This window comes from Gopherus evgoodei, chromosome 7 (genome assembly GCF_007399415.2).
Source record: "Gopherus evgoodei ecotype Sinaloan lineage chromosome 7, rGopEvg1_v1.p, whole genome shotgun sequence".
Lineage (NCBI taxonomy): Eukaryota > Metazoa > Chordata > Testudines > Testudinidae > Gopherus > Gopherus evgoodei.
Genome location: NC_044328.1, coordinates 9,558,586 through 9,702,764, shown reverse-complemented (window position 1 = coordinate 9,702,764; position 144,179 = coordinate 9,558,586). Strand labels below are relative to the sequence as shown.

Genomic DNA, 144,179 nt, shown 5'->3' with positions numbered 1-144,179 from the left:
TATGGTGCGGTGTGCAGTTACTGGTGAGAATACGTTTCAGGTTGGCAGGTTGTCTGTGGGCAAGGACTGGCCTGCCACCCCAGGCCTGTGAAAGTGTGGGATCATTGTCCAGGATGGGTTGTAGATCCTTGATGATGCGTTGGAGGGGTTTTTAGCTGGGGGCTGTATGTGACGGCCAGTGGAGTCCGGTTGGTTTCTTTCTTGAGGTTGTCTTGCAGTAGGAGGCTTCTGTGTACACGTCTGGCTCTGTTGATCTGTTTCCTTATTTCCTCGTGCGGGTATTGAAGTTTTGAGAATGCTTGGTGGAGATTTTGTAGGTGTTGATCTCTGTCTGAGGGGTTAGAGCAGATGCGGTTGTACCTCAGTGCTTGGCTGTAGACAATGGATCGTGTGATGTGTCCGGGATGGAAGCTGGAGGCATGAAGGTAGGCATAGCGGTCGGTAGGTTTTCAATATAGGGTGGTGTTAATGTGACCATCACTTATTTGCACCGTGGTGTCTAGAAAGTGGACCTCCCGTGTAGATTGGTCCAGGCTGAGGTTGATGGTGAGGTGGAAGCTGTTGAAATCGTGATGGAATTTTTCCAGAGTCTCCTTCCCATGGGTCCAGATGATGAAGATGTCATCAATGTAGCGTAGGTAGAGAAGGGGCGTGAGTGGACGAGAGCTGAGGAAGCGTTGTTCCAGGTCAGCCATAAAGATATTGGCATATTGTGGGGCCATGCAGGTGCCCATAGCAGTGCCACTGATCTGGAGATATATATTGTCATCAAATTTGAAATAGTTGTGTGTAAGTATAAAGGCACAGAGCTCAGCAGCCAATTGTGCTGTGGCATCATCAGGGATAGTGTTCCTGACAGCTTGTATTCCATCTGTGTGTGGGATGTTTGTGTAGAGAGCCTCTACATCCATGGTGGCTAGGATGGTATTTTCTGGGAGGTGACCAATGCATTGTAGTTTCCTCAGGAAATCAGTGGTGTCACGGAGATAGCTGGGAGTGCTGGTGGCATAGGGTCTGAGCAGAGAGTCCATATATCCAGACAGTCCTTCAGTGAGAGTGCCAATGCCCGAGATGATGGGGCGTCCAGGATTTCCGGGTTTGTGGATCTTGGGTAGTAGATAGAATAACCCTGGTCGGGGCTCTAGGGGTATGTTGATTTCTTCTGGTGTTAGTGTAGGGAGTGTCCTGAGTAGATGCTGTAGTTTCTTAGTGTATTCCTCAGTGGGATCTGAGGGAAGTGGCCTGTAGAATTTGGTATTGGAGAGTTGTATGGAGTTGTAGTCAGACCTGTTCATGATAACAACGGCACCTCCTTTATCAGCCTCTTTGATGATAATGTCAGGGTGGTTTCTGAGGCTGTGGATGGCATTGCGTTCTGCACGACTTAGGTTGTGAGGCAAGCGATGTTGTTGTTCCACGATTTCTGCCTGTGCACGCCGGCGGAAGCATTCAATGTATAGGTCCAGACTGTCATTTCGACCCTCAGGAGGAGTCCATGTGGAGTTCTTCTTCTTGTGCTGTTGGTGGGAGGGCACCTGTGCATCAGTGCACTGTTCAGTGTTGTCCTGGAAGTATTCTTTGAGTCGGAGACGGCGAAAGTAGGCTTCCAGATCGCCACAGAACTGTATCATATTGGTGGGGGAGGCAGGGCAGAAAGAGAGTCCCCGAGATAGGACAGACTTTTCTTCTGGGCTGAGTGTGTAGTTGGATAGATTGACGATATTGCTGGGTGGGTTAGGGGTACCACGGTTGTGGCCCCATGTGGCAGGTAGGAGTTTAGACAGCTTACAGTCCTTTTTTCATTTGTAGAGAGGTGAAGTGAGTAATGTAGATCTTAAAGATCTTAAAGATTTTAAAAACCTTATTTACTTTACATACAATAATAGTTTAGTTATATATTATAGAATTACAGAGAGACCTTCTAAAAATGTTAAAATGTATGACTGGCACGCAAAGCCTTAAATTACAGTGAATAAATGAAGACTTGGCATACCACTTCTGAAAATTTGCCGATCCCTGAACTACAAGGTCTGGTGATAATGTCACCTGATGAAAAAATATCCCCTGGACACTGCTGGTACTTTTCCACTATAGAGGGATGAGGATCAAACAAAGGATTCCTTCTTATGTAAATCTTTTTTAAGGGCTGTGGAGGGGGTTGATCTGGACTCTCCTCCATTGCCTACCCAAGAAGACAGACTGCTGAACGTACCTGAGGGGAAGACAGGGATCAGTCCAGACTGAGACAGAGGTCCAGTCTGTAAGAAAAGATAACTGGAACTCTAAGCTACAGAAACTCTGCATCCTGCATAATTCAACATTTAGGGTGAGAAATTGCATTTTGTAACCTGTTTCTTTAGTGAATCAAGCGTAGTTTGCATATTTTGTTTTATTTGCTTAGTAATCTGCTTTGTTCTGTTTGCTATCCCTTATATTCACTTAAAATCTGCCTTCTATAGTTAATAAATTTGTTTTATTATTAAACCCGGTTTGTGTGATTTCCACTGGGGGGGGCGGCAGCGACAGGGGGGAAGCTGTGCATCTCTCTCTTCAAATTACTCATGGACTTTAAGGTCAGAAGGGACCATTATGATCATCTAGTCTGACCTCTTGCACAACACAGGCCACAGAATCTCACCCACTCACTCTTGTAACAAACCCCTAACCTATGTCTGAGTTGAGGGAGAGGGCGAATTTTTATGAGCTTCCGCTGTGCAGATTTTTCTATACAAACACAAGACAATATTATTTTGGATTTATTCCTCAAAAGGGATGTGAACGTGAGTGCTGGGTGAATCCTTTCACACAAAGCTGACTTCAGTCTGTGTCTGCAGCTGGGTGTGGCCCTACCTATGTGCGTGCGTGCATTGCAAGAGGCTGGAGAGAGGGAATCCAGGCTAGTGGAGCAGAAGGGGCATCTCAAAAGGGGGGAGTCCAACCTGTCACAACCACATTTATGAGTCTTGTAAAGAATCTTCATTCCAAGAATCAGTATTACCAACCATCTGATCGTGCCAAGGTATCCTTCACTCGTTTGTTGATGGCCTCAAGTTCTGATGTTGTGGCAGTAAGAACAGTGCCGCCTTCTGTCTCTCGTAGCTCATTCAACTCCTATGGGACAAAAAATAAACAGTAAGAATAGCCATAGCAGGGAATCAAAGTGTAAACCCACACTGCAGATGACATGAGTTATTTTCTACTACCCTGGTCCTATGATTGACTATAGCCATTAAAATTATTTTCACAGAGGAATGGATTTTGTTTTAAATAAAATCTAAACCTCAAAAAAATCCACAGCCACTGCTGTACAGTTCTGTTATCATGTGAACTTATGTTTAATTATATACACTGTACTTCTGCAAGCTTGGATACACTGTCAGCCACACCTCAAATACATTCTTAAATAATTCTGCTTCAATCCTAAAAAAAACCCGTAGCTCAGTTTGCATGTTGGAGAAACAAAATAGAAAAGCTATACATAAATATAAAATTATCAGTAGTCTATCCGGTGCATATTTAAGAGAAGAATAGTCTGCCAAATCTCTGAAGGTGCAAAACAAGAATATTTTGTAAAATGGATCTAAGAAAATCAATAATCTTACTTGTTCCACTTGGTCTAAGCGTTTTCTGAGATTCTCATTGAGGTATGTCTCTACTCTTGTGATGATGCCTTCCAGTTTAATCCTCTCATTCAAAAGCTGTCTGTTTTCCTGTAAGAAAGTAGGAGAGAATATTAATTTAAACAAACAAAGGCTCTCAGTGAAGGCTCTTATACTTTGAGGAAAGAAAAGTTTGTAGAATCCAATAAAATGAAAATATTACACAATTCCTTACATGCGTGGAATTATTTTAATATGAATGTGAGAACGTTTTTAATATTTAATGTTTGTACAGCTGTCTAGAATCAAAACAGAGCAAACAACACAACTTTTTCACTATTAAACATGGAAGGCTATTTGAAACTTTTGCCTTGTCCAACTCTTTACCAAGACCAAAATAGCTCCAAAATTTTATGTCCTTAAATCTTAATGTTCCCCCAGCTGACCCAGATGAAACAAAAACTGAGTTGGTTTATTTATTTCATAGAACAGATCTGTCTCCCCATACCCTACAGGGTTTACTGAAGGAGATGCTGCCTGTTGCAAAACCAAAGCACAGGAACAAGTCAATTTTAACATGACTACTGCATAATAAAGGTCTTATTTAAAAGCAAAATACACCTCAGTTAAAGAAAAAGTCTAGATAGTATCTGAAAAAAAACAATTTAGAACATACAAATATATAGCACGGACAGCAATTAAACAAAACCTCCCTCATACTGCGCAAAGATCACAGAACTTCATAGCTGTGGATTATCAATGACATCTCACTTTTCCTACATAAGAAGAAAAGATTTCAATTAACAGAATGTCTTCTCCGTAAGAAATTCTCCACCTTTAGCATCATGACATTTTTTCTCTTAGTTCTTACTTGTTGCAGTTGTCGAATCTCATCATTAAGTGCATCCACTCGTTTCTGATCATCTAGGCTGAGCTGAGACAGCAAGTCTGTTCCCAATTCCGCTTTTAACGATTCTCGTGTTGATTCCATGGCATGTAAGCTTGCCTCCAAGCTTTGCAAGCTGCGTTGCTAAAGAACAGATTAATTGTATTAAATTGGATCATCATTCAAATGAAACTGCAGGCTTCTCTAAACTTGTCTTTTTCTACTGGTATTAAGTAAATCCAGTGTGGTAGTTTTACAGACAACATGAACAGTCCAGGAAGACCAGTCCAACTTGTAGCCTGTCAGAAATGCCAGACTACCAACTCTTTTTCTAGGACACATCTATCAGCATGCATGCTATAGTCTCCAATGGCAAACAATTTTGATTTTGTAAAAGACAGCTTATAGAAAAGAGAAAACTTCATTTTTAATTGAAAATCAGCCCCTTTGATTGCTGCTCCTGAGCCCTGCATGATACTTTCCAACATATGGTCATCTAGTGCATTGTGTGGGCCAATTTTTTATTTGTCTACTCAGACTATAAATTCTTTGGGACAGGAAGTATGTCTGCTCAAACAAACAATTAACTATGAAGTCACTAACAAATTCTTATATATACTATATACCTTTGGCATAAAGGTTTTTTCAGACTGCTGCCTCTTCTCTTTCAGCATTTTCATCTCTGACAAGATGCTGTCTCGGGAAGCTTTGAATTTTCTCTGCTGGGTCTCAATCTGCTGCATTTGATTCATGAGTTGGTCAATTTCATTATTAATCCATACAGTGGGCTAAGGAAAATTCCAAGTTTTAAATATAAGAGGTACTTTAAACCCACACTGTTATTGCAGTCTCTCATTTTTGCTCACTCCCCATATCACAACTTTCACAGATATAGAACCAGTCACATTCAGCTGCTCTCTGAGGTCAACACAACGCCTTCAATTGACCAGAAGAGATTAAATAGAGCAATTGAGACTCTTGTGGTGCTTTACCTCATTTCCTCTCAGAAGTCAAATATGTTGCCTCAACAGCAGCCCCAAGACAGACATATCAGTAGCAGTTTTATAGCACTGTAATCAATAGGCTCTAGAAACAAATGCAAAGAAAAATTAGTGAGCCTGAACTATTAAGTGCTATTAGGATTACGACAAAACATTGATGGGGGACAGATTATCTAACATCTGCCTGTTGTGAGGGTTTCTTGCAACTTCCTCTGAAGCATCTGGTGCTTGCCACTGGTCACAGACTGGACTATATGGACCACAGGCTGATCTAGTATAGCAAGTCCTATCTTCCGCTGCCTTAGATCACAAGGATGAAAACTTGACCCTAGTGAAGTCAATGTGAGCTTTACCAGTTTTAATGGGACCAAGATTTCACCGATGTGTCCACATTACAAATGCTATCATTTGTCAGTCAGAGAGAGAGAGAGAGGTGCCCAAAACAAAAAGACGTTGGAAACGTAACTAGTCTTTTTGCTCCCAGAAGGGGTCCAACATTCTGGTCAGGAATTAGGAATACAATAGAGAATTTTACAGGCCAGTATTAATTCCCCTCTTAAAAATATTTTCTATAAACCATAGCATGCTAGCAGGGCTGGCTCTAGCCATTTCACCGCCCCAAGCACGATGGCACGCGCGGGGGGGGCACTCTGCCGCTCGCTGGTCCCGCGGCTCTGGTGGACCTCCCGCAGGCGTGCCTGCAGCTGCTCCACCGAAGCCGCGGGACCAGCGGACCCTCTGCAGGCACGCCTGCGGGAGGTCCACCGGAGCTGCCTGCCGCCCTCCATGCAACTAGCAGAGCGCCCCCAGCAGCATACCTCCCCAAGCACGTGCTTGGCATGCTGGGGGCTGGAGCCGGCCCTGCGTGCTAGTCTGGAATCTGATGCTGGAGGTAGGTGTGGGCAGCCTGGGAGTCTACACATAATTAAAACGGGGAAACACTGAGCATTAGAAGGTTAATCTTGCTAAAGCTTTTGATTCTATTCCAAATCTTTATTTATGGCTTTTTCCATGATACTAAAAGTTTTTTTACAACTTCTTCAGTGTTGCCAGAGGTGCTACTGATATACAAATATTATTTACACATGAAAAAATTAAGTCACAATTATTCACTCTGGCCTTAAAAGTCTAATTCCTTCTGAAATCCTCCTTCAATATTTACAATAGCATCCACGTTGTTAGTCATGTAATCTGCATCACAGTTTGACATATATTGAGACAGCTTGATAACTCTCTATTCTGCATATCAGTCAACAATTTGAGAAAGCTATAATTTACATGCTTATAAAGAAATAGCTGTTCTGTCATGACTAAAGAGGTTTACAAAAAGCTAATGAAATACAGAGATTTAGAAAACTAACTTCAACTTCTCCCCTTTTCCATATCATATTCTTCTGTATTTTAAAACATTACTGATAGCCACCTACATATTAGTTTTCTTTGTATTATTTTAGACATGTACTACACATACATGTTAACAACTGACCTATTTCTATATTTACCTTATGGGTGAATATATACCTTGGCTAAATAATTACTAAAATCAGAAAAGACAGCTCTCTCAAGAGTTTCCAGAGGTTATTTAGAAGAATGCAATAGACACTGAAGGAGAGAAATAATTAAGGGTAGCGCAACAGGGTAGAAACAGAAGAAATTTGATGAGATTAAGAGAAGACAAATTCAGTCTGTCAGAAAAAGCTTCCAGACCATAACATCTAGCAGACAATAAAACAGTGGCATGTGGTAGAATCCCTGTTACTTAGGGCATTTAGAATTAGACTACACAAACACTAAAAACAACAGTACGGAACAACCTTTTAGTGACTATGGGATACATCACAAGAGTTAACAGGCCTTTCCCACCTATAAGCCAAACATAGGACTGCTTTTCCTTCACAATATTTTCCTATAGCAATATCCTTTACAATATTATAATGTTGCTATAAGAAGCAGAATTATGAAAATCTACACTCCAAGCACTGTAAATAAGGAGGATTCTCAAAACTAGAAAAAAATATTTTATTAGGACTACAATATTATGCACACAGCTTATGGTTTCAAGATGTTTTCTGAACATCTCTACTAGATTATAATGATTTTTTAAAAAAATCAACTTTACTAATTTTCCCCCCTTTTAAATCTCAGGATGTTAGAGCCATAGTAATATTTTCTGAAGGGACATCATGCAGCTGCCTTTAGGATCAAGTGGCTAGCACCTAGTAAGTAAACCTTGGTGAAATTTTTTATTGTATAAAATCATGTTTTAAGACCTAGAGATACTGGTCTCTTTATATTAAGAGTACAGATATAGTTTATAGAACATTAAAACTGATAATAGAGGACAAAAGCATGTCACAGACATGAGCAGTATGTGTTAAAGCTGGTTATAACTATATCAGTGAAGGTGTTATAAGTAACCTATTGACCTGCTGGCATCTATATCACTTAATCATTTATGAAAACATCTCCTGATCACTGACTAATGTCAAACACTATTTACAGATGTACAATCAATCAAGTGTAATTGAGAGACATGTTACATTAGAAATTAAATTCTCCAACAATATATATCTGGCATAAAATATATTAACAGATTCGATTATTTGGGCTCTGTTGCATTTTTAATATAGTAATTTTCCTGGGTTTTTTAAAAATGTTGACTCTACTCTCATTAGAACCTCTATAGCAGTATATAGAAGAAAGCCTGCATAGGCAGGAATTACAACTAATACCATAGAAAATAGCCATTATGTAAAAATAAAGTCTTAAAACAATTGTTCATTTTGTAATGAAGGTGGGAGAAAAGAACAAACTCATTAGGCCTTATTACCATGCAACTTTTCCCACATAACATGCACAAATACATCAAAAAGGATATTTTCAATGTTTCTGCGCAAGTTTTCATTGAGTTTTGCTTCAAGTTCACCAAGTTCTTCTTCTGCCTTTCTAACATCTTTCTGCAGTTCAAGCCGAGACTTTCTTGTGTCATAATAACCTCCAGTCAGAGCACCACGATGGCTGACTTGATCACCTACGAACAGAAGAGAATTAAAATGGTACTTTAGTACTGCACACCCATAGGACATGTTGTTCAAAGCAGTTCCTAGGAGCTGATGATTATTCTGCTAATATGTACTTTAAGTACTGTAAATTTCCTAGAGAGATTCTATACAATTCTGAGGAGTCATGCATGCATGTAATGTTTGCAATTAATTTACAAAATGTCACTTTCAAATGTTAACAAGCCAAAAAAAAAATCACATTCATTTTTATAAAGCTTTTAAAAAGTGTATTTAATGCCTCAAGGCCAGCAGGCTCCTAGCACAAGGAACTACCTTCAATTTCTTTTATTAACTTTTGAAAGCATGTAATCCACATGAAAGTAAATTTATATGAACAATGGGGACATTCAAACGCCATATCACTACCACTTTTTCAACATCCATCATGTTAGAGCAGTTTCCTCAATAGTGGCCAAAACGGCCAGACACAATCAAGGCAAACGGGGCTAACCTTAAACAACTGGTGTGCGCTCTATTAAAACACTCCACCCAAAAAGGGGCAAGATCCAACCTTCTCTTAACATTTCTGTTATGCTGCATCCTTTTTACCAAATCTTCTGTAATTGTTGTCCCGATTGATCAAAGCCTTAGTCCTCTTTAGGCCTTACAAATCTTATGGTTAACTGTTTTGCCCAAGAAATGTTACTTGTCACTAACTGGTGTTCTTAAAGAACTGCCTCTGCAGATGAACATGGAATGAATACACCAACAATGCTGCTGGACCCAGAATCTTCTATAATGCAATGACTGTGAGTCATGCAAGTAACGTGTGGATTCTAACATTTGGACTCAAGGATATAAAATGGACTGTGGCCTCAACTGCCCTTACACATCAAAAGATTCATTAAAGCACTCTGGAAAAATATAGGAAAGTGGCAGAGTGGATCTGCAGAAAAACACTACAAGAACCAGTTATTGTAAATAATAATTTTCTCTCAGAGTGGGGATCTGAGGAACTTCTCAAAGGAGAGAGAAACTAGCAGCGTGGCCCATGAGGAGCCACTAAACAGAAGATTCCTCTCCAAAACAGAAGATTCCTCTCCAAAAAACAGGGAGACATCAAGTCAAGACAAACATGTGACTTTAGTATACCAAAGTAGCGAACCTGCACTTCTTAGTAATGAAACAGTACATAAGCATGCCATAGAAGTTGTTTTAAACCTAGTGGAATAAGCTTCTCAATTCCTCAGGGATATCAATACCTGATAAAATCAGATACAAGTCTAAGCCATTTTGCAAGTCTCTGGGATGATTCCTACTGATGTGTCACTCAAGTCACAAAAAAAATCTAGAGGACTTAAAAAATATTTTGGACTATGACAACAGCGATATTAACATTTAGTTTGTTTTATCGAGCTTACCCAGGTAAATTACCATAATATCAGGTTTTGCAAAGAACACTAGGAAAGTAATAGACTAGTTTCAATGAACCTCAGTCCACCACAGACCCTGTTTTTCCATTAAATTGATAATATAATAGCAATACATACCTTCCAAAGTAATACAATCCATAGTGAAAGCTCTGGCCAACTGGGTAGACACCTCCATGCTACGACAAATAAGAGTCTTTCCAAAAACATGTTTGAAGGCTTTGTCAAATCTGGGATTGTATCTCAGTTTACTGATCATAGGAATAGCGTCCTAAAAATGTAGCATTCACATCAGTAAAGCAGTACATACCAACAATAAGTAGCACGAATATGTCACACTTGGCCTGAAGCATCCACTGGGTGCACTATGCAATTGCCAGTGAAAAATAATTTAAGGAGAACCCTTGGCAACCCAACAAAAAGAACAAAATAATATAAACCCCCAAATTTGCAATAAGCATTTCTGTAATCTTAAATTAATAAAAACAACAACACACATTAATAGGTCATTCCAATGTACTGAAAATTAATGAAGCAAGTCCGTTTAGAACTGTGCATGCCATCATAATTTACAGAAATGCCTGTGATTGTGAACACAAATTACTGTCTCTGTGTATGACCATGTGTTCTTTAAACTGCTGCACAATCAATTAGGGGGTCAGCTTATTACAATTTCTCAGACACATCAAAAAATACTGCACATGCAAGTTAGGCATAAATACTTATGAAAATCTGAAGGGACCGATTTAAGGTTTGATCTCACTCTCACTGGAGCAATGACAGGTCTGCCAGTAATTTCAACAGGAACAGGATCAGGTGCTAAGTAGCAACTGAGTGAGTTTAAATGATTTTTGTTACTGTATCTGTCAATTAACTTCTTCTGTATAAGGAATAAGATATTGTAGGTGCCACCAGAAACATACATACATAATGTATTTCCAAAGTGAATGTGTGTGAAGAATCAGGTTGTTCCTATGATTCATGTTTATGCAAAATTAAATAGAATGCGTAAAAAGTCTAGTTGACCTACTTTACTGTAGGAAATCATTATATTTTTTAAACTAGCCTACAATTTCGAATTCAAATAGATATTTACAGTAAGTATATTATATATTTACTAATGAAAATATAATGGTATTAACAAAATTTTCATAGTGACAATGGAGCACAACTTGTTTCAAATAATAAATTTGGCTGTCTTCCGCTATGTCACATTATCCTCTTGCCCAGGTCTTGTAAAAAGGCTGCCTTCCAACTTGAGGAAAGTACATTTGACAGCTCTTATAACAATTACCATTTTTATTAAGATAACAATGAAATTCTTCTTTTCATTCTCAACTCTGTATCTTTTTAAACGCATGAAGTTTAACATTACTTTTTTGAATCTACCAGGTGTTAAAGATTCTTGAAGAAGTGCAATACTGAAAAAAAATATTTAGTTGGGCATGGCCAACCTGAAAATAGCATTATAAAGTAGCAGCAGCAAGAGTACACAGCATCTATGTGACATAAACATGTAACTTATAAGTAATCTACTGGAAGAAAAAACAGAAGTCAGTATCAAAACAGTGACTCACATTGGTTTCAGGGTAAGCAGTATCTCTAACATCCAGCTTGTTGAGAGGCAGAAAAGTTACTTCCCCAGGAAGATTCATTTTATTAAACTCCATTAAGATCTTTGTACTGACCTCATCAGAATCCACAATATGATAAAATAACCTAATTTAAACAGACCAAAGAAAAAACACCAAGATTTTATTATGCCAAAATAATTGACATTTTCTACCCCAAACTCAAATGTCCAGGAACCACTAAATCAAACCATGTTTTATTCTCTCTACAGTTTTTGGCATTACCACACCTTAGAAAATACAAGTGGAAAAAATAATGGTCACAAATTTTTAGACTAGGAGGATAATTTACACCGTACTAAAATCTGCTGAAACACTATTTAAGTAGTTGGGACGGGAGGGGGGGAAGGGGCTGTTTGTTTTTTTTGATAATTAGACCTCTTATTCAGTTTCATCCAGATGACGCCACCCAAGAATTTACTAGCATTGGTCACAGGGAAAGCCCAATAAATGTTGGTCTTTTTCTCATCAGCTGTGCATACCTGTCACATACCCCTACAATAGCAAGCCTATTCAGTCTGCTTTTCTTCTTAGTGTACTTTCTGGGAGCATCTCTCAAACTCGTACTCTAGAGACTACACCGGCTTCCAATTAATTCAAACGATAGCCCGACAGTTTGGGGCCTATGTATCCTACAGACTGCCATTTCTATAGTACCCTGACATATACAGGCTATTTGGGCAAATACCCTCTAGATATTTACATAATGGACCATGGGAAGGACTCCTGAAGAGCTCTTGAGTCTGGAATTTGCTCTCCTTCCGACAGTTTTGCTCAGTACAGCCCAAGCCTACTGATCTTTTGAACACACAGCAGGGATTTTCCTAAGGGGACAGGTTGAGAGAAGGAAGGGTTTAATTTGGGTAGTGAGTTTTAGTCAGGTAAAGAGCTCTTTTCAGTGTCTTTTTGATATGGTGTGAATTTTGATTATTGTACATACATGCAACTAGACAACAGGCCCAATGTATACATCAAAAGAACAAACCCTCCTATGGCAAGTTTGTGTTAGCAACTGGCTTTCAACATGCATGAAGTCAAACATGTCCCTCTTACCCTTTCAAACTCAAGAATTCAATACAGTATAATTTACCTGTTTCCAGCAGTAACTTCAACACAAGTGTAGAAAGCAGGCTCACACTCAAAATTATTCATCACAATTCCATGGTAACCATTTAGAACATGTTGGTTTATGCCTTTCCGGCGAAAGTGCTCCAAGACTTTGTTTATGCTGTCTATACCATTTAGAATGGCCTGTTATAAAACAAAAATATAATGAATAACTTGTATTATTAGACTTCAAGGATCACGTGACCTAGAAATAATGCTAATCTAGAGTTTTTAGTCCTTTGTCTTGCCAGTTTAAAATATAAACTGATAAAATATTTATAAGCTTATTGCTTGGATTTCAAGTTTGTTAGTGATTTCTAATTGAGATCATGGGTCATTCACCATCTGCCTCTCAGCTGCTCAGTGTCAGCCACTAGGCCTTATGAAGGCCACAGTCCCTGACCAATTCTTGCTAGGACTGCAGACAACACATGGCTACCCAGGTGGATGGTGCACGTGAGCTGTTACCGACTACTCTAAGGCCACCACAAGTTCCCTCCCAGCCACTGACAGCAAGTTCCTGCTTTGGATACAGGAACCAATAGGCATGGTAATTTGAGAGTCTGAGAGCCACCAGTTTTCAATGCTTTGATAAACTGAATTTCAACAAAAAATTTCTCATTCCAAAAACTGGCTTTAGGCTGAGAATAAATAGGAGGTATTTCAGCCCAAAAGAATTCTTTCAGAGAGCTGTAAGTATTTGAAAAATAAGGCTTATGAAAAAGTTCTGATATTATGATCTGCAGCTGTAGACTGTTTTTTCCCCTTAAAGATGTGGCAATTATCTTTAAAAGATATGAAACCTATCCTCATGTCATATAATCATTTAGTAACTTTAACAAATGCACAGTATCTCACTTTTCCTGTAGCCGCTCTAAGTAGTTGCTGTTTCTTCTCCAAATCCTCTCGTTTTGCAGCAAGAGCTTGTTGTTCAGCATTCTCCTCTCTCCACAGATAACTACAAAACGAGACAAAAGCCAGGTTAACATTATTAAGCACTTTGATTATCAGAAAATTCTTAGCAAGTAAAACTTGGTTAACTTCCTTCTAGAGTAGTAATTTTTTAAAATTGAAATGTAGAGGTTTAAACCTCCAAACACATGACCATATTTAAAAATACTTAAGTAGTTATGCCAAGTTAACGACTACACAGCTGGCATCCTTTACCTTTTACACATAATTAAAACAAATTTTAAATAAAATTTACTAACTTTCTTTCACTCTGTAGTTCATCTTTTTTGTTTTTCACCTCGTAATACTTTCTGTCCAGTTCTTCAACACGAGCTTTAACCTCATTAAGATCTTGGTCCAATTTCTAATGCACATAAAAAAAAATAAATCTTTCAACGATAAGACTCTAGCTTTAAATCCATCTGTTTTCCAGTTCTAGCTTTAAATCCTTATATTACAATTCAGAATTAATTTCTGTAATTTTCCATGATTTGCACTAAAATTGCTAAAGTGGTAAGAAAAAACAGATCTTTAGAGGTCAGCAGCAGCATGGAGACTATGAAGTGACTGGGTGCAAGAAGGACAAAGAAGAAAACAAGATTTATTTTATTGATTCTGATGTTCCAGTCACCTTCGGAACTAAAAGGATCAGAGAATTGGCAGAAATACTCAAAGCCATCATAAGTTACACTATAAAGTGGAATCAAAGAGACCCATTACTGCAATCTGCTTGGAAGTTTGTTCCTTTACAACACAAAAATAATTAGCCTCTGAGACTAAATAGCATTTAGATTGCTGTACAACAATATACTGCATGTTAGCCTTCCATGCCACTCTTGCTAGAATGAAGGTTCTAGCGTGTTCTCCAATAAAGTCAAGTACTGGTACCACTTAGCTGCAGGTACTCTGCTAGTGCAGCATATTTGGAGAACCTGCTAGCGGATGTTCCTCTATCCCCATTGTCTGGAATCAAGAGCTTTCATTTCTTTCAATAGCTCAATGGCTAGGAATTTACTGGTAATAACTTTATGATTCTTAATGTTAGTACTACTATTTTCTGCAGTCTTAAAATCTTTTATTTTTATTGTTCACTTTTCCAGTCTTCAGACCAAATTCTCCGAAACACTTCCATGGTACAAAAAAGCCAGGCAATTATTTCAGCTTGGTCAGAAGAATTTGTGTATGTATTGTTTTCGCGCGCGTGCGCACACACACACACACTTCAGCACTGACAAGATCCTTTTCACTTCCAGAAAAAACAGAGGCTTGAGAGTTGTTCATTGCAGGAACTCTGCCAGTAAAAACAGCCAGAGTGGTATGCCATTTCTCTCACTCAACCAACTACAGAGAATTGCTTGAGTAGCATGGCTCTCTTCCAAAATATGGTTTACACTAGCAGAATACTTTCTTCCTCAGTGTGACTTTGTTCATAAATTTGATCAGGTTTCACATGTATCACCAAGTTCAGTAGATTTATTATGCAACAGAAATTGTAAGGGCTGCATCTGTCAGCACATCAAGCATAATGGCATTAGCAGTGGGCATACTCCCTGCACGGCCACGTAACTGGTTAGAACTGATGCTTCATTTCTATGGCTTCGCCTTACACACAAGAAGTATTAAATAGTCTGGAAAAATGGACAACATTACAACAGACTACCATTCAACCTTGATTAAAGGCTTCAACAAAATAGCCAGCATGTGCTATCAAAGCTGCTGTCAATTCTCCCATCCATAATCAGGAATATTCCTTATCCCTTCATTAATACTTTGCAGTCTGGCTGAACCTTTGGAAAATATGCACGATATCTCAATTGGATAGCAGCACAGGGCAGACCAATATTTTGCTCAACATATGTTCTGCTGTGGCTTTTAGCTACAACACTCGTAGGCCTGGGGTAAAGATCAAATATTTCATCATAAGATAAGACAAAATATAACGTCACTATATAAATGCATGGTACCCAATATAAATGCCCAAACCTTGAATACTGTGTGCAGTTCTGGTCACCCTATCTCAAAAAGATATATTAGAACTGGAAAAAGTACAAAGAAGGGCAACAAAAAAGATTAGAGGAATGGAACCCCACCATCTAAGAAGAGATTCAAAAGACTGGTACTGTTCAATTTAGAAGGGAGATAGGGGGGAGAGAAGACATGATAAATGTCTATAAAATCACAAATGGTATATAGAGGGGAAAGTATTATTTGCTTCATCACATAACAAGAACCAGGGGGTCACACAGTTACATTAATAGACAACAAAACATAAGGAATTACTTCATGCCATTCATAGTCAACCTGTGGAACTCATTGCCAGGGATGTTGTGAAGGTCAAAAGTATAACTGGGTCCAAAAAATAATTAGATAAGCACATGGAGGATAGGTCCATCAATGGTTATTAGCCAAGGTGCTCAGGGATGCAACCCCATTCTCTCAGTGTCCTCAAACCTCTGACTGCCAGAAGTTGGCACTGGACAACAGTGGATGGATCACTTGATGACTCTATTCGGTACATTCCTTCCAAAGCATCTGGCACCGGCCACTGTCAGAAGACAGGATATTGGGCTAGATGGACCATTAGTCTGACCCAGTATGGCCATTCTTATATTCTTATGCAGAGCCCCAGGCGGAGCATTTAGAAGCCTTATAAGGCTGTTGGGCTTAAATCTGTGCAAGACCAATTACAATTCAAGAGAGACATATAAAAACGAAAATCTAATAAAGCTCACAAGGTTGAGAGTGACAACTGATATTTAGCTTTAAACTGAAAACAGTAAAGCATGCATTACTGAAGGCCATAGGAAAAGAGGACCAAAGCTAAGAAACAGGCCTCAAAGACTAAAGTTACACCAGACAACAAACAAAAATATTCATAGAAGCTTTAAAGCCCCAATGTGGAAGTTAAGAATTTATTTTCATAAATAATATCCACGAAGTTGATAACGTATGCAGACTGCCGTTGGCAACATCACAGTAAAAAGGTTTTCCTCATAATTGCAAGAGCTTTGGAGGATAGGATTAAAATTCAAAATGATCTGGAAAAACAGGAGAAATGATCTGAAGTAAACAGGATGAAATTCAATAAAGACAAATGCAAAGTACTCTACTTAGGAAGGAACAATCAGTTGCACACATACAAAATGGGAAACGATTGCCTAGGAAGGAGTACTGCGGAAAGAGACGTAGGGACATAGTGGATCACAAGCTAAATATGAGTCAGTAGTGTAACATTGTTGCAAAAAAAGCGAACATCATTTTGGGATGTATTAGCTTGAGTGTTGTAAGCAAGACACGAGAAGTAGTTGTTCCACTCTACTCCATGCTGATTAGGCCTCAGCTGTAGTACTGTGTACAGTTCTGGGCACATTTCAGGAAAGATGTGGACAAATTGGAGAAAGTCCAGAGAAGAGCAAGAAAAATGATTCAAGGTCTAAAAACATGACCTATGAGGGAAGACTGAAAAAATTGGGTTTGTTTAATCTGGAGAAGAGAAGACTGAGGGGGAACATGATAACAGTTTTCAAGTACAAAAAAGATTATTACAAGGAGGAGAGTGAAAAATTGTTCTCCTTAACCTCTGAGAATAGACAAGAAGCAATGGGCTTAAATTGCAGCAAGGGCAGTTTAGATTGGATATTAGGGACAAACTTCCTGTCAGAATGGTTAAGCGCTGTAATAAATTGCTCAGGGAGGTTACGGAATCTCCATCACTGGAGATTTAAGAGAAGGTTAGACGAACACCTGTCAGGGATGGTCTAGTCAATATTTAGTCCTGCCATGAGTGCAGGGGACTGGACTGGACTAGATGACTTCAAGTCCCTTCCAGTCCTATGATTCTATGAAAATATATCCACTGCATAAATATCCCACACTCTTTATTTAAGTTTGATCCTCCTCCACGTCTTACACCAGAGTTTTAGTGAAGTGAATGATCAGACTCCATAATGGGGATAATTTCTTCTTTTTTTCTAAAGAACTTTTCCTTTAATACTATAGCAGCTCAGAGTACTTGACAGAATTTAAGGAAACTTCTTGGGCACCAGTAGTTCTCTTAGGCATTAGGATTCAGTGTTCTCCAAATTCTTACCCTTCCCTAAAGCATACAGCATCACACAGAAGACTCTGGAAGCAGATGTTTTGAGTACCAAAGTACACATTCATTAAAACACAAGATACTCCCTCTTTTTTTTTTTTTTTGTGTAGATGGAAACTGATTCCTATTGCATGCAAAGTGCTTAGCCTATATTAAGACTTGTACAATTATCTAACAGGGTCCAAAGGAACACTCTCTCAAGCCAAATGCAAAATCCATGCAAGATACATTTGAAGAAATAGTATTTTTGTTTTAAATAAAAAATTAAACAGTAATATTTCTAAGCCTTAAGAAAAATTTTGGCTAAAACTACCCATGAATGTTATTAACTGACAGAAACAATAATACACAGGCATGCTGTTTTAGAGGATGTTCCTGAATGCTGTCTAGCTAATTTCGGTCTTCCTCCAAAATTAGGAAAAAAGAAACATATGGTGCTGAAGAAAAGTATTTGAGAACAGGACTCTAAAATTAGTGTTAGCATGCAAACATTTATAATAGTGCAGGACACAACAACAAGACCCTCTCTTGTCCTTTAGATTTTAAATAAAAATAAAATTCATTCATTGAAACAAATCCAATTATGGACACAGAGTTTAGCCCAGTAGTGGGCAACCTGTGGCCATCAGGGTAATCTGATTGTGGGCCACAAGACATTTTGCTGACACTGACCATCCACAGGCACCGCCCCCCTCAGCTCCCAGTGGCCACGGTTCTCTGTTCCCGGCCAATGGGAGCTGTGAGAAGTGGTGCCTGCAGGCGAAGGGGCTGCAGGGACGTACTGGTCGCCACAACTCCCACTGGCCAGGAACAGAGAATCGCGGCCATTAGGAGCTGCAGGGGGTGGTGCCTGTGGACAGTCAACGTCAGCAAAAAGTCTCGCAGCCCACAATCATATTATCCTGATGGGCCACATGCGGCCCGAAGGCTGCAGGTTACCCACCACTGGTTTAGCCTTCTCTCTCAAAATATCTCTGCAGTAATAACTCAGAGCTCCTTACACTGTATTGCTCCAGGTTCTTCTCTTTATTAGCCTCTGTATCTTCTAAATCTTTGTGTATTGCTGCAATCTGTCGTTTTTTGTCATTGATTGCCTGATCTAGAGACTTCAGTTCCTTTTTAATCCACTTATCCCTTTCTTCTTTGGAAGTAAACTGGCTTCCTCGGCCTTGTTTTGCATAAAGATCTGTTCTTTCCTGGGTAGCTTGTGCTAGTCTAGATAAGAGAGGGGAAAAAAAAGGTTTCTTTATAGTGTGTCAAACATATTTCATTAAGATTTTATTCAGAAGATCTTCAAGAACGAAGTGCTATCAAATTAATTTTAAATCGTTAACAATGGTCAAACGACAATTTGAATTTTTTTTTGCACGTTATACAATCATCTCAGAGAATGCTTTAAAATGAGCAAAGCAATTAAGAGGCACCAATTTACTTTTGTTTTGAATTTTCATTTATTCTCCATGAGTTGCTTTTTTAAAGCTTGAAAACAACTTCCTTTTCACTTATCAAGTTTGCCTATTTCTAACAAGCAAAAGATCCTCACTTCCTTTGTTTCTTCAACAGGGAAACGTCTCTGATGCCTCCTTGTTCACTAGTACAACACTGATTCTTTTAACAAAGCTTTTTAATAAGGTTCTTGAGAAACTACAATTATCTTCAAACACACACATAAGCACCGAATGTGTGCGCTTTTCATTTTATTTTATTTTTTTAATTTGTTGGTGAAAGGGGAATTTCTTTGTAAATAAAAAAAACATTTAGACTCAAATGCATTCTCCCACTTTTTAACAGCTGTAATGTATATACAATTTTCATTATATATTGCTTTATTCCTTGCTCATTCTAAAACGGTTTAATTCCTTGTATGGTGAGCCACAGACCTAGCAATTCCTCGCTCTTCTTTTTCTTTTACACTGTTGAATTTGGGTTCCGTTTCAGCTAGTTCTTTCTGCTTCTCCTCAATTTTCTCAAGAAGCTTCTGTCTCTCCTTTAATAGTCTTTTCTAAAAGTAAAAAGTAATATTTAATACCAGTAACTTAGTAGATCAACTTTGCTGAATCATTAGTGAACATAGTAGGTTATTTCTGGAACATATTTTAATATTTGTAAAAATGCTAGATGGACTCCACTGCTTATCTGACACTACGCTGCTTTGACACATGACAGTAGGTTCAGGAGCAACCTTGAATCAGCAAGGTTTGAGAAGGTGCAGCTACACTAGGAGGGTAACAAATATCAGTACAGGTCAACCAGTTGTACTTAATGCTACTATACTGAATAATCTTCTTTCAGATGATTCACAACATCCTCCCTTTAGTATTTACCATATGATTGAAAAAGATGAGGACAACAGCTACAGCTAGTTTATTTTACATTATGGGGGCAGAAAGAAATAATTGATCTATTATTGTGTTTTACAGCACTCAAAAGTGTGTTACACACTTCAGGGCACAGAACTCTTGTATTGTTGTGAAGTTCTTGCAGTGTAATTAAATCATACATCTATTAGTAGGTGTCATAATACCTTAGTACTGCTACTACACGCATAAGTTATAGCCAAAAATGTGATCCATACACAACACTGAATTTGTACATTTTATTCTTACAGTTGCTTCTCACCCTTTGTTCACTGTTGCCAGCTAGTTCATCTTGCAAATCCTTAGCTTTAAGTTCTAATTTGGTCCTCTGCTTAATCTGCTCCTGTCTCTCAGCACTGAGTTGTTCCTTCTCCTCTTTCATCGCTGAAATCTTTGTTTTCAGTTCTCGAACTTGTCGTTCAATATCCTACACAAACAGAAGTATGTAATATATGTTATCAAACACACAAACCATCTATCAGCTTGATCTAATCCATATTTCAGTACCCATTAAGGGAATTGGCACAAGACAGCTTCATTATTTAACCATTAAGATTAAAGAGAATGTGAAGAATATGAGAAGAAAAGAAAATTTGTCACTACAATATGAAGTCCAAAAAACTTGAAAATTAACCTTAAAAATAAGTTGGATTGTTTAATTTGCTTTAAAATTTAGGAACACCCACCCATAGGGTAACAGATTCCTAGGCCAGAGGAGTCTGTTGTGATCATCTAGTCTGACCTCCTGTAAAATACAAGCCATAGAACTCTCTCAAAATAATTCCTTTTGAATTAAAGTACATCTTTTTAACTAGCCAGCCTTGATTTATAAATGGCCAGTGATAGAGAATCCACTACGAGATTCTGTAAACTGTTCCAATGGCTAATGACACTATGTTAAAAATGTACACCTTATTTTCAGTCTGAATTTGCATAACTTCAGCTTCCATCCATTAAATTGGGTTATACCTTTCTCCCCTGGACTGAAGAGATTATTATTAAATATTTGTTCCCTATGTAGATACCTGTAAGATTCAACAAGTCACCCCTTAACCATCTCTATGTTAAGCTAGGTAGCTGAATTCTTTGAGTCTATCACTACAAGGCATGTTTTCTAATCCTTTAATCATTCTCATCGCTCTTCTCTGAACCCGCTCCAATTTATCACTATCCTTCTTGAGCTGCGGACACCAGAACTGGACATAATGTTCCAGCAGTGGTCGCAACAGCGCCAAATACAGACTTAAAATAACCATTCTACTCCAATTCGAGATTCCCCTGTTCATGCATGCAAGGATCACATTAGCTCTTTTGACTACAGAGTTGCATTGGGTGCTCGCATTCAACTGATAAAGCACCACAAACTGCAAATCTTTTCCAGGGTCCTGATTCCCAAGATAGAGTCCCTCATCCTGTAAGTATGGCCTACATTCTTTGCTCCTAGATGTATATATTTGCATTTAGGCATTTTATTTGTATGGGACCAGCTTACCAAGCAATGTAGATCAGTTTGTACCACTGACTTGTCCTTCATTATTTACCACTCCTCAATCTTTGAGTTGTCTGTAAACATTACACGTTATGATTGTGTTTTCTTCCAGGTCATTAATAAAAATGTTAAATAACATAAGGCCAAAAACCGATCTCTGAGGGTCCCCACTAGAAACACACTCAATGATGATCCCGCATTTACAACTACATTTTGAGACCTATCAGTTAGCCAGTTTTCAATCCATTTACTGTGTGCCATGTTAAATTTTCTGTTGTTCTAATGCCTCACAGAAGTCTAAAAATATTAGATCAACACTACCACCTTTATAAATCAAACCTGTGATCTCATAAAATATATTATATACCTCTACCCCAATATAATGCTGCCCTCGGGAGCCAAAAGAAATCTTACTGCATTATAGGTGAAACTGCGTTATATCGAACTTGCTTTGATCCGCCGGAGCGTGCAGCCCCCCGTAGCGTTGCTTTATCGCTTTATATCCAAATTTGTGTTATATCGGGTTGCATTATATCGGGGTAGAGGTGTGTATATATATGTTGAGGTGTGTACACACACACACACACAGCACAAATTGGTTTGACAGGATCCATTTTCCTTTGATTGGCATTAAATAATCAATTAACTCCAAAAAGTCTGTGTTTAAATTCACTCAGATTTGAGACATCAGACTGAAATATTCTCACACAAAGTGACCCAAAAGACTTTTCAAAGAAATTAGACTACATATAGTCAATGCTCATTTTAGTATACTGCTTCTAGATTTTACCTCCATTTTATCTCTAGCATCTTGTTGTGCATCTCTCAGCTGCCTTGATTTTTCTCCACTTGTCTCTCGTTTGGCAGAAAGCTGTACAGAAAGAATATTGCTCAATTAATAAGTTCCTTTTTGTAATCACTCATTGACTCAGAAAGACAATGTTAATTCAGTACATTAATAAGCATAAAAGTTTCACAATTTAACTATTCTCTTTAGGATAAGTAAATGTGCATACCAAACTATGTAAGTTTAAATATTAAGTGTCCGTAACAAAGGAAATATGTAATGAAGGGTAACAAGAAGCTTTACCTCATCAAGTTTAGCACGTGTTTCATTGAGTTCCTGGTTATAAATGGTGTATTCTAATGCTCTCCTCATTTTATCCCACTTCTGATACTGAGCAAGCTCTTCTTTCTCCTCTTCCAGGGTATGTAATCGCTCTTCAATGTACTTCAACAACTCATTGATTTTCTCCCGTTTACCCTCTTTGGAAAACGAGAAGCAAGACAAAGATAGCAACAAAATTATTATAATATTCAGAATCCTTGTTTTTCTTTTAACATCATTCTCTTATCTTTGACTCATAAGCAAAGCTTTTGATTTGAAAAAACAGATTGACTGAAATGAAGATCTAGGTCTGGAATTAACTTTCAGATACATCCTCTTTCCAAAAATTCCTATCTTCCAAGGCTCATGCTATTCCAACTCTAGTTCTGTTTCTCAGTAGGGGATAGTTAATAGGCAACTGTTCTGAGCACACATGTAACAGAATGAAGTCATTGCTGGACTTTGCCAAAAATATTATATGCGGGTATTTTCAGGAATCAAGTATAAAAAATTGAAAGCTCTATTTATAAAGCTACCGCACTCTAAGTCTGAGCTCTAACTGAGTCTAATATAAATTCCATGTCTCACAAGTACAAGGTAATTTAAGTCAATTCAAATGTGTGTTCTACAAGTTCACAATCCAGAAATCTAACAAAGATAATTAAATTTCAAATGAAAGTTCAGTCAAAAGACCACACAAACTACAGACATCCTCTTCCATAAAGTAAAGGGAATGGAGTGATGTAAAGGGACGCTAGGAGCCCTGGATCTAGCTGGGGGACAATTTCACCAGTGCAGAAACTGTAGAATACAGTCACGGGCTGCCTTCTGGGGACCTCCTCACAAACTCTGGCAGAAGGACCATACTGGGGTGGAGAAGTGTGCCAGTGCAAGGCAAGTGGGTGTGTCTTTTAGGTAACAAAGACTACAGACTCCCAAGAGTCAACAGGTTCAGCGCCTTTTATACTGCCAGTTGTGTAGAGCAAAATAAAACCACTAATTTAAACAGATCGCTAAAAAGAAGAAGAAAAGTGGGTGCCGGCATATTAATGCATGCAGTTGAGCTACAATGTCCAAGATACAAGATTCACTCCAATGAAGCTAAAGCAGATCCCAGAAGGCATCACATCTATGTCTAGAAAAGGGAGCTGGTGTGCAACTTGTGGCTCAATCCATTAAACACCAGCACCAAAAGGGAAAAAATCTATCCACTTCTACAGAAGCTAGAATACAGATAAAATTTACTACAATAAAGAACATTTTGGAGATACAGAGGGCAATGGGTTTCAGCAAACTAGTCTACACTACCATAAAGTAACAGCTCCTGAAAGAGGCAGGAGAATATGCAAATTATGCAAACAAAATTTTCATGGGAAATTGATTAAATACATAACCATCATTTCTCAAACAGTTCTCTTGAGCAGTTGATGAGGACTTTGAATAATCATGTCAATATGCTATTAAACAGAGTGTTTTACAGGCTTTCCTGAATGAATATCAAGCTGCACTGAAGAGTCTAATTATTTAATACACAGTTTTTTAAGCCCGGTATAAATACAACTAAATTGCATAAATGAGCCAATCAACTTTCAAAAGCTTTAAAGAAAGTCAGGAATTTTCAATAAACTAGATCAGTATTTTTGCCTCTGTAGGACTGTATGATTGCACAGATTTGTGCTTTCTAAAAGCACTCTTGTCATCTACAAATTAGCAACATACATCAAAAGTACCGGGCAGGTACTATTTTGGATGACGTAAAGATGGTTGTGTTTAAATTGACTTCGGTGTTAAATTCTAATACAAATAGATACCACAGGTCATTTTCAATGCATGGCGATTTTTGATACGTCTGAAAAATAAACGATAATTCTACTTATATCAAAGGTTTTTGTAAGTTAAAAAAAAATTACATTTAGTCAACATGAAGATCATGAAAGACAAAGGCCAGACAATTTGGAGATAGAGCTGTTAGTCCATTGAGTATTCCTGGATTGTTGGTGTTGTTTATTTGTTTTGGATGTACACATTGAACCTCTCTAGTCTGGCACCCTCGGGAACTAACTGGTGCCGAACCAGAGAATTTGCCACACCCCGGGAGGTCAATGCAGAGTGCCAGCAGATCTCCACAGGCGTGGAAAGTAGAGATGTGGGAGGGTGCTACAGCACCCCCAGGCTTTTAGCCTAGCGTGGCCCCCAGCCACCGGTACCCTGCCCAGGGACTCTGATGCCAGCCCCAGGTCCTCCCCCTCCCTCCCAGAGCTTGAACGCCATGAATCAGCTATTTGTGGCACTCTGGAAGTGCTGGGAGGAGGAGGAGTTGATAAGCATGGGGGAAGGGGGGAGCTTGGCCGCAGTGGATGCTCTGCACCCACTAATTTTTCCCCGTGGGTGCTCCAGCCCCAGAGCACCCACGGAGTCGGCACCTATGCCGGACGACAGATATTGCTGGACCAGGGAGTGCCAGGTTAGAGAGGTTCAACCTGTATAAGAAAATGGACAAGGTAGGGAGATGAGAGGGAGAATGAGAGAAAGGCATCAGAACATGAACTGAAAGTGTAACCAGCGGCCAGGTACTCCCCAGCATAATGAGACCAAATTCCATGTCAATCACAGCTAAATCCAGCTGCAACACTGATCTATTCTCTTCCCACTCCCCACCACAAATGCAAACAACTATGGATCACAGTTGAAGTCATCCCTGCTGTAAAAGCAGTCAATCAGTTCGGGGGGTGTTTTGTTTTTTGTTTTGTTTTTTGGCATAATGCTCATCAGGCAACCTAGCTCCAGTTCCCAGGCCTTGAATACTCTGATATGGTCCAGGCAGCCAAAATCTCAGAACATTTCCCCCTTCCCCATGTATACCAGAGAAGGGATCAGCTAGGAGCCATTTCCACAGATTTGGCTCCTGGACCTCAGCTGTTCTGCTTTTCAGGCAGTTCAGCATGCCAGCCTGCACGGCTAGATCCCACACTCTTTAAGTAAAAATTAGGCTCTAATTCTGGCTCCATGAAACAGTGCAGGGAGAACACTCAGTAATCCAAGTAACTCCCACTCATGGGGAAAGCTAGAGAACAAGAGACAGCTGCAGACAGGACCATCTAGGGCAAGAAGATAGAACCAAACACTGGAAGTCTGTTTATAGCAAGAGAGAATTCCATTGTAAAAATAATTTGATTTCTGTGGCATCTTGGAAAAAAGTGTCAAATTCTGCATTTGTGGAGTCCACAGGTCCCCGACTGAAATGAACGGGAAAGTTCACAAAAGTTAGAACTATAGTTCCAGGATTCCTGCAGACTCAGGAAGACATCAATGCCAGTTTGCATGCTCAAGTTATGTCCACAAATAAAGGCTAGAAATGTAACTTTTAAAAAGTGAAAATTGACTCTGGAGCTCGGAGCAAATTTCATGGCTGAAGAATATATGATGCTCTGACCCTAATTTTGAATTTTCTGGCTTTAAGTTTGTAAGCACCAGAACCCAAGTTTTGTTTTTTTTTAAATATTATTTATTTTAGCAGTGCCAGTGGATAAAAATTTTCCCTCCCACTGCTTTGGTGCAGAACGCTGGGTACTGGTTAACTGCTACCTGCAGCCTAGCAGTAGGTTACATGTGTAGATGTTCTATAGAGTTTGTGACGCCCTTTGGGAAAATTTGAAGTGAAAGAAAAAAAAATGTAAAATAATTTAAATTATTAAATTTATTAAACATTTACAAATTAAATCAAAGAATTAATTTTAACAAGTTATAAACCCTTGAAATTAGTGCAACTACTGTGGCATGAACCAGGACATTCCTTATATAAAAGAAACAGGAGATAAAGAATTATTTTTACCTGTTTCTTTCATTAAGGAAATACTTTCTTCTTTGCGCTCATCGTACACTCTAGTACCAGCTACTTCTCTTAACAACTTCAGTCTTTGAGAGTCAGGAGCTGTTGCCATCTGGTTGATCTAAGAATTCAAGAAAACAAAGTTATAAGATTACATTTTGAACTTCATGTTCCTTATAATGTTCAACATCACATAAGAGATCTATTACGGGGCATGTCTCTGATAATTGTTTAATTACAGCAGAACTTAATTAATTCTCACTTCATTTATCAACAAACCTGTAACTCTTTCCAGTTAGGTATCATGCGCTTAAAATCAGGCTAGTATGAAACATTCAGCTGAAAACCCATCCTGCCAATTTCTGATATGTACTTGCTTAGGGATACAATTCTTCAGGACTGGGTTTTTTCAGGAAGATTAGAAATTCTAATTTACCCTATTTTCCTCCTTTTGAGACATCAATTACTTTTTAAGACACAGGAAGTTGTATACTTTTATGATTCTGCTTGTAATTCATTTTTATTGATTTTCAAATGCTAACAGACTTTACTGAAACCCAATATAAGTTAGTATTTCTTGGACTTCCAAGGGAGAAAATATATCAGCTTAACCGATTTTCACAGAAACTCAACTATGAGCATTAATATTCTGCTGCAGCAAAACCACCTCATACTTTCCCTATCTCCAGAAGGGCATGTACTTCAACGTATTATGTCAAAAAAAAAAACAAACCAAAAAAAAAACAAACCACAACCCTCAGCTCACATTGCAGTCATGTTTCATACCACCAGCACATGGCTCTCTAACATTACTGAAACTGTGTATGGGCTTTAAGTAATTAATACTGTGTCAGGTTCACTATTGTTCACTAGAATTTTCACCACTCTTCATAAGAATTTTAATTGCTGCATCTTTATGGTATGCTTGTAGATAAATGTTTTCAATTCATACAGAGCATGACTTTGACTTTTAACCTACGATAGGATCCATGTGGGCTGACTGCTGCATTAGCACAGAGTTACTTTCTAACTCAAGTTTTTTTTTGTTCCTCAATTTGGGAAATTCAGTTGTATAGTAAAAACATATCCTGTGTTGTTAAACAGGAATTATTGATATTGCTCTTATTTTTCCAGTTTTTCCTCATCAGTCAAGTACTTGCAGATAAAACAAGTTTTTCAGTAATTGGTCAAGAGACTATTTTTAGGATTATGAAGTCAAAATCATGAATATAGACAGTTGGCAGATTCAGCCGTTAGACAGGATATTAAACATGTCTTGCCTCACAATGAAAGTCAAACAGGTTCAATATTGACAATTCTGTAAAACAAGTTTCCAAAATTTTCTGAACTGGAAAATATAATGTATAAAAGTACAAACAAAAAATGGTTCTAATTATTTTCAGGGCTCTTCTTGGAAGTCAAGGATTTTGAAAGCTACACTGATGCACGTTATGATTGAGTTTTCTCTGTACTTAAATAAAGCTGATAGATTACAGCAACATTATATGCAGGAACACTTATAAAATAGGTGCTGCTAATTAGAATGATGGAGGAGTACAGAATTACTTTTCTTTCTAATTATGACTTTATTTCTATATAAAGGAGCTGTACCTGGAGGAATCATTTGCAAAATAAGAGTGCTCAAGAACTAGTCATTTCTATATTGTTTAAAAGTAAAAAGAAAGCCTAATTATTCACTTGCAATAATTAAGTTAAATTGTAGTCCTCCAAAAAGTCTGAACTGTCTTTATAAATGAGTGATTTAATTCTGCTTTTTGATAACCACTCTTACCTTTCCTTGTTTGACAATATAGTAGGGATTACTGCGAGAAAACCCAGCACTTTCAAGAAGGTTCATCACATCATTTTTCCTGTAAATAATATTTCTCAAATAGTAAGTATACTTTTAAAAAACTACATGACAAACATGACTCAAACAAATTCAGCAAAGCAGTACTAAACCTACACATATGAACACAGCAGGTGGTACATGCTCTCCATTATGGTAGCTGTTCAAAGAAGTTTCTGTATATGATACTATCTAATCATGTACTAAAACCTAAAGTGATAAACAATGAGAAAATAAAAACAGAAAGAAACTAAGCAAGACATATGGGGCTGGAAAGAGATTACAACTAAGAAAGGCACCTCATACCAACAGCGGCTAGTACAGGTAACAGAGACACTGACGCCACAAAGAATTATTTGGAATTTAGCACAAGATTTTGCTTCTTTTCTCCTCATTTGCAGTTATTAAAAGCAAGTTGCTGAGGATTATATAATTAATGCAACAGCATTCATGCTATCCAATACTTAGTTAGCTCAGCTGATGACTACTAAACACCCAGAGGAAGTGATATGGAAGTATGACAATTTGCAAGAGCAGAGACATCAGCAAGTGTTAACCACACTGAAAAGTGAGTTGTCAGAAAATTTGTAAAGGTACAGTTTAGTTTAACATAGGTATTTTAAAATAAAGTATCATATGCCAATATCGCTCATAATATTAGAATTTTACACTTAGTTTCTTTTAAATATGGTAAAGAGGAATCTACTAGTTTTACCGGGCAATTTAAACACGAAGACATACTAAGAATAAAAGAGGTATTAGTTCTGGCTTTGCTGGGCAACTTTGTCTTCATGCCTGAACAATAAAACTTAAACAAGAGAAACAAGATATTCAATTTCCTTTTCTCTAAGCCAAGTTTAAAAAAGGATTTGTTACTGCCAATGCATTCCTGTGGCTTAACTCACTAATCTTTCAACACTGGAGGTTAAAAGTCAAATTTTGGTAGCCAGAAGTGAAAGTAGTCTTTTCGAGACCCTACTTATTCACAGAATCCCTTGTTCCATTAATCCAGCAAGATTCGAAGTGTCCAGTCAAGAGAAAGAGATGCCTGGAATAACGGATGAGAACCGAGTACTGGCAAAGCAAGTTAGAAAAAAATACACAGTGCCCCCGCTATGACTGCCTCAAGTTAGTAAAATCAATCCTCACTTTTATGAGCACTCAAATTCATCTTTCAGTGTAAAAAAAAGATTTAGAAAAACTTTTAAAGTTTACAAGTGATAAGAATGGCCCCTAAACTTGACAGCCTTCAATTCTTGCAACACCAATTGGGGAAGCTAAATTCAGATACAGGAAATAACTCAAGTGATTTATCATTTAACCTTCCATGAGTAAATAAAGTTCCATGAAAAAAGTGTGTATACACACACATGCACTCTCATAAAATCTCTCTACTGGATTCAATAGGCGGAAGGGAGTATTGCTGTTTGTATGCAAGTTGGAGTCTGTTTTGAAATACTCTTATCACTTCATAAAGATTTGTTTTTTCAATAACTATTTTCTTCGTATACAGATCATGTACAGGAGTTTGAGAGCACAATCTGAGACCCCAGCCAAGGTGCTCCACATCGCCACCAATCATACCAAATATGCCTCTCTCTGGTTGGCAGCCGTACATTCCTGGTGGCAAAGAAGGATAGGAGAAGGCTTTAAGGGCATAAATGGTTGGGATCAGAGGACTGGGAATGAAATTCTGTGCTATTTACAACCTGTACAATTCCACTAACTTCACAAGATAGTTGTGTCGAACAGAAGTCAGTGCAGTTTGGTGCTAAAGCAGAGAACTCTGCCTTTGAGGAGATGGGTGGGGAAAGAAGATGGAACTACTTTGTGGAAGTTTGAGGTATGCTAGTCATATGTAACTTAAAAACTACTGAATGCCATGTGCCTAGGAAGAAAAAAAAAATAGTTAAAGAAAAAAACTGGCATATAAAAAAAAATTTCAAAACAAATTCCAATTTAAAAATAGAAAAGTATTGTTCCTTCCATTGAATCTAACGGAGTTATTCCCTTCCTGTCCTTCAGCCTCAACATACAAGCACTGGCAGGAATAGTGAACTTCCTGCTAGGCCTAATCCCACTGAACAGCCCTATTGGTTAAGAATTATTCTTGAAGTAAGTATTTGTAGAATGAGACTCCTAACTTGCCATGCAGGAAATGGCTTCTTCACATTCAAACTGTACAAACGGTAAATATTTAAATTTCAAAATAAATGTCAATTCAGTATTTGAAAAAAAGAATGGTGACTTTTGGAAATACACAGAAGTTTTCTTTTATGAAATCAAATGGATATCAAGTTCAACCTACTCACAGTTCAGATATTACATAAGGACTAAATAAAGATTTATTAGCTGACTATCGGTATTAAATATTGCTGGCAAAGGAACTCATATATTATAAATTAATTCAATCTAAAGGTATAAACAAATACATTCTGAATGATTCCACCACACTTTACAATATTGTATATTCAGTTCATTTTGGGGAGGAAAAGAAGTACCTACGTCACCATTTTCTTGTCTAAGAAATATTGGTCCTTTTTGGCTCCAATAACTCTGCGAAGCGAAACTTCCTCTTTATCAATCTTAAGAAAACAAAAAAGGACAAATTTAACTACCTGTGACAGTCATTTATGATTAACCCACAGTATTAACAGTATTTTCCGCTAAGACTGAACCAAAAGAGAATTGCTTTAATGAAGATTCAGATAACGAAGAAAGTATTCTAAAGAGAAGATGTGTTTTCTAGAAAAGTTTTTTAAAAACTTACTGGTAACCTGTTGTCTGAGTTGTCAAAAATAATTTCCACAAATGCTGAAATAACACGAGGACCTGTGCCTTCCTAAAGAAAAAAAGATATTTATTTTTGTTAGATTACTCCCTCTTTAAACTGATTTTTAAAATGTATATTTTTCTTGATTTCTCAAAGACTCCAAAGTATTTATATACACATACTTATCTGACAATTTTCAAACTTACATTTCTGAAAATAAAACTTGAGAAGCATATAGCTCAAAAGGTCGTATGTACATTGTGTCCTCTGTCTACAGTGCAGGAATTATGTAAGATGTATAATTGTGTACCAAAAGAGTATCATATCCAGTTTTCTGTTGCACTGTTGTACACATTTAATGAGGTTGAAGATATGGCATTCCAACTATTTTTTTTTAAAAATCAAACACCAATAAAATTGGTAATTTGTAGTATTGCAACTTTATTGACTGACTGTATTAGGAAACAGTTAGGTCTATAAACTGAAAAGAACACTGAAATGCATATGAGAATTTTGTACTACTTATTTAGGAAATTAGTGGTTCCCTTGCCATGTTACAAAAAGGCAAATTATGTTCATTTAAAGCAAAATAACTTTTGCCAGGAGGCAGAGAGGAAAAGTTGCTATGCACACTTTCAACAACAGCTGTTTTTAAGTATTTGCATTTCAGTGAGTTGCCTACTTTACAACAACATAATACTTTAACACATATTACATCATTTTGTTTTGTTTTAACGTATCTTCACTTACATGTAACAAAGCCAGTCTCTGCTCTGGGCGAAGATGACTAAACTCATCACTAAGGACAAACTGAATTGCTGTAATAAAGAGAGGAAAAAAAGTAGTAGTACAAAAGGTCTGTCTTTTCTTTTAAGAGCAGTACTCAGTATGTTCCTTTATAGCCAAATTGTATCCTGCTTTAGTTCATATATTATGAGTAATATGCAAGCATTAAATCACAGTGTCTCATTTTTTAAAATAAACTGTTCTTGGATCCTGTCATTTGGCCTTGTCTATTTGGCCTTGCTCTGAAAAGTGTTCCATTGTTGCCAACCCCAGAGCAATGAACTGCTGAAATAATAGTAATGTAAACAAGTATCTGAGAGCCACCAGGATTTGTACCATGCCACGTAGACCTGCTTATAGCAGGTTAAAATACACAGTGCTTAAAAATCCAAGAGGCACTTGGAGCTTTGTATATACTAATACTACCACCACAGCTGCTATCAGTTGAGCAACACTGGTATTAGAAAAGGTGATAAATATTTCCAAAAAAGCCACATGTAGATGTAGCCTCAAGACAGCATAAGTGATAGTAAGCAATCTACACTATATTGCTAGTCCCACAAGTTAGTCAAAAATGATAAAGCACAATGGGGAAGCGTTACAACTGCCAAAGACTCACAAAAGAGCTACCTGAGCTTACCTAAATACTCTGGTGTTTGTTTTTATATGACACAGGGTATGTCTACATCTACAATTTTGCAGCGCTGGTTGTTACAGCTGTATTAGTACAGCTGTATAGGGCCAGCGCTGCAGAGTGGCCACACTTACAGCAACCAGCGCTGCAAGTGGTGTTAGATGTGGCCACACTGCAGCGCTGTTGGGCGGCTTCAAGGGGGGTTCGGGGAACGCGAGAGCAAACCGGGGAAGGAGACCAGCTTCGCCGCGGTTTGCTCTCGCGTTCCCCGAACCCCCCTGCAAACCGCAGGGAAGGAGACCTGCTTGCACGGGGGTTCGGGGAACGCGAGAGCAAACCGGGAAAGGAGACCAGCTTCGCCGCGGTTTGCTCTCCGTTCCCCAAACCCCCCTGCAAACCGCAGGGAAGGAGACCTGCTTGCACGGAGGTTCGGGGAACGCGAGAGCAAACCGGGGAAGGAGACCAGCTTCGCCGCGGTTTGCTCTCGCGTTCCCCGAACCCCCCTGCAAACCGCAGGGAAGGAGACCTGCTTGCACGGAGGTTCAGGGAACGCGAGAGCAAACCGGGAAAGGAGACCAGCTTCGCCGCGGTTTGCTCTCGCATTCCCCGAACCCCCCTGCAGACCGGGGAAGGAGACCTGCTTGATTACCAGACGCTTTCTCAGGTATGCTGGGATACCTGCTTATTCCACGGAGGTCAAGAAAAGCGCTGGTAAGTGTCTACACTTGATTACCAGCGCTGGATCACCAGCGCTGGATCCTCTACACCCGAGACAAAATGGGAGTACGGCCAGCGCTGCAAACAGGGAGTTGCAGCGCTGGTGATGCCCTGCAGATGTGTACACCTCCTAAGTTGCAGCGCTGTAACCCCCTCACCAGCGCTGCAACTTTGTGATGTAGACAAGCCCACAGACAACTTAGAGTTTACTCAGTTAAAAGTGTTAAAGAAAGTCGCTGGTACTACATTTGCCTGATTTTCCCCATCTTCCTATTTTTAAAGATTTCCCCACCCCTGCCCCCCTTTTGCAATGTAAAAGACACACAAAAGGGAAACTGAATATTAAATAAGTGCATAATGTAAAACTGAAAAAAAAAGTGTATGGTTTTTCACTCAGTCATTTAGTTGTTACATGTAGCAACAGTAATACGTACCATAGAAAAAGTTACTTTTCCCAGATCCATTTCTTCCCACTAAATATGAAAGGCAACAAAAAGTTATAAATTCAGAAGTTTTCAGGAATTTAAATAAAAAGTAAATAAGTGGTATGGCAATACATTAAACTTTGGCAATGAATTTAAGAATTCAACTTTAGCAGACCTAGACAAAATACAACCTTCTAGGAATCAAACCACCTTTTAGCAGGATGGATCAGGGAGTCATTACCTGAACAAGACAGAATGGCGCCTAGCCCCAGTTCCCTCCCGCCCCACAACCGAGACATTACTGTGATCTAAAAAACCTATGAAAGAGCATTTTATACCCAAAACAGTTATGATATTAAATCAATCTGGATCATCATCATCATCTGTATTTTTACTACTAACTTTTGGCTAGGTTACATCGGTTTTAATCCTGGATCCATTTCTTAGATTCCTCAGTTTAAATCCCATATATTTTACAAGAGTAGATTTATGTCTATATGCTGAGACCGAGCCCACACACAACATATCTAAGTCCTCAACTTGTCAGTTGCAAAGAAATGAATGAATCAGCAAGAAGAGTACAGCTTTAATTATATTTCAAGTATCAAAACTATTGGTATAAGCCAACAGGTTTACACCAATACACATACAATAGTTTCATATAATCAAATCAACACCTGTGAATAGTCCTATCACATTGATATGATATTTTAAGAGAGAAATAATGGTAAGACTACATTCTTCTTTTAAAAACAAACATTGTCTGGATTTTTTTTTTTTTTAAACTCTCATTGGAGACTCAAGATGCATGCGACATGAGCAGGCACAGTGACATTTTACATGCAACTATGCCAATACACTTCCATTCTCACCCACAGTTACAGTTTGGTTACACAGCCTCTTCTGACCACACTTAAATTAATGTTGTAGTTTTATTACATGGCTGAAAATTCACTGACAACTAAAGAAAAAAAAACTCAGTCCTTTAAGAAAATAAATTCTTAGAGTCATTTTCCATTCAACAACTAGAATCACTGAATAATTAAATAAGATGGGTTAGTGAGGGCTAGAGCAGTCTGATGGTAAAACTACACACAACTCTGGAAGGACTAAATATTCTATTTAAAACAGCAACAAAGGGAAATGAAAACCAACTCATATTTATAACTCAACACAAAGGGACAAATGCACTTTGGAAGTTTCACTTGGAAATAACTAAGGAGTTAAACTAACGTACAGTACACGATCAATCATCCAGTAGAAGTGATTGGTTATATAGTAAAATTACTACTAAAACATTAAGAATTATATTATTTTAAACATACAGTACTCCAATTGTATGAAATTATTTTCTCAGAAATAAAGTAAGAGCAAACCATTGCTAACTGCCCTGTACTGCTCTAAAGGAAACCAATGTGTTTACCAGTCAACAAAAACAATTTATATAGCTAAATGTAAACAATTAACACTTAAGAATGCAGTTTGACTGGGAATTTTTTTAAGCCAGTATTGTTCTATGACCTGTTGCAAATAACTGTATTTTAGTTACACGTTAGGAACATAATGGGGAAAATAAATACAAACTTGTTCCAATTTGAGGACAGGTGGTATCCTTAAATGTTTTCTATGAACAAATGGTGTAAATAATAATCCCTTTTTTATAATTGGTCACAGTATATGCAGTTCTTAAAGATAATTTTTATAACTCAGCCCTTTAAATATACAATTAAATTACCAACAGCTCATTTCTGCTAGATTTTGCACTTTGGTATATAATAACACTTGAAGCATTAAACATTATTTGACCACAATATTACTACTAATTTTTTGACATTTTTCTTTCAAGTCTGTCAGTTTTAAGTGGCAGAAAATATAACACCCCTCAAAGTATTTTAATCAGGCTGAACCTTAGGAAGTATCACCTGACATCCAGAATATAATTCATGAGACACAGTTCTTCAAGTATTCTGCAACCCTGATCCTACAGCAAGCTCCATGCAAGTGAACCCCTGTGTCTGTGTGCAGCCTCACTGACTACGAAGGAGCTCTGCACAGGTGGAGGGATCAACCCCTATACCGAATCTTACTGCAAGATTAGCACCAATGAACAGTCATTATGGCAAAATTAAAATTAAATTATCTGCAAATCATAATAATTTTATTTGTTGCAAGTAGAAAGGGTCCTGTAATACTGGAGAGAACAATTTCAAATTTAGTCAATATGTACATAACTGCCTCTGAAATCTGATAGGCTATCAAAAATCATAAAGACCACTGACTTGACCCTTGATCAAAAATAATGTGGTTATGCTAGTTCACACTGTAATATGTTTATAACAACTTACCAATGACATTGTGTTTTGAACTGAAAGGATCTACAATAGTTTGATCTCTGTAGCTTCGAAATCCCTGAATGATCACCTGAGGGATAAACAAGTTAAATCTTAAAAATAAAGGAAACTACCATATATACTCGTCCATAAGCCAAATTTTTTTAGTAAAAAAGTGAAGCACCAGACACAGGGTAGTTCATGTGTGTTTGTTTTTTTAAAGAGGTATAAGAATTTAAATTTGTAAATCAAATAAATAGGTTTCTATTTTTTTTAAATCACAATACATACAGTCATTTTTCATTCCAGTCCTGCAGTTAAGATCCAAGCACATTTTAAGAAATTAAGGGTGAAGTTTTAAAAAAAATTAAAAAAAAATTCTCACCCCAATATTAGTTTATGAGTAGCTTTTTTTCTTTCACAGAAGGTACACTTATACACATCTAGGTCAAATAATAATAAGGAAATAATAAGGAAATATTCAAAAACTCAATCTTGCTGTCACAGCATAAAGAAACATGAAAAGATGTACTTACAATGACAGATTAGAGCTAAGCCCTTCACTTTTTTCTAAAGTTAATTTCGTACTCCAATCTGCATATTTAGCATAAGAGTGCAACTTGCAAGCTCTAAGCAGAGCAGTGGCTGCATGTAAAAATTATAGATAGCAGACCTATTTCTATGTAGGAAGTAGACAAATATGCTCAGTAAGCTTTTTCAGTGTGTAGTGCTAAAACTAGTAAGATTAAAACCTCTCAGTGTTAAGCAGTCTGCTAGTTTCACATGGAAATTAGTCTTCCTTTTCTACCATTTATGTTAGCCTTTTTGTGAAAATGTACAAACTATTGCTCATTATTTACATGGTGCTAGTAGTCCAAGTATTTTCCAGACAGGAAGAAAATTTATCCAAATGAGCTCATTTGTCCTAATGAGCTCACCTAATACACAGGCACAAAAGCTACAGGAAAGGGATTAACTGAAGGTGAGGGACAAATCAGTAAGTTCAGAAATATCTCTCAGATATATTAGAGAGACAAGATGGGAGCAGTAATATCTTTTATTGGACCAACTCCTGCTGGTGAAGAGACAAGCTTTCACTGCACAGAACAGCTCTTCAGGTCTGGGAAAAGTACTCAAATTGTTAAGCGTAAGTACTTAACATATACTCTAAAGGAGCATTCAAGTTGAAGTGTCCTGTAACAGCCCAGCAGTCATAGGACAAAAAAGGGAGTTAATAGTTTACAGATTATTGTAATAAACCATAAATCCAGTGTCTTTATTAATCCCATGATTTTTAGTGTCTACCAGTTAGGAATTTAAGTTCCCAGGCTCATCTTTTGAAGATGTTGTGCAGGTTTCCTTTGAGGATGAGAAATGAGAGGTCAGATACAGAGTGATAATTTTGTGAAAAATATTTGCTCACAGGTGACACGGAGCTTTTGTCTTATATTTCTGTGTGAGTTCATTAAAGTGCATACTAATTGTCTGGTTTCACCCACACATTTGTTATTGAGACATTTAGTGCAAATGTTATGATAGGCACGTATAGGACCCATGGATCTTGAAAGGTGTATTATGGGAGTAGGGGGTAATGATCATTGTAGCAATGTAGATATGTCTGTGAGTTTTACATCTGCTGTTCTGGCAGGGGTCTGGTGCTCCTCTGAGTTGATGGGTCCTAGTTTGTCGGGAGCTTGCTTCTGATGATGAGCTGGGCAAGGCTGGGGGTTCTCTGAAGACCAAAAGAGGAAGTTCAGAAAAGATTTCTTTCAGGACGCAGTGCTCATCAAGTACGGGTTGTAAATGTTAGTGATAACCTGTATGGACTCAAGTATGGGGTGATAGGTGACAACTAGGAGTATGCGGACAGAGGATTTTTTTTTTCCTCCTGTATTTAAGCAGGTTTTCTTAGGGTATTTGGATGGCTCATTCCATGATGAGATTTACTTTTCTGGTGGAATGTCCTTGTTTGGTGAAAGTATTTTAAGTGTGTTACAGTGTGTATCGCAGACTTTCTCCTTGGGGCTTATTCTGTGGTATCTCAAGGCCAAGCTGTAGATGGCAGATTTTCATCATGAATGGTCCCTTAGAAAGTCTATTAATTACTTATGATAAACAATCTGTTCCATCTTCTATTTAGCTGTGACAATTTGGGCTTGTTTACACTGGCCTGCTAAAATCAGCGTGGCTGCAATTGATGCAGTGGTATCGATTTAGTGGGTCTGGTGAAGACACAATATGTCAATGAGAAAGAACTCTCCTGTCAACTTCAGTACTCTGCCTTCCCAAAAGCGGAAGCTAGGTCAGCAGGAGAGCATCTCCTGCCAACATAACGTGGTGTAGACATGCATTCGGACAATGTAAGCTACGGCACTCGGGGTGTGTGAGATTTTTTTCATGCCCCTGAGCGACATAACTTACATCAACTTAAGCAGCAATGTAGACCAGCCCTCGGAATACCTTTCCTAAACCTGAAGAAAAGCTTTGTGTAACTAAAAAGATTACTTTTTTTGGACCAATTCTACAGGTGAAGGACATTACTTCACCCACCTTTTCTCTCTAATATCCTGGAAACAACACAGCTAACACAACACAACAAACCTCAGATACACTGTCAGTTCCACATTTTTTTTCCTTGGGTGCAGTAGAGATTTCAGTCTGGTAAGCTAAAGTGAAACATAGTGCATAGGGTATTTGTATCTTAAAACTGGCTCTGCATACCAGAAAGACATGTACTACAAAAGCTAGCTGAGTTTACCTCAAGCAAACCCTTCCAATTACAAAAGAACATTGAAGTAAGGTGCTATTGGGCTGTTAGAAATACAATTCTGTTCTGATATTTTTATCACCTTCAAAGAAAGGGAAGAGCCTAAAAAATGTAAAAGAAAACTTAATTTGATAGCATTCCGTCTGGCAAGAACTTACTTATCAATAGCTGGGATGTAAAATTCTTATTTTTGTACTGTTCTATTAATGTAGTCTTCACTTCCCTATTGTTTGTCTGTATAATCTCTGTCTGGTTTTGCAACTGTTTCTGTCTGCTGTATAATTAATTTTGTTAGGTGTAAACCAATTAAGGTGGTGATATATAATTGGTTAAATAACCATGTTACAATATGTTAGGATTGGTTAGTTAAATTTTAGTAAAATAATTGGTTACAGTATAGCTAAGCAGAACTCAAGTTTTACTATATAGTCTGCAGTCAATCAGCAAGTAAGGCGGGAATGGGAACAAGGACTGTGGGTGGAGGGAATTGGGATCATATTTTGCTAAGGAGGGGAATGGGCAGGAACAGGGACACAGGCAAGGTTCTGTGTTGTCAGAGCTGGGAAGGGAGACACTAAGGAAGGAAAATGGAATTATGCTTGCTGGGAGTTCACTCCAATCAACATTGAACCTTTGGACTTCGGGTATTGTTGCTCTCTGTTCATGTGAGAAGGACCAAGGAAGTGAGAGGGTGAAGGAATAAGCCCCCTAACATCTTGGTGCCGTTGACTCGGGTGCATCGCATCGGATAGGTGAATGGCAGCCTGTAAGTCCCCCTACCCAACAGTCCGTGCAGGTGCTTGGAGGGGGTATAGCAAACTCTCATGATGGTAGTTGCAGGCTCTGGCAAGCCAGGGTAAAGGATTTTTTTGATAAATGGATAAGAAAGAACCAGAGCCCATACCAGGTGCAGGGATCAGCCTGGGATGAGATTAAAAAGGAAATGGAGGAAGTGTTAAGGGACTCAGAGGGATGGGGGGATGGCTGAGGAGCCCACCCTCCTTTGGCATATGGGTAGTGGAAGAAGGTCCCTGCCCACTGGGACTGACTGCCTTCCAGGGAAAAGAGGCACTTCAGTCCACTTGTGAGAAGTTTGAAGTAAGGGCAGCATTATGGGAAGCTGCCAGTAATCTTTCAAGTTTGGTGCTGTTTCAGCAGGGGCTGCTGACATGCTGTAAAGTAGTTAGGGGTAGTTAAAGATAATTTGGCACAACAGGGTTAAAAATCAGAAGCAGAGTTAACAGATCACCTTTAGAAACAGGAGCTGGGACTTGGTCCTGGGGAAGTGGAGGGAAAAAAAAAAAAAAAAAGGTTCCAAAGCAAAAAATGGCTGAGTTTGCAGGAGTAGGTAACAACTCCCACTCTTCTCCCAGAGCCAGGATGAGAACCTGGGGTAAGAGTTCCCAACTGTTTCAACCCAGGGAGTCTACTCTTGGTTCAGAGCTAACTATATCCTTTTCTTCTTTTCCTTCTTCTTTCTCTGTTTACTTAATTTGCTGCTGGTAGCCTGTACTTTAAACTGACCTAACAAGTTTAATTGGTTTCTTTCCAACTCTTCCCCCTTCTCTTCACCTGCCTTTCCACACTTTTGTTTTTCTGAAGTTTTAATGGAGGGTACTTTAGATACTTATGTGAAATGTTTTTGGTTTTTTGTTTTGTTTTGTTTGGGACAAAGTATGAAGGTGGTCTACTGTATTCCACTGGAATTTTTGGAATTAAAGATCCATGGGTAACCATGGAGACAAATGTTTTACCACGAAAGTGAGAGGGTGAAGGAATAAGCCCCCTAACATATTCCAGTAGCACCTAAAGGTCCCATTGTACTATGAACTGTACAAACATATAATAGACACCCTGCTACTCCCAAAAGCGTATAGTCTTAATAGACAAGGCAAAGACTTGGGTAGACTGGGGAGGGAAGAGAATGGCCTAATTCATTCTTTAATTTTTTTTTGTTTTTTTTTTTTTTATGGCTCTGTCAAACAGCAGGGGTAAGTCTGAGTTCATGAATGAAGTACCCTTCATGGAAAACAACTCTTGTTTAAACTTATGTGCTATAAGCTTGGATACATCAGATGATTACAACTCCACTGATATCACATAAAGGCCATGGCTACACTGGAGCTTCACAGCGCTGCAACTTTCGCGCTCAGGGGTGTGAAAAAAACACCCCCTTGAGCGCTGCAAGATACAGTGCTGTAAAGCCTCAGTGTAAACAGTGCCGCAGCGCTGGAAGCGTGGCTCCCAACACTGCAAGCTACACCCGTAGAGGATGTGGAGTATGTGCAGCGCTGGGAGAGACCGCGCTGGCGCTGCGACCACACTCGAAACTTCAAAAAGCTGCTGCAGCAACGCTTTGAAGTGCAAGTGTAGCCATACCCAAAGTGAAGCAGTCTCTAAGGCAGACAGGACCCAAACATTTAGGGGCTTAGAGGTTAAAATCAAAACTTCACAAGAATTCAGGTAGCTGGCCCTCTCACAGAGTCAAATTTATTCTTCATCTGCAGAGCACAAACACCATACATCACTACTGGCAACTATAGCTAGTTATCTGGATATCCAGAAAAACTGGTGATAGCAGACCACTAAGTTGCAAACCTGAGAAACAGCATATACCCTTCATTCAGGAAAAATTATACAATCTTGACATTCCTCTGGTTCCATCTCTCAGTGTACAAAGTCTTCTAGGGGTTAATACACAGACATTCAGGTTTCAATCGCTATTAGGCACTGAGTAAGTCACTTTCTCATCTGACCCAATCAAGCTAATAATATTCTCCCACATACTAAGACACCATAGCCAATACCTCCTTATTAACAGCCCCATACAAAATGAGAAGGGGAGAAGTAACAAAATGGAACCCTCCCACAACAGATCCGTCAGGGAAGATGGGAAATAGCTCAGTGCTAACTACTCTTTCGCCCATCTCAAAAAGAAAAATGTAGCCACTAAACATCACATGTCCCTGTGCTAGGGTAAGAAGTGAAACACCCACCACCTCATTCATGGTCATCAGTTGCAAAGGTAAGTAATAGATCTGAAATATTTTTTTACAAGGAAGGATGTGGACAAACTGGAGAGAATCCAGAGAAGAGCAACAAAAATGATTAAAGATCTAGAAAACATGACCTATGAGGGAAGATTGAAGAAATTGGGTTTGTTTAGTCTGGAAAAGAGAAGACAGAGGGGACATGATAACCGTTTTCAAGTACATAAAAGTTGGTTAGAAGGAGGAGGAATAAAAGTTGTTTTTTCTTAGCCTCTGAGGATAGGACAAGAAGCAATGGGCTTAAATTACAGCAAGAGTGGTTTAGGCTGGACATTAGGAAAAAGTTCCTAACTGTCAGGGTGGTTAAGCACTGGAATAAATTGCCTAGGGGAGGTTGTGGAATCTCCATCATTGGATATTTTTAAAAGCAGGTTAGACAAACACGAGCCAGGAATGGTCTCAATACTTATTCCTGCCATGAGTGCAGGGGACTGTACGAGATGACCTCTTGAGGTCCCTTCCAGTTCTATGATTCTATGATTGAAAGTTCATACTCAAAGAGTAATTACTAATGGTTTGCTGTCAAATTGGCATTGTATCTAGTAGGGTACCAAAGTGGTCAGTCCTACATCCAGTAGTAGTAAATATTTTATTAATGACTTGAATCATGGATTGGAGAGTATGCTTACAAAATTTGCAGATTACACCAAACTGGGAGGGATTGCTAACAAGTACTTTGCAAAACAGGATTAGAATTCAAAACCACCTCAACAGATTAGAGAACTGGTCAGAAATCAACAAAATGAAATGCAGTAAAGTGCAAAGAATTATATTTGTGCATCTGATTTTTCCTTCTTAATTACAAAACGGGGAGCAATGGGCTAGGTGGTAGTACTGCTGTAAAGGATCTGGGGATTCCAGGGGATCACAAATTGAACATGAAACAATGCGATACTGTTGCAAAAAAGGCTACTATCATTCTGGAGCATATTAACAGAAGAGTTGTATGCAAGACTCCTTCTATCAGCACTGGTGAGGTCTCAGCTGAAGTACTGTGTCCAGTTCTGGGCACCACACTTTGGGAAAGAGGCAGATAAACTGGACAGAGAGTCCAGAGGGGAGCAACCAAAAGGATAAAAGGTTTAGAAAACCAGACCTACAAGGAACAGTTTAAAAAACTGGGCATGTTTACTCTTGAATTTTATTAACCCAGTTAGTTTGGTTTTAGAGCTAAGGACTCCAGGTTTTGCTGGATTTGCCTAGTAAACAATCTGCCTCCTACCCCCTAAAAAGATTTGAGACAGGGCAATAACTGAAGAATTTCTCAGTCGTTGAACAGATGGTTTTGATGAGAAAAGGCCTCTAAACAGTTTTTTCTGAAAAAAGTGGATTTATCTTGTACTCCTGAATGGAGAGTTTGACAAACATCAGCAATGATTCCAGCACCTCTTAATGTCCTTCCGACAGGAGAAGTCTTGACCCACAAATCTCCCAACCAGCACCAGATCCTCAGTGAGTGACACTAGCAGACACTCAAATACAAAACACAATGTTTGTTACCTCTAAACAATAAGGGGTTTCCAATTAGGGTACGTCTAGAATAGGATTTTTTTTAAGATGGTTAAAATTATTAGCTAATATATTTTGCAAAAATCCACCTTTTATCTTAGTCTAGCATATTTTGGAAGAATAACTCCAAGATAGACATCCAGCTACTTTATCTGTGAAGTAATCTGAAAACTCTACAATATTGAGAAACACTCACTGTCATCAAACGGACTAATCAACTTATTTGCCATCTGGAATAATTCCCTGATCAAGACTTCATTGACATTATGGGGGACGCACAAATATTCCCAGGAGTCCCCAACGCGGTGCACGCGAGGCATCCATGTGCACCCGCCTACTGGCCGCCGGCGAAATGCCACCGAGAAGTGGCAACATCAAGAAGCGCTACTGCCAAAATACCACCAAATTTCTGTGACGACACCTCTTGATGATGCTCCTTCACGGCGGCACTTTGGCAGCGATGCCTCTTGATGTTACCTCTTCATGGCGGTATTTCGGTGGCTGCTTGTCTGGCGCCCGCCCCACAGAAAAGGTTGCGGACCACTGCTTTAGCTCTTACAAAAGATTTCAATCGCTGTCATACTCAGAATAGAACTTGTCACCAGTACGCCTCACACTGAGGCTTCACACACCTCTATTTTCAAGGGCCTGAATGATTTTGCTCCCACTAACATCTGATGTTCTTTCCTCAGTGTCTGCCTCCTCTTCACCCTTAGCTTTATACCCTTCTTTTAAACTGCCCTCACCTAAAAAAGAGCTCTGTGTAAGCTCAAAAGCTTGCCTCTCTCACCCACAAAAGCTGATCCAATAAATCAGCAGTTCTCAATCAGGGGTCCAGGCCCCGAGCAGGATTTGAGGGGATCCTCTAAGCAAGGCGGGCATTAGACCCACAGGGCAGAAAGCCAAAGCCCCACCGTGCAGGGTCGAAGCCCGGGGCCTCGAGCCCTGCCATCTAGGGCTGAAACCAAAGCCTGAGCGACTTAACTTCGTGCCCCCGTCCCCATGGCAGGGGGCCCCAGGCAACTGCCCTGTTTGCTACTCCCTAACACCAGCCCTGGCTTCTAGAGGCACAGGTGAGCCATAGGGTTTTTAATAACATTTGGGGTGGGCTTCAGAAAAAGCTTGAGAACCCCTGCAATAAATGACATTACCCTATCCGCCACACCTGGCCCTATCTGGGCCACCTAGCATCCTCCTTATCCCTTCAAGGGGGCATCGTGTGGGGTCGCCCCTCCCGTTTCTCTTTATTTACACAGACGTTACGGGGGGGGGGGGGCTGCTGAGCAGGTGTGCACCAGGCTCTGAATGGAGCCGAGCGGGCTTTGGCACCCGGCGGGCCCCCACCGGCAGAACACGGGGGGGGGGGGCTCCTACCCAAGGACAAGGCCTGGAGACGCTCTCCCCTGCCCCACAACAGGGCCCAGCATTCACCCCAGAGCCGCTCACCCCAGGTAGGGCCCGGGCCCCGCCGCCCCCGGCTCCCGAGGCCAGACCCTCTCCCCGGCAGGGGAGCGGCGCTGAGCCCCGGGTGGAGCCCGCCGCCTTACCTGTTTGATGTACATGTCTCCGGAGAATGGGGGCGGCTGCTGCCCCCCCGCCGCGCCCGGCCTCCTTCACCTCACGGCGCCCGCCTTGCTCCCCGCCTCCTCGCGGCGCGGCAGCGGGAGCCCGCCCGTCAGCCCCACACACACAAAATGGCGGCGGAGCCACCTCCCCCTCGGAGCGGACCACTCTGGATGTGGAGCGGGGGGGGCAGGGCCAGGGCCGTGAGGGGCACCGCAGCGAAGGCTAGGGGGTGCCGCTCACTCACACCCAAGGGCTGCGCTCCCTTCCCAGCCCCGCGCTGGGAAGCGAGCGAGTGGACACGCCAGGTCCACTCCTCACCGCCCCCATGTCTGCGACAGGTGGTGCCGCCCGCTAGGGGGCGGGTTGGGCGCCAAAGGAAAGTGCGGGCGGAGCGGGGGGGTTCCGAGCGAAGCGGGACGGAGATAGGGGTTGGGTGGGGAGGTGGCAGGAGATGGCTGTAGGGGAGGGTTCCCCCAGGGGGCGCTATGGGCTGGGAGTGGCTCCTTAGTAGCACCCCCTATGGGATGGCAGGTGGATCCTATGGGGGGTAAAATGGATGGGGGCTTGGCAGGGGAATGGCTGTGTGGGAGGGTTCCCACAGGAGGCGTTATGAGATGGAGTTGTAGGGGGATGGCACTATGGGAGGGTTCCTGTGGGGGACACAATGGGTGGGAGCTTGGCAAGGGGATGGCTGTATGGGAGGGTTCTTGTGGGGGGCACAAGGGCGGGGGCTGTATGGGAGGGTTCCCATAGGGGACACTATGGGGCAGGGGAATGGCTGTATGGGAGGGTTCCTGTGGGGGACACAATGGGTGGGAGCTTGGCAAGGGGATGGCTGTATGGGAGGGTTCTTGTGGGGGGGCACAAGGGCGGGGGCTGTATGGGAGGGTTCCCATAGGGGACACTATGGGGCAGGGGAATGGCTGTATGGGAGGGCTCCCACAGGGGGAACTAAGGGGGGGGATGTGGCAATAATAAGCAGGCAGGAGCACTCCTGGGTATTATATCCTGTTAGAAGTAAACTGAATGTTTGACAAAAATGGGGCACATTAAAGGCACTTGACTGCCTCAGTTACTACTAAAACCTAGCAGTGAACTGAAGAATGTGACTAGAGTGCTAACATTGGTTCCTGGGAGCAAATGGTATGGGTTGATAACAGCTTCTCATGTCTATGAAGCTTCAGTTAAGTTTCACTGAATGGAAAAAACAAAACAACATTTATGCTGAAAGTCATTTTTTATCTAAGGCTTGCATACTGCTGCCCAGGTCTCTGGTATCTGAGCACCATCCATGTAAATTAAATAGCAATAGCCAAGTCCATAGCAAACATCAGGGAGTCTCTGCCACTTCTTTACTATGAAAGCTTTGCACGCAGCTGCAGTAAAATGTATTTAAAAAAATTAACAAGTACCCAGTGTCGAAAACTACACTTGTTTCATTACAGTGCATACAAAATGAGCCCAAGTGGCACGTGTGGCTATAGAAGGACAGAGGCAACTCACATTTGATACAGTGGAAGAGTACATGCTAGGTGTGCTTGGGTTAAACAGAAGTTTGCAAATACACATTGTAAAGTATCTATAACTTATCTAGGGAACAGGATGCAAGATAGATCAAAGAATGTTGCTGAGGTGTTCAGTGGAATATCTACAAGCCACTGTACCTCCACCAGGTTTGTAGGAACCTTCCAGCCAGTGGTGGCAGATTTGTATAAATTTTGGTGGTGCCCAGAACAAGTCCAAGTCCTATGCCCCCACCCCCTACTTTGTAAGCTGATATATTTTTTAAAATAACATAAAAATGGACTGAAAACAGTAAGCATTTAACAGTTTCTCTACATTGCACAATATCACTATCTTAAGAAAAATTATTTAACAGCATATCAACTGTATTAATACTCTTTTGAATATGGAAACAACCAAGTACTCTTGGATCAATAACCCTCAAAACCTAAAAGCTTTGTCTAATTCTCTGTTGTATTCTAACCACGTAAATTGTAATAGCCAAGACTGATGAAAACTTCTCTTTTAGATTTGCTGCATCTTTCTTTTGGATAGCTTCAAGCTGCAAGCTGGCTGTCGAACTCAGGCCATCACCTGATGAATGATGCGTTTGTTCTTTTTCTCTGGGTAACTTTATTAAGAATTCATTCATTGTTGATTATTATGATTCTATAATTACACAAAATTAATGGAGTGAGGCTGAGGGGTTTGGAGTGTGGGAGGAAGCTCAGGGTAGGGCAGAGGGTTGGGGTGCGGGAGTGAGGGATGCAGGGTGGGGCCAGGGATGAGGAATTCACAGTGCAGGAGGGGGCTCAGGATGGGGCAGAGGGTTGGGGGTGGAGGAGTGAGGGATCTTGCTGGGGGTGTGGGCTCTTGGGTAGGGGTGGGAATGAGGGTAAGACATTTCTTTCCTTTCGCAGGCTGAAGGACAGGCAGAACTGGATTATTGACATGGCTGTGCAGAGCATTACTACTGGGGATGTACACTGTTGTTGTTTTAACTATTATACAAATAATTCATTCTAGTAACCAAGATGAAAGGGATTTAAGAGGGTAAATCTTCATTAATGTGCACAGAGAGATAAATGCGAAACTCTATTATTGGGGACATGGCTAGCCTGAAAGCCATATATTGTAAACAAGTATTTCTGTACCTATTTATGACTCTGTCACAGTCTGTGCATCTTTTATTTTGGACAATGAAAATCAGTTAAAGTACTTCCAAGTTCTCAGTCTGTAATGTTTGGGTTACGAATACTTGATGGAAATTTGTCCTCACTGTAAAACCAGTATTTTCAATGGAATTTAAAAAAATAACCAGGAGCGATGACATTTGTTGGTGGGTCTTAAGGGTTTCTTTTTAAGTAACTAATTTTTTAGATAAAGTGGAGTTGTCACCTTACTAAGGGCTTGCCCACAGTGGGGTTTCACACTTAGAAACTGTGCCAACACAAGTCATGGTTAACTGGCCATGGATTGTCTACACTAGGGGCTTGCACAAATGCAGCTATGTTGGTGTAAAATAACCCGGTGTAGACAAGGCCTAAAGTCAGACAGTCTAGCACCCGCAGCAATGCACTGCTCAGCACCACTTATAAAGAACAAAGGAAAGAAATGCCAATTCCTAAGCAAAGAATGGGGCTGGGGATGAGGGGTTCATGGTGCAGGAGGGGGCTCAGGGCTGGGGCAGAAGGTGGGGGTGAGGGCTCTGGCTGGGGGTGCAGGCTTTGGGGTGGGCTGGGCCAGGGATGAGGAGTTCAAACTTTGGGGTGCAGCAGGCAGGCTGGGCTGGGGCTAGAAAGGAGGACTCCCCCCAGCCCTTTCCCTGCTGGCAACAGCAAGCCCCAGGGGAGAGGCCCTCCTCTCCTCCCCCTTCCCCAGGTATGACACTCACCCAAGCCCCAGGCTGCTGCTCAGGAGGTCCAGACAGGATAAACCCCCTTGGAGTTCCCTGGCTGGGGAGGGGGAATGCTGCCATGCCACTGTGTCTCCTCCCTCCGCAGGCGCAGCAGTCAGCCTGCCACCAGCACCACTGCCTTAGCTGGTAGCAGCTGGCAAGTGAGTACAGCACACAGCTGCAGGGGGCATCCGCCGAGGGCACAGGTGAGGCAGGGAGGCATGTTGGGACAGCAGGCAGGACTAGGGGATGCTCCCAGGGAGGCACGTGGGGGCAGCAGATGGGAGACCCGGGTCCGAACATTGGTGGAGCCCGAGCCCTGAATTTGCTGGAGCACAGGCACCATAGGCCCATACAACTCACCATCCCAGCTTCCAGTCCTTTATAACATTCAGTTTCTGGGGTTAAGGCTCCAACCTATCTTGTCTGATTTAATGTCTCTGGAAAGTGATGTAACACCTCACAAACTAATATTTGTTTCCTGCAAATTTAAGCACTTTAAAAGGCTTTAGAATCCTTTCCCCTCTGTGTTTTATGGAAATAAATGAAGCCACATAAGTTCAGGAGGATGTCTTCATTTCTCTGAACTTGGGCTAGACCATTTACTACCTTCTGAAATATCCCTGGTGCATTCATGCATCTGAAAAGCTCAGTACGGTGTTGTCTTCTCGTCCATCCTCTCATTCACAGAGACCAGTAGCTCAAAGTCTGTCAAGTACTCAGATTCCAGTCTCATCTGTAGGACCAGTAAATATCTTCTTAGGCAAAAGTGCTTTTGCCTTCTTGAAGATGTTGCCACCCATTGTAATACTTACAGAAATCAAAATATTTATTGGGACACTGCAAGTAAGAACTCTAGCAGATGCAGGCACAACTAAACTTTCACCTAGCGGCCCTGAAGCAAGATGTCATCAGTGACACAGTTTAATAGGCATTGTTATTAGGCAGCAGGTTTAAAACAAACTTAAGGAAGTACTTCACACAACACATTGTCAACCTGTAGAACTCATTGCCATGGGATGTTGTGAAGACCAAAAGTATAACTGGGTTAAAAAAGGTATTAGATGAGTTCATGGATGCTAGGACCTTCAATGGCTATTAGCCAAGATAGTCAGGGACACAGCTCCATGGTGTGTGTGTGTGCGCGCGCACGCTGCTAGGGGCAGTGTGCTGGGAGAGCAGAGCCCTGATTAGGGGTCCTATATAAGTAGCCAGCCAGTCAGGCAGCGGCACAGGAGCCAGCAAACAGAGCTGTAAACAGGGGAGTTTCAGAGGGAGTTCTGTTGGAGGAGCAGGTTTTTGTAGTTTGTGGATTGTATTGTGTAGTGTGTGGGTGTGGGTGTGTGGAGGCTGCTAGGGGCAGTGTGCTGGGAGAGCAGCGGAGCCCTGATTAGGGGTCCTATACAAGTAGCCAGCCCGTCAGGCAGCGGCACAGACAGCTGCAGCGGCACAGGAGCGAGCAAGCAGAGCTGTAAACAGGGGAGTTTCCAGGGGGAGGTTGCAGGGGAGACTAAGACAGAGGAACTGACAAGCTAGTTAAGGGATAGGGTGGTGGTCTGGTGCCTGCTGGGAGTTTGTGTTGTGTTGTGTTCCATTGACTACCAGGCTTTAGGTGGGAAGGCCATGACTGATACAGAGGTAGCAGAGAAAGACAATAAAGGATGACTGGATGTGGAAGCTGCGGCATGTACATGTTACTGGAGGGGGTGCCTGAAAAGAGTTTTGTCTGCATGAAGTGCCGCCTGATAGAGCTGATGGAAGAAAAGATCCAAGGACTGGAGATGCAAGTGGAAACTCTGGTTGAGTTTAGGAGGGGGTTTGAGCAGATGATGGAGCACAGACACACGGGGGCTGAAGGGATAAGCTCAGACATGCAGATGGAAGCAGGACCAAAAAATTCAGAGGAGAGACTGCTGGGTGAGGAAAGTGGATGCTGGAAGCATGTGACTAAGAGAACCAGGCAGAGGAAAAAAGACGGGCCAGTGAAGGAGAAATAGAACTCAGGAACAGGTTTGCAGAGTTGGAAAATGAAGAAGGGGCACAGCAAATGGCCGCTGAAGGAGAGGGCAAGGAACACGAGAAGAGCTGATAGTCCTACAAGAGGAGGGGAGGAGTCAGTGGAGGCAACACCAAATATGAGCCCCAGGAGGATTGCAAGGTGTAAATAAGAATCGAGAGGACTTGCAGCCAGTGGGTGCAGGGGATAGACCGGAGAATCACACTGTCACCAGGAAAGGCAGGTCTACGTGATTGGAGACTCCTTACTGAGAAGAATAGACAGGCCTGTAACTAGAGCTGATCGAGAGAACAGAAGGGTGTGCTGTCTGCCGGGTGCTAAGATATAGGATGTGGACCTGAGGCTGGAAAGGATCCTAGCAGGAGCAGGGAAGAATCCGTTGATTGTCCTTCATGTGGGAACGAATGATACGGCTAGATACTCTCTGGAATGTATCAAGGGAGACTAGGCCAGACTGGGGAAGATGCTTAAAGAAATAGAGGCTCAGGTGATCTTCAGTGGGATTCTGCCGATTCCTAGAGATGGGCAACAAAGGTGTAACAAGATTATGGCAATCAGATGGCTCAGGCAGTGGTGCTATAAGGAGGGCTTTGGGATGTACAGCCATTGGGAAGCATTTACGGACAGAAGACTGTTCTCTCGGGATGGACTTCACCTGAATAAGGAGGGAAATAGACTTCTAGGATTAAGGCTCGCCAAACTGATTAAGAGAGCTTTAAACTAGAAATTTGGGGGAGATGGTTGGGAGATGTCCAGGAGATCTCCATGCTGGAATTTAACCTTGAGAGGGAAGTAAACAAAGTAACAGGGGATACAGCCGTGGACAGAAGAATTGGCATAAGGAGGAAGGGTAGTGTAGATAGCAGATTAACAGGTGATGCTGGTGGTAGAATGTCTGTGCCTAACAGGGTAAAGAATGTCAGTGAAGCCAAACGGCAAAAATTAAGATGTCTGTACACTAATGCGAGGAGCCTAGGGAACAAAATGGAGGAACTAGAGCTACTGGTGCAGGAAGTGAAACCGGATATTATAGGGATAACAGAAACATGGTGGAATAGTAGTCATGACTGGAGTACAGGTATTGAAGGCTATGTGCTGTTTAGGAAAGACAGAAATAAAGGCAAAGGTGGTGGAGTAGCATTGTAACTGTAAAGAAATAAGAAGTGATGGAATGGACAAGGCAGAGTCTGTCTGGGCAAAAATCACACTGGGAAAGAAAGCTACTAGAGCCTCCCTTGAGATAGTGCTTGGGGTGTGCTACAGACCGCCGGGATCTGATTTGGATATGGATAGAGACCTCTAATGTTTTTAATGAAGTAAACACTAATGGGAAATGTGTGATCATGGGAGACTTTAACTTCCCAGATGTAGACTGGAGGACAAGTGCTAGCAAGGATAATAGGGCTCAGATTTTTCTGGATGTGATAGATGGATTTCTTCACCAAGTAGTTGAAGAACCAACAAGAGGGGATGCCATTTTAGATTTGGTTTTGGTGAGTAGTGAGGACCTCACAGAAGAAATGGTTGTAGGGGACAACCTTGGTTCGAGTGATCATGAGCTAATTCAGTTCAAACTAGATGGAAGGATAAACAAAAATAGATCTGGGACTAGGGTTTTTTATTTCAAAAGGGCTAACTTTAAAGAATTAAGGAAATTAGTTAGGGAAGTGGATTGGACTGAAGAACTTGTGGATCTAAATGCAGAAGAGGCCTGGAATTACTTTAAGTCACAGCTGCAGAAACTATCAGAAGCCTGCATCCCAAGAAAGGGGGAAAAAACATAGGCAGGAGTTGTAGACCAAGCTGGATGAGCAAGCATCTCAGAGAGGTGATTAAGAAAAAGCAGAAAGCCTACAAGGAGTGGAAGAAGGGTGGGATTAGCAAGGAAAGCTACCTGAGGTCAGAACATGTAGGGATAAAGTGAGAAAGGCTAAAAGCCAAGTAAAGTTGGACCTTGCAAAGGGAATTAAAACCAATAGTAAAAAGGTTCTGTAGCCATATAAATAAGAAGAAAACAAAGAAAGAAGAAGTGGGACCGCTACACACTGAGGATGGAAAGGAGGTTAAGGATAACCCAGGAATGGCCCAATATCTAAATAAGTACTTTGCCTCAGTCTTTAATAAGGCTAATGGGGAGCTTAGGGGTAATGGAAGGATCACAAACGGGAATGAGGATATGGAGGTGGATATTACCACAGCTGAGGTAGAAGCCAAACTTGAACAGCTTAATGGGACAAAACCAGATAATCTTCATCCAAGAATATTAAAGGAACTGGCGCATGAAATTGCAAGCCCATTAGCGAGAATTTTTAATGAATTGGTAAACTCAGGGGTTGTACCGTACAACTGGAGAATTGCTAACATAGTTCCTATCTTTAAGAAAGGGAGAAAGAGTGATCCCAGTAACTCTAGGCCTGTTAGTTTGACATCTGAAGTATGTAAGGTCTTGGAAAAAATTTTGAAGGAGAAAGTAGTTAAGGACATTGAGGTCAATGGTAATTGGGACAAATTACAACATGGTTTTAATTAAGGTAGATCATGCCAAACCAACCTATCTCCTTCTTTGAGAAGGTGACAGATTATTTAGACAAAGGAAATGCTGTAGACCTAATTTACCTCAGTTTCAGTAAGGCATTTGACACAGTTCCACATGCGAAATTATTAGTCAAATTGGAAAAGATGGGGATCAATATGAAAATTGAAACGTGGATAAGGAACTGGTTAAAGGGGAGACTACAACGGGTCGTACTGAAGGGTGAACTGTCAGGCTGGAAGGAGGTTACTAGCAGAGTTCCTCAAGGATCGGTTTTGGGACCAATCTTATTTAACCTTTTTATTACTGACCTTGGCACAAAAAGTGGGAATGTGCTAATAAAGTTTGCGGATGACACAAAGCTGAGGGGTATTGTTAACACAGAGAAGGACCGGGATATCATACAGGAAGATCTGGATGACCTTGTAAACTGGAGTAATAGTAATAGGATGAAATTTAATAGTGGAAAGTGCAAGGTCATGCACTTAGAGATTAATAATAAGAATTTTAGATATACATTGGGGACACATCAGTTGGAAGCAACAGAAGAGGAGAAGGACCTTGGATGACTATGAGCCGCCAATGTGATATGGCCATTAAAAAAGCTAATGTGGTTTTAGGATGCATCAGGCAAGGTATTTCCAGCAAAGATAAGGAGGTGTTAGTACCATTCTATAAGGCAAAAGAAGGCTGAGGGGGGATATGCTTGCTCTTTATAAATATATCAGAGGGATTAATGTTAGGGAGGGAGAGGAATTATTTAAGCTTAGTACCAATATAGACACAAGAACAAATGGGTATAAACTGGACACTAGGAAGTTTAGACTTGAAATTAGATGAAGGTTTCTAACCATTAGAGGAGTGAAATTCTGGAACAGCCTTCCAAGGGGAGTAGTGGGGGCAAAAGACGTATCTGGCTTTAAGACTAAGCTTAGTAAATTTATGGAAGGGATGGTATGATGGGATAGCTTAATTTTGGCAATTGATCTTTGATTATCAGCAGATAAGTATGCCCAGTGGTCGGTGATAGGATGGGATCTGAGTTACTGCAGAGAATTCTTTTCTGAGTGCTGGCTGGTGAGTCTTGCCCAAATGCTCAGGGTTTAGCTGATCACCATATATGGGGTTGGGAAGGAATTTTCCTCCGGGGCAGATTGGCAGAGGCCCTGGAGGTTTTTCGCCTTCCCCTGCAGCGTGGGGCATGGGTCACTTGCTGGTGGATTCTCTGCAGCTTGAGGTCTTCAAACCACAATTTGAAGACTTCAATAACTCGGACACAGGTTAGGGGTTTGTTATAGAAGTGGATGGGTAGGGTTCTGTGGCCTGCTTTGTGCAGGGGGTCGGACTAGATGATCACATTGGTCCCTTCTGACCCTAGAGTCTATGGGTATGGCTACATTTGGAATTTCAAAGCGCTGCCCCGGCAGCGCTTTGAAGTGTGAGTGTAGTCAGAGCAGCAGCGCTGGGAGAGAGCTCTCCCAGCGCTGCATGTAAACTACATCCCTTATGGGTGTAGGGTGCAGCGCTGGGAGCCGCACTCCCAGCGCTGCTGCCCTGATTACACTGACGCTTTACAGCGCTGTATCTTGCAGTGCTCAGCGGGGTGTTTTTTCACACCCCAGTTGCAGCGCTGTAAAGTGTGAGTGTAGCCAAGGCCTCAGAGTCTATAATTGCCAGAAGCTGAGACTGGATGACAGGTGATGGATCACTTGATAATTGCCCTGTTTTTGTTCATTCCCTCTGAAGCATCTGTCACCAATGTTGGAAGACAAGATATTGGGCTAGATGGACCATTAGTCTGACCCCGTATGGCCATCATTATGTTTATGGCAACTGCACCTGTATTCCTCCTCGATGATCCACCAGGGAAATCACTTAAAGGTTTACGGCTTCCAGCCATCACCTCTCTTCAGCAGAGACTGCCTCCCAACTATGCATCTGACGAAGTTGGTATTCACCCATGAAAGCTTATGCTCCAATACATCTGTTAGTCTTTAAGGTGCCACAAGACTCTTTGTTGCTTTTTACAGATCCAGACTATCACGGCTACCCCTCTAATTCCCAACCGTTGTTTTTCCAGGCTGCATAGTTCCCTGCCTACACTGTGATGTTCCCAGGAAGCCTGACTGCACTTTGCTTTCTCTCCAAAGGCTATGTACCATAACTACCCTCAGTTACAAGTCACACACCGCTCTTCCTAAGCAAGCACTTAGATTCTTAAGATGAAAGCATTAGAGGGAAAACGTTAAAAGAACCTCCATACATGCTACCAGGGGTCACCCCAGTTTCAGCCTTAGGCTCTTGTAGGTGTCCTTCACCACAGCTGAGTTTTCGCCATGGTTCCAAGTTCATTACTAGTTCAGCTTCAGAACCAGAACAAGCAACTGGGCAGTTCATCTGTTTCTTTATACATCTCAAGCCTTTGATCTCCAGTCTCTAGGAACAAGTAATCTGCAGAGACTCTCTCCTCATGGTGTAGCTTCAACAGGCAGGATTTTTGCCTAACCAGAGTTGGGGAATTTGCATTACGTCCCCATAGGTATTCCCCAGGAAATCCATTTACCATGTTATTCCAGAAGTCTGTTATTGATGGTCCCATTTTCAGTATTTTAACCATGTTTTCAGACCCGAAGGAGAGCTGTGTGGCTTGAAAGCAACGCTCTCTCACTGCAGAAGTTGCTCCAATAAAAGATTTTCACCCACTTTGTCTCACATTTTCAATAGACCTTCGATCTCCACCCCCACCACCCCAGCCCCAAAAGAGGTTACATACTATCCTGGCCCACAATAATACATAAACTTTGCCTTTAATACAATGAACCCCCAAAGATAATTAAACTTAATTCAATAAGGTTTTTCAAGAATAATGCAGGGAATTGCTATCTGGATCACAATCATGGTCTCTAAACACTAAGAGAAAGTTACAGCACCACCTACTGGTGGCGCTGCTATTTGCACTGATTATTACAATAATACAGGGGTCGGCAAACTTTCAGAAGTGGTGTGACAAGTCTTCATTTACTCACTCTAATTTAAGGTTTCGCATGCCAGTAATATATTTTAACGTTTTTAGAAGGTCTCTATAAGTCTATAAACTATTGTTGTATGTAAAGTAAACCAGTGTTTTTTTAAGTGTTTAAGCTGCATTTGAAATTAAATTAAAATGCAGATCTTATCAGTTTAGTGCAGTGGTTCTTAACCTTGGGCAGGGCCGGTGCAAGGATATTTTGCACCCAAGGCAAAACTTCCACCTTGCCCCCCCCTTGGACACGCGTGCTGTAGGTTGCCGACCCCTGCAATAATATATCACATTGACAGAGCTGTCATTGTTCCACCGAAGTTGTATGCCTCCAAGCAGGGCTGGCTCTGGCTTTTTTGCCGCCCCAAGCAAAAAAACAAAACTCATGGAGCAGCCAGAGTGCAAACTTTCAGCTAGCGGGACTCTCTGCGCTGCAGACGTGCCCTGGGCAGTGGAGTGCGTGCCCTGGCTAGCAGGGGAGAGGGGGAGAGAGTGGGAGGGGGGAAAGAGATAGAAGGAGGGCAGCCATAGCTTCCTTCAGCCGGAGCACTCGCCACTTGGCCCCTCCTGATGCATCACCTGCACTGTTCTGGTCAGCGGGGAGGGACGGACGTGGGCTGACGGGTTTGCTGCAGACCTGGCACCGGCTGGGGCAGACGGAGCGTGCAGCTGGCTCCCAGCAGGGTGCTCTTCATCTCCGCACCACCGCCTCCTACAGGGCAGCCAGAGCAACGAACAAAAAAAAAAAAAAAAGGGCGGCCATGCCACCCTAGGATTGGACGGAATGCTGCCCCTTAGAATCTGCCACCCCAAGCATGAGCTTGCTTGGCTGGTGCCTGGAGCCAGCCCTGCCTCCAAGACCCAAGCCTAATCTTGCATACTTTACTTGTGCACCCAGATAGCTCTGAACTGAATGGAAATTGAGATCCTGATAGAAATTTTTACCTTTACTCGGCCATTGGCTTACATGCTACTAAACACAAAATATTTTGTACCAGTATAACTGTGTTGGTGAGAAGCTTCTTTTTTACCAAAATAATTATATGGTTAAAACCCTTAGTGTGTATAGATGCTTTATAGCAGTATAGCTTATTCCCACACAGAAATAAGCTTCTCCAGCATAACTGAATCCACACTAAAGCAGCTGTACCACTTCAACTATTCAAGTAGTGTATAGTGTTTAGACAACACCTTAGTATTGTAGGAAACTATGTAGCCTGTACACTGAATTCACATTTATTTTATACAAGGTAAGAATAAGAGGAATATACTACTGACTCCTTTACCATCTGCTACAAAGGGTTCAGAATCATTTAGTGAAGAATTCTGAACACAGAAGAAAGTGGTAGATCTGCAAGTATCCTTCTTTGTTCCTATATTCTCTATGCAGCTAGCTGGAAAATACTGTACAATAGCATAAAATATATTGAATTTATATAGAAGCTTTCATCCAAGGATCTCAAAGCATTTATTAAGCACTCTCATTTACTCATCAGGCCTCTAATATCCCTGAAAGATAATTATCATCATCTCCATATTTCTATTGGAGAAACAGAGGCACAAGCATTAAATGATTTATATTTATATAATGTATCATTAATAGACTCAAGACTAGAATACAGGAGAACTGCATATATGTTGCTTTGACTATTAGTAACTACTGTTTATCTGAATTTCAGACCCTAATAAAGTTGAAACTGGATATTACATTGAAAATTTCTAGCAGCAGTACCTATAAAAAAAATGAGAAAAATCTGTTAGATCTAAAATCTATTACAGTTTTTTTGAGAGAGAGTATTAACAAATGTAGACAGGGTGATCCAATGGATATAGTATAGTTGTATTTTCAGAAAGCCTTTAAAAAGATTCCTAACCAAAGGCTCTTTAGTAAAATAAGCACTCAGGGGATAAGAGGGAAGGTCCTGTTATGGATTGGAAAATGGTTAAAAGGTAGGAAACAAAGGATAGGAACAAATGGTCAGTTTTCACAGTGGAGACAGTTAAATGGCAGGGTCCCGCAAGGATCTGTACTGTGACGACAACTTGTTCATAAATGACCTGGAAAAAGGAGCAACCAGTAAAATGGTAAGATTTGCAGATGATATAAAATTACTCAAAATAGTTAAGTACAAAGCAGACTGCGAAGAATTACAGAGGGATCTTACAAAATTGGATGACTGGGCAACAAAAGTAGCAGATGAAATTCAGTGTCAATAAGTGCAAAGTAATGCACATTGGAAAATATAATGCCGACTATATATACAAAATGATGGGGTCTAAATGAGCTGTTACCACTCAAAAAAGAGAGCTTGGAGTCATTGTGCTTAGTTCTCTGAAAACATCCACTCAATGTGCATCAGCAATCAAAGCTAACGAATTGTTAGGAACCATTAGGAAAAGGATAGATAAGAGAAAATATAATGCCCACACCGGACTACTGTGTGCAGTTCTGGGCACCCCATCTCAAAAAAAGATATATTAGAACTGGAAAAGGTTGAGATAAGTGCAGCAAAACTGATTAGAGGTATGAAGCAGCTTCCATGTGTGGAGAGATTACAAAGATTGGGATTGTTCATCTTGGAAGAGAGATGACTGAAGGGGAATATGATAAAGATCCTTACAATAATGAAAAGGTATGGAGCAAACGACTAGTGAAGTGTTATTTATGTCTCATAACATAAGAGCCAGGAGTCATTCAATGAAATTAAAAGCAGTTTAAAACAAACACAAGAAAGTACTTTGCACAATGCACAGTCAACCTGTGGAACTCATTGCCAGGCGACGATGTGAAGGCCAAAGTATAACTGGGTTCAACAAAGAATTAGATAAATTCATGGAGGAAAGGTCCATCAATGGTTATTAGCCAAGATAGTCAAGGATGCACATCCCAGTGCTCTGAGTGCCCCTATACCTCTGACTCCTAGAAGCTGGAACTGGACAACAGGGGATGGATCACCTGATAAATTGCCCCATTCTGTTCATTCCCTCTGAAACGTGATAGCAGCCACCACCATAAGACAGGAGGTTACTGGGCTAGATGGACCATTGGTCTGACCCTGTATGGCCATTCTTAAATGCTTGTAGTTGTAAGCAGTTTCCCTTCTAAAATAGAAATAAAATAATCATACATTTTCAGAGACTAGTATATTAATTTCAAAGTTTTGCAACTTCTGATTTGAGAATACTAGCACTAACTCCAAGAAATCAGACTCTCTGGGCTAATTAGATCTTTGTAACAGCATTAACTATTCTGGGATTGCATCTACTTACCCCAAGTCTTAAGTGCAGTACTCAGGTTGTTCCAATGCCATGGTGACAGAAGCAGGATAAGATCCTCTTTAAAACAGGCCTTTTTGCTTGTTTGTGTTCTTAAAACCAGAAGTCCCTTTTTAATGCAAAAGTTTAAAAATACTTACTACAGCAAGGCTAGGATCTGAATGGCTAAAGAGAAAGTCCAGAGGAGACCCAGCGCAAGCAGATCAGATCTCCCCCAGAACTTTCTGGTGTATTAGGATTCCTGTTAAACCAAATACAAAACAAAGTCTGACTGTAACCATAGTCACTTCATGCATCTCAACAGGCTGTATATTCCCAACAAACAATGTAAAACCAGACAACATATGCCAGACAGCTGTTAGCTCACCACAGCTCCCTTTCCCTCCAGGCCAACAAATCCCCAGTCCCACCCCCATCAAAAACAATCCAGCTCCACCCTCACCTTCCACTGCCTTAAAGGGTTGAGTCCAAGTTGTCACAGCTGCACCTGACTGATTCAGCTCAAGAAAGTACTCCCAGCTGAGACACTGAACAGCGCTTCCTGAATAACTCCATGTGTGAGCACTCTTCTTTCAGAATAAGACTGTCCTGCTCCTGCTTCGCTTAACACATGTAGATTGAGCAGAACAGGAACAAGGCATCTTTATTCCAGAATAAGGGTGTCCACATGGAATTATTCAGGAAGAGCTGCTCCTGAACAGCTCCAAGTGTAGACAAGCCCTTAGCCCCCTGCTGTGATTTACCCTCCCACACAGCCTCCCAAAATTAAACCATGCTGCTGTCTGGATCAGTGAGATTTTCTGTTAGGAGCACTGCTGGTGTGGAGACTAACAGGACTGGAACCTCCTCCCCAGAGCACTAACAATCCATATACCCTGTCTTAGTTACACAGTGGCTGTTGCTATACTAGCAAGTTTCAGAAAAGTAATACAACAGCAGGTGTGCGTGTGTAAAGATATTGTAAAACTAACCTTTGCATTTCCTTGAGCCTGGGCAGCTGCATTTTGGATCAGCTCCCTTGACATAAATTAGAACAGTATAATCTATGCACACTGCTAACACAAGCCTAGAGGAACTGATACAGCAACTAAGCGCTGCTAGGGATAGGGAAGCCCTGGCAGTGCACCCTTTCCTTCAGCCATACACATTATAGTACTTAAGCATCCCAGAGAAGAGTTGGCTTAGAAGTTGCTACACCATCTCTATCCACCAGAGGATCCCCTACACAGGAGTGATCTTCCATTAGCCAGTTAGGCTAGCTCTACATTCATGGCCCTTCAGTTGTGCACTGAGAAGCAATGGAGAATATGATCTGGTAACTCCTACGTGTTTTGAAAGACAGTCCAAGTGCACATTCTTAGAAAAGGATTTTTAATGTGTTGGGGGTAAAGACACTCAGAGCTGGAAGCAGTGACCTTCAATAGTTTGGATAACCAGATTGGTTAACTGAAGATGTTCAAACATATTTGCTTTCACTAGTGTTCTGAACTTGAAGCTCTACATGTGAATAGCACACTTGGCTTTGCTGCAGCATTTGCTATTAATCCATCTTTGTTCAAGGCAATGACAGGAATGATGTGCATATTCTTGGGAAAAATAGACCAGGCAAGACTAGCCTGAGTCTATACTCACCCATTTATCTCCCAAAGAGCAAATGATCCACTCAACAAAGTGTTGTCAAATGCACAAAGTAAACAAACCAAAGAAAGAGAAAATAGTTTTCTTCTAATCTCTTTCAATTACAGTAATTTTAGACGTCGCTTATAACAATAGTGGGGGGGGGGGAATTTTCAGAAGGAAATGTCATTTTCAGCTTGACTGTGCCCCTTCAAAACGTATAACTATTATCAAAATTAAAGTATCAGTATAATAGAATCCCTATTGCTATCCTCTTTCTCATTAATAAAAAATTGTTCAAAACATAATTGGCTGGTTCCTGCCTCTCCTAGAATAATAGTCTGGTAAATTACTTCCTCTGATCAATGTCAACATCCCCAGTGCACTTAGCCATCTTAATTTCCCCCTTAATAAAGTGTTTGTTAATGAATATCCATCAGAAGTACATTTTACCTATTCCTTTGAAAGAAATTGTCTATTGCAGTTTCTGCAGAAAATAGAACACATTGCACAATAAACAAAGAACGAACAATTACAGAAAGAGACGTTTCCAGACATACTCAGCACCTCTGCACTACATGCTGTTAACACACTCAAATTACTACTAAAATCAATGGGACTAAGAAGCAAAAATTAACTTTGCACAAGTTGCACTTGCGGAAGCACCTTTTATTTCAGGATTTCAAAGGGCTTTATGTACATTATTAAATTCAGAGTCTCACAGCACCTCTCTGAGGTATGTGAGTGCTACAATAGTTTTTAATCCTTATTTTACAGAAGTGTGAACTGAACTACAGAGAGGTTAAGGGATTTTGCCTGAGGTCAGTGTCAGAGTCTTGGATCCCACCCTCCTGATCAGCCCAATAATCATACACCACTAGAGCTGGTTGGGATCAGGGGGTGGGGGCAAAGGTTGCAGACAATACAAAATTACTCAAGACAGTTAAGTCCAAAGCAGACTGGTGAAGAGTTACAAAGGAATCTTACAAAACTGGGTGAATGAGCAACAAAATGGCAGATGAATTCAATGTTGATAAGTGCAAAGTAACGCACATTGGAAAATATAATCCCAACTATACGTACAAAATGATGGGGTCTAAATGAGCTGTCACCACTCAAGAAAGAGAACTTGGAGTCGTGGTGGATAGTTCTCTGAAAACATCTGCTCAGTGTGGATCAGCAATCTAAAAAGCTAACTGTTAGGAAGCATTAGGAATGGGGTAGCTAATAAGACAGAAAATATCATAGTGCTGTTATATAAATCCATGGTATGCCCACACTTCTGGTCACCCCATCTCAAAAAAAGATATATTAGAACTGGAAAAAGTAGAAAGAAGGGCAGCAAAACTGGTTAGAGGCATAGAGCAGCTTCCATATGTGGAGAGATTTTTAAAAAAACTGGGACTGAGGGGGAATATGAGAGGTCCTCAAAATCATGAATGACATGGAGAAAGTGAAGAGGGGAGTGTTATTTACCCCTTTACATAACACAAGAACCAGTAGGTCACCCTATGAAATTAATAGGCAGTGGATTTAAAACAACCATAAGGAAATACTTTGTCATACAATGCACTGCCATCCTGTGGAATTCATTGCCAGGGGCTGTTGTGAAGGCCAAAAACTGGGTTGAAAAAAGAATTAGGTAAATTCATGGAGGATAGGTCTACAAATGGCTATTACCCAAGATGGTCAGAGACAAAAATCCCATGCTATAAAATTACCCTATCTGTAAAAAAACGTGATGACTGATAACTGGAGTAAGGGAGTGGTGGGTGTTTCAAAACACCTGGGGAATATAATTTTTCATTTCAGTGCATGGAGCTTTAGCTACACACCTCCCATTAAGATGAACTGGAGGTTTGTGACTACATTTTGTTTTCGGAGCACGCTGGAAATGTCCCCCCTCCCCACTGAAGTGTGATGTGTCACTTCTTTGTTCTTTCGTGCTGCTGTTGCTGTAGGAGTACAGCAAAATGGCAGTTCATAGTACACCACACTTTAATAAGTACCTGCAAACGTATAATTGGTGCTTACTACATGTGGTGTTCACATCAATGCAGCTCTTTCAATACGTGCTGCAGTGCATACATCTTTTTTCATGGCCCTATTTTCTACGTGGTGGTTTCCTATAAATATACTAGAACTAAACATTAGCATTAGAAAGGGGACAGGACGTAGGCATGGCTATTTAATTCATTTGGATTCCACGAGTGAAAAGCATACACTAGTTATCCCTTTGACCAATCAAGTTCAGTGCCAAGGAATATAATAGGATTTCTCTTTTCTTGTGTTTATTCTCTTCCCAGTTCTGGCTTTTATTGTCAAATTTTTGAGACACAGTAAATATCTTATGAAAATGGTGGATTTTGTGTGTGTCCATATTTAGATAAAAAGCCATCAAAATTCATTATTCATACATTTTAAACTACCAAAGATATTACACTGTTATTTTAAAACATTGATTTTAAAAGTCAAAACTTAATAGTGTCACTGAACAATATAAAGGATTAAGGCTACATTATTCCAGTTTGTTAAAGCCGAACATATTTTTAAGGGAGTCTTTAGTCAATCTTGCTTTCTCTTTCTTCATTAACAATAGATTAATTTTAGAAATTCGTCACCCCATGTAGGCACTTGATACAGAAAGAGTTAAGATTCTCAGTGTGCAATCCACCAACTCTGGCCAGCAAAGATCTGCAGTTCAACACTATTCAGAGAAAACACAGCAAAATACATACAACAATATTAGTCTCATTAAAATGATCAAATAGAAATATTCAATTTCCATAATGATAGAAAAGTGTCCCTTTTGAAGAGTGTTAAATATCTGAATACATTACCACACTGAAGCTTGATTGACAGCACTGTTATGGGGCATCATTGCTGACCATTTATCATGCACGATGGGAAAAAAAGGTCAAAAAGTTTCCTCCAGGAGCTGCTGCTTCTAAAATGGCAAGCAGACCACTGAAGCACACGTTGTTGAAGAATACTTACAAAAATTGCCCTTAAGGTTGCTCTTAAACAATAGTCTGGTATTTTCCCCCACCATTTTAAAAACTCAGTATACAAAAGTGTCTTCTCATTCTAACTGCTTCTTAATATCCATAGTGGGAATCATACTTTCTGTTAATTTTTCATAGAATATAGTTTACAGTTATTCCTTTTTGTACAGAGCATTTTGCCAAAATTTGGGTGCTGGGGATTGTTTTGGTTTGGAGGAGAAATTTATGATGGAGACAGATATCTTTGATGCACTCCTGTTTATTTACAATAAAAATGTTCATAGTCCTGTTTCCCTTAACACAGGAGGAATCAAACAACAAGAGACAGTTTCTTTGCTCACAGTTCCTCCAAGCCTCTTTTAACCAGAACTTAGCCCAAAAAGTTCTCCACTTTTCTCAGGGCCATGCTCTGCATGTTCAGGTTGGGTCTTTGGCTTTCTACTCCTTCTTTATCTCTGTCTCTATGGTGTTTCTCACGGTTTCTCTCTCTCATAAACATCTCTATTAACACTACCCAGTAAAATCCCCTCCGCCCAGGTGTGTGCCTTGACTGTATCTTTGTTTTGGGTAGAGGCTCCTATTTGTTTCAGCTATCTGGTTCCATAAAGGAGCTTAACAGTTTCTTACACTGATCCTACATGAAAGGTGGTTGTTGCACCCCTCAGTTTCAATGAGGTTTAGCCCAACCCATCACAACACTTTTCTTCAGCTGACTGTTTAATGGCAGGGTAAGGCTTTACACTTCTTTCCTGTGGCAGCCTCCCTTAGTAAAAACCTCAGAAAATGGTCTCCACATGGCAATTTGTTTAGTGCTTTTCAGCACAGAAACTCATGTGTCTATGAAAACTAGTGATAACGCTACTATTTTGCTCTCTTCCCTGCTGAGTGTATACATATGAATTCACGTGTGTAGTTAAATTAGTGCCCTAGACATCAGGAAGTCAAGTATATTTAAAAAAAAAGTGGAGATTATTGTGATGCAGACTTAAAATCACCATCCAGCAGGTGGCAATGGGTCACACAACAGGCAGGATTGGTATTAATTTGAATTTCCTCATGTGGTTTTCTGAGTTGCTGCAAGTGCAAGCAATGTCTTTATTCCCCCTGGTTCAGGATTACCTGGGTTCCAATTCTGCTTACATCAGTATTTACTTCAAATGCTTTTTAAACAAAATTTGTAATAGCATTTAGTATACTTTGGGAGGGGGTTGAAATAATAATAATCAATAACATATTAGGGACGTAGTTACTTTAAAAAATGATACATTGTATTGTCGATTTCCAAATGTTTTGAATGTTTATTATGGGGAAGGCAATTTTTCTGCTCATTGCCTTTCAACACAACCTCTTTATAAATAAAATATGGCTTGTGGCTCCATGAAAGGATTGCATGTTTCCCTAATTGTCTGAGGCAAACCGTACACCAATAAGAAATTAAATACAAAGCTCAGAGATAATTCTGAACACATGTAGTGGATTTCTACCAGCAGGTGGCGCAGGTGAAATCCCACAGCATATTTCCTACACAAAGTTGATATTTAAAGGACATTAGAAGGCCTGATGTTAGCTGGCAAAAACCAGAGCGGTTTCTATAATTTTTTCTAGGCTTGTAAATTAAACAAGGACAAAATGTTTGCAACTTTTGTGAAGGAGAAGCTATTGACCCAGAGAAATTTTTTTCCACCTAGAGCTCTCTAAAAAAAAAAAACAAGTGAAGGGCTGGATCCTGCTATGTTCAGACTAACCTCCCCTCCCTGCGCCCCCTTCGCCCCACACACACTTTCCCCGACATGATAGTGCATTGAGTATACACAAGATCCTCAGCACCTCACTGGATCGGATCCAAATAGTATTAGCCCCTCCACAATGGTTCTCAATCTTTTCAATCATCTCTAGCAGATGATCGGACTGAGGACTTAGCTTCACTGCGAAGATGACTTGCGTTATAACTGAGAGGCTGCCCCTAACTTGAGGCCCACCCACACCTAAAACCTCTTAGCTCAAGTGCAGTGGTGTTTTTTACTCAAGTTGTCTGGCCCAAGAAGGTTACAGGCTAAAACCCGAGTGGGCACCACTCATCAGCATCTAGCACAACCATTAAGTATACACTACTCTAATACCTGTGTGCTAGACCAGAGAGACAAGCTCTCTCACAGTTCCCTGGGAAAGAATTCATAAAGTGGCCCAGCTTAATGCAGAGCTAAGAGTCATGGGTTGTGCCCATGTGTTTTAGTGTCACAGTCAATGTGGCCCCAGCAGCTCTAGTGTTATTTCACAGCACGGCCAAGTGAACACTGCTGTGAAGACATGCCCTAGGACGGCATCCGCACTAGCTATGTCCTTCCCTCCTCCCATTCATTGTGTCTCCCAACGACAAAGCCTGGGCTGTGCCAATCCCCTCTTCTGCCATTTGCAAGACTTATGGCTCATGGGAGAGGCAGCGCGGACCAGTGGCTAGGGAACAGGACCGGCACTCAGAAGACCTGGGTTGTATTCTCAGCTTGGCTGTGAGACCTGAGGCAAGTCACCTCACCGATCTGTGCCTCTACTACAGATGGGTGACTGATGGGAGGCATGCAGCAGTGCATTGAGCTCTGCCCAGGGGCCTATTATTCAGACAGAGAAGAGGAGCCTAGAGCAACATGCACAAAAGACTGATTATCTATGCATTCACCAGTGATCAGGAACCACTGCTCTAGCTAGCTCTCCTACACAGGCACCCCTGCCCCTGGCTTCCCTATGGAACTTTCTGGTTATCCTAATCATTGAGGCACAGTGTGATCACGGAGTCTACTAGAAAAAAATGTCCCTCAGCTCAGGTGCATACACTTTGGTGATTGCCGAGGGCAATGCAAGGCATTCCATGCTACTTCCATTTCCAGGGTGAAGTACATCCTGGGGCCTAGTTTAAGGGCCTGTCTATATTGGGGATATTTGTACTAGGGTAGCTACATCAGTGCAAAATATGGTGGATATGGTGTAAAATTGGGCTCGCAAGGGCAGGGACTAACCCTGGTTTCAAATCAGAGGGTGCTACAGTGTTGTAAGCACTTTGTTACACTGGTGCAGACCCTCTGCCTGGGAGGGTGGCGGGGGTTGCACTGGTTTAGCAGCAGTGTACCTGCATCAAGGCAAATAACCCCATTACTGACAGGTCCTATATTTCTGGAGATTGGATCTGTACATCTGCCATTAACTTGAGTGTACTCAGGGAGTGGCCCGGGAGTGGGAATGGGGAAGAGCTGTTCCTTGTCATAATAATAATAATGACAACAGAAGCTTTATTCACTTACAGAGAATTTCCCCACACCAAGATGCTCAGCAAGCTGAACAAGCAGTTGCAAGTCTTCCTGATATAAAGGAGAGAACTAGTGAACATGAATGAAAACTTCACGATCACCGCTTGCACTGAAACCACGTCTGGGAAAAGACTCATTTTCAGACACTGTGGAATGGTGGGTGAAGGCCTGTGGGAAATCCAGTAACTATTTGAGGGAAGGACAGGCACATTTCCAGGTACTGTAGGTGTCTCCTCTAGGCTGATGTCAGTTGCAAATCCATCAGCCAGTGGGCTGCTTAACCTAAGAGATATTTTGAAACCCCATCCCCCGTTTCTGGCTGCGTAGGGATATGCTCTAACAATGGGCTGTGGTGACACCTCAGCCTGTAAGGAAACCAGCATGCTGCCACAGAGAAGTGTCCGAAAATCCCCAGGACAGTCATGGGTGGTAAGCTGAGCTGTGGGAGGAGGAGGAGGAGGAAAGTTTATGTGCATGAGCTCAACCAGTGCCATATAATTAAAGGGCAGAGTTTTGATTGTTTGTCTTCAGATGCCAGCTCATTTCTTACTGATTCAGCTAACAGGGCATTTGACTTTAACAAACACAGAAAAGTCCCTCTTCCCATCCCAGTGCCCACTCATTGGCCCCTTGAAAGGAAAACTTTTGTATTAAGGTTAAATCTGAGGTCCCTCACCAGAAGCTCTTAAGCAAATAGCACCCAGGGATAAGAGGGAAGATCCTCTCATGGATCGGTAACTGGTTAAAAGATAGGAAACCAAGGGTAGGAATAATTGGTCAGTTTTCACAGTGGAGAGAGGTAAATAGTGGGGTTCCCCAAGGATCTGAACTGGGTGGGACCACATATTCATAAATGATCTGGAAAAAGGGGTAAACAGTGAGATTGCAAAATCTGCAGATGATACAAAATTATTCAGGCTAGTTAAGTCCAAAGCAGACTGCGAAGAGTTACAAAGATTTCACAAAACTGAGTGACTGGGCAACAAAATGGCAGATGAAATTCAATGTTGATAAATGCAAAGTGATGCACATTGGAAAACATAATCCCAACGATACATATAAAACGATGGGGTCTAAATTAGCTGTTACCACTCAAGAAACAAATCCTGGAGTCATTATGGATAGTCGTCTGAAAACATCTGCTCAGTGTACAGCAGTGCCAAAAAAGCTAGCAGAATGTTAGGAACCATTAGGAAAGGGATAGATAATAAGACAGAAAATATCATAATGCCACTATGCAAATCCATTATAACCCCGCACCTTGAATACTGAGTACAGTTCTGGGCACCCCATCTCAGAAAAGATACATTAGAACTGGAAAAAGTACAGAGAGGGGCAACAAAAATGATTCAGGGTCTGGAACAGCTTCCCTCTGAGGAGAGATTAAAAAGACTGGGACTGTTCAGCTTGGAAAAGAGACAACTCAGAAGGAAGACAAATCTATAAAATCATGACTGGTGTGGAGAAAGTGAATAAGGAAGTGTTATTTAATCTCTTCACATAACAGAAGAACCAGTGGTCACCCAATGCAATTAACAGGCAGCAGGATTAAAACAAATACAAAGAAGTACTTCTTCACACAGTGCACAGTCAATCTGTGGAACTCATTGCCAGGGGATGTTGTGAAGGCCAAAACTATAACTGGATTCAAAAAAAGAATTAGATAAATTCATGGAGGACAGGTCCATCAATGGATATTAGCTAAGATGGTCAGGGGTGCAACCCCCATGCTTTGGGTGTTCCTAAACCGCTGACTACTAGAAGCTGGGACTGGACAACAGGGGAGTTATCACTCCATAATGGCCCTATTCTGTTCCTTCCCTCTAAAGCATCTGGCACTGGCCACTGTTGGACTAGCTGGAACATTGGTCTGACCCAGTATGGACATTCTTATGTTCTGAGATTCCACTTCAAGCGCAATTTTGGGTCATCCTCTTACATCCACCAGCATGTGAGATTGGCTTCTACATTACATCTGGAATCATGTTATTTTACCTGGATCTAACTCCCCTTTTGATCAAGTGATGATCACTACACCCAGATCCATAAAATCACAAGCTTCCCAGATCAAACACATGGATGGAACCAAAATCAGCACCTTGAAATGCCAGTTGAAGTTTTGTTAGGCATTTTAATGTCAAGGCAGAGGTGCCATTTTATAATCGGCACTAATTGAATCCCACGAACAGCAGCATCCTTTATGGGCAGCTGAGTGGCCCTCAAAATGAGTGAAATTTATTTTTATCCTTTGAAGATCAAAGGGAAACAAAGATGAGTTGCAGTCTGATCCTGGCAGCTAACTACCCCAGTGTTACACCTGGGAGCGGTTTGGTCCTCTGTCTCCCTGAGCCTTGATGGCAACATTACTTAGCACCCTTATCTCGCTACTCCTTCCCATGGAAGGCAAAGGAAAAAGCAACTTCCTCTTTTAGGCCTGGTCTACACGGGGGGGGGGGGTTTGATGTAAGATACGCAACTTCAGCTACGGGAATAGTATAGCTGAAGTCGACGTTTCTTATTTCGACTTACCTCCTATCCTCATGGCGCGGGATAGATGGCCGCAGCTCCCCGTCGACTCTACTACCACCTCTCGCCCTGGTGGAGTTCCGGAGTCGACGGGAGCACATTCGGGGATCGATATATCGCGTCTAGATGAGACGTGATATATTGATCCCTCATAAATCGATCGCCACCCGCCAATCCGGCGGGTAGTGTAGCCACACCCTTATCATGTAAACATTGTCCTGGTCTTTCTAGTACTGCTGAAAGTGACAAGTTTCATTCAATCCAACTCATCATAGGCATCCAAATTACTTTTTCTGGTCACTCTTTCACCTCTGCAAGGAAGTAACTTAGCACGATCACCATGAGTTTGTACATTTTTCTATAGCTAACTGGTAATGCAGCTTTATTTTATAGAAAGACTCTCACACAAATTGCATCTTAAAATGCTTTACAGAGTTAACTGGGACAAGGCAGTATTTGGGTAATAAATTACAGAAATCAAAAGGTGTTTGCTCCAAATTCTGCCCTCTTTTACACCGACTTCAGTGGGGGTCACCTTTGGATTCTACAGTGGAGCTATTGATACTTTCTGTCATCTCAATATCATTTTCTTGTCCATTAATGAAGCCTATAGTAATCGTCTCTCTGCTGAGCTAGAGCATTTCAGGGAGTAAGGGATTGCTAACTTTGTCTTCTTACTTTGTTTTATTCATTTGTTGTTGCCTTGTTTCCTGAACCCCTTTTCCCACCCCACCCCTCCTTCCTCTCTGCCTCCATCAAAATTCCCAGCCTTCTTCCCAAAGCAGGAATTTCCGCAGAAGAGGATTCTCTGTTGGCTCTCGGGAGAGGGCTGAAGGAGAAGGAAGTGGGAAAGGAGGGCAAGATGGGGAAAACATCTGAAGTGGAAGACTTGGCACCTTTCTACTAATGTCTGTAGACACCTCTCATTTGTCTTGGTGACCCTTTCCCACACAAGAGCAAGTCAGACATTCAGGCAATGCAATGCAACATTACTCAAAAGCATTCAATTTCTCTCTTCCTGGCAGGTTTCCTGATACCTCCTCCTGCCCCTACCCCCCACCCCCCACCCCACATGCACACTTTCTCTCTCACATGCATTTTTTTGAAGCACATCCTCACCAGCCATCATGTTAAACGCCAGAAAAGCAAGTACCCTTCACAGCTGGGTTTAGTCATCAGAACCGTGAGAAGCCACTTCAAGCTCAATAGCACGCAGACTAATACGCTCTCCCATTTTAATTCCCCCCTACAAGTGGCCCCCCGATCAATGCTCCGAAGCATATCCGCCTGCGTATGTCATGCTGGCAGCCAGAAAAACAGCTGCTGTTCACAGCTGGATTTAGGAAGCTGAACCACGTCCAGGCATTAGCACTCTGTAGCCCACAGACTTTTTACCACCCACCCAGGGCTTTGCATTGTCGACTTACTGGTAGAGTGGCTGGCATGCCCTGTAGTTTAGTAAACTATTTTATAAAGTGCTGCCTGATGTTTTTGATTTGAAGTAAAACGTATACTGGAAACAAAATCAGTTGAACATTAACAATCTTCTCTCTTATTGAACATATGGGTTCAGGGAGGACAAAACTTAATAAATAATAGCACTTTACACTTCTGTAGCACCTTCTGTCTCAAAGTGCTTTGCAGACATTAATGTTTTTCTAAAAGATAAGCTCTTGTTCAAACAAGAATTAATTCAGGGAAGTCCTATGGCCTGTGCTAGACAGAAGGTCAGACTAGATCATTACAGTGTTTCCTTCTGGCTTTATAATCCATGAATAAAGCTTCAAAGCTCTGCTCAGAAATAGGTATCACTATTAAGAGATGAGACACAGCATCTGAATGAGAGCCCCAAGCTTGCCCAGGGAAACAGTGGCAGAACCCAGAACTGCTCCCAGCTCACCTGACTCCTAGCCCTGTACGTTAACCAGAGAAACATCCTCCCTCTTTGTCAATTATTTGAGGGCACTGTGAACATTGCACAAGAGACCACAGTTCTTAGGATTCAAAGAGTCCCTAAAAGTAACAAGTTTACTCCATCTTTGTTAGAAATCTACCATGCTTAAGCAACCTTTTATTTTATTTTTTTATTAATTCACTCCTTTGAGTGGTCACTTCCAGGCTTGCCTAGGCCACAGCTTTTGGTTGTATTTTAAATCCAATGAATTGGTTTCCAATTAGCTTGACTTAATTAACATGATTGCAAGTGCTAATCTAGACACTCAAAAAACAGTGGTTCTTGCGTGTGGTTCTCTCTAGTCAGAGTTCTATAAAAATAACTCAGTAGAAATACAGCACAGATAGAAATTCCAGTTACAGGGACCCACTTTTAAAGTAAAGCTATTTCGGGGATGGGGTGAGATTCTTTTGCCATATGCCTTACCCAGAGCCCAGTTAAATCAATGGAAAGACTCCCACTGCCCACAATGGGTTTTGGGTTAGGCCCTATCAGTGAAATCCAGTGGAAGTTTAAGGACTATTGCTGACTTGTTATCCAATGCTGTCAGCCTTGAACAGAAAGCTCAGACACTGAGTGTCACTTAATGACAGGCATAAACCACAAGTCATTTGTTTAACAAAAAGAATAGGTACACGGAAAAAAACCCACAATCCAGCTTTGCTTTACGGACACGGGTCCAGAGTTGTAAACACCCACCCATGTGAGTAACTTTTCTAACACAAGTAGCCCAGGGACTTCAAGGTTGGGAACGATGACCACGTAACGTACTTTGCTGAAAAGTTAATTGAGGCAAATGGAGAGAGAAGTATATTAAGGCTGGGATTTTCACCTGCTCTGCATTGGCCTGACTCTTCTCCCACTGAAGCCTCTGGAAGAACTAATGATGTGCTGTCCAACTGGTATACTGAGACGACTGCCTATCATGCAATATTGTCTCATTGTTTCCATGTGCTCCTTCCTTTGCTGGTCTGTATCCACCTATTGTCTCTTGTCTTATACTTAGATTGAAAGCTCTTTGGGGCAGGGACCATCTTTTTGTTCTGTGTACGCAGAACTTAGCACAATGGGATCCTGGTCCATGATTAGAGCTCTTAATGCAAATAATTAATAATAAAAAAACCTCCCACTGATTTCAGTATGAGCTGTTAGGCCACTCCTGACCGCTTCTGAAAACCCCACCTCACAGGGATATTTTACTGACACAAACCCTCATGAGAACAAAGTTGAAACAACAGCTGAATATTTAGGACATGAGCATAGAGGCTGTTTTGTTCTGTAGCCTTTATATTCGTTGCATGTACCTGTACACTTCGTACATTACGTATGCAACCAGAGCAGAGAAATGCATCATAACTGGTAATGGAAAACTGAATTTATCTCATAATCCTTAATGCCTCATGAATAGCTGAGTACTTACAATTTTTAAGTTGAGATGGAATCGGCATGAAATGGCCCCATCATTTATAATATGAATATGAAATAAAGTGGGACTTTACAACTGAAACTCAAGTACCAGCACTTCATTTGATTTACTTCGATGACTCAACCTATCTCAGGAGCTATTTTTCATATTCCTTGTTTAGAGGACTTACTCATGTCTCAGATAAAGCCTGCAATGTGATAAAGCAAATGTCAGGGAAGTGTAATGCGTGGTGGTGGTGGTAACACCTCCCCTGCCAAAAATCTTACTTCCAGATTTATGTGGCTCTATAAATTCATTCTTGCTTTTCCTCCCAAAAGAATGAGAAGACTTTGTCTTTCCCTTCCAATTAGCACAGCCCCATGAAAAAGGGGTCAATCTCCTTCTGGGTGGCACTCCATTGACTTTCACTGAGTTATGCCTAGTGTGAATTTGGTCCTTTGAATTTTCGGTGCCCTGAGTGTTATTTTTAACATACGAATTACAATATTGGCAGAGAACCATGTTCATTCAGTTTTTGTCTCCTGAAAATTGTCTCCAAGGGAAAGCAAGGAATTAAAAAATAAACAACTAAAGTAGGTCACACTCAGGCTATGGCTTCACTGCAAAAAGAGTGGAATTATAGTTAATTTGATGTAAAATCCCAGTGGAAACCAAGTGCAGGTAATTTTTAAGCTTGATGTAGCTAGTCCAGTTTAACTCCAGACCCCTAAGTTTACCTCAAGGTAGCTAGTCAAGGTAAAAACTACATTGCCCTATCTCCATTAGGATTTTACACTGAGATAACTAACTCATTGTAAAAATACACCTGTTTTTCAGTGAAAACAGCCTCAGTGGAGTAGCTTCTGCAATGCAAAAGCCCAAAATCATATAAATAGGGAAAAAATCTATTGCCGCCATCACCACAGAACAATATAGACCTTCCTGAAAACCAGTTTGATGAACATCAGTGTGAGAGATGCATGAACTTTCACCAACCTTTCTCCATAGTCAGACTTCTAACCCTTTTAAAAGCCCGGGGAGCTGCTAGAGTGTGACTTGTGATAGGGAAAAAAAAACCCTTATTAGCAAGTCAAACAACAGTTCTCAAACGCTTTTCAACATAACTGTTGCTTGCATGGTTCAAAGACCAAACTCAACGGGGGTAGGGGTAAGCATAGTGTTGCACTTGCTTACACCAGGACTTGATTTGACTCACTGTTACCAGGGGCTAAAAATCTGGGCTTCTCAGAGGGATTAACACGTACACCTCCTGAGCTGCAACTGGTTCCTTACTAGTACCACGTCACACTGGAGTGATGATTAATGGCTCAAAAGATAACAGCTTATGTTTATAAAGGATCCTTCTCTCACCATGCCACAAATGCCTCACACAACCCCTGCTGTGCCAAAGAGGAAAAGGAAGTCTGACAGTGCATTTGGAGAGAGGCTGTGATCTCAGAAGGGGTGTAAAAGCTCCAGACAGATGCAACAGCATCAGGAAATAGTAGCGTTTTGGCTGTGGAGAGTCAAGAGGATCAGCCTAGGCCTGAGCTTGCTGAGTGTGGGTGAACGGGGTGCAAATAGGATTGGAGATGGATAGGAAGCCGTGAAGTGTTGGAGGATGGATAGGAGGCAGAGAGTTGAGACAGTTGTCTGGGACCTCTGGGTTTAGAAAGCTGTGTCTACAGCCGCGCAGCCGCTGTGGAAAAGTCACCCGGTAATAGTATGGAAACCACCGATTGATTATGGGGTGGAGAGGAGCAGCAACAGAGGAAGACAACTGTTGTGCTGTTGTGCGTCTGCTGTAGAACAATAGCGGACAGAACAATTCTTGGCTTAGCTTTTTTCTGACAGCTTGTAGATGCCTTGCCCTTAGTAGCTCGGTTGGGACATCACACTTTCACTGGGGACTAAACATCATCTTCTTTGAGTCACTGGGAAGGGAGGCGGGGAGAGGAAAGTGGCTTTAGCAAAGTTCCAATGCACAAAAAAATACCGTACTACCGCCATACGTTGTTTTGAGATAGGAGAAATAGAAATGATGGATAATACTGCAGAGCTTGCGATGGAGGCAGCCTGGCATACGGGAACACAGGAATGGAAGGCAGGAGGCATGGAACTCTATTCCCAGCTTCGTCATGGACGCACACGGTGACCTCCAACATTTACCAACTCTGGCCTCAGTTTCTTCAGCTGGAGGGAACAGTCCTGGCCCCTCTCTCGTAAAGCATTCGGCCTGCCTCTGATGAAAGCTGCCATAAAGGCATAGATTTATTACTAGTACTTACATTAAGGCCAGAGCCAGACACCTCCAGGCAGTCAGGACAGAAGCAGCCAGAGGAGGGAAGCATGGGTATAAAGAGCCCCCAGCTGGGGTCACCTTTTTCTCCATCACCCCACTGGACCCAGAGACCTCCCCCACTCTCAGACCACTAGGACCCAGGTGGTGGCTCCCCGCTGCCCTTGAAGCCAGCCAAACACTCCAGTTGGAAGGAGCAGAAACAGCCAAGGCAGGATCTCTGGACATCAGAGCTTTGACTTGCTTTTTCTGCCCTGAATTGATGGCTGTTTGTTCCAACCCTCCCCATCTCTTCACCTTCGCTTCACGCCACAACCTGTCTTGCCTACCTTCTTCCCCTGCGCCCCGTCTCTCCCTCCCTTTCCCTTTAGTTTAGCCTCCCTACAGATGGAAGAGCCATCACACAGTGTTGGAGGTTCTGCAAAGGAGCCCAAACATTTCCTTTGGATAACTTGGAGAGACCAGGGTGCAGGCTGAGCCAGAAACATCACAAGGGCGGCTTCATGGCAATTGCCACTTGCAGCTGGTTCCTGGACAAGAAATGGCTCAGACACTCTGACATTCACATGAATTTCCGGGTTCCAAACATCCACACACCCCCAGTTTGCTGCGCACTACGTCCCTCCCCTCACCCCTTTGGGCTCCATTCACAGAACTCTTACAGCTCCCAGTAGAGGACCTAAGTCATTCAGTTCAAGATGTAAAAGGCTCATGGTTTGACTCTGGGGATCCCCAGTTCAGTCCCTTGCTCACAAACAAAATGGCAGCTGTCACACAGGAGCGTTCCCACAAACCACCTGGAAATAAGCCACCGGGTTTCCTGTGGTTCAGTCTTTTTAAAATAAAAATAAATAAATACATACATACTTCTGGGGCCTTCTGCAGGTAGCCCACTTGCTTTTACCCTCTCCTCTTTCAATATACCTGCTTTGGAGTTCCCATGGCCCAAGACTGCTTTCACTTCTCTCCATGGCACAAGCTTTTCATGAGCCTAATGGACTTATTGCAAGCAAAGCAAGCAGAATTTTTCAACAGTTTTTCTTTTATTTTACACTCCATAAAAACATTGCAGTTTTTCTTTCACATTCACAAGATCTTCAGGGAATTATTGCTATTTCCCATATTTAAAAAACAAACAAAAAAAAAGTCAACGGACAAAGCAGCAGCACACACCGAACTCCCTGCAGACACAGAAACTCAACACAAAAGACAGTCAGTCCCCTTGTGAGAGACAATTTTACCAGAAGAAACATTAGGCGGGAGTGACCATACATATGACAGCAAGCCATGTAACACCGAACAAGACCACTTTTCTCCACATGGTACGAACCAGTAACACTTTGAAGAGGTCAGAGGATGGGGCTGAGACTTTTAGTCTAAATTCCACCAATTACAGTTTCAATGGATGGAAGAGTGATTTTGAGGAGGGTTAGATAGATGTTCAAGTATTACAGGGCAGTTCTTAAATAACAGATGAGATAGTAGCTCAGCAGGATAGCCTGATCACATCATTTAAAGTCCCCGGTTCTCTGCGTTAGGTAAAAGCACATACAGTACAAAGACAAGCACAGAAACACAGGAAACGCCACATCTAAATAGATCAATGGTCCATGTAATCAAATATCTTGTCACAGAGAGTGGCCAATGCCTGATGCTTCTGAGAAAGGTGAAAAACCCCTCTAATGCCCCTGATTCTGCAATAATAAAACCACAAAGGGAAGTTTCTTCCTAACCCCAACTTCAGATCAGTTTAATCCCTGACGCATGAAACAAACAGCAAGGAAACAGGCAAAACGAGTATTAGAGTGCTTGTCCTCCCTGTCATTTCAAGGATTGTGCTTTTCATTTCACTTGCTCTTTCCTGATACAGTTGTTTATTGCTTACACTTTAAACAAGGCTGTTACAATTTTTGAAAGAGACAGGAACCGAGAGACAGTTGTATGGGTCTGATCCTTTTACATGAAAGGGGTTCCATTGTTTCCATAGGGATCTGGAAGTACAGTAGTGGTTGCACTCTATTAAAAACTTAGAAAAGCAGTGTTGTTTTGTTTGTTTTTAAAGAGGACACTAAATCTCTAGAAAGCCAGCCCTGCGTACATCACTTTCTTTGTAGTCAGTGTCCATATACACAAGTTATCACCAACTATGACTATTCCGTTTTGGAATAAATCAATGAGGCCGTCTGTATTGCACGTTCATGAAATGTTCTTATTGGAATCACAGTCGGTATCAAAGGAACATATTTCTCATTTCCAGTAGGGCTTAGCATGATGAAGATGCAGTAATAGGGCCAAGTTTTAGCTGATGGACAGGAGAACGAATGGGCACAGAACTCAAGACTGAGGTAGGAAATGTGTAACATGAGCCTTCAAAGTTTTTACTTAAAGTCAATTCTTCTGCAAAAAAAGACACAGCTTCCCTTTTGCATGAGGCAACAGGGGGGCTAGGAGTGGAAGACAGGATCTCTGACTCATACTGTAGTAATTGCCCCATGAAACCAAAATTTGGTGAGATCAGACTCCTACGTTGTTTGATGTAATCAAATGCCTCCTCCAGGCGGAACTTTTTCGTTTTCATGAGATAAGCCATGCAGATGGTGGGGGAGCGTGAAATTCCGGCTTCACAGTGTACCAGGATTTTGCCTCCAGCTCGCCTCACGCAATCTGGAAAGAAATAATTCATTACAGACATTAGTTCTCATTACGGACAGGAAGCATGCTGCAGTAGCCACTTCAAGTGGCACTGAAAACAAAATGCATCATCTAGAAGAAGCCACATGTCCAGTCATCCAGGAGGAGGGTGAGTCCCCCTCTCATTTGATACACAAACAATTCATAATCAAGCAGAGATGGGTCTGAGTCAAAATACAGATTGGGGTCTGCTTAAGAGTTGTCCCTTTGGTCTCAAGGCTAATTTTAAGAAGTCTTTTTCCCTTCTCTTCTGCAGAAAAATTAAACAAAATTCTCTTTTCCTACAAAGAAAAGATGGAAAGTAATTCCCTAGTAAGCAGAATGTTTTATTTATTCAGCTTTGTGGGACAGAGTTTGGTACCCAACAGGTATCTGTATGATGGTTCCCTTATAGCTAGCATAACATTTTCTTCGTTAGTACTCAAAGTCGTCAATGCATGGGGCCAGTTCTGCTGTCCTAAACTGGACAAAGCTGCCGTCATATTCAGTAGGAGTTTGACTTGGGATGGGACTGCAGAATTGAGTTTGATTGGGTAAGTTCACTTGGACAACTAGTGTTTTTGGAAACGATGAACCTGAACCTCACTTTGGTTTTGAGAGACAACATTACACATATTTGCCTTCATTTGACAGCTGTGTTGCAAAAATATCCCCAACACACCAACCTAAAACCCCTCTTAAATGGAAGATAGACAGTTATTAGGTTTGTACTGGGCAAGTATCTCAACCCATCTTTGAAAGTCTCCCAGTGAGCTGTCGAGTGCAGTGGGTGAAGATACATAATTGAGGGTTCATCTACATAGCAAAACTGACTGTTATAACACAAAACTAGAGGAGAAATACAGCACCGTAACAGAGCTGTAACAAAGCATGCACCTGTTTGCTTGTAGGGCTGAACTGCTGTATAACATGGCTGGGTCACTGCTATGTAATAGCAAGGTCTCTCACCGCTGCTAAGATAGGCTCCTAGCCAACGTGAAATACCATCTTTGTGCCCTGCCTCGGATCTTTCTAGTGCGACCCCCCCCCCCCCCACACACACACACACTTACAGTTGTCTGGGGATGTCAACCTTGATTCCTGCGGCTTCCACCACAACGTGCACAATAAATAGTATAAAGTCTCTAATTATAGCCCAGTTAAAGGATACTTGGACTTAAGTCAGGATATAAATGGCTTGTGTAAACTACCATTTTCCACATCAGGAGGCACTGAGGTTACTCACACAACACAATTATTGTTGTTAGATTAAAAACAAATGCTTAAAATAAGCTCCTTCCAAATAAATCTAGTTTGAAAATAGAAATTCTCCGGTCAGGCTGACTTGAGAAATATGTTCCCAAGTTTGCTGAGGAATGGAACATGAGTATGTGCTCTATACGTGGCCCTGAAACAACATAGAAAGCTGAACATGTTCTCGTTTTCCTTTCCCCTTTTGTTGTCTGGCAAAGGACCAAATCCACAGCAGTTGGTTAAATTTAGTCATTGTACAAAACAATCGACGTGCTTGAACTGTCACAGAAATCTAGAGTGCCCACCATGTTAGAAATGAAAAGGAAAAGCAAACGTTACGCCATCCTCAAAGTGTTTGGAGAGTTCGAAGTGACTCAACCTCTACCAGAAAGAGGGTGGGGGGAATAATAAAAAACTCCCTACTGATGTGGTGCACGGGAGTTTCCTCATAAAAATGTAAAAAGCCCCATAAGTCATCAGAACCAGAAAGCAATTAGAGGCTAGAAATGTATTTTACAACCTGTAATTTACCCCTGGCTTTTTAAGAGTCAGCTGAATCTGAAGGTCCGAACTAAACTACCAGCAATAGAGAGGCAGAAAGAAGAGACTTCACAATTAACTTTGTGATTCCTCTGTTTTCCTTTCAAATGTTATTGACAGCCACCCTTTTACGATGATCAATAGCATAAGTCTCTACCCAGAGTTACACCCATCTACTCTGTTTTACATTGTGCCTTCCTTGTGTAGTGCTCCACACAGTTAACTGCCATGCCATTAACCCTATCTAGGTCTAGCCTATATCCTGGGGGTGAGAGGGGAGGTCTGGGTCTTTCAGAAGGCCTCCCAATTTTATGCAAGATAGGATTACTCTAAAGCAAAAGTTAAGGGTATGTCTACAGAGGGATAAAAAACCCTTAGCTAGCCTTGGTCAGCTGACTTGGGCTCACAGTTATCACTGAAAAAATGCTGTGTAGATGCTCCCCCTTCCCAGGGTCCCAGAGCTGAGGCCCTGGCCCAAGCCCAGAAGTCAACATAGTAATTTTTCCCCATGCAGTCCATGCCCGCTGAGCCCAAGTCAGCTGACCCAGGCCCACTACAGGTAGGACATGGGTCTTTTATCCCTGTGTAGACATAGCTTAAGTTACTAAGCACTTGTCTACATGTAAAATGCTACAGCACGCAAGTGCACCAATGCAGCTGTGCCGCTGTAGCATGTCAGTGTAGACACTGCCTTCTCCGACGGAAAGGGTTCTCCCATTGGTGCAGGTAATCCACCTCCCCGAAAGGCAGTAGCTAGGTCAATGGAAGAATTCTTCTGTCGACCTAGCTCTGCACCGGGACTTAGGTTGGCTTAATGCTGCCTCTCAGCATGTGGATTTCTCATCCTCCTGACTGAGATAGTCAATAGACCTAATTTTCTCATGTAGACTAGGCTTTAGTAATCAAAAGGACTTAAAGGAGAGGCAAGGCCAAAATGGCTCTGCAATAATGGGGACAGCGCCTGCCACAATGGAGTTCTGGTCCCATGACTAGGACTCCTAGGCACTACTGCAATACAAACAAATAAACAAATACTAAGCTAACCCTGTATTCATGGGTTATCCATAGGCCAAGAAAGCCAGTGGGAGTCTTTCCATTAACTTCAGTAGGCTTTGGACAAAGCCCGAGGTGCAGAGGACACCCCATACGAAAGCTAGAAGGAAGACAGTTTTCTTTGGAAACATTCCTTATTGTGCTGAAATTACATGCGTGTTTGCTGCAGTCTTACAGACACCTAAAGAAACCTCATTTAATTATCTCCAGCACCATTCCATTGCCCCTGCCCTATGCATGCCTGTAGTCTGTGTAACTTGATGCCCCTGAGTTGCTTTGTTCTGTCTTCTCCCGACAAACCCAAATATAAATCACATTTGTCCTCAAATTCTGCTCTCTACACAAATCTAGAAAAGAGACCCGAGAAGAAACTATGCTCCCAGTCCACATTTTCCATATTTGCCTGCTTTAGATTCCTCTGATGGTGAGAAAAAAATATCCGTCTCATTTTATACATGATTACAGTAAGCTTGGGCATTTGCAATGACATCTGGGAATACATGAAAATAATTTGTGCTTTCCCTTTTCTGGGAATGTGTGTAAATTAGTTGCCACATTTAGCTAGAAGAGATCTTTTTTAAATGACTCATAAGAACGAATGAGTTTTCCCTTTCAAAAGTTAATTTGTGTACCAATTCCATATGGATTTTGCACATAGATCTAGATTTAGTATTTAAACAGTGATTTTCATATTCAGACTGATGTAGATCTAGTTTTTAGGTCTGTTGTCTAGTGGTTAGGACAAGAAAAGGCAGTCAGATTGCTGGGTTTTATTCCTAACTTTACCACTGACTTATGAAACCTTAAACAAAATCCTTAACCGCTCCATATGTCAACTTGCCCTTATGTGAAATCAGTATAACACTTGACTGCATCATGGGCCTTTCAAGATTTGAAAAGCGCTTTGAGTTCCTTAGCTGAAAGATGCTGTAGAAGTACAGAGTATTTCAGACTTTTTAAAATGCAGTGACTCTTAATATTTTTTAAAGATACAGGAGAATAGCTATACCTACCAATGAAATCTATGGCTTCCTGGAAGTGAGAGCTGATGTCTGCCATGTGACTGTCCTCCACTGGGATCCATTTATAACAATACTGCTCTTTAAAGGACTCTGAACCTTTCCTGGAGACATTGAGCAAGGCTGTGATGTGCAGGTTGGCTAGGAACTCACACTTGGAAGCATGGTAGGCACTGCCAAGGTAAAGGAAAGGCAGGATTTCAACTGGACCACCCTGGAAGTTAAAGATAAAAATAGTTATTTTGCTTTTTTGCCCCCCCTCAAAGTGAGCTTTGTCTTAAGTGATGGCAGAATCATTGAACAGAGAAATTCAGCAGAGCCAGCGTGGGTGCTGACTCCCTTGTCTGGTGGTTTTAGGTCTTGGCCAGTGAATCATGGTTAATGGCAGAGCCCACACAGAAAAGGGCTTTCATTTTCTTGTCCGTCCACATTTGTAAGGTCCGAAATCAGTTCCAGCCCACTCGTGCGCATGATGTTTCCTGCTTTCTTTAAAGGCTTCCTTCCCCTTAGAACCCACCCAAAGTGCTTTCATATGTGAAGCTAATCTCCCTGGAGATTTTGTGGAGACAAAAAGGGTGGTGCCATTTCAAAGCAGTGCACAAAAGGTGTGCCCAGAAAGCCAGTTAGTGCTTTGAATTCAGGGCTTGGAACCCACACACCCCAAGTATGTTAACAAGAAACCTCACGGTACCTAATTTGTAACCAAGAAAAAAAAACAACAAAAACCAAACAATCCCGCCACCCTCACCCCGCAAGACTTCCGAATGCTTAGATATGTTTGTGTGTTGATTGTATAGCTGCTTTGAAAGCAAACCTGAAAACATAAATGGATTGAAGAGTAAAGCACCTTTTTCACCCACACTTGCACAGTGACAGCTGGTGCCTGTTTGCAGAGCCTCCCCCGACCTTGGTGACAAAGCTTAGCTTAGCTGCCTCCATTTCCTGCCTCCCTAACAGCAGTAACACGGAGGCACAGAACTCTGCCACGTCATATGCACCAAACACTCACTCCTGCTGCTCTGGGCCACCCACAGCTCTCTGCCACCAAAGATGTAATCTCTGTTGCTTCTTCCACAAAAGGAAGTAAAGACTAGATGCGGGGGAGAAGGGGAACAAAATCCAAAACACAGCCTGACAGAGAAGCATTTCAAAGTGACCGAATTCAGCAGGTAACTTTCCCACGGTGCACTCACTGCACAGCACTATGCTAAACAGAATAGAATATCAGGGTTCGAAGGGACCTCAGAAGGTCATCTAGTCCCACCCCCTGCTCAAAGCTGGGCCAATCCCCAGACAAATTTTTGCCCCAATCTCTAAATGGCCCCCTCAAGGATTGAACTCACAACTCTGAATTTAGCAGGCCAATGCTCAAACCACTAAGCTGTCCCTCCAATCTAGCTACTAAGTCTGTTATTCAGCACATGCTGGGAAAGCAGCTGGAATCCGAGTGCTTTCCCATTAAACGTAATCTAGAGATACCCTCCAAAAAGAGTGCCTTTTAGAAAATGTTTTGTTCAGCAGTAAAAAGGAATGAACATTCTCAGCCTGCTCAGGACAAAACCGGCCTCCAGGTTCAAGAAACAGAACCCTACTGAACAAAATCATCTTGATCCCAGACTGAGAGCTGTAAACAAAAGTGTTCCCCTGGGTGTGTTTCTGGTTATGAGGATCTCCCCAGTGGAAATCCCACAAAGAGGAAATACCTACCCTGTGTGTCCTCATCACAGAGAAATTGATCTTCTAAACAATATACTATTCACAGAACCTAGTCCTCCCACTCATAAGAACGGCCATACGGGGTCAGACTAAAGGTCCATCTAGCCCAGTATCCTGTCTTCTGACAGTGGCCAATGCCAGGTGCTCCAAAGGGAATGAACAGAACAGGTAATCATCAAGTGCTGCATCCCCTGTCGTCCATTCCCAGCATCTAGCACAGGGGTAGGCAACCTATGGCACACATGTCAAAGGCAGCATGCAAGCTGATTTTCAGTGGCACTCACACAGCCTGGGTCCTGGCACCGGTCTGGGGGGTGCTCTGCATTTTTACCATAGAATTACAAAATAAATCAACTGGAATATAAATATTGTACTTACATATCAGTTTATAGAATATAGGTCAATATAAAAAAGTCATTGTATGTATGAAATTTTAGTTTTTACTGACTTTACTAGTGCTTTTTATGTAGCCTGTTGTAAAACTAGGCAAATATCTAGATGAATTGATGTACTCCCTGAAAGCCCTCTGCGTACCCGCAGAGGTACATGTACCCCTGGTTGAGAACCACTGATACAGGGGAGTAAAAAGCATTGGAGATCAAAGGTAGATAGGTGCGCAAGTCCTTAATGGCTGATAATACATGTGGTAGTTCTTTTCTTGCCCCTGCTTTAAGATTTAAATCCCCTAGGGGGACATTTGCTGCTTAAGGATTTTTAAAAGGAAAGTCTTCTTTTGCTGACTGTGATGTACCTGTCAGTGTAATGAGAAAGTCAACAAAATAGAATATTTGTGCTAGTTATGTTGGTTTGTGGTTTTCCTTGTTTTGAAAACACTAGTACAAGGTACTACTGAGCAGTATTTGGAAGGGCTCTTTATTTGACATGTGGATTGTGATTCACACTACAACTAGTACCCAGGTCTGTTTGCATAGTAGTTGTATGCAGATATTTCACAAGTTAGATGCAGCTATCATTTGTGATCTACTTTGGGGCTTTAATTCAAGAGGCATCATGATTCCTTTGGCGGGCAGTACCTCCAGAAGACTTGCCGCAGTTTCTCAGATCAAAATTTGGTTATTTCTCAATTGGGGTGGGGGGTTGGGGGAGGAGAATCGGATATGTACAAATATTGTTGTCCCAAGATACCACAAAGACTATTTTTTTTTGAATAGACAGATGGTATTTTGCTTTTTTTCCTATTGCCTGGGATAAGTGAAAGCTCTTACTGTGGGCTCAGTCCCATACCATGGAAGTTAATGGGAGCAGAAGCTGGCTGCTGTGAAAATATTGGGTATCACACACTTTATATATATATTTTATATAATAAGTAGTTAGATTCTAAGGTAACTAGATTGTAAATTTTTTTGGACTTTTGCACGAGATGGAGGCAACATGTGGCGAAGAGGATAGAAGATTCCCCTAGTGCCTTTCCTTTTAAGCCCCTAAGAAATAACCTGCAACTAATCTGAACCTCAGAGGTGCAGCAAATGCTATGTTCTCCTTACCGCCATTTCCCTTCCCCTACAGCATTTGTCAGATCATTTTGAATGTTTGCTCTGTTAAGTGGTATTTGCTGGCTCCAATCCTAGTCTCAAGTCTTCAGCACTTAAGACCCCAGGAAAACAGGAAAAAACACAGACCCATTCTTTGACAGCTTAATTGAAGCACCAGATGAAAATAACAGAGTGAATAGTCAATTATAACAGGAAGCCCTGGAAAATGTCTATGTGGGGGAGGGGACAGGGAGAATTATTCACAACTTCCCCTAAACACACCTGATCATAAGCCGGTTTGTGGTTGGTGCTCTGCTTCTCACAGTTGCTGTTGAGGTTTCTCTCTGTTTCATTTCTCTCTGGGGAAATGGGTTTTACATCGACACAGCACTCAGGATATTGAGAGTAAAAGGTTTCATATCCCCCTAGGAAAAAACAGAGAGAGAAATATGAATTTTCAGGTTTCTGAACATTTAGTTAATTAACCTGGCTCAGAAGTTAAGCTTACAATAAATCAGAATACTGTATAATAAATGACCAGGCCCATTCGGTCTTCAATAACAAAGAAAGTTCCATTCAGTCAACATGTTTGTTTAAAAAGGCTTTGTGCTCTCAAAGAAAAACTGTGCGACAGCTAACAATTATTAATTTGCTAATAAACTGATGGATGCAGATTAAAACTGTTTGCGAATGTAAATCTCTTGGATCTGGCAAATATTAACTTCATGAGGACTAAACGTTTAATGTGTTTTATAAATGATCAGAATTTCTAGCGCTTGAGACAGAAAAGGAGTTCTATATACAGTTTTCATCCTTTTTATGTCAATTATTACTCTATGCATTGTGACAACATAAATAAATAACACAAATGAATTCCATATATTTGCATTTTATACGAGTATAAGTATATAGGAGGTGTTTACACTGTGATGATTAATTACACAATCACCAGGGATTGCAAGTTAATGAAGATGTTTTGAATGAAATCGATCCATTAAATAACAGCCATAAAACTTAATGAAATCCTGTGATAGCCTTTGACAACTGGATAGCCCCACATGAGCTATTCTGCACTGTTTATGAAAAGGAATTAATCCTATTATTACATTGTAACTCAAAGTTTGTCATTAGCTAAACTGACATCTATTTCACCACCATGAATATTCTGCACATCACTTTCAAGTGTTAATGCGAATAACAGTTGGAACAGAAAACATTTAAAAGCCATTTTTGTACTTTATTAATTGTACCTTTTAGTGAGTTTCCAGTAAAAGAAAAAAGGAAGAATAAGTCATAACAGTAAATTTAATAATCCTTAGGAGTGTGGCCCATAAGTAAATAAGACCCCTAGACCAAATAAATGCAACATATGCTTAGCTGACTTGCAACCCTTTTAATACCACTATACTATGTCAGTGCAGGGTACCATATTAATGGAATTCCTCAAGAACAACAGAAGGGCTAAAGTTTTGAATGACTGCATAAGAAAGTTGGATGTATTCGCTACCCAAATAAAGATACAGTCATGCTGACATTTTAACCTGTGCCTCAGATGTCTAATAAACGTATGCAGTGTTTGAGAGGACATATGCTGAAATTCATGCTGCTCTTAATAACAGAGTGCTGGAGTTGCAATATCTTTTCTATTTTCTTCAGTGGGCTTTAGATCAGGCCCTAGAAGGACAGTAATTCCATCCATCCATAATTCAGAAGTGTACCTTTCCACCTACTGCAAACCAGGGCAGCCCTTTGCCAGTGAGTATGCAGAGAAAGTCATTAGGTCAGGAGGCAAATAAATAAATAAAATACAGGGCCAGGGCAAACAGTGTTGGCTTTTTAGGTAAGTATTACAAGCCCTCAAATTCACTCACAACCATGCTTTGAAATTGCCTCTCAAACACCCCAAACTCCATCTAGGTTTTGATCAGTCTTCCTTGTCTTCCTGCTGGCCTTGCGTAGGAAGAATCTATATTATTTATATATATTTAACCATTATAGCTATTTATGACCCATATTGTTATTTTCACTTTTGAATAAACATAGAAATCTGCCCAAGAGAAATCTAGATCCGTCTTCCACAGAGACACAGATTTTTCTTGGGCAGACTGTGTGTGCAGCAGGCAAATGGTTAATTGCAAGCCTTGGGGATCAAGATATTTGCAGACCATTCTTAAAATGAGTCATCTTCTCATCTGGTCCTCCAGCTCTCTCTCGCTCTCTCTCTCCTCCCTCCTCCTTCCCCAACCTAACTTCCTTGAGGTCATTTCTGCAAATACTAGATTGCTCATTACATTAAAGCACAGGACAGACCTCTGTTTTCATCAATAATTAACGTAATTCTAGTTATATGAAGCTAATACCACTAGCCAGCAGTAAATCATTTACTGTTGTAACGTTCAATGACCCCTTCCCCTACACACACACACACTCTCTCTCACCCTTCACCTCCACACATGGAAGATCTGACATGTTGAACTCCTAGAGCTAACAAGTTAAGGGAAGCTTACAAAAAAAATTAACAACAACCCACCCAAACAGGCATGATGTACTCAGTACTAAAAGCAATTCCAAGAGTTCTGACTCATCCCTCTATCTCATCATAACTGCCTGGGTCAGGCCCCAATTAGCCACACTTTCCCTGTAGCCAGTGCCCCCTCTCTTCACACCACCCCCTTGAATGGTAAACAAGGATGACAGGGAGAAACTGACTCTCTTATGGCTCTTTCTGTTTATGTCCTCGCTCTATAGTCAGATGATTTTTAACACAATTCGAAACACAGATTGTGGCTTTAGGATAGCCTACCTATCAAAGCCAGCAACAGCTTCCAGGAAAAAATACCCTTCAACAATCAACAGGATGATCCATGTCACGTATGTGGGATTAGGCAGCAATGTTAATGTTACAGAAAACAAAATTAAACTGTTTTCTGATGAGTGATCGGAGAGTTTCAAAAGTGATTATTTCCTTCTGGCATTTCAGAAGAGGGCATCTCCCGGAACCACAGTGATTTTAAGGGGTCTGTCTCCTTATTGAGTCAGCCTAGCTGCCCACTGAGTTAGCCTGGCTTGTTTCAAATGGCACCATTTCCTAAATGCTGCTACATGTTTTATGTTCCTGCTGTGGTGGACTCAAGCTTTCCAATGTGTTTACGGTAAATGAAACGGGATTGGGTGGGGAAAAAAGGGAAGAGAGTCTGTAGTTTTACTAATTAAGGGAAAGTACTTCTACACTGAGTGGATATAAAACTTTTTGCAATAAAACCCCTGCATGTCACTCTTCCTCTGCTATATTACATATCCCACAAACACAACTTCAAAGTGAGGGGCAACACATTACAAGGGAAAGGATGGTCTCCTGGTTAAAACACAGGACTGAGAATCAGCAGATCTTGCTCTTTTCCCAGCTTTTCCTGAGTGTCCTTGGACAAGTCACTTAACACCCATGTGACATAGAGGTTGGCAAGCTTAACTCAAAATGCTTTGAGCTCATCCAAGGAAGAGGATATAATATTACCACATATTCCCATCTCGGGTGATCGGGGCCTTCCTTCAGCCTTGTACCATGGAATATATGCCTGCATCTCACGCAACTACGCTCTTCTCTCTTGTGTTGTTCCTTATATGATGCACAAATTGCAATGAGACTACGCGAACAGAAGAACTGATCAAATTACCTTGTGGTCACTAAAAGATTACACTGCATGCATGCTTATCAATGGACATATTCTCAGGTTTGTAATTCACACAAACCACCTATGATTTACAACTTCTCCTCTCCTCACTTACAAATGCCCTAGTTTCCCAGCATTGCTACAACCTATTTGTTTATTGGGAGGGATGGAAGCCTTTTTCTTTGTTTTAAATTTCCACTTTACATTTTAAAATCCTTTCAGGAATAAAATCTTCTGTCATTTCCTGGAATAGAAAACTGCAGCTTAAGAGCTGCAAGACCACAAGATGAAGTGTTACTGAAAAAGTATGAGACAGGGCTTCTGTTTCTTTCCATGGATTTCCCCCTTCTCCCCCACCCCCATATTCCACTTTACTAACAGCTAAAAGCAAAAGCAGACAGGATTTAAAAAAAAAAAAAAGGAATGAAAAGGCAAGGCTAGAAGGGCAAAAGAGTTACAAGGAGAAATGAAGGAGAAGGGTGAGCAGGGCGGACAGAAGAAAGGGCTGATTGCTCATTTTTATTGTTTTATGACCTGTGCATTACACAAAAGGAAAACAAAAACCAGCAATGAAAATGCTATAAATAGCCATTGGGCGTACTGTACTGGTGCCATCAGCCATTGGGTTCTCACGCTGGTGAATTACTGTGGCCCCAGAGAACCCAGAAATGTCTTTTCAGCACTGTTTTTCCTACTTACTTAGGTGTTCTCAGGTCTTTGCTCTGCTGAGCACGGGAACAGATTACTTGGATTTTCAGTTATACGCAGGAGTTATGACATGTCTGATTGAGGTAATTTCCACCATTTTAGAGGATTTCAGACACTCAGCAACACTGCCAAGTGAAATAATCCATTATTCCCTTACTGGCAGAAAGAGGAATTCATCATTTAAATAGTGCCCACACTGCCCAGGTAACAGAAATGTTCAGGTTAGCAACAACAGCCCAGCATACTTTTACCTGCGTGACTCATTAACCCTGCAGATGGCTCTAATTCATCTCCATGTTGAAGCCACCTGGTTCCATGGTAATGAACCACACACACATTTCAGCTCTTATTCCTTAAAGGTGGGTTCGGCCACCCTAACACCAGGTCTAGTGGCCAAGGAACAGACAGGCCCGGAGCTACCAGGGGTGATTTGAAGGGTGAGGAAAACAAATGAAATGAAACTTCAATCCTTGAGGGAGCCATTTAGAGATTAGGGGCACAAACTGGGGGTTGGTCCTGCTTTGAGTAGGGGGTTGGACTAGATCACCTCCTGAGGTCCATTCCAAACCTGATATTCTATGGTTCGGGGTGACCTCCCGTGTGTAAAATATGGCCCATGTCCCCAGCCCAGGGGTGGATGCAGCTCTTACCGTCGGGTATGTTGTTCTGTGGGGATCGCAGCTGTTACCTGGCTCCACTGGCTGGAGGCTTTTATCTGATTTTGTCAATAAATAACTGAACCGAGCTGGGCTCCCGCTCCACTGCGAGCTCATCTCTTCCCTCCACTCCTTTGTTTTCTATTCTACCCACCTTTCACTACCTTTCTAAGCCCCCATTTCTCCCCCTCCCCCCCAAAAAACCCCAATATATTGAGACATACTTACCTCCTAGAACTGGAAGGGACCCTGAAAGGTCATCAAGTCCAGCCCCCTGCCTTCACTAGCACAAAACCAAGGACTGATTTTGCCCCCAATGGTCCCCTCAAGGATTGAACTCACAACCCCGGGTTTAGCAGACCACTACTCAAACCACTGAGCTATCCCTCCACCCAGCTCCCCAGCACCCCTTCCCATCGCCCCCTGACCTTTCAGGAAGCAGACCCTGGCCCCGGCCTCGGGCAGGCTGGACAGCAAGGCGTTGAGGACGATCTGCACCGTGCTCTCCTTCTTCAGCTTCTGCCAGTGCCCGGTGCCTTGATCCAGGACGATCACCGCCGCCAGCCGCGCCGCGGCCGCGCCTTCCCCAGGCAGCAGCAGCCGGGTTCGGGCAGCCTCGTCCGGCACCACGAAGTTGAGGGGCACGGGGCCGCCGCGGGCCCGGCGCATCACGACCGAATTGAGGTTGACATTGAGCGCTCCCCGCAGGCGGGAGGCCGAGTAGGACAGGTAGGGTCTGCAGTCCAGCACCAGGCAGCGGGAAGGCTCCTTCCGCAGGAGCTTCCGCAGCTGGCGGCAGTCGAGGGCCGTCACCTTCTTCATCGCTGTCCCCTCTCCTCGAGCGTCGCCGGCGGCGGATCAGGCTGCACTGAACAGGGGTCTCGCTTTTGCGTGGCTTAAATTGAGGATAGGAAGGGAGGGGGGATCCCCTCTACTGTAGGGGCCGGGAGCTTAAATGGGCGGGTTACAGCTGGTCCCCTAATCCCCCCTGCCTGCCGCTGCGGCGCGCCCCGCTCCGCCGTTGCATTTCCACCGAAGCAGCAGGGGATTCCGTTCGCCGGGGAGGAAATTTATCTGAATGGAACGCCGGCTCCTGACGGCACTGCCCATATAAGGAGAGTGACGCCACCAACGTTCTAAATATGGGCAACCCCCCGCCCCCTCCACGCTGGGGCCGCGGCCACTAAGGTGGGGTGCGGGAGGGAAGCGAGCCCTCCCCCCTATCCCCGTGAGCAGCGCCTGCGGGGAGGAAGAGGGGAAGGCAGGGGCGCTGCTCAGTAAAGAGTTAGTCAGACCCGAGCAGAGGAAGTTGAAGAACCTCTCAGAAATTCTCCAGTCATCAGCCTTCTTCAGCTCGCTCACTCATCACCGCGGGCCCCGGCCACTTAGTAATGGAAGCAAGGAAGCGTGATGGGGCGGGAGGAAGAGAGAGGGAGGAAGGGCAGGGGTTGCTCACATTTCTTAGAATCTGGCCCCCAGAGAAGGCAGAGGCTTCAAAGGGCTGCAGCTGCCTCACGGGGTTGGTGTTAAAACCTTAGCTAGGCTTCTGATTGAAGATGCAAACTGGCAAGGCCCTGGCTACAGTGCTGGTGGGCCCTGGTTACAGGCATCAGGGCAGAGCCCTAAAGCAAAGGCAAAATGGCTAGAATTTGCACTTGCACTTTACCCCCATTTCTAGGAGGAATACATGACCCCCGTGAGAAGCAGATTTGTCTGTCTGCCCCAGGGGGTTCGAGCCACAATGGTGGCTAAAAGCAAGACAGATCCCCAGTGTAGACAAGGCCTAAGATACAGCACAGTCTGGCAAAACACAGGGTAACGTTCAGGGAGAATTAGGATAGGTTTGCCATGGTAATAGGTTTTTAAATGGGAGGAGATGGTGTAGGGGAGGGTATGACATGTGAGAATAAGTCCTGAAATCCATGAACCCCGTTTTTGCTTATTACTCTTACTTGTATCATGTCTAAATTTTAGAGTATAAACTCTTTATGGCAGGGGACCTATTTTACACTCTGTAAATTACCTAGTACACTTGTGGATGCTATAAGAATCATTATATACTTAGAGCTACCCTCTGAGAGAGTGTGGGTGTGGAGAGTATCTAGCATGGTGGTTCTCAACCTATTTAGGCCCACAATGTGTTATGTGGGCCGCATCCAATACTACCTGTACAGCCCTGAGGATGTCACATGGGCTGCAGCTATGTGCTGATTGGGCAGCAGGTTGAGAACCACTGACTAGCACAATGTGGCTCCTGTCCTAACTGGGACCTCTAGACACTACCACAATACAAATAATCAATACCACTTAGGGCATCTGGTGTGACATTTTATTTCATTGTACATATGTTTTGTAAGATGACCAAATGGACGCTGGCAATACCTGAAAGGTAGGCACAACTGATGCACAAAAGCATAAGCTCAGAACCAAACTACAGCAGTCACTAAAGATCATATTGGCACTAATTCAAAACATTATGTATATATGTCATTGTTTAGCTAATGCCTCAAAAGTGTTCCAGGCAGCTCACAAAACATACTGAAGATGCTGTCCCTAACCCAAATTGCTTACAATTTAAATAGATAATAAATTATAATCTGCCTTAATTTTTTCAAATACAACAAATATCCCAAAGTACAAGATTCATCCTAACACACAAAATAAGTAAAGAGGGTTATGATAAAGGGACAGGAGGGGAAGCGATATATCTATCTCCAGGGGGTCTGCATTAGTCATACACCTCTGAAAAGTCAGCCCAAAAGTCATCCCAAATTCAGGCATCCCCCTTCTGCAGAATGCCAGTCATTCATTAACTGTGAGGTCAGCCATATCACCAAGCCACGTGTCAATGGTTGGTGGGGATCAACTTTTCCATTGTGTAGCATTAATTTTTTAGCAACAAAAGCTGCTCATTGGAACAACACTGTCTTGTTACCAGGTAGCCTCCAGGTATCAGGAATATATTCAGAATGAACCTTAAGGGGGAAGGCTCCAACTGAGCCTCCAATATCAAACTGGTCCTTTGACCTACCTCATACCAGGAGTTCTTGATACGTAGAGAAGATAGATGTGACGAAGTAGACAGACAACATGCAAAGAAAATGTTTGAGGTGGCGTTAGGTACATGGTATTATTCTTGTTTATAGTACCCCTTTCCCCTGCCTCTTGTAATCTCTCCACATGCCCCAGACTGCTCCATCCACCGTGACATCCCCCCAAACAGCCAGTCTCATAATGAGACAAAAACGGCCAATCAGATGATACCAATGATGATGAAAGTCTCTGGTGGGTGGGTAGAGCCTACATGCCTCAGCTACCTTGAACAGCTTGAATGTAGGCATGCTTTGTATTCCCATAGCACCTTCTACCCCACAGTCTCAAAGAACAGCCTCACCTCTAACCCTGAGGGACGTAACTACTATTACCATTTTGCAGGTGGGGAATCTAACAGAGAGGTGAAGTCTCAGGCACAGGAAGTCTAAGGCTCAGCATGATCAGAACCCACATTTCCTGCCTCCCAGGTCTGGGCTTTTGCCATGGACCACTCTTCCTCCCCCTCAGGGAATCTCAACTGTAGAGAGTGGACCTTGGAGAGACTTCCCCCTTAACATTTACTTCCCCTGATTGAACCAGTCAGTGGGTGTGAAGCGGGGAAATTCGGAGACCAGGCAAGGAAACTCACCCTCTCCAACTAATCCTTCCTTATTCACGTCCACAGAACACAATGGAAGAGGAAGAGAAGGATACGGGAAAGAAGATGCAAAGTTCCCCTGCCCAAGAATGGGGGAAACCAGTCACAGGACATCCTCTCTTACTCTCAGGATGGAAGCACAAGAGAAAAGTGAGGGGGTAGAGGAGGGAGCCTGACTGCCCCATTCCCCAGCCCAGCCATCTGACAAAGCCCATGGTTACAGTGTTAAATGACAGGGACTCTTTCCTGTAACACCCCTCCCACATTTAGGAATACGTCAGCAATACAGGACCTGATCCTGTAACTTATTGAGTGCATGGGGTTAGTCACATAAGGGCTGCAGGACTGGACCCAAGCTTTCAGTTTGGTATGAGGCATTGGTGTGGTTCCTTTATTTTGTGATTAGCAGGTGCTCAAAGTGAGAAGAGAGAAGCGGGTTGGATTCTTGTAAAGGGAAGTGGTTGAGCAAGCCAAAAACCACCCTGGTTTAGGTAGGAAACTCCCCTCTCCCGTTCTGCCTCCCTCTTTCACCTTCCATCATTACCTCCTGCTGCTGTGCTCTCTCTCCCCTCCTCCCCCTTGTTAATCTCTCTGGCTATTTCTTCCACTGTTCTGAGCTTTTTTATCAGCCCTCTCAGAGCAAATGGTCTCTTTCCTTTTATTTCTATGTCATTTAAATTATTTCATTCTTTCCCCCACAATCCGAGACTCTTTGTTTCTCCTTGTTCTTGGGAAACAATGAAAAACTTTTCCTTTGTATGGCAGACTCGCTGGCACTTGGCTCCCGCTAGAGAAAAGGGTCAGAACAAAGCTTAACTGTAAATACAGGTAAAAGCTCCAACATGTGCAGTATCCAGGGTACACTATTCAAGAATAATATGCTGCCTCTTAACGGACCCAGCGTGCCTTTATTAAGAATATAATTAAAAAACAGCTTTAAAAAGGCTTAGTCAAATAAATGAATACTGCTCCTTTGGGCACTACATATTTTAAAGTGAAGAGATACGTGATCAGCCAGCTTTCCATGAACACCTGTTGTGTTTATCAGTATAATCATAGCATATAAAGGCCCTATTGTGTTAGGTGCTGTACATGCCCCTTGTAAGAGAATCTTTGCCTCAAAGAGATGACAGTCTAAACAGATAATACTGAGAAAGGAAGTGCTGTTAGCCGCATTTGAGAGATGGGGAACTGAGGCACAGAGAGTTTAAGTGACTTGTCTGTGCTTACACATGGAAATCTATGAGAGCTGGAAGCTGGACCAGTTCATTAACCACAAAATCATCCTTCCCAAAGCAAAGGCCGTAAGGTGCTCTGGCCCCAGTATGTGAAGCTACATTTTAAATGTGAGAGAGACTCAAAATGAGGGACAAAACCGCCGAGCAGACAGCTTGACATTTTTTTAAAGGCACATGAAGTTTTCCATAATCTCCCTTTCTAAATTCAAACTTGCTGATGTCAAACACAGAGCAGCAAGCAGTGAGATGGCAGGTTTGGGTCAGTGATGTTGGTAAACTTAGGTCTAGAAATGAAGGTAAATACATACCTGGGATTGAGGGATGGCTGGAAGACAAGAAAAACAAGATTGGAGAGTTAAGGACCCAGAGATTTGACAACTCTAATTCTCACTGTTCATAATCCTAATAAAACAGAGCAAATACTGAATTAATAATCCCTGCATTATAATTTATCTCAGTCTGAATATAGTAACATTGTCAAGTTCTGATTTTTTTTATTGCTATATGCAATCAAAGATAAATACTCTGCATTCCATTACAATCTCTCACCTTGCTTAACGGCACCGCCAGTGTGATTCATTGTTGAATCTGACCCTCTTTTCAGAAAGGTGTTGCTAATTTGAAGACCAATAATTGCACATGCATTTGTGATAAACTGAGTTAGTTGATCTTTGAGTGCAGCATATGTAGATTCCAGCAAATCTGCCGTCGTAAATGGCTATTGCCAAGGAATTATGCAAAACTGGATGCCACATATTGTAAAATTAGGCCCAACCAGCTGATGGAATTGGGGTTTTATTGTAGAATGAGTGTACCAGACTTGGAATCTATTCCAGATCTGCCACTAACTTGCTTGTTGATCTTGAGCAAGTCATAATCATTCTGTGCCTCAGTTTCCCCACCCATTAATGGGGCTAACAACAATCACTTTTCACAGTGCTTTGAGATCCGAGGATTGAAAATGTTTCTGATAACACAGAGAGGACTTGATTTTCAGAGGTGGTGAGCACCTGCAGCTTCCCCTGAGTCTAGTTTTATGAGCCAGTGGTTTTATGCACCATAGGCCTGATTCTCATCTTGCTTACACTCACAAAACTCCATTGATAGCTGTGAAGTAACTCCTGATTTACAGCCGTAGAAATGGAGAATCAGGCCACTTGTCTTAATTTAGAAGCTGTTCTTCTCTCTATTACACCTGCTGGTAATTACTTCCACCTGTGGCTTTAAATGGAGAACAAATTTTATAATCAATCATTCCAAATATATTTAACAGTCAGACTAACTCCTGGGCTAGGGGCTTTCATACTTCACAGAGCATGAACTCACACCATTGATGTTAATAGAGTATCTTCTGAACATCTCTCCTGCCAGTCATGAGTGCATATCTCACCTGTCTTCCTATTTCTCATCCCATAATCTCCCTGGTGCAACTACAGCAATTGCATACATGGAGAAGTATTTGTATATTTTAGCTGTCTTCAATGTGGTATAAAGCCCTTTTGCTTTTTTTTGTTGACTCTTCAAATCCTATTTATTCTTTTCCTCTTTCTGCCCCTACTCTACAGCACGTTTCTCTGCCACTTGTTCCCAATCTCTTCCTTTTCCCCTGGATGTCTGTCACAGTAACTTAGTCCTCCTCTCCCCCAGCACATGCTCCCTGTCTCCCTTACTCACCCGCCTGGTCTGCTTTATTCATACTTCCCTGGACATACAGCCTGACCATCTCTTTCTAGTCTTCCCTGAACATTTGTCTGCTGCAGGTGACCCCAGTCCCTGTGGGTGGTCTTTGCTTCCTCTCTATAGGATAGTATAGGGAGTTGGCAGATATCATTATTATAGTTTTCCATGTTCTGGTTGACTGACTGCATAGGCAATTAGATCTTGGAGAAATAAGAGTATGGTGCAAGTTAGTGGGGGGATTGGGTTTGTTTTTTTTTTGTTATGCTTTCTTTTAAGCAGACACTAAAGCTGCTTCTTGGTGCCTTAGTCTTTCTGACTCAATTGCTTCATCAGTTCCAAGCTGATGTCCACAGAATATAATCATGCAAGTGTACTCCACTGTACAGAATGCATTCTGCGTCCCTCTCTGTGCCTGATCCACAGTGAATGAGGCTAGTCCAGTTCCTGCCGAAAGGAGTTAGCTCTTTAGCTCAAGATGGAAACTCTAATGGTTTTGGCTCTGTATGTCCCTGGTTCAACTCTCAGACATGACCAAGTTGGTGGCGAACATACAAGCAAACAAAACCAATACAGGAATCAAATATTGTATCCTCCTTTTGTATTAGCAGCAACCTTTAGCAGAGGCAGGTAGGCTGGCTCCCCGCTCCTTGTTCTTAGCAGTCTTACAGATCCCCAGGCTTTGTACAGACACAACAATAGGACCAGCCAGCTTCCCACAACGTGTTAAGTGCTCCATAGATCACAGTTTGAGACCTGCTGTTTCTAGACCATCATGAGTTAAACTTTTTACCATACAGTCTTTGGAAAGACACTTTTCTCCCTAGATCGGCAAAAAGACCTAGGCTTTTCTCCACATTCTATAATCTTGATTTCAGCAGCTATTTAGGATCTTCTGCAGAACCTTTGACCCTTTCTTGGTAGATTATCCTTGTAATGTAACAAATTATAGAATATACTAATAGAACCCATCAATTTTCAGGATGTAACTTACCCTGATTATACCTCCATTGCTCCAGTGGCTCTCTCTATTAGTATTTCTAAGGATTTTCTCTCAGTGACATTTTGAATGATCTAAAAGGAGGAATCAAATCATCAGAATTTTAAAAGCATTTAGTTCCAAATAATCTCAAACACACATTTCTCGTGAAGGGAAAGAAATTTATACAAGAGTAGAAAATAATTTGCATTCCTTAGCTTTCCTCATTTCTCCAAGGCTCCCACCTACTTAACCCCAGGTAAACTTTGTATCAGCTTATGGCATCCGGTGAAAGTACACTACAGCTTATTAAAATTTAAAGCCATTGCTCCAAGGGAAAACACTGAAAGCTATTTTATGGATTAGCCAGTGGGCAGGATGAGGCTTGCACTTTGTATCTTTTTGATAATATAGCCAGTTAGAACAGCTTAATAAAATAAAAGTCATTCCCTCCCCCCTGTGCACTTTCAGCTAGTTATATTTTTCCACTTTGTGCTCTAACTGGTGTGGTGCTAAGAAGTTTTGCATTCCACTCCAGAAGTGGCTACATTTCATTGATGGGTGAAGTAATCAGAGTTTATGTATAGCACTTAGAGATGCTTTAGATGAATGTGAATGTGCAAGGATAATAAAAGTAACTTATAATTTAAAAGAGGATGAAGGGTGATTTAAAATTTGAAGGGTAACTTCTTAGGCATGTGTTTAGTTCACATATGTACTGTGGGAACAGAGGCCACGACTAAGGGCTTCTCTATACAGAAATGTTTGACCAGTTATACTGGTGTAGTTAAATCAATATAGTTATACTAGAATAACTCCCTGTGTGAACACTCTTACTCCAGCATAAAACTAGGTTTTTTCAGTTTAGGTTACACACCTTTCCCAGCACAAGTGAATTAAAAAAAAAACATAGGCACTCCTATACCAGAATAAGAGTCTCCATGAGGGGAGTCATACTGCTATAACTATACTGGTTTAAGTTCACACTGCAGTATGTATTGGTATAACTCTTCTCCAGTAGACATGCCCTTAAAATCCCACTTCTCTATTTCCCTAACTTCAAGTACATCATATGTAACTTCTCTGCCTATAATTAAGGGTTTGGGAGGGGAAGGGAAATAAGGTGTCCCCAAACTTGACAGGGATTTCCAGATTTATTAAGAAATTCGTGGTCATAAAAAAAAACCCACTTGAGTTTCTCAAATTCCATCTGGGAAATACCCCCACATATGTAACAATGCTGCAGTGCTACCACAAGTTCTACAGAAAAGGAATAGTGTGGAGCCCTGGGCAAATATTCATAATGAACAATTTTTCCAATTAATTTAGCTTTGGCTTTCTGTTTCTAGGTTATCTGCAAACACATCACATTTCTATAAATCTGGCATCTTATATAGCAGCAGTGTCTAGAGGAGGCAGCTAGACTGGTCCCTCCTTCTCATTCTAAACTGCCTTCATCACAGGCCTTGAGGTCCTGTAGAATCAGAAACATATTTTACACAAAATAATTCAGCCTAGGGATTGTTCGCAAATTATGGGCATCTACTGTCACTATTATTCATAGTTTGTGAGCGGGGAGGGAAATCACATAGTATCGTTTCTGCTCCCTGACTGGATGTCTGAAGGTTTATAACTGTGTCTGGGGAGGAAAGCTTCTGGCACAAATAGCAAGTGCCGGTGTCAATGCACCAGTCCCGTCAGTGGCCTGAAAATATAGGCGCTAGGCTGCTGGGATATTAAGACCACTGCTTGTCATGTTGACAAGTATTGTCTCATTGTTTCCTTTGCGCGCGCGCGCGCGCACACACACACACACACACACACACACACACACACACACACACACACACACTCATGGGTCTGTCTATCTCCATCTGTAAAAGCAGCAAAGAATCCTGTGGCACCTTATAGACTAACAGACGTTTTGGAGCATGAGCTTTCGTGGGTGAATACCCACTTCCTCAGATGCATGTCGCATCTGAGGAAGTGGGTATTCACCCACGAAAGCTCATGCTCCAAAACGTCTGTTAGTCTATAAGGTGCCACAGGATTCTTTGCTGCTTTTACAGATCCAGACTAACACGGCTACCCTCTGATACTTATCTCCATCTGCTGTCTCTTGTCTTATACTTTGATCATAATCTCTCTGGGACAGGGACTATCTTTTTGTTCTGCTTTTGTATAGCATCTAGCACAATGGGCTCCTGGCCCAGGACTGGGACTCCTAAATGCTACGCAAATACCAATAATATTCATGCAGTGAATGGCCATTCTCCCAACATTTGTATGAACAAAAATCTATTCACAAGAAAAAGGGAACCAAAAAGGCAGTGGGACCACAGCTTAACTGGGAAGCGATTCAGCATTTGCCAAAATGTTTATTAAAGATTTCCCCCATTATTCCCTCTTCTCTAACACTGCCTCACTTGAATATATCATCCTCCAAGCACAGCAAGTTGGTATTGTAGCTAGCATGCTACATAACTTGTAAATCACATGATTTCAGACCTTCAGTTTGCATTTCATACAAGGGCATTTGTATGCTCTTTGCACCACAGGCATTTCCAAATGATCTATATGACCCTGCCTTAGAGCCAGATGCAGGGTGGGTGTTGTATGGCCCTGGTTCAACTCTCCGACATGACCAAGAAACACAGTCTTGGACGTGGGGGTGAAGAGAGACTCTATAGTCTGCCATTCCCAAGGCTCTACTCACTCACACGTGTGTGTCACAAATGTGCCTATTTCCTTTCCTGCAGCCCACAGGATTCTTGCAGAAGCTACCATAAGAACCACAGCCCTAACAGAGACCAGTAACAGGAATATTTTAAAGCGGCAGCAAACTTGATAGGTTCAGCCTAACAGCCTCCTTTCAGAACAACCTTACCTTCTTTTGAAGAAGATCACACAAAGTCTGGCCGCCCCCCCCCCCCCCGCACACACACTTCTTTACCGTAACATGGCTTGGGTCTTCAGCAATGTTGCATATGGATTACTAAACAACCAACTGAAGTTCCCCCCACAAACTGACGTTTCCGAAAATCCTTACAGTACATCCACTGGCAAGGAAAAAAAATGTCCTTTTGAACTGATCTGGAACCTCGGAAACTGTAGATGTCAGAAAGCAACTTTGGCTTTTGAAAACATCAACCGAGGAAGGTCTATGCTCGAGAACTTTGGCATTGCACAACCCCACCACGCCTGTAACACAGCTTGTGTCCACAAATCACAGTTGTTGTGATGGCTGATTTTCACGTTTATTTTATTTATTAACAAAATCAAACTGGCTACCCTCACACTGCACAAAGCCTGCTTATTAAAAATATACTTGTAATAGTGTTCTAGCCCATTCTCCCTTCCCCGTGCTGTGTCTAGTATTGCACTTAGCTTGTAAATGTTTGGACCAGGGATTGTCTCCTCTATATGTTTACAATACCTACACACAATAGTGCTCTCACCTGTCTGGGGCTTCTAGATGCTATCGTAACACAAATACGTAATTATAGCTGCTAGAGTGGTGCACTGGTCGGCACCCATCATCACCAGTAGATCACAGATTTCTCACCATGAAACAACTTTACTTAGCATAACTCATCTGAAAACAAGTTTCCTTTGAAGGCAGTGAGTAGTGTACTGCAAATGGAGTTTCCTGTCATTTCCCTCTTTCCATTTCCTTCTTTTAGTGGACAAAGGGGATGAAAAGATCCATTGCAAAAACACATTGACAGAACGGACAGTGACCCATAGAATTATGGCTGGACATGCAGAATAATCATAAATGTTACATGATTTATTGACCACTCCTCCTTGTCATAAGCTAAGCACAAAGCTTTTGTATTTGCATTCCCGCCCCCATTTACTGATTCTATATATGAAGAGGAGAGAAAAACAGCACACATCTTGCAGGGATACTGCATAGGAAATACCTGTATATTTTAGGATCTAAAGAAACTGACATTGTCCCAGAGCAGTTCCCAAATTTGGGTTCAATATTTGCTTCAATCCTTACTGGTTGGGCAAACTGTATTTAGGCAGAGTAAATCTGAAGTGGTTAAAAACAGGTCTGGTAACCGTGGTTCTCTAGTCACCACAGCTGGAGTCAGGTGAGTTAAATCTTCCCGCATAACAGGGCTTAAATTCAGCCGGAGCTTTTCAGCGTGGAGATCTGGCGTGCCCAGTGGGCCTGAAACCCTGAGCCCCGAATGGGGGTGGGGTGATAAATGGGGGACTCCCGGAAATATTGTGAGAATTAAAGTCCTACTCATAACAAATATGCACCAGGTTTTGCTCAGGGCATAACGACAATACCTTTGGGATAGGTAAGAAACTCCAGTCCAGGATTTCACTCTGATTGGCATTAGGTTATCCTAATGGATTATGCAAAGGGAAAAGACTATCATCTGTCTGATGATAATGCAGACTCACTTAGCTTACATCCTACCTAGACAAATCAGCATACTATTATCCCCCAGGGCAAATGCTTCCTTACGCAAACAGTTGGGGTTCCCAAGCAAGAGCTAGTTAATGAGTTCTGCAGACACTTGGTGCTTAAAGTGGTCTCAGCAGCCTGCAGCCCATCTGCACTCAGCTTTCTCAACATTGCTAACACCTAGGGCTTGTCTAATCGAGGACAATAGATGCATTTAAAAGTGCACAGAGAGCAAAATGTAATTTAACATGTTAGTTGGTTTATATGGTAGCCTAAACTCCTCACTAGGGTTCACCCTGACCAGCTTACATGTTAAAATGCAACTTACCCTGTCTACACTGAAGTGTTAAACCATGGTAGTTAAAACATGTTAGCTGATGTGTTTTAAGAATACACTTTTTATCCTAATCTAGACAGTGCCTGAGCTCGGATACTATGAGAGTGCTCAGCATGCACCTGGTAGGATTGGTTCTTAACAATACAGGATGGTATTCCCAACAGAAAACCCAGCCACATGATGCAGGGTCAGATAAAGAAACCAACTTTACCCTCTGAAAAGGGTAGGAAAATCAAGAAGAGGCCTGAGGCAAGTAGACCCTACTCCCACATTCTGGTGCCCTATGGAGTTCAGTGCAATCAGGCTGTTTTAAAGGAGTATATTAGCTGCAAATGTGTCTTTCTGGGTCCATCAGGATGGAAGTGCATTGGGACAGGGTGAGGTCTATCAACCTCTGCTCTGGCCCTCTTTGTTCCCTTTAATCAGCACTATCACAGCTCTGGCCATGCCAAACAAAGAAAGCGACCTAGAGAGAGACATTTTGTATTAATCTGACATTTAAAAGAAAGCCATCATGCTTTTCAAATGGACCCAATAGTAAACAACAGTGTAGGTGAAGCCAGACATCTTTAAAAGCTATCTGTGGCTTCCTGCTTTTGATACTGGAAATGTACTGTATCTGCTCTCAAGCCTATTCTCAAGAAATATCCAGGCCCATCAGACTTAATAAACTAACACCTGGTATCCAGCCTCCCAATTCCTGAGCAAGGTAATGAAGAAAGTGCTAAGAAGAACCTCCAAACACCTATGCAAAGAAGTGCCCTATAGAGGCAGAGAAGGATGCCCATAACTGTATACGTGGACCTGTCTGCGGCATTCGATAGTACTGATCAGAGCACGGTGCTATCCTCTCTCAGATGTGTTACTGGATCAATGAAAAGCACTGAACTGGTGCCAATGGATGGCCCTAGAGAGTGCTGATGGGCAATTTATTCTTCCATCTCCAGACATCAGCACCTGGCTGGAGCTAAACCAGAGCAAAGGCAGAGGTGAGTGGGAAGCAGGAAAATGGTTAGCTACTACCATCATCTCTTCCATTAAAGATTGTGAGACACAAAGATATTACTGTGATGGAGACCATGTAAGTATCTTAGATAGAGTCTCAAAATAGCTAGAGCTGTGAAAAGTAGCTTCCTCCAACTATGACTGGCTTGAAAACTGCCTCATCCTATCAGGCTGATCCATGCATTAGCAACCATACTACAATGCACTATATCAAGGCATGAGCACAAAGACCTCCAGAACAGCTTAAATTAAACCGGAATGCATCAGTCATAATTTTTCCACAACAGGCGACTTTATCCATTTATTCAGCTTCCATTCTTTGCCTGAGTCTTGGGCTGGAAATTCCCTGCCTTAATAGAAGACAGTTATCCAGTCCAGTGACTATCGATAGCATGTTTAGAATACATGCTTATTGCCTTGTACTTTAACTGTCAGTATATATCAAATCAGTTTGGACACACTATGAGAAGCTGTGCTGCAGTACACTGAGCCCTGTCACGCTGAATGCCATGTGGAGACCTATCAAGGGGGGCAGGATGCAGTCTGACATGCTGAGCCCAACACAGAAAAAAGTGGATGCACATCCAGAAATAAATCCTTATTCTAGTGGACACTAGTTTACTAAAGTACCTTACTGCACATAATTAATTCACTCACTCACTGATGGATGGGCAGCGTGTGCATCCATTCAGCGTTTATTTGGGCACGATGAAAGTGGTTATCATGAGATTTGAATCAGACACATGAGATTATGAGATGCATTTTATTGCAGGAGCACATAATTCTATCCTGTTAATTCTTTACCTGAGCACAGTTCAATGGGAAACAAAGCCCATTAGCAAACAGAGATTGTGTGTTGATATTTGCTTGCTGTTAAATGGAATGGCTCCAGCAGCATGCAAAGTAGCAGCAACAATGACATCTGCATATGGGCAGTCTCCTGTTTCTCAGGTTAGGCATCACCATAGCTACAGTGCTTAGGGTGTGAAAAATTCACACCCCTGAGTGCCAGAGTTAAACCAACCTAACTCCTGCTGTAGATGCATCTTGGTTGACAAAAGAATTCTTCCTTCCACGTAGCTTCCACCTCTTGGGGAGGTGGATTACCTCCTACAGTGATGGAAAAGCCACTTCCTACAAGGAAGGAAGGATCTTCACTACGACATCACAAGGACATAGCTTCAGTGCTGTCGCTGTGCTGCAGCAACGCCATAACGTAGACATGCCCTCAGCCTCGTTTCTTCTCTTCCACGCAGGGTATAGCAGAGTTCAAGTAAAGCAGAAGGATGCTGGTTTTGTTTCCAGTTACAGTAATCTTCTAACTCCATGATGATTAATTGCAAAACTGTTTTACCGGAATCCATACATAACAAGGCATCTGTACAAGGTACTGGGCTTAATACAGGAATAAGAGGACAAAATTATACCCTAGGAGTCTATTAACATGATTTAAAAACACTGATGCAACATGGCTTGGTCATAGCCACATATGTCTGCCAAGCCATGCCGGAAGCTAGCTCTGTTGGAATTGGGAATAAATGGTGTTTAAAACACTAACAAGTGGTCTTTTGACCATTGTGAACCAGACAAGACAGGGCTTATCTCCACCAAAGCAATGTACATTCTAGTTTGTACTAGCATGTTGCGTACGAATTGTCCCATTTGGACCCTGCTAGTGTGCACTAAAAGTTCCCTAGTGTGAGTTAATATAGTACTGTCTGAAATGGGACTACATTAGTGTGCACTAGGGAACTTTTAGTGCATGCCAATAGGATCCGTGTGCACTACTCATGCAATGTGCTAGTGCACACTGGAATTTCACACTTCTAATGTTCACTGACACACAGTGCAGAAAAGCCCTAAGCAGCACACCTGCGAGCTGAGGTATTCTCAGGGGGAAGTTCTTTTAGCAGCTCTAGCTCTTTCACAGTGGACAAGGGCTATTGGCACCCCAGAGTTCCAATCACAAGAGAATGCTGTCTTTTCAAGACAAAAATCTCACCATTCAAAAACTGAGCATGTGATAGATGTGAAATAAAGAGTGTTGCAGTAATTGGCTTTTACACTGCAGCCCTGGATCTCAAAGTTCTTTACAAAGAAAGGCTGGGACCATATGTCCCCATTTTTCAGATGGGGAAACTGAGCCCCAGAGAATGGAAGTGCCTTGCCCAAGGTTACCCAGCATGTCCAATGGCTGAACTGGGATCCCCCCTCAACTCCCAGGCCAGTGCCCTAATCCTAAACCTAACCCTGTGCAACTGTTTAATGTACTCGCTTTTTTCTGTCAGACAGCTGGGCTTTCTTATCTTTATATCGAAATTGACACATGTTATCAGCAGTGCAAGTAGGGTCATCCAGTCTGGTATGCCGTACCAGCAAGATATTTATAGCCAGTACAGTGTACCGGAAAGACACAGGGCAGGAGGATCAGAACGCAGGGCCACTGGGCAGCCCCACGCTGGCAGCACCTCCAGTGCAGCTGTACCAGCCCCAGTCCCGCCCCCCAGCCCTGTCCTCCAGCTGTGTTCCCTTCATGCCATTGTATTTGTACATATACAGGCCCTTAGATCTTAGCATTAAACCACCAGTCACAGGTGCTGCACAGGCAGGAGGATCCAGGTGCAGTAGAGAGCTGTGTGGGGAAGCATACAAGGCACTTACTTACGTCATGCCTAGCTGTAGTCGTTTAACAGCTGGCTAGTCTTAAAAACAACACCTAGAAATACAGTGTAACACCTGTGGTTCCAAGAGACTCTAAGATGCTGAAAGCGTCCCCATTCTTCCGGCTTTCAGACTACCTGGACCGTGCAATTTCTTAAACCCTGCCTTATGTCCCCTGAATCTGGTGTAAAGGCTTTGTAGACAGTTAGACACAAGAAGCCACTCTCTGTCTAATGGCAGAGATAAAACCTGGGCAAGAGGAAGTTTGCTGTTTTGTTCTGTAGAGCTACTCAGGGATTCTTTAAATAGGGGGAGGGATAGCTCAGGGGTTTGAGGATTGGCCTGCTTTAGCCCAGGGTTGTGAGTTCAATCCTTGAGGGGGCCATTTAGGGAACTGGAGTAAAAATCTGTCTGGGGATTATTAGTCCTGCCTTGATCAGGGGGTTGGACTAGGTGACCTCCTAAGGTCCCTTTCAACCCTGATATTCTGTGAATTAAACTGTTTTTCATCAAAAAAAACATCAGTACATTGAAACCAAAACTTTTCACAGGAATGCATCAGGGGAAGGTTTCTCACTTCCAAGGGTGGAATTTGGGGTCAAAGAGTGTACACACCCCAGAATAGTTACATGGTTCAGGCTCTCCCTATGATGTGGGAGAGGCAGGCAGAACAGGGATCTGAGAGCCTCGGTTATTCAGGGTGTCTTGTTCTTTCTCTTGTTTTCCACAAAAGGTTTCTAGCTCATCTGAGGAAGAACAGGAGAATTTTTGAAATGTTTGGAAGTTTTCATGGAACGGAAAAACTGTTTCACACCTGGCTCTATTGTAAATGTTTTAGAGGATCTAGTTCTTGTGAAAGGCCCTGGGTTGACAGCCCTGGAGTGAAATCCTCTTGTGGAACACGTACAGCACAAGCAGCAATAGCTCACCGTTTCCACTCTAAACAAGAGAGAACACAGCTAGGGCTAAGAAGTTAGTTCCGTCTTCAGGCTTATTCTGCCCTTTGATTCTCTGTTGAGACTGCCAATAAGGTTGTTCATTATAGTAACATTTTTTTGTAACATGAAGATCGGCCCATTGGGACCTGGCTTAAGACCCAGCAAATTCATTTCATATGGGCCACCAAGAAATCACCAGGTAGTGATTTTCAATCACTATCAACCTGAGCTGGATCCATCTTCCATTTCCAGTCCAGCTCCCTTTGCTAGTTTATATTGGTGTCTGGGTCAGGATCCGAGTTAAAATTATTTAGCAATCCTTTCCTTACTGGTGAGAAACACTTAGACCATTCTTATATCAAAAGCAAAACCAATCACTGTGTGAAGTCAATCATATATGGGGAAAATAATTTTATGCTTACATTTCAGATGGATACTTTCCATCTTTAAATGACTGCATTTCAGTGGTCAGGCATACATTGACATACTGGACTAATCTGCCTTGATTAACACCCTCTGCAAAAGACTCAAAGTTACTAGGGCTAAATTAAGGCAGATTTCAGCACACTATGTGGGTAAATCACAGAGATCCTTTGGGATGAAAAAAAGATTGCTCCTGTTTATAGACTTTAAAATCTGGTGAAGAGCTTGGCTGGGTTATATTGCAAGTCACCTTGCAATCTAGATTGATGTGAAAAGCACTACCCACACTGAACTGGTCATCAATGAAAGTACACAGCACCAAACACAATGCCCATTGCACTATGTGCAGAGCATACAAACACAGCAACTAATTGGCTTCTCTAATCAGGAGCCAACCTTTGACTTCTTCCAACCATGCGCCAACGTGAGGGAAACTCGGTTCTGAGACTGTGGTCTCCCCATGCCAGAGGCTTTGATCAGATTTCCTTATTTAGCAAAACTACGACTGATGCTCTGAATTCACGAAGGCAAATCCAAGAAGAATTTGAATGATGGGGTTGCAGCCATAGTGGCCAGCCACATCTTAATACTGAGAGTGTCTCATGAACTCCACCTGCACCCATTCCCATTGGCACAGGCTGTCTCCCCCACCATTTGCAAACACGTCACATCCTTCTGCAACTGCTTAGAATGTAAAAATTAGTATTAGAAAAGTACTCCACATATTTTAGCACCTTTTAATGCAATTTAACTGCTGGAAACAAGGGAAGGTCTTCCCCATGGGCCCCGGTTGGAACCACAGAACCAGAATATTTCAAGTGGCAAGAGAGTAATGCCTCAACAAAATCAGAAAAATGTAGCACGATTATGAACCTGATCGTCCATTCCTTGCCCAGTAAAAATTCCCGTTGCCTTCCGTGGAAGGTTTGGGCTGGCAAGATCAGGCCCATAGCAGGTGATGGTATCAATTTTTCATGGCCATGGGCTTGGGAAGCAGTGCATAACTGAGGCAAATGAGTGTCATCCCTCCTGCCGACTGTATTCCACACCACCATAGGGCTGGTCCAGACTGGGGGGGGGAAATCGATCTTAGATACGCAACTTCAGTTACGTGAATAACGTAGCTGAAGTCGAATATCTAAGATCGAATTACTCACCTGTCCAGACGGCGCGGGATCGATGTCCGCGGCTCTCCATGTCGATTCCGGAACTCCGTTGGGGTTGATGGAGTTCCGGAATCGATATAAGCGCGCTCGGGGATCGATATAACGCATCTAGATTAGACGCGATATATTGATCCCCGAGCAATCGATTTTAACCCGCCGATACGGCGGGGTAGTCTGGACGTACCCATAAGTCTAGATGGTTACACTTGCTATTAGTCCCCAGTAGGGCTGACATCCTGACAGAAAATTCTTGGTGAAGGGTCCCTGGCTTTGGATTTCCTTTTGCCATCCTGCAGGAACCATGTTTTGTTACTTTCAAACCAAGCTGCAAGGCTCATCTATACTCCGTTCCCATTATTTGGGCAGTAAGCTGGGGGTGTGGGAAAGGGAAATTAGTCAGCACGTAGGATTAATCAGGCTCGGTGCCAGTCACCAGCAGCACTTTTGTCATTGTTAATTGCGTGATGCACCCACATGTCAAGCTGATGGTGCAGTGATTTCATTAGATACACATACGTGTCTATACCACAGATATCTTGGCCCTGATTCGCAGAGGTGCTGAGTGCCTGCAGCAGAGCTGACTTCAGCTGGAACTGAGAGCGGTCAGCACCTTAAACTATACCTGTTCTTATCATACAGATCTATATGTAGGCAGCGCTACAGTTATTAGGTCACTTCCTCGCCCTAAGATTCTATTTTTGTTACAGATAGATCCTTTAAATTAAGTGGTTAATGACAGTGGTGTTTTACATACACAAATACACTGATAGAAGAAATACAGGGACACAGCAAGAAACAATCCTGCTCCCTTAATCACATTTGTAGTCACACTGAAATCAGTGGGACTGTTTAGACAAGCAGTGTGTGACTCTGTCTGTGTATATTTATAATGCCCACATTCGTACATACACAGTAATGTGCCATACATCATTAGTTTAGTTTTCAGTGAATTGGCCTGTAACCTCCTTCATCTTTATTCATCAACAGGAATTGGAGGACTGCTTTCACAGCCTGGGTTTTGCTCCTGTTTCCAGTGATGGAAGCTCTGGTAAGGAAGTCAGGTTTAGTCGGTGCTGAGCTAGAGGAGACATTCTCGGGTGATCAGTCTGATGCATGTGACCTCATGAAAGTGTAGTAGGAGGAAGCTCTGCATATTGTTTACTTACTTGGTTCTCAGTAATTCTCCAAACTGCTCTAGAGCAAACAAAGTGTTTTAAAAACATTTGCCTATCAACATCAAAGACATGAAGGAAGAAAAGAACTTGATTGGATTTCCCTGCAGTCAACAGGAACCCTTAGCTCTCAGCTGCCTCCCTTTATATGTTAATCCAGCCCTCATTTTCTAACCCAGTCCTCCTGCAGCCTCTGGGATCTGATAAAAGCCCCACCATTTGCTGCAGTAGTTAATTATCCATAGACCCAAGAAACGACCAGAGTCGCAGCCGTGTTAGTCTGTATCCGCAAAAAGAACAGGAGTACTTGTGGCACCTTAGAGACTAACAAATAAATTTGTTAGTCTCTAAGGTGCCTCAAGTACTCCTATTCTTTTTTTTTAAAATACAAAGGAGCCTCATTTTCCTTTTCAGCCATCATTTCTGCATGGAGAGTCAAGTCATGGGTAATCCTTCACTTTGGTCTTTCTCCCATATCTGTGTTTCCATTAATGTCAATTTCCCACATATCCCCTACTTATCTTAAATAAATTTAGATAGACAATTATAAGTGACAGATTCCTTTTAAAGCTAGTTATGTGGAACACCTTTGCAGTCCCATTACGGACTTTCTAAAATCTGCAATCTGAGGAGGTTCTTTATTGGGGCGGGGTGTCCCCGTAGTCTAGCATTCCATGGCAGGCTCGGAGAACCCTCCAATGAGGGGCTGAGTCAGACTGGCTTCCCAGGCAGATTATCCGATGGCATTTGGGTTCAAAGGAATGACTTTGGGGCAACGCAGTAGTGAGGTGGGGTTGGTGCTTCCCCTCAGCTGACCCGCAGTCCATCAGCCAAGTAATTTAAAGCAACGCTCTGGCTCCAAGGCCATAGAGCAGTAGGAACTTTCAGAGACAGTACTGGTCCATCAGAGATGGAACAAGGTGGAAATGGCATGGATCAGAGAAGGGAGTTGTAGAGCATGCAGATGTTGCTCTCCTCTCCACAGTTACATACAGAGCTGGGAGGAGGGGGGGGTTGGCCCCATTTCATCTAGGTGATATTTCTCCAGAGCGCATCTGTCTGCCATCTACAGAACAAGCGACTTCTGCTGGATTGGGTCCCTCTGTGTATGTATTTTAAAGCTACCCACCCTAACACAGAACAAAGAACAAGTATTCAGTTCATTAGGAGGTGTGAATAGGTCTGACCCAGCACCTTACCGATAGAGCAGAATGCACAGGAACCAAGCCCATGTCTTGATCTTGAGCCTTCATTCCCAGGCAAAAGAGGGGTGGGAGGGAGAGATCTCAGGCACTTGCATTGCTCTCTGCAATATTTGCTTTGGCACAGCAAGAAGCATACTTGACTGCCCCCTCCAGAATCTATGTCCTTGGCCTGAAGGACAGTTGGCCAGATATGGGGTTAGGAGCAATGAAAACACAGATCCTTGGAACTTGAGGAACTCGGTATATAAACAAAAGTTTGGAATACGAGTGAAACTACTGGCTGCCTTTCAAACTCTGCATCTAAAGTGAATAACAAAACAAAGCCAACAAACTACTTAGCTACTGTGAATACCTGGTTTCTAGGCAGTTGTGTGTACAAACTAATAGAGTATTGAGAGCCACTCCAGGAGAGTCTGATGCTAATTTAAGTCAGGGCTGTGGAAACTCTGCAGGGTTCAGTTAATGAAAGGCTTTGTGGTTTGAACCCTACAGTTTGCTTTGCAGCAAGTGGAAATGAATTAATACTTGCTGATTTCAGTTTGACAAATGAGAACCTCCCAGGGGACACCCCACACGGAGTACCCTTCCTCAGTAAGGGATGTATCTATATGGGTATGGCCTCCTTCCTCCCAACAGACCATGTTCCAAAAACATTTAGTCTAAGGTGGTGTGTCCCCAAGGCCGATGTGGGAGTGAAGGTTCACCAACAAACTTTGCCCATGTTCACATGGGCTGAGATTGACAAAGCCTCACAATGTGAACCTGAAAGACGAAGTCTGGGAGAGCTGGTGATTCGATGGGACGCTGGGAGGACCTGAGGTTCTATATGATACTGTATTTTATAAGGCTCTGCTTTGGGTTCCCATAACTATTCCATTCTTATCGCTCAGGAGATGCTCTGCTTGCCACGGGATTCCTGCCAAGCTCCCCAGCCTTCCCTGCTCCACAAGTGCAGGCAGAAAATACATTTACTATTTCCATCTTATGACGTACAGGCATCAGTGCCAGAATGGGGGTGCCTGGAGGCCACGGCCCTCCCACTTTTTGCCATGGGCCCCTCTATCTCTGTCCCCGTCCCCCAAGCCAGGCTGGCAGGTGGAACCCAGCCAGGGAGCCCAGGCAGTGGAGAGCACCATGTCACGGACCCTTCACCTGCCCGGGAGGGTGAGGGGGTCTTAGAGCAGCCTCCCGGTCCACATCCCTGCCCCTGGGCCCCGCACCCAGGGCAGGTGGAGGGTCCATGGCTCCTCACAGTTGCCTGGCCGCCCAGGTCTTACCATGGCCAGGCTGCGGCTTTGACGCCTTGTACCCCGGCCGGAGCCAGGTCAGCCTAAGAGCTATGTGGGCAGCTGTGGGGAGCCGGGAATCCTCCACCTGCCCTAGCCAGGGGGCCCGCAGGGCAGGAACATGGGCTGGAGGTTGCTTTTGGGCCCCACACCCCAGGCAGGTGGAGGGTCCGTGGCTCCTGGCCAACTCCAGCTTCTGGCTTGACCAGAGGCAGGGCCTCAGGCATAAGGGGTGAGGCAGGGCCACAGAAGGGGCAAAGTCACAGCCTCCCTTTGGGGAAATCTCCACGGGGACTGTGTGCGAGAGAGCACAATTATAGAATCCACCAGGGCAGTGTTTCTCAACCTCTTTGATACCAGGGATCTGCTTGCTGCCTTCCTAAACTGTGTCAGGGAGATTTCAGGGACCGGCACTGGTCCACAGACTGGTAGTTGAGAAACACTGCTCTAGAGAACTGGAGAAGATGTACATTGGGAGCAGCCAACAGGCGGACCACAGGCCAAATCTGGTCAACCAGACACTTTTGAACAGACCCTGAAATATTTTGATTTATTTATTATCATTGTTATTAATTTTTTATTATAATTTTCTCTGAAATTTCTCTGGACCTTGGCCATGCCTTCACCAAGAAATCTGGACATTTACAAAAAATAATTGTCTCTCCCTGATGTACTGTCATGTATTTCCTACGTGGGCACTCTCATGTCCTCTACAGGGTTAGAGAGTTACATGTACACTGTAGTCTCTGCTACACTCACTATAAAGCATTACATCAAAATCAGACTTGAAACACAGGTTGTCACTTGAGTTTCTCCACAAATCATGGGTCTGCCCAGCATGGTCGGCAGGTGAACCCCCCACTTCAGGGCTCCAGTAGGTGAAAGGGATAAGTCCTCAGGTAGAAGGGCCAGGGTCTAGCCGCCCTGAGGGCCCCCACCGCAGCAGGAGCAGCCCCGGCCAAACCACCCTGACTCCTGGGCCACCGGCTGGCCTGATCCTCAAGCCTGCCTGACCCACCCCTGGCCATTAGCCGGCCAAGTCCTGAGCTCCAGGCCACTGGCCAGAGCTGAGTCCCTTCCGGCTTCAGGAGAGAGGGGAATGAGGGCAGGGCCTCGTAACGGAGCATGGTTGGGCCCTCGGCCTGGGCTAGGGGAGGCCTCCCCTGGCCTATTATATCCGCCGCCCATGCAGCCCAGTTTCCCTCGGGTTGCAACCGGGAGGAGTATGCATCACCTCACTGCCAGAATGCCCACTGACCACAGGATAAGGAACGTCAAGGCCTGGTTCCCTCCTTTTGGCAGCTAAATGTGCTGCTGTCAGCTACAGGCCCCCGCAACGCAAACCTTGAGAAAAATGACCTAACAGATTTTCTTGATTCTCTTCCTCTCATTTCTGCCTGCCAGTTTCCTGGGTTTTCTGTACTTTCTCAGACTTGTAGGTGAGAAAAGAAAACAGGCAAGGTACTAGAGCTATGCGGCCTTTCCAAATCAGTATCTGATTGTTTCATTTATTCAGGCCCTGGAAGCTCTGTGACCCGTTTGTGTGGGGGCCCAGCCTGAGTTTTGTGCCATGAAAGCAATGGGGAGGGATTTATAGCATCGAACTGGAACTATAGAAAGCCTGAGACTTCAGCTCAACATTTAAGGGATAAGGCCCCAAATGAAGCACACCTGCCATGTGCTCTATTCCATGTTGTAAGATATAAAGCCGGGAGTGTGAGCTGAAGAGAGAACTAGGAACGTTAGCGGGCACTCCTAAGTTAGAGGGTACAAAACACATCCCAATTCAGGGCAATGCTTGTTGCATTAAACTGATCGCACTTAGCTCTCCTTTCCCCAAATTGCCACTCACTCACTCCATGGTTTTTTGATGCTGATGGCAGATTTGGCAGGTCACTGTGGGTGACAGTTGTCTCTCTGTTCTCTCTTGCTTTGATTACATTTCCCTTCACTGAACTAGCACAGCAGGGTGGGTCCCTTTTAATAATATTTGCCTCTTTTATAGCATTTTTCATCAGTAGATCTCAAAATTCTGTGTGCCAAGGAGGTGACTATCATGCCCCTTTTATAGATGGGGAAACTGAGGCACAGAGAGGTGACATGCCCAAGGCCACTCAGCAGGCCAGTGGCAGAGCCAGAAATGGAACCCAGGTCTCCTGAATGTCTGTTAATACTCCATCTACCTGGTGTAAGTGGGCAAATTTATTGACATCAATAAATTGCAAGCACTTACACCAGATCTGAATGTTGCCCAATGGCTATCATTGGCAATGGATATAGATAGACTAGTTCCTGATAAACGAGAGTTTTAAAAATCTTTAATGCTTCTTAAACAGCAACAATATTCAAAAGGGGAGCGTTATTCTCCACCACGCGCTGTAGAGTCTGCATTTATAGTGTGTCTACATGGCAAGCGGAGTGATTGCAGCACAGGTAGGCAGAGTGTTCGCTGTAAATCTACCTAGTATGGGTAACAATAGTATTGACAATGTAGTGGCATAGCCTTCAGCACAAGCTGGCATCCAGAATACATACCCCAGGTTCCCAGAGACGCTGGATCTAGCCCATGCCACCATGTCTACACTGCTATTGTTTATTATTATTAAAGCTAGCGTGGATATATGCCTCCCCATGTTGCAATCACACCTTCACCTGAAGTGTTGACATACCCTTAGAGGGCAAATTCAGCGATATATCTCACTACCAAGTGCCTGTCTAGGTTACAACCCCCACCCACACAGTACTGGGATCTTCTGATCTACCGTCCAGCAAACACAAAAACTGTTCTCTTACATGTAAAGCTATAGAGAATATAGAATGATAACACCTAGTCCCGCTTGAGTGAAGGAGACTAGACTAGAAGACCTCTCGGGGTCTCTTCCAGTCCTACAATTCTATCACCAGAACCTGATGATTCAGCATTTTGGTTTAGCCCATTACATGGACAAGGGCAAATGCTCCTTAATCTGCACTCCCTAAAGATCCTCAGATGGAAGGTCCTATGGAAGTAAGAGCCAGTCAGTCTCTCACTCTGTCTTCCCACTTCTCCCCCCTCGCCCAGATGCTCCCGAGGCGTGTTTCATGCTTCTCACCTCTCCAGGATCAGACTAGTCTCTTCCACGGGAGGGAATGCACATCTTCCTTCAAAGAGAGAGCAGCTGCCAAGCGTCCACATGAGCCCAAACCATTCCGTCAGAAGCTCCTCTAATCTCAGACCACCTCAGCTGGTGGCCAGCAGCCAATTGCCATTACCAAATCCTAGCAAGATCTTTCAGCAAAGCCAGTGCAGCGTCACCACTTCTGGAGCTTAAAAACAAAACAACCCCCCCCCCATGTCGCATGGCCAGTGTAACAGCAGTTGGCTGATCTGATTTCACCCGTCTGCTAAGACACAGCATGCCTATTTATCATAATCAGCTTACTGCACAAGGACAGTGTTAACTAGGCTTTGCTGGACTAAAGCCTGCCAACTAATTCATAACACCTAACCAATCAGTACAAAGTGCTGATTCCTTGTTTTGTTTAAAAATATTTTATCTGGCATTAAAAGAGGGAACGCAAGGGGCAAAGAAAGGGAGAAGGATGGATACTTAAAGTGGTAACGATCTCTGACTGGTACAAACAGTTCCATAATAATATGGTACAGGAAGTAAAAGGACTTTCTGCCCAAGTACCGACGCATTAATACAGCGTAGAGTCTTGAGCACAAAGACCATGTCCCGACAAATGCATCCTCTGGAGTTCATGACCTTTTCTAAATACACCAGCAATACCAGCATTCTGCCAAGTTTCAGTTGCAAAACTTGGATCAAATTGCAATTCATGGGCAAAACATCATTAAACTGGAGTTTAGGCTGTAAATACAGATAAATTACTTAAAGGGAGTAAAATCTTAACACCACGTTGTCATTTAATTTTTTTTTCTCTGAGTGGACTCATTTCGGATCTTACAGGTGTAAGTGAAAATGGAACTTCACTCATACTTTCAAAGCAAGAAAAAGCAAAAATAAAGTATCCATAGCACTGGAAAATATGGAATCCTTTAGCATCTTTCTATAAGCACAGATTTAAGTCATGAATGACCCCACTCTTACGGGGCTGTAGAGCATTACATACCAAAGTAAGTTTTAGCTTTTACAAATTCTTTTAGCGCCTCTGTCATGCACAGTATATTTGCTTTAAACTGTGGAGATGTTCTCTGTGAAGACTATCTGTACATAGTACAAGGTCCTCTCAGGCATTCATCATAGACGTTCTCAGATCATTTGGGACAAAACATCTGTCTGGGATGGTCTAGGTATATTTAATCCTACGTCAGCATGGGCAGACAGACTAGATGACCTCCTGAGTCCCTTCTGACCGTACATTTCTGTGATTCTGTGATATCACTGGCCAAAAGAACAGTTAAGCCATTCCTAAATCCTCCCCAGGACACTTGAAGTATCCACCCTGAAAAACATAATCCAATTTCGTTCCTCTCCACACAACTCTGACCACGGTTATTATCCATTCCTGCCTTGCACATTCTGCTTAATGACCAATAGGTTATGAGAAAAAAATTATGATTGTGTTTATTTGAAGCCCAACTCTTCATGACACATGGCTTCTCAGGTCTTATGTATGCAAGGAGAAAAAAAACGTTACTAGGTTAAAATATTGCAGCCAACTGTTGGGCAGCTCCTGTACAAAACCTTGTGTGTGTAACCCACACACTTCCTGGGTGTGGTGTTCTGTCCCATCTAGTGGCACCAAGACCACTTATTGAGAGATTAATGAGTCTGCTCTACAATCTTAACTAACAGCTATATGGCTTGAGGCTCATACATTTAGCTCCAAAGGTTCTAGGTTTAATCCTGCCCACTAACAACTGGGGTCTGCCAGTCAGTGTTACATGTGCATATACAGGCACCCTGATGGTCATTCCAGGTCTGACTATTTGTCCCCTGTGTTGTGTTGTGTTGTGTTCTTCTCAGTAAGGTTTAGAGACCTTGTATATAAGCTATTTCAGTGTTGCCAGCTCTTGTGATTTTATTTCAAGTCTTGCACTATTTAGTTTTTCTTCAAGCTGCCACTCTTGGAGTCATGTGATTATGTGAAAATATCAATTTTCACCTGCATACCCTCATGACTGTGGAGGGAAGCTTGAAAAGGTGACCCCTCCCAACCCCATCCCAAAAAGCTCAAACATTGGACAAAACCAAAGAGAACCTCAATATTAATTTATTTTAACTCATTATCTTAAAAACTTTGGGCTGGCAATACTGAAATTATTTCACATGAACATTACATAACAAACCACCACCACCAGAACTGGGTGTTGGCTGCCTGCTGCTCCCTCCAGGCTGGTGCCTCACCTTCTACGATTGAGGATGACCTTTGATCTCTGCAGTTACACCCCAATCCTTATGTAACCATGGCAGCTGTTGCACACACTGTGGATAGGAAGTGCCAAGCCCTGTAGCTGCACTGGTTCAGCCAGGCCTCCTAACTGCATTCGACAAAGGAATGCCTTGTGAGTGAAAGATACTCCACACAGCGCCAGCACCCTCAGTGGGCAATACAGAACAGCCCCGCAGGAATCCCAGGATGCCATGATACAACCAGAATTGCAAGGCATTATGCATGTGGATGCCCCAAAACAGCTCTGTCAAGAACAGTGCCCCATGGAGGCACAAAGCCCTAGGACAAGCAAGACTGTTCCATGCAGCCACTGTCCCATATCTATCCATCTAGGTTCTTCTATCGGCAGCCATTGCCTGTGATAGACCAGGGGATGATAGCAATGGTGAGTGGGAAGGTCATAACTAAGCGTTAACGCTGTTTTTACACCTACTCTATTACGCTGGATTGGCAAGTTGCAAATTACAAACTCAGCTTTTTGGAAGGAATTCCCAGATGGGGCTTCCTCAGAGATACAGCACTTATCACTCGCTTACCACCTCCGGATGGGCACTGCATGATGGTCTCGGGTAGATAAAATTCATGTACTGCTGACTCCCCGTTTACACTATATCTGGGCTCACTGAGGAGGAATTTTTGCTGAGATGATGCCGCCAGTGGCTTCCCACTGGATGCTGCTCTGCTGAGGCTGGGAACAACAGTGGAGAGGAGACGGGGGGCTGGGTTACAGAGTCAGAATGTAAGATGAGAACCAAGAGTGGTTTTCCTCTCCCACCCACTCTCGCTGCAATAAATGAAGCACAAGGGCAGGTCTGCAGACACTGATCACTCATCACACAAACACCAGACCCACGGGACTCCCCCACAACACCCACATCAAGGACTTTCTCAAAGGAAGTCAGTCCATATGTGAGGCCCTTTAAAACACTCTCTCGCGCTTGCTGTCTGCCACCCCTGTAGTTTGGTAACTCTCCCACAAAGCCCTTGCTCTCATTCTGATTGACCAGGCAGCTTGTCAGCAGTGGAACCTAAAGGAGGACAAACACTGATACCTAAAGGTGCCATCTCAGAACTAATTTACAGCAGCAGTAAAGATTATATTAGTCCTGACTCAAAACAGGGTACCCAAAACTCATCAGCTGGACTGAGGAGTCTTGCGCTGCTCAGGACAGCAAAACATTGGAAGCCATGCAGCATAGTCTGAACAAAGCATAAAACTGGGAGCCATGAAATCCCGGGTTCTAATTCTGGCTCCATCACTAACCAACTGGGTGACCTTGGGCAAGTCACTTCACAGCGCTATGCCTCAGTTTCCCCATTTGTACTATGCTTACCTAGCTCACAAGGGTGTTGTGAAGAGTTATTAGTGAAACCAAGGACCACTATTATTAATAATAATAAATAATGTCTGTATTGTTGTAGCATCTAGCCTCGGAAAAAGATGCCAGACCAAAAAGACTGACCCTACCCTAAAGAAATTACAATCTTAGTAACAATCTACAATTGTTAGAGGGGGTCACTTTTCAAGGATGAAGGAAGGGGGCAGCTAGTGCCATTTTGGGAACAGCATTCATTTCTGTAGGGTATCCAAACCATTGATGTCACCTCTGCCCTCAGACAGACCTCAAGTAGTGTCTAAACTGGGGGAGATAACCACAACAATGCAGCCTCTCGTAAATTTGTTTCCACTCCTGTGCACAGGAAGCCATGGGCTGAGCAGAAGAGCTGGGTGAGCCATCTCTGTTTCATTGACGAGGGTTGTTGATGCAGGCAGGTTTCTCAGTGGCGGAGCTGAGGAAGGTGTTCCGCCTACAGCACATAATCAGTGACAGATGTAGGTCTGTGAGCACCCAGACACAAAGATTTGTACTACTCATTTCAGCTCTTTCTGACGTATTCTCAACTGTGCTAGTAGTGCACAGGATTGTTCTGTAACTAACAATAACCTTCGGGCAACCAGTATTTTAGCCTCTGAAAAGTGGCCTAGGCTGCTATGCGACCGCTACTAAAAATAAAACAGATGCAGCAGTAAGATAGACTCTAAAAGCTTTTATGTCATCCATAATGCTACCCGGAGTTGTTACTCACTGTTGTATAGCTGCAAAGTACAAGTAAAGAGATACTAGAGACGCCCTTGCTCATTTTTAAAAGAGATTTCTGTGTCTCTTCGCCACATCCAAAATTATTAAAATCTAAGGCCTGGGCCTTCTCTTAAAAATTAGGTGGACACAGCTACCGCTCTCATGGGAGTGAAAAATTCACACCCTTGAGCACCGTAGTTAAGCCAAACCCACCCCTGGAGTAGATGGGGCTAGGCTGATGGAAGAATTCTTCTGTGGAGCTAGCTACCACTGCTTGGGGAAGTGGATTAGCTACAGCTATGGAAAAACTTCTTCCATTGCTGTAGGAAGTGTCTACCCTAAAGCACTTCAGCAGCATAGCTGTTGTAGTAGAGTGTAATGTACATCATATGGCCTAAGGAGGTAGATTCTCAAAGGTGCCTAAGGGATTTAGGAATGCCTGTGGGTGTTGTGCTTCTAAATCCCTTGGGCACCTTTTAAAATCTCCCCCTAGATTCTTTTTAAAAAAATCCGATTTGCTGTTCATTTTTCATGCTGTTTGTTTACTGTCTTGGCATTTCACTCAGCTTGGACATGGGCACAAGACTGGTCAGTTTCATTTGCTGGTTCTCATGCTGGAACAGAGTACTGTGGCATTAGGTGTTTCCAGCACTGCAGGGGTACATTGAAATAAATAAAAATCTAATTTCATTGGATTCTTTTAAGATTCATGAGAACAATTCTCTGATTCTATTAATAATGCTTGCATGGTCTAGCAGCTAGCGCTCAGGACTAACAGCTAGTGTATAGGGTTATGTTCAAAGCTCTGCTACTGACCTGCAGTGCTATCTTGAGTAAGTCATTCTACCTTTCTGAGCCTCAGCTTCCCCTCTCACCCTTTGTCTGTTTTATCTGTTAAGACTAAGTTCTTCTGGCCAGGGCCTGGTTTCACACTATGTACTTGTGCAGTGCCTAGCGCAGGGAGTCTGCAATCTTGGTTGGGGCCTCTAGATTCTATCTATCTAAACAAACACAACAGTTGGTTTTGTAAGAGTCCTTTCTCCCATCCAACCTTTAAAATAAAATCTCCACTACTACTTGTTTAAAAGCTGTGCGATTTATGTGATGAGCAATATCATGAAAAGGGCACATATCCACAGCTGGATAGGTAGGTAAGTGGTTATTAAAATCAGAATGATGGGGTTTCAGAATAATTTAGAACTGGCTTATTGCAAGATTATGTAACACCCCTTCTTTTGCCTGAATATATATTTTAAGAGAGGATTCATGGAACATTTTTCACAGAAAATCCTGCTCATTGAGATCAACTTGAGCCCTTTGCTTTTCTGCAGGGGTGAGGGTGGGGATCCTGTTGCCCCAACAATATAACATAAGGAAGTGCCTGAGGCAGAAATGGAAGCTGTTTTTATATAAGGAAGTATCCGAGCTAGAATCTTTTCATGCAGGGTGGGGACCGCGGGCTATTTATTATAGGACGGCATCTGAGGTGGGCTACTGGTTTGTTACAGACACCCTGGAGCAAATGTAAAATAGGCAAGTTTCGGTGGGAAGGGGAGGGGACTCAGGATATAGTAGGCTTAGAATCATAGAATATCAGGGTTGGAAGAGACCTCAGGAGGTATCTAGTCCAACCCCTGCTCAAAGCAGGACCATTCCCCTCCTAAATCATCCCAGCCAGGGCTTTGTCTTGACCTGTTGGGGTAATAGTGAGGTGTTTATAGCATTGAGAAGGGGCTGGGGACGCATAAGAATCCCCCATCTTACTACACAGACGAGACCATCTCCTATTTAGTTCTACAAAGTCTCCTAGGATAAAAAGTGTCTGCAAGATGCTGCACTGTCTGAGGCCATGCCTACACTTACAAGCTTACAGCGGCACAGCTGCATCAATACAGCTGTGACACTGTAAGAGCGCTTGTGTAGCTGCATTACGCTGACAGGAGAGAGCTGTTCACACCCCTGCGCAACAAAAGTTTTTCCAACCTAAGTGCTAGTTTAGACGTGGCCTAAATAAGAGCCCAATCCTGTAAACTCTTGCTGGGTCACCCCAAGGACTCTCATGGGACTACTTACCTGAGTAAGGTCTGCTCATGTGAATAAGGATTTGCAGGATAAGTCCTTAAAGTTTTATTCAGTGCATGCGTGTGATTGGTAGGTTAACAATGCCTCTCACACCTTCACAATGAAGAAGGGACCAATGCACTCAGGAAAATATTTAGGGCGGCATTTTCAGGAGGCTCTCAATACTGGCCTAACTCTTCAATGGGAGCTAAATTAGGTCAATGCCGAACACCTTTGAAAATCCCACCCGTCATTAACTTACATTTATGATATTGGCTCATCCTGAGTCATGACATAACCCTACCCAGTAGCCCACATACTGTACACAGGATACAGTGACACTGCAATCAAAGAGAGAATCTTGGGGATGTTTACTGCAACCAGACAGTGTAGAATAGCTGTGGCTAGTCTTACTGGCTACATTGGTCACATAATTTAATATTCTCATGCTGACAATATAAGAGCAACAGGAAGTAAAAACAAACAAACTCCGTCTCCAAACAAACTCACAGATTTTGCATTTCTGCTCTGAAAACTAACAAGAAAAATCTCTTTGGATAATATTTAGCACTTGCTGACAACATTTAGGGCCAGATTTTTAGAGTTATTTAGGCACCAAAAGATGCAGAATGATCCCTAGGGAGATTTTCAAAAACACCTAACATTTTATAGTGCCTTTTATAGATGAGGAAACTGAGGCACAGAAGTTAAATAACTCATCAGTGGAAAAGCTTGAGAAAAATTTTCAGAAATTTCAAAAGCACCAAAGTATCTTTGTAATCAATGTTCTATTTTCAGAGTAAACTTGGGCACTTAGGAGCTTAATTCTAATTCAACTTTAAGGGGCCTTTGGTTCCTAAGTCACCTGGATGATTTTGAAAGTGTTACCCCAGATGTTTCTTGGGTGGAAGATCTTGTGGCTGAAAGGAGAAATGGCAAGCAGGAGATGTGGGTTCTAATCTCACCACTTCTGCAGAATTTTTGTGCGAACTTCAGCAAGTCACGTAAGCCCTCTATGCCTTAATATTAACCTCACAGGGAATATATTTCCCTACTTCACAGGTATATCATGAAGATGAATTTAGACTATTTGCCAAGTGCATTGAGCTCCTCAGACGAAAGGGACTATAAAAAGAGAACAGGGATATTTTTACACATCGCTGATCTCTCTTTCTTAGCACTCATAATTCAGCTTCTCTCTACATCACATGATGATAAATATGAGAATGGGACCTAGCTAATTTTCCTGTCCCGAAGGGTCTATGCAGAGGAGTCCCATTTCTATCAACATGAGTTGCAGATGCAGGAGGGTATTCTACGGTATCTCTGTAAGAGAAGGTTGCTGTGAGAGGCGACGTCTAGACTACCCGCAGTATCGGCGGGTTAAAATCGATTGCTCGGGGATCGATATATCGCGTCTCATCTAGACGCGATATATCGATCCCCGAGTGTGCTTATATCGATTCCGGAACTCCATCAACCCCAACGGAGTTGCAGAATCGACAGGGGGAGCTGTGGACACGGATCCCGCGCGGTGAGGACGCGTGAGTAATCTGATTTTAGATATTCGACTTCAGCTACGTTATTCACGTAGCTGAAGTTGCGTACCTAAGATCGATTTCCCGTCATAGTGTAGACCAGCCCAGAGACAGAACACATACACAGGCTATTCTTAGTAGACAGCAGCTTGTCATGTAAGACTATTTCATATCCTATTTATTTATGTTAAGGTTTGAATACATGATGGCCAGAGACAGTTGGGGCAGATTAAAAACTACATGCTCCATCTTCTGCACATGAATGGATCTTGAAGAAAAATCCTACCAGCTAATTACTAGTATGTATACAGAACTGCTAGGTTTGATAGGCACAGTGTAATAATGTGGCTAACACGGTAAGGAGAGGATGAGGAGTGTCTCAGTCAGGGCTGCAAATCAGCTAACCAGAATGAAACTGGGAATCTTTGGGACAACTCTAAAGCACAGTTTTCCACTCAAAGTTTGATCTATTATTACAACGAGTGTTGCATCCTGCCACAGGAAAGTGGAAAAATAACAGGAAGGATTCCAAGAAGAAGAGAGGAGTCTTGTAACAACAAGAGTTAGAGAAATAAAGGCTTTGCAAGCACAGCAGCTCAACCGGAAAATAGTTATGGGATCATCCTGTGTAATGTAATTTGCATGCATTGCAGAGCAGTCAGAGGAAGGAGTTAACCGGCTCCTGTTAGTTATGATGTTACAGGTGCAAGATCTGGAATTCCACGCGTCATTGCTGCACACATCTAGATTTCATCATTTTCAACGTTATTTTTAAAAGAAGGGGAAAGGGCAGGTGTAATTGGCCCTTCTGCTGACAACTTCAGCAGATAGGCCAAGGGTCAAATGGGCCATGAAGAGTGAGCTACTCTCTCAGCCCCAGTGGCACTCTCTCCAGGTCAGGGTCTAATAGCAGAGCAGTGTGGAGAAAGCTTGTACAGCTGCTATTGCTATTCACACTGTATCTGCTTGCAGACAGGCAGGGTTGCTCAGCACTCAGCAGTGATAATCTGGACTAAATAGAAATATTTAGAAGGAGAAAATGATCGGACTGCCAGCAGTCACGTAACACCTGATAAACAGGACTGTGAGCCCATAGGTACAGCCTTCCTTCTGTGGATGTCAGAATCCTTTGCAGTCATTAACAAAGCAAGCTTCCCAATATCCATCTGTGGCAAGTAAGTTATGGCCTTAAATATTCAGATAGTGAAACCAAGTGACAGAAGCAGGGCCAACTTTTTGCCCTGTGGTTTGTTCAGGGTACAGGTCCACGACTGGGGTTCCTTGGCATTATTGCAATACCAATACATTAGGTGTTAGACCAGAGGTGGGCAAATTATGGCCCACGGGCCACATCCAGCCCGTGGGACCCTCGTGCCCAGCCCCTGAGCTTCTGGCCTGGGAGGCTCACCCCGGCCCCTTCCCTGCTGTTCTCCCTCCCCCGCAGCCTCAGCTCACCGTGCCACAGGCGCAATGCTCTGGGTGACCAGGTTGCAAGCTCTTGCTATCTTCCACACACTCCTATCGCCATAGCAATGGGGACAGGACAAAGCTCCATGCCTCCCCCCCACCATAAATACACATGTGTGTGCTTAATTTTAAACATATGTGCAGTCTCCCTTGGTTTCCTCGGGACTAATAATGTGCCTAAGTGTTGGCAGCATGGAAGATGGGACATGTTTTCTACCCGCTGCTCAAGATACAAAGATACATGTCAGCAGCTGCCAGCATCTTGTCTACATTAGTGGAGCTGCACTAGTGGTGGCAATAGTGGGAAATTTGAGTAGTATACACAAGCCAATGCTACAAAAGAAACCATGTTTAAACATGACTGTGGCTGCACTGTTATAGTGTGGCTTATTCTTGACTGTGTAGGCAGTAAAAGCCACATTAGAGAACCTGGTTTTAAACACCTAGGCTGAAAACAACAGTAAGACCTAACCCCACTGAAGTCAAAGGGAGTTTTGCTATTGACATCTCTGGGGTCAGGATTTCACCCAAAGTCTCCAATATGGTAGCAGCAATTTTTTTTTCCTGTTTACTTGGGTAGAGCCTGACCACAACCATATCAGTCACCTGTGTTTAACATGGTTATTTTTGTAGTATATAGGCCTGGGCTACACTTAAAATTTAGATTAACATAGCTACATTGCTTGGGGGTTGAAATAGTCACACCCCTGAGCAATGTAGCTATGCCTACCTACCTTCCCTTGTAGATGCAGCTCGATTGACTTCAGTTAACCTAGCTATCTTTCTACGTAGATTGTGTCTACACTACAGGGTTACACAGGCTTAGCTACAGCACCATAGTAATGCCACTATAGTCCCCAGAGTGTAGACCTGGCCATAGACGGAGAGATGTTTGATCAATGTAAATAGTGTCTAATTCTCATACAACTACTTGAATAAAGACAGTGATTAAGAGAGCTGAAGGTTCAAATCCTTCCACTTGTCAGTTTCAAAGACATTTGTTGTAGCAAAGGCTTGTTCCTTACTAGAAAAGAAGGGACTTGGCCAATAATTAACATACTCCCTAGAAGAGGCTGATTCTACCCTTGAGCAAAAACACACACTGACACAAGGTGCAGTGTTTTAATTACACCTAGTTTAGCTTTGCCTATTTATTCCCTGACATATATCAATCAAATATATTCTCAGGAGTGCTATACAACACAGGTGCATAAAACTCTTCTGGATGATGAATTTCAGGATAGAAGTCTCAAATGCTGTCTTCAATGGACAACAAATTCACCCCCTGTTTGGAACAGAGCAAGAGAGGGGATGAGTGGAAAATAAAAATAGTTTGCTATATTCTCCCAAGAGTTAGAGCTGGGATCCAACTGTGTTTTGAGCACAAATTTTTGGAGTCCTAAATAGAGCTTCTTACATTAGGACAAGCTCAGCCGGAGACCTGAGCAAGCCTATTTCTTCGATTAATGAGTTAAATACATCAAAGCTCCCTAGGCTTAGTGAAGCCAGAGGAGGATTTCATTAAAGTGACTCACTGCTGCTTTCAAAGATACCCACTTCCTGCTTCAACTGGGTAGGAAAGAAGGCTGGGGCACATGAGCCAAACTGATTCTCATTCCTCCTTCCACTCTGCCCATTCTGAGATACAGACTAGGAACAATTTCAACATTAAGACCATCTTTTCTCATTGCTCGCTGTGTCTACGTACAGCACCATGCACAATGGCAGCCATAACTGAGCCTCTCGAGGTCCCTTCCAGTCCTATGATTAATCCAGCACTCACTCAACAGAGCAAGAGGGCCAGCCTCTGGGATACTAAGACAGGAGCATGAGGCAGGTTGTACAGCTGCCAGCCAAGTGGCTCTGAACCATGGAGATAAACACAGTCTCCAGTGTTGTTAAGGCAGTGCCTTTCCTCAGTACACAGTTACAGTGCGAACAAATTCAAGAGCAATTTCCTGCTTCCACTTCCACAGTGAAGTGGAAGCCTCTCCAATCAGCATTAAACGCAGTGGCAGGCATATAGTCCATGACTTTAACTAAGCTTTTAGGCACAGAGGTTTAAGGAGCCTTTTGTTTTCCCTTTAAACAACAGAAGAGAGCTTGCTCAGTTCTCACTCGGCAGCTTTGGCCAAGAATTAAAACGCACACAGCCCTAAATCTTCCTGCTATATTTTTGTTCCAGGGCACCTAGGGAGGCAGACAAACTCAAACAGGGTGTTCAGGGGATGAAGTTTTCAGAGACAAATCCAGGACACACTGTTGCAGGTAGGTAGGAGATCAGGAAAGTGAATGGGGAGGGTTTTGACACACTGAAAAGAGGGTGAAATGACACCACCTCCTCTTCCCCCTGCTCCACAGCACGGCTACAAGCACCTTTGCAGCAGGTTCGTAAGTTGGGAACATAGTTTTTTTGTAAACCCATCCAGGAAGCTAGGATGGCACTCACACACCTGGAGATTCCTAGCTTTCTGGGTCATCTGATTACACATGGGTGGGGAGACTCAGCCAGCCTGCTGTCTATTTCATGGGCAGTGCAAGAGGTTACCGAACAGAGACAAACCAGCAGAGATACTAGAACAAGCTCTGAAAACTGAGACACGAGGCCCCATTGATTATACAGGCTCCCTCACATTGCCTTCCAGCCACCTTGACTTCCCAATGAAACAAAACCCCAGGATAACCTAGAGTAAGCCCATATCTTCCCATCTTTCCCTGAATGGGTCAGCCAAATACCCCTGAGCACTCCCACTAATTCAGAGGGGGCTTGTCATCCATTCATATCAACCCACTTTTCAAAAGGCGGCAAGGCATTCTCTGTCTCACTGGTCAGAATAGCCAGAGAGGCTAAATGGCAGCCAAAGGTCATGCAGCGAGTCAGTAGCTGGGCTGGGAGACCTGTTCCCTATGCGCTATTGAAAACCTGCACTGTTGTCATGTCTGCCACCTTCGCCTGCTCTAGAGACTGAGAACTGAAAGCACAAGTCCCTACAGCTCGAGCTAAAGAGCCAGGCTCTAGCTAGTGGCAGAAGCAGCTTTGCATGCCATGTAGGTCAGGGTACATGTAGCACTCACTGACCTGTGGGTTACGTGGTCTGCACTATTTATATAACCCCAAGGCAAGCGCCTATGCTAATACACCAGTGAGGTGCAGAATTTAAAGGAGCCAGGGTATTTAGAATTAAGGATGCACACCTCAGCCCACATGTACCACTGGCCCATTCCTTCCTGCCATACATGAAACCCAACTATGGCCACATTACCCTTAACTCTGCTCTCTTCCACTATACTCCCACCCATCTCACTCAAAGAAGCTGGAGAGGGCAGCATTGGGCTGCCAGACCAACCTTTTCTCTGCTCCCTTATATATGTTCCTATGATGGTCACCAACTAGAGTTGCACAGGGCACTTGTCCCTAACAATCCGTCAGCTCACACAGGCTCAGCTAATTCATAAATCTACTTCACACACATCAGTACAATCAATGAAAGCACAAATTAAAACTAAGTATAACTAAGATTATTGAAACCTCGTTGCCTTTTTTTCTAAATGACAAAAACAAAAACAAAACCCTAACACAACTTCTCTTTTAAAAATGGGATTGTAAATATAATTCTACTAGGAGGAGCCCTGAGCAGAAGATAGAATAGCTCTGTAAGGATCAAATGATCCTACCGTCTGCAGTTAATCAGTCAATCAAATGGACACCAGTGGGCATCTAAACAGCTCTGAGACATCCGGAGACATGATGCCAAGGGATTGATGGTGGACTGACGATGGGCAAGTGTACTGGAAAAAGAGCATCAGCATCATACTTTGGCTTTTAGGTTTTTCCTTCCTTTTTCTTGGTTTAATATGCTTTGACATTTAATATAAGTTTTTAACTTTTCATATGTTTTTTCCTTCCCTTTTAAATAATGCATTTTGAAAAGTTAAGAACATGAGAACAGCCATATTGGGTCACACCAAAGGTCCATCTAACCCAGTATCCTGTCTTCCGACAGTGGCCAACGCCAAGTGCTCTAGGGGCAAAGAACAGAACAGGTAATCATCAAGTGATACATCCCCTGTCGCTCATTCCCAGCCTCTCGAAAACCGAGGCTAGGCACACCATCCCTGTCTAGTCTGGCTAAGAGCCTTTGATGGACCTAGCCTTCATGAAGTTATTTAGTTATCTATAACCCTGTTATAGACTTGGCCTTCACAACATCCTCTGGCAAGGAGTTCCACAGGTTGACTGTGCATTGTGTGAAAAAATACTTCCTTTTGTTTGTTTTAAACCTGCTGCCTATTAATTTAATTTGGTAACCCCTAGTTCTTGTGTTATGAGACAGAGTAAATAACACTTCCTTATTTACTTTCTCCACATGTGTCATGATTTTATAGACCTCTATCAAATGCAGCTTCGCTCTACAGAAATAAAAGTATTTCATTCACCACACTAGGGTACAAATCCTTGGGAACCACACCTCACTATCAGTTCAGTTTATCCTCAGGGCTTTGTCACTGGCTACAGTGAGAGCAGGTTTGTCCTTTAGTCCTTGCCTACCATGCCAGTTTCCTTGGAATTTCCCATTGTTGCACTAACCTGATTGTAACTCCACCAGTGGCACCATTAGTGTAGACAGGGCACCTCTTAGTGACAGGGTGGTAAAGTCACTAGTGGTCAGTTTGTGCTGGCATTCCCACCGTTGTCAGTCCTAGTGTAGTGGTGAGAGGCATTCAGAATAAGGTCACAGACATTTTCCATTTTTAAAAGCCTCTATGAGATGGGTCCCAAATGTTTAGGGATCATGGATGTAAATCCAGCCTCAACAGCCTTAAGCCTTAAGGTCACACAAGTCCAGGAGGCCCTACAGGAGCTGCTCTGCTACAGGGAGGAATAGTCACGCTGGAAGCAGTATCAATGGCATCATGGTGCAGTGCTTATGCCAGAGGTGAATATGTGCTTATTTGAACTCTAAACCAGGGCAGTCCCTGTTTCAGGGGAAAAGAACATAAGAAGAACATAAGAACGGTCCTACTGGGTCAGACCAAAGGTCCATCTAGCCCAGTATCCTGTCTACTGACAGTGGCCAATGCCAGGTGCCCCAGAGGGAGTGAACCTAACGACAATGATCAAGTGATCTCTCTCCTGCCATCCATCTCCACCCTCTGACAAACAGAGGCTAGGGACACCATTCCTTACCCATCCTGGATAATAGCCATTAATGGACTTAACCACCATGAATTTATCCAGTTCTCTTTTAAACACTGTTATAGTCCTAGCCTTCACAACCTCCTCAGGCAAGGAGTTCCACAAGTTGACTGTGCGCTGTGTGAAGAAGAACTTCCTTTTATATTTTTTAAACCTGTTGCCCATTAATTTCACTGTACTTGGCTAAAAACCACGTTGCTTTACTAGGTTTTTAAAGACCTTCCTCCTTGCAATGCTGACTTGTTGCCAAATGAAAATTATTTCTGGATTGCAATTTACAGAACTAAAAGTATTCGTCTCCAGCCTATCTGTGCTTCAGAAACGCATTATCATGGATTAAGGCATCGCTCTTGTAAGCAACAGCTTGTAGGGCTTGGAGGAGACCAGCAGTTGCACAGACATCAGAAATTTACACTGAAATGGTCATCAAAAAGCACTCTTGTTTTTCAAGAGCAGAGGAAGTAATTTCATTGTTCAGCAAAGCAACGAAAATAAACGTTATATTACATACATCTGAGTGACGCAGTGAAGGTCAGAGGGGTCCACTCTCTGACAAGCTCCTTCAAGAAGGGACTGAAAATAATATTTGACATTTCTAGTAAGGGTTTCATTCCGAAGGATCCCAAAGCACTTTGCAAACTTTGTGATAAACTCTGTACAAAGTGCACATAGATCATACCTACGCTGGAGAACTGAACCACTGGGCATTAAACAAGTAGGACTGCACCAGTGCGAATAACAGCTGTGCAGTTTTGTCCTACATCCACACATGTGCGACATTACACCATTGCAGTCATGTTGTTCTCAAGGTACTTATCCCACAGGTCCCTGAAGAAGGGGATTGTGGGAATTTCAAAAGGCCTTCTGGAAAAAGAGGTCAAATTCCCAGAGTATCCTGTGGAAATACCCATAATTCCCTCGGAAACTCCCATAATTCCTGTAGGAAATCACCAAAACTGATACCATTTCTTCTTCTTCCTTTTGTCGAAATGGAAGTCATGATAAATGGCTCACTCCTTGTTCATCAAAAAAGGCATTTGCTAAAGCTTTTAAAGCAGTCACAAGCATTGAAAGGAGGCTGAAGGGAGGGAGTGGAGGTTGTTCTGTCAGCACTGGTGGTGAGCCAGAAACACAAACCAGCAGTTGATGGAGTTTCCATTTCTGGAAGCAACAACTTGTCTAGACTGGACACTGACGGTCGGAAATATAACTGAATATGCAGACCCACCACAGTATGGCAGATGACTTTTTATTACATCCTATCACAAGATTAAACACAAGAACTAGGGGTCACCAAATGAAATTAATAGGCAGCAGGTTTAAAACAAACAAAAGAAAGTATTTCTTCACACAACACACAGTCAACCTGTGGAACTCCTTGCCAGAGGATGTTTTGAAGGCAAGATCATAACAAGGTTCAAAAAAGAACTAGATGAGTTCATGGAGGATAGGTCCATCAATGAGCATTAGCCAGGGCAGGGATGGTATCCCTAGCCTGTATTTGCCAGAAGATGGAAATTGGCAACAGGAGATGAATCACTTGATAATGACTTGTTCTGTTCATTCCCTGTGGGGCACCTGGCACTGGCCACTGTCGGAAGACAGGATACTGGGCTAGATGGACCTTTGGTCTGACCCAGTAGGGCCATTCTATTGTTCTTATGTTATATCATATGTTGGACTTTCTGCTATTAAAAGAATGCAAACAAACCCCAAAACCATGAGGACAGTCGTGACAACCTTCATCTCAATCTTCTGGAATCTTCTTGCCAGTTTGATTTGCAGGAATAGATTTGAAATGGAACTTCTAGAAGTCAGCTGTGATTATGCCAATAACAAGCTGCTCCTTTTTGGACTTTGCCACAAGTTCTGCTTGAAAAGCTGCCAACTGACTTAAAACCCTACCATGGAGACACTCCTGCTGCTCTGAACATGATGTGCAGGACTAATAAAGCCTGGGTTCTGTGTATTCAGAGGACTCCATGGCTGCTCTAACATATGAAGAGGGACATGGTTAGCAAACATTGCCTGATTTGCACTTCAGGGAGAAGACTGGAAGCTATACTACTCTGTTCAGGCCCAGATCACATAGAAGGGGTCAAGCTATGGTCCAATCAGATCTCTCAAAAAGCATTCATGAGAATGAATCACAGCTCCAATGGCACAATGATCACCAGTGAGCAAGAGAGCTCTGGGGGCAAGGCTGAGCACTGGTAACTTGAATCTTTTTCTCAGCCAAAGTGGGGAAGGGCCGTCACACAAATCCTGCCGCCCATACTTCAGTAGGAGAGCGTCGTGTGTTTTCAGCAGGAAAGTTGTGCATGTGTCAGGGAATATCCTTTAAATCTATTCCGTTCAGATTCTCACCCCAGACTCCCCAGGATGGTATGTGAGCCCCTTTGACATACTGGAAGCTGAGAAGTCAGACTATGATGACTTTGTGATGAGAAAGTGCTGATCTCTTTCTGGGATCTGAGATCTGTTAGACTGTGGAACAGTCGCTCAAGGGAAGCAATAGAAGCCCTTTTGCTTGTAACATTTCAAACCAGCTACACAAAAGCAATGGAGAATATGCTGTAGGGAACAACCCTCCACTAGCCAAACGGAGGATGGATTAGGTGACCTCAGATTTTTTTTTAAGAACTAATTTTCTGTGACTAGTACTGGAGACCTATCAGGTCACTCACTATTTCACCCTCGCGAGCTGCCCAACGGCCTCAGTGACAGCAATAAAAGAACGATGCTCAACGCAACCTAGCGCTAAGGCAATCCCTAGTCCACATGTTGGCAACTGTGTTTTCTTTCCACTGAGGCCGGAGGCAGCCCAATCCGTGCTTTAAAATCACTGGGTCAGAACTAAAATCAAAAGAGGCCCTGCCCCTCTGTTTTTATTTAGTGGAGGTGTAACTGCTCAGCACCAAAATGGATCTATAGAAAACTGCTGCCAAAGATACAATGTCATCATGGATATTAGTCAATATTGCGACCAGCACCTACAATTGCAAGAGTTTGCATGGATTCTGTCATCTGTCATCTCTCTCTCCACCTCCTCCGAGCCTGCATATCAAGGCTAGCACCCGAATTCTCCCATCTCTAAAATAATCCACCTCCTTTTCTTCTTTCAGTGGACAATTAAGCAATTCTTAATGCAGGCTACAAAAAATACCGTGCCGTGCCCTCAATAAAAACAGAGCAAAGTGTATCCTACTGTTGAGTCCTGCCTGCATTATTTTTAAGCCAGTGTGCAAATGGATGCTGTTCCCATCAGCCAGGGCATGCATGAGGGTCTGTTAGAGGAGACTTTGCATTTCAAAAGGCAGCCAACATGTCATGTGCTACCACTGTTGCCGTAGCAATGTCCATGCTTAGTGAATACTGTGGCATTAAGTCACATGTTGAACAAACAACAAAAACTAAAGCACAAGTTAGATCAGCTGTGAGCAGCCTTTTCTTGGGAGGTGGAATTTATTTTCTTTGCCATGTTTTTGTGACTAGGCCTATTATCCCCAGAAAAAAAAAAAAAAAGAAAAAGAAAAAAAATAAGAAAAAAAACTAGGATTAACTTTTCTGGCTCCCTCTATTTCAGACTGTGCATGGCTTGGGGGCAGAATGAAAGTGACTCAGTTAGACACAGAAGAACAGGGCTTCTATAAATACCAGATCTGCTGATTTGACTAGCTCCTCTTGCTTGTAAATTTACAGCACTACACAGGCAATTAATGAGCAACAATTTTTTTTAGATCACTCTCTATGCACAGGTGGTTTCTATTTAACAACCAAGGTTCGACCTGTTATCTTTGCAAATCTCAGGTCAGAGCATGGGCAGGTTATTTAATGAAGAAAGGTTATTGCAGCCTGGCATATATATTTCTACAGGTGTTGAGAGAAACGCATTCACCCTCTGAAAGTGGAGCAGACAGTGAATGTTCACCTCTGTTGCATCTGACACTAGCCTAATGCACAGCCCTTTTGTGCATCTATCCATGCTAACAGCAGGAATAGTGCATACAGGGGACATTTGCCTGGAGCTGAAAGTGTGCATGCATAGAACCATGGACCAGACAAAAGGCACCAATGGGAGGGGGAAGCCATGACCACGGCACCGGGAGGGCAGGCCCTGTATGAGGAAGGGTGGGGGGTACTGACACAGGAGAAGCAAGAGAGAAGGCATCAGGAGGGAGGATATAGATGGGACTGATGAAGGTATCACGAAGGATGATGCTAGTCGCAGGGGATGGTGCAGAGTGTCAAGGATTAAGGAAGCAAACACCCAGCAAGCAGGACTGGAGCTGACATCTCTCCTGCTGCCTCTGCCTAGCCATAAAAGCGAGGAGGTAGCCATGCACGTGTCTGATCTGGTTGTGCTCCAGTGATTCTGTCCAGAGAGTCACACTGCCAATCTCTAACAAAAGCGAATCCCAATCTTGCAAAGCTGGCACCAAATAGCAAACCCTCTGCCTGAAGAGCGAATCCTGTCTCACTCACGGCAATTTCCTTCTCTGCTTCACAGCACAAACTGCTCAGCTTCTGCTTTGTGTAGGGTTGGAAGCATCCTGAGCAATCAAGGGTAGGGTCTTTTTTTTGGCTGAGTGATTCTGGCTCACCCCATAGCTGTCCGGGGCTGTTACAGAAGGAAAGAGGCTCATGCATGAGCAGAGTCAAGGACAGAGGACACATGCTCCCTCTTTTTTTGGGCACCAGCTTGCTGTAAATCAGCCAGCCCTTGCCTTTTGGCTGTTCAGTCCCCTCCCTCCATCCACTCACGTTCAACACACACCCAGCTGCCCTGTCTCGTGTCTATAACAGAAGACACGAGTTCTCAACAACCAGCGACCAGTCAAGAGGAGCACAAGCGTCCTGTTGTAGTTTATTTCCTACGGAAAACCTAAGATCTAAAGAGCATCAAAGACTAACTTCATAAACAAGATCCCTCCTGCCAACAAAAAATCCCATGATCTCTGTGTCCATTTGTTTAGCCCTTCTGGTAAGACGACAGGAAGCTAAAAGCCCAGATTATATTCTGTTGTACAGGAGCACTGGAGATTGCGGCCAAAGCTTTCAAAGTTAGACACCCAGAAAGAGCGGACCAATGGACTGGCAGCGCCTATTGACTCCCCACTGAACTGGAGGGTGTTCAGTACATCTGAAAGTCACATCACTTTTATTTAGGGGTTCAGTATGGCGCTTTAAGTCCTTTAAGACAGATTTTCCAAAGCAATCTCAGCACCCAGCAGCTCCCACTTTGGCACTGAAGTAAACAGTCAGATTTTCAGATGATCTTAGCTCCCATTTAGACACAAAGCACCCAAACTTTCCAAAGCCGGCAACCCAAAAAATCTGGGCCCCTAAATTTCAGAATTTTGGCCCATGTACTTTTGTTGTCTGCCTACTGTTGGCTTCTTCTCTGCGTCCCTCCCCTGGAACTCGGGGATAAAGTCTTCACTTGCTAGATCTCCAAGTCACTTGCTCTCCTTAAGTCTTTCTGTAAATTTAGAATGTGAAATTCAGACCCAGACTTGAATGTAATAAGACCGTAAAGTATGGAGGGCTGTCCAGAACCAGGGTTTTAGTTCCACCTATTACAGAGCTGGGGAAACCAACTGTGAAACCCAGGAATCCAGATTGGGCTTCCCAAAACCACAAAGAGCTTGATAGTGGTTCAAGGCCCGTCTCTCCTCAGTGGCTCTCATTGCAAAGTGGAGCTAGTCAAATATGTTTTGATAAAACAGTTTTCTGGCAGAAAATACAGTTTTGGCAAAATCAACACACGTCACAGAAATGAATTAACTGATTTTGATGACATTTGAAAAAGTCATAATGAGTTTGGATTTTCTCATCTCATTTTGATTACCTCAAAACTTTTCATTTCAATACGGTAAAAAGTTCATTTCAATTCTCTTTGCTCAATTAATTTAATTTCAACTTTTAAATGATATTACTGTATTGATTGATATAGTTCTCTATTATAACATGTATTTCATATTTTGTATTCTATTCTACTATTTCAACATTATGGAAATACGATTCAATAGTTCCAAACTGAAATTGTTCCGAACTTTGGTTTTGCTGGAAATGTCAAAATTTTGGATTCTTGTTACGATTTGGACCACAAGGAAATTTCAAAATGTTGGAATTCCCCAGGGAATGGAAATGACAGTTTCTGACCAGCTCTGCTATTAAGTGGCCTATCAGTGGTGACCACATGATGAAGCCCTGGCAAGATAGCCACATACAGCTAATAGGAGGGCACAATTTCCTGTAGACTTAAGTTCCATTTCAGCCTGGCTGGAAATTGAGCACAATTAAAAGCTTAAAAGATTCATTAAAGCAGAAATCCCAGCTAAGAAACTCGTCTGGAATTCTGTCACTCTGACTGAATGACTAGTTCCAGATTTTATTCAGAGACTGTGCGTCATTAACTGGCAATCCGTATGGATTTTGTTACCTTGCTGGAGACAGCATGGAATATTCCTCTGCAGTGCTAAGTCACTGTGTTCTGTGCTCCTGGGATTACTTGATATTCTTCTCTGTCAGAGCACAATATGGATTCATCCTCTACTCCTTTCAGCAAAGTGATCTGCCGCAGCTGAGCTGCCGCGTCATTTGCAACGTGAAGTACTTAGCATTCAGGGGATGTGCTTAGCAACAGTCTGTCAGCCTCAGCTGCTTTCACTGACATCTCCCGTCGGATCTCATTTTAGAGTATTACCTCATTCTTGCCTTCTGTTGCCTGGTCTCCACCAGGGGCGGCTCTACACATTTTGCCGCCCCAATCACGGCGGCAGGCTGGAGCCGCCCCTGGTCTCCACTAAAAACTTAGATTGCCATGAAAAAAAAAATCATACGCTGAGCACTGTAGATATGCCAACCTAACCCCGGATGTAGTCAAGGCTAAGTTGACGGAAGATGCTTCCATCAACTTAGCTACTGCTGCTCAAGGAGGTGGAATTCCTACAGTGATGGGAAAAAATCTGATATTGTGGGATGAGTATGCTGCGGAGTGGTAGTGGCAAAGCTGCAGCACCACTGTAGCCTTGTAGTGTTGACAAGCCCTGAGTATCAGAGGAGTCAGTCTACAATTCCCACTGAAAAGTAACTTAGCAAAGTAGCTAATCATCAGGTCGGCACCACCATGGAACTGCCTAACTTCTAGGGTTAAAAGGTTGAAATCTAGTGTGGATCAAGAGTGGCCACCCTCTTCCCCAGCTCCCAGTTTGCACTGTCTTTCGCTGTTACTTTTACCTACAGCTAAGCAAATAACAGAGTTTTCCAGTTCACGGGCAAAACAAACAAACAAAAAATCAGGTTCAATTTCAATCTAAAAACACATTTTTGGAATTTTTTTCAATCAAACTAAAATTTTTTTTAAACAAATAAAAAAATTGAAACAACCTCCTCCCCCCAAGTTTTTCATTTTGATTTAGACACTTCCGGTGTTTTTCACTTTAAAAAACAAAACAAAAAAAACAAAACAAAAAAAACTGGCCAAATTTGAAACTGAAATGCCAGTCTGAACAGAAAAGTCAAAGTGAAAGGTTTCCAAATGGCCAAACCAAAACATTTAGACTTTCAATTTCTTCCCCCACAACCAAAACTATTAATCAAATTTTACCTGAATTTAACAAAATTTGCCCCCAAAATGCAGTTTGCCATGAAAAAATAATTCATTGAAAAGCTTCACCCAGCTCTGCTTTTAGCTATAGTCAGTTCCCCACCCTCATTCACTCCCTTTGAAAACTTCGGGCCTATGGCACTAGTTCTTACACAGGACTACATGCCGGATAAGTCTGAACTCCACAGGCCTTGTGTTTCTTCTCCTCCCCTCTTTGCTTGTATAGCACCATCCTTCATACAGTCACACTGTGTTTGGTGCAAGAGCTTTCTGCTCTGCAGCTCCTGCCATCTGGAACAGTCTCACTGCATCTCTCTGCTCAGCCATCTCAGCTAAAAACTTTGTGTGTCTCCTTTTCCTATTGGCCTCCTAGTGTTGTTTAGCTTTGCTCGGTTTTACCCTTTCATATGGTGGAAACAGAGATGCTCCAGTGCTAAGAATTTTTAATGCTAAAATAAGATTGCAGATGCTCTGAAATTTGCTTTAGGGGACAAACTGCAACTCTGGAGATAGTTTAAAATATTTTTTTGAACTGACTTAATTCTCCCAAAGTCTACCCCTGCCGTGTTTTTACATGCTGAGTTGGGTGGTTTTTTCTGTAAAGCAGTAGAGCTTTTCTTCAGTTTTGATCTAAGTTCTGTACTCTTTCAGATTACAGATTGCCCCATCTTTGCCTTCAAGAGGTGGAGGCAAGGCCGGCTCCAGCCACCAGCTGAGCAAGCAGGTGCTTGTGGCGGCCACTCCGGAGAGGGGCGGCACGTCCAGCTGTTGGGCGACAATTTGGCGGAGGGTCCCTCACTCTGGCTCGGAGCGAAGGACCTCCCACTGAATTGTTGCAGATCATGATCACAGCTTTTTTTTTTTTTTTTTTTGGCTGCTTGGGGCAGCAAAACCCCTGGAGCCGGTCCTGGGTGGAGGAACAACCTGTGTGCTCTTTATTTGCACAGTATGAGACTCACTCCTTCATTATAGGTAGATTGGGTTTTTCTATTATTTATTGTCCATACCTTTTCATCAACATAATCAACTACTCAAACAGAGAGAGAGACAGATATTACCCAGCAAGAAAATCTGACTATGATTCATTATTCTAAGTTTGCTTTTTGGTTTTCTGCTTTGAAGACGGCCCATGTTTTTGAACCATATTTGAATGAATCATCAAATCTTCATTTACGTAAGGCATATGTTCAGTTAAGATTCCAAACCATGAAAACTGCTGTCCTTAAAGGTAGATATTGAAAGTTTCTTCACATCTTTGTTTTTCCCCCATGTAAATCTGGAGCACTGGAAGATCTATCTCATTATCTTTTGGATTGTAGAATTTTCCAGCTTCTGAGAACATGTTGGATTTTACCTCTTTTGTATAAAAAAAGAATCTTTATCACCATCTCAGAAGAATGTTTTTTGTATTTTATCAATCCCTGGTAGTAAGCAAATCAGTGACAATTTTTTCCCTGTTAGCATTGTATCGACAAAGAGAGTTTTTAATAAGCTCTGATTGATATTTTCATGTATTATATGGACGTTGGTGTTGTTTTTGATTGTGCATGTTTTCTTTTTTAAGTCACATAAGACATGTGATCTAATATAGTTGGTTTTATTTATCTGTGCAAATCGTCCCATTTAACACTGGAGTTTGGGGGGATATGGTTTGATGCACAAAACAGTACCTTTGTGTTGCATTATATGAAATCAGGTGCCTTCAACTATCAATGTTACTCCAATGAGGAACCACGATAAGGCAACAGCTTGCAATTCCCAGGCAGCCACATTCTTCTCCCGGGAGCGTCTGAGGAACAGATTAGACAATCTAGGTAGGAGACTTCTTATGTCATCATTTCCCTACTCTGGAGGTCAGGAATTCCTACTGGACAGGATGCATTCGTTTGGGAGACTGGGAACACACACAGACTAATGTAAGACTGTTACAATAACAAGCTAATGAGTAGGTTGTTGGTTTCACCTTAAAATTAGAACTAAATAGGACACACTGTGCTCCTCCTTTGCTGGAAGATTACTCGTGAAGGTTGTGAATTTATTTACATATTACATAAAGCAGAGCCATTTGGCTTGACCTTATTATATAATTAATGAGGCCATCTAGGGGAAAAATCATAACCAAACTATCATACTAGTGATATTCTCCTTTCTGATCCACATGTCAGATCTTGCTTTCTCAGTTTTTGTCTACATGAGACATACTAACCATGATGTGATCTCCCTGCTACACATGTACAGAAATCCTAGAAGTTTATATAGAAAAACAACAGAACAAAGGAGCCAAGAATCTGCACCTAGATCTCCCTTCCTGATATACATTCTTAGATTGATTCTTGGCAGGATGATCCAGGTTCGGAAACCTGGATTCCATCCCTGCTCAGCCACAGACTTCCTGTGTGACTTTGGGCAAGTCACTTAGTCTCTGTGCCTCAGTACCCTCATCTGTTCAATGGAGATAATACTTACCTACCTCACAGGGGAATTGTGAGGATACGTACACTAAAGACTGATGCTCTTGGGTACTGTGCTAATGGAGAGCCTTATCAGTACCTTACAAAGAGGGGTTAAAGATCTGCTGTTAGGAAGATGAATTATGAAAAGCAAAAATAAATCAACATAAGAGATGGGCCAGAGCTGTAAAGTTTGAATCCAAAGCCAAACTTTATTGAAATACAGATGTCTTAAGATTTGTGGTTTGTGTATGGCCCATTATAGAATTAAGGACCAACTATGAAATTCAGCTCCACATTTTCCCAAAGCCTGAGATGGGGTAAAGGTAGATCAGAGGTTTTGGCTCAGTCTATTATGGCAACTAGCAGTGACATTCACATCTGAACTCACACCAAGTCCAAGGAACTATAGATTTTAAAGCTAGAAGGGACAATTAGATCATCCAGTCTAACTAATTGAACAATCCAGGCCATAGAATTCCACCCAATTAGTCCCATATTGCAACAATAACCAGTGACATCCAGTTTTAACTGAAGACATCAAGGGAAGGAAAATCTACCCTTTCGTTTGGAAGTTTGTTCTAATAGTGAATCACTCTCACTGCTCACTGGGTGTTTGAGTCAAGCCTCTCTCGTCAATAACTGTGTCATAGAAGGTAGTGGAAATTGCCTCCACTTTCAAGAGAGGATCATGGGAACGTGAGCCATATCCCTACTCACAGATCAGATCAGAGCTGGAAAAAGGAGAGTATTAGAATGGAGATCTGTCAAGCAGACCTGCCAAAACAATTTACCCATATTAAATCCCTGAATACAATACCCGGCAGTGTAGTTGAAAGCAGCGGGATTGGTTTATTGGCTGGTTGAGAATAGTCACTTTCATTGATCTGAAAGGCTTTGCAAATGAAAAGCTTGTATGTCATCAGGAAACGGAAGGGTAGGAGGAGATCTTGTGCTGCTTCTTGTTCCTTTTCCTAGCCAGCATTGCTTACCATGTAATCAATGGACAGTTAGGAGGATACAGGCTACATAGGAGCTCTATATTATGGGTGACGGATGATGATGATGAGAGACTGAAAGTATCATTTCTGGCTTTAAACATAATAATTCCAACTGATCTTTTGTTTTCTGTGATACCAGAAACGTATATTACACCTGGTTTATAGTTAAAGTAGAAGAGCAACTGGTATAGCCTTGAAAATAAATGGCTTCTTCCAATCTAGCCCAGGTTGGTAGCTATCATATTACCATCGCACAGGTGTTTGGTGAGCTACATGGGAAAGGCTAGTAGCGGGTCTCAGCTTTCTCTCAAACACACAAGAGTCCACATCACAAAAACCACCACTAATTGACCTCTTTATTGTCAGTCTCAACACAGAAGCCGATGATGGCACAGGCGAGAAAAACTCAATTCCCTCTCATGCTCCTCTGAGTCAGGGCTGAGATATATTGGCAGGAGACAATACGTCAGGCGGCTGGCACTGCTGTCTCTCTTCTGTGGATGGAGAGAACTTCACTGTCCAGTGTTCTCCATCCAGCACTAAATTGGTATGGTAAAAAAAAAAAAATCTATGGTAACTATGAAAAACCCTGCTCGCCCATTGCAGTGAATGGGAGTTCTGCACATGGAGCAGCTGGTATCTATGCCCTGTCCCATTTACATAAGGGAAGCTCTGAATGTTCTGATTTGCTTGCTGCAGTTCCATTTTCCACAAATCTCCTGCGGCCCAGCCAGTCTGACAGAGCCATTGCGTGTTCTAATTGTCTCATTGTGTTCTTTTCAAGCAGGGGAGCCAAAAGCATGCAGTGCCTGCCACTTGTGCCTTTATTATTACGTCATTGCCGAACTTCAGCAGATCGTGTGTACTATGCATGTACCAGAAGCAAGTCACAGGTGTGCCGGTTACCCAAGGCTAACTTAGAAAGTATCCTGTGATAGGCATCACTGTACATTCCAGTTTGCTGTAGATGCTGATGGACATTTGGATTCTGCAGAAACCTGAACAAAGTTGAAATCAGCAGTTTAGCCATAAACCCAATCAAGTCACAGGATCTTGTTACTTGTGTTTAGATGTTAAGTGGCTTTTTTTCCATGCCACAGGGATCCATTTTCCCAATAACTCAGTATTTGTCATTTCATTTCCAACATAAAAACTGAAATTCCATGCGAAGACGGGATGTTGAGTTATTTTGACCCCATACATAATCCTTAATTCATTAAAAAAAGAAATAGGAGAATGTAAACAGAAATCTTAAGACCCCAGTCACCCATCCTCTATTGTCAAGGTGATATATGGGTGCCAAATGTCTGATTTTCAGTTTGTTTTCTCTCTTGCTGTAATAGTTTGTATTTTAAATTCTAGGATTTGGCTTCTCAAGGGTGACTAGAGTGGCGTGGGAGAACCTGGCATGTCCATGTCAGTCCCCTACATTTGGCTGTTTTAAATCCCTCACCCTCTGTGCTGTAGCCATCATTCGTAGTTTAACACAACTCTCAAGGCTTACTTCCCTATCTATTACTATAATATCACTCCTTGGCTGGCTAAAAAAAAAAAAAAAAAGACATTGCTTGGTAACTTCCAGTCATAGATTTCAGGACCATGAGGAATCATTATGGTCAGGTAATCTGACGTCCTGCATAACACAGACCAGTAAATTTCATCTAGTAATTCTTGTTTCAATACCACAACTTCTGATTGGGCTAGAGCGATCGATTGCTTTTAATCTGACGTTCTTCACATTTAAATCTCCCAAGACTATTAACTTCATTTCACAGGTAGGTAAAGTAAGGCACAGAGAGGATGAAGGACTCTCCCAAAGTCACTATAAACTACAGGCATTCTGACACCCAGTCCCTCTTCTCATCTGCTCCAACCACTAGACAACACTCCCTTTTATCTAGTGACTGAATGCTGCATCCACATCATTCCTTGCACCTATCACACAGTTACCAGACCAGCCCCTAAGATACAAAACAAGAGTCCGATGAGAGGCAATACCCATTTGCACAACACATGTAAAAACTCCCACAAATGTCAAAACAGAACTGCGTTGATGTTGTGCATCAACGTGGCCCCATCCGCAAGGACCTTTACTCAGACAAACTTCCATTGACTCAAGTCCAACGGGGTCCTGTCTGGACATTTGTGGCATTTTTTTCCTCAGTGGAGACCTCAGGATTAAGCAAACTATTTTTCATACTGTCTGCGTTCCAAGAAGATCTGCATTGAACCAATTATTACCCAGGTGTCTTGATGAGAAATTGTGTCCTGGAACAACCACACAACTCGAAATAAAAAGAAAACTACTTGAAAGTCATCTAAAAGACGGGTGTGTGCAGACAGACTTCTTAGCAACCCCTTCAGGACAGCAATCCCTCTCAGGAGGATTAGACTAAACCACTTACTCAGCTATACCAGACTTTGTCACGTGCTACAGTATTTCGCTAATCCTCACTCAGGAGATAAACACTGTATGTGATGGGAAGTCAGGTAAATTCACTGTGTAATAAAGCCTGCCCCAAGACAATGCTTGCCAGTGCCTTATGAACTCCTACTATGCCCAAACCTGCAGTTTTTATTCTGGCAAAGCTATTGAATTGCATGAAAACAGGCTGCAGCATCAGGCTGCAAAAGAGGCTCTGCTAAGGAATTCCTAACCCTAATTCTCTTGAATGGATCAGTATCAAATAATGGTCCAATTGTGCTGTCACTGCTTGGAAAGTGGTATATTAAGGCTTAAGTTTTCAAAATTGTCTAGAGGATTTAGCCCCCCATTTTCCACACATTTTAACAGCAATTAAGCACCCAGTTCCATCAGGCTGGTTTGAAAAGCTCAGCTTGAATTGTACTATTTTCAAAACTTTTTCAGTTTTGTGGAGGAGGGTTTGCTGTTATGTCAGAAATTAGAATAGAACTGCTTAGCAATCTTGCAACTCTGGAGCTAGCTAGAGGCTCCAATGCAAACAGAGACAATTTTGGAGCTGTTCATAAACCACCATTATTGCTACGAGTTTGACTCATTAAATTAAGAGTGATTGATGGTATCTGAGTCTTTAATACTGTTGACCGTGAAATGCACACGGTGATAATATGCAAAGCCTGCTGCTGGTTCTTCATTTCATTGCTGAATTCTGCCAACAGGA

General features: G+C 42.4%; 2 protein-coding genes and 2 long non-coding RNA genes across 4 annotated transcripts in view; 1 reads left to right on the top strand and 3 right to left on the bottom strand.

Moving 5' to 3' along the window:
* The window catches only part of SMC3 (structural maintenance of chromosomes 3), a 51,869-nt gene extending 6,860 nt beyond the window's left edge, over positions 1 to 45,009 (bottom strand). The window contains exons 1-23 of the mRNA XM_030568713.1: positions 44,874 to 45,009; positions 36,016 to 36,091; positions 33,680 to 33,718; positions 31,859 to 31,926; positions 31,106 to 31,177; positions 30,841 to 30,920; positions 28,279 to 28,357; positions 26,490 to 26,607; positions 22,640 to 22,815; positions 22,340 to 22,420; positions 20,323 to 20,487; positions 19,584 to 19,705; positions 18,705 to 18,918; positions 13,868 to 13,971; positions 13,515 to 13,614; positions 12,640 to 12,800; positions 11,496 to 11,637; positions 10,039 to 10,189; positions 8,365 to 8,517; positions 5,112 to 5,263; positions 4,471 to 4,629; positions 3,603 to 3,710; positions 3,003 to 3,111 (exon numbers count right to left, since the gene is read on the bottom strand). Of these exons, the coding sequence (XP_030424573.1) occupies positions 3,003 to 3,111; positions 3,603 to 3,710; positions 4,471 to 4,629; positions 5,112 to 5,263; positions 8,365 to 8,517; positions 10,039 to 10,189; positions 11,496 to 11,637; positions 12,640 to 12,800; positions 13,515 to 13,614; positions 13,868 to 13,971; positions 18,705 to 18,918; positions 19,584 to 19,705; positions 20,323 to 20,487; positions 22,340 to 22,420; positions 22,640 to 22,815; positions 26,490 to 26,607; positions 28,279 to 28,357; positions 30,841 to 30,920; positions 31,106 to 31,177; positions 31,859 to 31,926; positions 33,680 to 33,718; positions 36,016 to 36,091; positions 44,874 to 44,888 (2,644 nt within the window). The 5' untranslated portion in view covers positions 44,889 to 45,009. The remainder of the gene's footprint in view (positions 1 to 3,002; positions 3,112 to 3,602; positions 3,711 to 4,470; positions 4,630 to 5,111; positions 5,264 to 8,364; positions 8,518 to 10,038; positions 10,190 to 11,495; positions 11,638 to 12,639; positions 12,801 to 13,514; positions 13,615 to 13,867; positions 13,972 to 18,704; positions 18,919 to 19,583; positions 19,706 to 20,322; positions 20,488 to 22,339; positions 22,421 to 22,639; positions 22,816 to 26,489; positions 26,608 to 28,278; positions 28,358 to 30,840; positions 30,921 to 31,105; positions 31,178 to 31,858; positions 31,927 to 33,679; positions 33,719 to 36,015; positions 36,092 to 44,873) is intronic.
* A 231-nt stretch (positions 45,010 to 45,240) lies between these two features.
* Positions 45,241 to 47,584, top strand: LOC115654441. The gene is made up of 3 exons (XR_004001192.1): positions 45,241 to 46,035; positions 46,925 to 47,022; positions 47,316 to 47,584. It is a non-coding gene; the product is annotated as an uncharacterized LOC115654441 (long non-coding RNA).
* Positions 47,585 to 76,450: 28,866 nt separating this feature from the next.
* DUSP5 (dual specificity phosphatase 5) lies at positions 76,451 to 92,190 on the bottom strand. The gene is made up of 4 exons (XM_030571172.1): positions 90,451 to 92,190; positions 85,270 to 85,412; positions 81,773 to 81,992; positions 76,451 to 77,906 (listed from the first exon to the last, which is right to left on the bottom strand). Exons 1-4 carry the CDS (start codon positions 90,842 to 90,844, stop codon positions 77,506 to 77,508), a joined length of 1,158 nt encoding a protein of 385 aa, XP_030427032.1. The 5' UTR covers positions 90,845 to 92,190; the 3' UTR covers positions 76,451 to 77,505.
* Positions 92,191 to 93,087: 897 nt separating this feature from the next.
* LOC115655572 lies at positions 93,088 to 136,536 on the bottom strand. The gene is made up of 4 exons (XR_004001421.1): positions 136,419 to 136,536; positions 97,623 to 97,702; positions 95,260 to 95,276; positions 93,088 to 93,792 (listed from the first exon to the last, which is right to left on the bottom strand). It is a non-coding gene; the product is annotated as an uncharacterized LOC115655572 (long non-coding RNA).
* Between the last annotated feature and the right edge of the window lie 7,643 nt (positions 136,537 to 144,179).

Coding starts and splice junctions, on each gene's coding strand:
- DUSP5 (XM_030571172.1), bottom strand. CDS start 90,844: ATGAAGAAGGTGACGGCCCTCGACTGCCGCCAGCTGCGGAAGCTCCTG. Junction 81,993..85,269: donor ACAAACCGGCTTATGATCAG/GTGTGTTTAGGG, acceptor TTTAACTTCCAG/GGTGGTCCAGTTGAAATCCT. Junction 77,907..81,772: donor GGAAGCCATAGATTTCATTG/GTAGGTATAGCT, acceptor ATTTCTTTCCAG/ATTGCGTGAGGCGAGCTGGA.